Source organism: Topomyia yanbarensis, chromosome 2, assembly GCF_030247195.1.
Source record: "Topomyia yanbarensis strain Yona2022 chromosome 2, ASM3024719v1, whole genome shotgun sequence".
In the NCBI taxonomy this organism is placed as follows: domain Eukaryota; kingdom Metazoa; phylum Arthropoda; class Insecta; order Diptera; family Culicidae; genus Topomyia; species Topomyia yanbarensis.
The window spans coordinates 33053074-33197252 of NC_080671.1; the positions used below are offsets into that span (position 1 = coordinate 33053074).

Consider the following 144179-nt stretch of genomic DNA (forward strand, 5'->3'; position numbering starts at 1 on the left):
TCCACATCAAGGTCATCGTCGTTAAAAGTGCTCGCGACCAGATGTTCTTTCCTGCTTCTTGCACTTACGTGTGACCAATGTAAATCCGTCGTCATTGTTATTATCTTCTTCACCGATGTTACTTACAACGGTTTTTGGGGTGCTGGAGTTGTCAATATGGACTGAGCAGCTGCCAGCTGGCAACTGTTTGTGGTTCAGGTATTGGTATTTAAAACTCTTTTTTGGGTTGGTTTGCAGTGAATGCATTGGCAATCGGTAGAGATGCATTCTCCTCTGTATCTTCCGCGCAAGGTTGTCCGTGGTGCACTGTTTGATTACAATACTTGCACGTAGGAGTTTGCCCCTCTTGGGTGCATAACGTAGTTTGATTAATAGTAGCTTCGTGGGTTTTGAGTTTTATAGTCAAGTGGGAGGGGATCGATCCGCATCCTCACCACAAGAACACCGTAAGGTGTACCCGGGAAGAAATTTCCCCATGTATCATGTGTAACGGATTCTACTTCTCCGTATTGCGACATGTATTTTGCGATTAGATCAGGAGGGGTACGTGGTGATAGGTCATGTAGCTTTACATCTACATAGTCTTTTTCTATATACATGGGAATCTTAATTCCAACTTTATCACTTTCAGCCACGTGCTTCAAGTTGTTCTGCAAAACAAACCTTCGGCTTGGGCTAACGTGTTGAATGACATGAGTACTACATTGCGAAGATGATGATACTGTAGATACATAACCTCCTTGAGCCTAAGCTGCATCTTCACCTTCAGCAGGTATTCCACTTCACGAAATCTCAATCTTATTGAACAGAGTTTAAAGTCAACGACCGCTGTGTTGGGTCGGAGCAGAGATTTTTCGTCAACTTTACTCATGATGACAAGAATAAATTAAAAGTTTCCTTTGTTCTCGAGACAATGCACACTAGATCGAGAGGTTGCTAGTTGTTGTTCACTTGGTTCGATTGTAAGTCTGACTTGGGCAGAAGTAGAAAGTAGACTGACCAAACCTTTTGTAAAACGTCACTGGGTTAGCCTAACCTAGTGGTATAGTCAAGAGTTAAACCCTTTCATCCCCCACCCATCCAATGTCAAGATGATTCAGCACCGTACGTAACGTAAAAGGTGAGGGGGGATAATGAAAATTGTCAAAATTTGTTACAATTGGCCTAAAAATGAGGGAGCCAATTTTGGGCCAATTTTCGCGATGCGTAAATTATGAATGGTCCCTTAAAGAAAGAATTCCAAAAATAGTCAGATAAAAATGGAAACTAAAGGCCAACATGCGTCACTACCGTTGCGTAGAACCATGCTGATAGTTAATATTGGAAAGTGCGCGATTCGTTCGTCTATGAGTACAGTGGAACACGAATTGTGACACATTTTACAGTGCTACAAAAAACAAAAGTTGAAAGAACTTTTCAAGTGATCTAGATCTAGTCAAATGCAATACAAAACCACGTTTGAACATTTTTTATACCCTCAAAATCTTTATTTATAGCAATTTCTGAAACCTTCAGGCACGTAGACAAAGGGGGGGGGGTCTAGAGGGCTAAATTTCAAAAATCGTGTTTTTCTGCGTCTTTTAACAAAATTTGTAGCTTATTTGGTTTGAACAAATTATTAGAAAAAGTTGAAGAAGGCTTTTTCCAACCATCAAAGGCAATGGTCACGAAATACAATATGCTTTATACTTTTGCTCGAGCCAGCGTAAAGCGAACGACAAAACTAGTTACTTTTATATTGTGTGCCTGCTCCGAAGAAGAAAAAAAACTTTTACTATAATTCTTGCTGTAGTAATTTGTCGAGATGAGTAAGGAGCAGAAGCAGGAAGTGGTGCTCCGGCCAAATACCGTAATTATAAAATTAGTGATCACTCGCATAGGAACGAGGATTCATAATGTGGAATACTTAAAACGTATGAACTACTTTCCGATATTTCAAATGGTGGACCCAGCAGTACAAAACATAATGCGATAGTACCGTTACACAGAGAATTCCTTGCACATATGAGCGACCGAAAAAAAAGTCGCAAGGATAGAACATGCTTCGTAAAACCCGTTTCAAGTATATTAGAATATAATAACCGGCCATAAACTTCAAGCATAAAAATCGGACTGGGACTTTGTAAGAGTCGGATAAAAAAACCTTCTGTAAAAAATCGGAAAAAATATATCTTAACGGGTCTTCCTCCTTGATTTGCCGCTGGTTGCAAGCGATGTTTCAGTGCCGCCAAAATCGTGGCTGTCGATCTATTGTATGTACTATGTGCAAATCATACTGAATATATAATATACATTTCCACCATTGTATTGAACATAATGAGCCATGGAATCGTAGTTTGGACAAATGAGAAAGGCACAATTGCACCACTAGGTGGATTAAAACAGGTTTTTTTAAGTGCAAAAAGCTGTTTAAGTGAAGGTACGGAATTTATTGAATCAATGATACATAAATAATCTGAACAAAAATAATAATGAAAAAATCGCGGCTTTGACTTTTTTCACAAAAATTACTATAACTTTGCGAATTTTCAACCGATTTGAAAAAATCAAATGATTCTAAATGTTTAAAAAATGGTCTTTTCAAATTTTTTGAAAAAGTTCAATTATTTGGAAGAGTGAAAGTTTAAAAATCGGGTTTTGGAAAAGACCACGAAATGGGGTGGAAATTGAAATTAAAAAAAAATATTTCTGACCAGTATTACATTGGTAACACGCAACATTACTGTTACTGCTGTTACTGTGCGCAAATTATACTTGCGAGCTATTGTTTCGAAAAACTGTAAAAAATAAATAATAAAACAATAAAAATCACCAAAATGAGAACGATTTTTTCTCTTCTACAAAATTAAATTAAATTAAATGAATGAATGATTAAAACGATTATATAATACTATTGTTTTACTAACAACCAGTATTTAAACTATTATTGTCACGAGTCACATTTCCACTGACAGCACGAAACCTGATGAAACGCTAACGGTAACTGTACACTGGGGTACGAATGTACCATACGCCAACTTTGACACCTGCTTCCACGAAGGCTATACCACCTTTTCCTACTCTTACAAGGAACCCTAAATTGAATTATGGTTAGGGTCCCAGGTCGGTAAATGCCGAATTCTCGTTTTCACATGGCTCCAAAGAAGGCACTGGGGTACAAATGTACCCCACATTTGTACCCCAGTGTAACGTTCTTTGGTTAATTAAAAATTAATTCAGTATCAATTCGTCAAAAGGGCGAAACTATTTTTTTGTACACAAACTTGTTTCGCTCATTAGTCTGCTGTAGAGTGGAATTTCATGAAAAATATGCGCTTATGTAAATTTTTACCCTTCGTAGAAGTAATTTCAATTGTTTTCTGCTTTGAAATTATAGTAAATTAAGAGAAACCATCAAAATAAAACTTTGTTTACAAATCTTATTCGTTCTTTTGCGAATTTAATATGGAATTAACAATTTCTTAAAAATTAATACGCAAGTTCACTTCAAAGACAAAACAATGCATAAATTCACTTCGAAGTGAAAATTTGCCCAGAGTTGATGTATTTACCCGTTGGATTAAGCATTGCGTTCAGTCGTGAGATAAACGTTGGATGATATATGAATACACAGATCATCAAGTAGTCTACCCAGTAGTGAGAACATAGATTTATAATATAATTCATATTCATATTATACTCGTAGCATCACCGAGAACAACTGAATTTTTGAATAACAAAATTTTAGTGAAAATTTGTCTTCTTTTGCAAGATTTATGTTATACTAATTATGGCGTAAAATTACCTGTTGCATTCTTCATAATAAAGATGCAAAGAATTAAAATTTTGCCCTATGTACAAAAATAATGTCACAGCATTAACCATAATTTACCATTCCTCACCCCACCCCTCTCCCTAATCACTCCCCCATCGTGGTCGTAGTAACTGTCACGGCTCATCTATCCTACTATTTCCATATCCATTTCTAAGATGTGTTATAAAATCATCAACTAATCTGAAATATTTGTTATTGTCAAAGCTAATTTAATGTTGCGATGTATTTGTGTAGGTGTCTTCTGTTTCCCTATAAATACTTTTTCATTTTAGTGTAGAACAGAGCCAAAGGCGGAAACACACTTAATATTACATTCTACTTGAAAAAGAAAATATTTGCAGTGCTGAAAAAATTGCAAAATATTTGTATTATGAGAAAACTAACTAATTTATCTTCAAACCCTGCTTTCGTCTGGAGATGAGGGGCTATTCCTTCGAAACGTTGCACTAAGGAGAGTCATGCCTGTGTGTGTGTGTGTGTTAACCATCCTATCTCCCGGTCAAAAAAATGCGGACGAACATGGTCAGGCGATTTAAACAGTTTGACGTTCAACTCAACTCGCCTGTGCTAATTGCCCCTAGGAACAAATGCAATTTCAACACTTAGACACATTTTCTGGCGGCTGAAAAGGACGTGGTTGTTTTTGCGTTTTTCAAACATGGCGGTTCATGTTTGGCTTAAGCTTAAAATAGTTTTTTTAAACGATCGGCGTGTTCTCGCTTGTATTTTGCTTGTCTAGTGCACTTCATTTAGCCAACGAATGTGGGAAATTGTGGAATCGTGTGTAAACATAGTGGAACAAGATATCTGACCTAAACTATTAATAAAAGTCAGATTGTGGTAAGTTTTGGTGTGCAATGCCAATAGGGATCTTTAATTTGGAAAAATTGTGCCAGTTTTTCATATGTATTGGTAGCGAGTGTCCTTACGAGTACACTCATATCATTCTTAAGCCTTAATTATTCTTTTATGATTTTTAAATTTAAATAACCAAATTAAATTCAACCAGCAAACTGACAGTTGTCCTACTAAATGACGTATCTGCTAATATCTCGTTCGCCTCATTGTTAACCGGGACAGCACCCCACACAGCATGATCTGGTACTTTGTCAATCCGCTAGCAGCCTGCCATCCCAAGTTTAATCTGCAAACTATGGTAGATCTGATAAGGCAACCTATAGAGTCGTGCAAGTCTCATGGGTTTGGATGTGTTATTGTCCTAAAAGGAAACAAACTAAAAAATGTTTTTTTCAATAGTTTCGGGCCAAAAAATTGAAAAAGGACTGAGATATTAACTCACGGTACTAATCTGCATCAGAATATGCCTTAACCCGCACACCCCTAAAGATCCCTATTTCACCATTGATTCTTCCTATAGTTTGGTGGTGATTACCTATTGTAGTGATATGTTTATGTGAGTAGATAATGAATCCGAAAATAAGTAATATTCGTAATTTTCATATTAGGCGATTAAGGGCGACTAAATGGCGAGTGCCATGGGCGATTTAAGGGCGGGTAGAGCGGCTAAAAAATGACGGCGGCAAATCGCCCAAATGTTGCATTTGAAATAGCCCCCTAATTGCCAGCAATTTGCTGGCAAATTGAAGGGCAGTTAGCGCATCCGAGTTGGCAAATAGCCCCCCGTTCGCCAGTGACTTGCCCTTTTTGACTGGGCTCCCACTAACCGATAGTGATTTACAGAAAAAAGATATTCATGCAAATAACTTGGTTCATGCATTTCGGTAGGTGTTAGCTCAATTGACTTTCCGATGACCCATTTCGTGTACAGCGTCAGACACGTTCCGAGGTCATCGTTCCATCAACCACCCCGCCTTAATGTATTATTTGTATCAATTGGATTTTAACATTACAGTAAACTGTCGATTCCTTTCCGGAAGGAAGAAATCGACGCGTGTATAACTTTGAATTATATGCAATTTAGGCATGATGATAATACGCTGATATAATAAATGGTATATACTGATTGGATATGCTTACAGTTTGTTTGCCGTTATTATGTGTTGCTCACCGAGAAGTCGCTTTTGTCATCTGTTGACGTGGTGGTGCATAAATCGATAAAAAAGAGAATTAAAATTAAAATTAGACAATTATGGGGAGATTATTTTGTTATTGAGTGATTTGATTTTCATTTATGGCAAGGAAGAGGAGTAGAAACAAGCCAAGATGGATGGAGTTAGAACACAAATATAGATTATTTTTAGTATGCATGGATGAAGTTAAGGTCAGTGACGGATCCAGGGGGAGGAACCCCTCCGAATTTTTTTTTCTTGTTGAGAAAATTTAAATTAGTTTCTATTTTATATCAGTTTCAAACTCCAATTCATTCCAAACCAAATTTGACTAACAAAACTAATATTTATTAAATAACCCACACTTGCAATTTTCATGATCAATGTGACCAAAAGGTTATTTATTTGTGAAAAAATACGACTTGTAATTTCAAGAATGTTTGTGTCTCAAAAGCTGTCCAGGGACAATGTCAATGGCCACTTTCTTTTCGATAAATTTAAATACTTATTCTGCTAGTTTGAGCCATTCCTTTGTCAAGGTATTTGTAGGATATAAGCGAGTAGAAATGAAAAAATATTATTAACTTATCGATTTTAGATGAGCAAGCCTTGATTGTTGTGACAGACAACCAAGCTCCAGATTTTGGAAGGAAGCTGACGAGAACGGACGCAAATTGTGTTTCAACAGCACCGGTCACGACAATGGCGCAAGAAACGCTCCCGAGTAAGTATGTTATTGCTCTGAACAATAGAGCGGACAAGCCTGAACAACTTGTCGCGTGTTTTTTAGAGAAATTTGCCTCGAGCGGCAACTAATATTTTACTATGCGAAATTCAGTAAAATGTGTTGTGTCTCAGCCTCGAGTGGCTGATACTTCCTCTGTGCGGGAATAATTTGGCCCTGAGTGGCTTTTCAAAACTGATTCCTTTGTGTGGGAATGATTTGGCCTCGAGTGGTCAAATATTAGCGTTTTAAGTACGTCCTCTGAGTAGGCAGTTTTTTGTATTAGTGCAATTCCGGAAATGGGAGTGCTTTTGCCTCGAGTGGCATCATTCGGAAATTAAGCGAAATTAATATTGTGTTCCTCCGAGTGGGAATTTTGCAAACATGTGAGTGTGTATGAGCGATTTCAATATTTTCCTTGAGCGGAAATGCATCGGAGCAAAGAAATTGATAGATTGAATTGGCAATGCCTCTCCGTATGACGAGATGGTCATGGGTCGTTGCCATGGGTTCATTTTCTCGCGTACGCGGTGTGCGAAAGTAGCGAAAGAATGCACTCGCTCTCTTCTTGTTTTGCAAAAGTGCTTGCTCTTGAGCTTCTGCACCGTACATAAGGTGTCGTGTTTTAGAAGCGAGATTAAATTGGTGTTAACCTTTATATCACGAGAGTGCCTGTTCGTTGCAGTAGAAGAAGAAAAGAAAAGAAGTAGAAGAAAAATAAATGTTCAACATTTATACAACGACCTATACCAATATATACGATTTATACCTTCTAACAAAGGTATTTAAGTGCATCGGGAATTTATGCCAGTGTGGAACTGATCTGTGGTTGTGGCATTTGTATTTGGTTGGTGAAATAGGGGATTCTTTCATATTTGACAAACACAGGTCAAATAAAAATAAAAAAAGAGAAATGAGTTTACAGCACGATGCACGAAAGAACGCAGTTGCTTCTTTACAGGTTGATACTGCACGAGAGAGATAGAAAACCAAACTATGCTGAGTGAGCATCGCTGATAAGTTGACGAAATGGGATGAGGATCTCATTTGATGGTATGACGAATTGAAGGTTGGGGGCTCGATCAAACAAGACTAAAGAGTAGTGAATAATGTGTGAATGATAAAGAGTAAAGACCAGAAAGTAAAGAGTGAAAAGCAAAGAGTAAAGCATAAAAGGTAAGGGCCAGAGAGTAAAGAGTGAAGAGTATAGAATAAAGAGTAAACTCTATGGAGTAAAGAGTAAAAACCAGCTAAAAGTAAACAGTAAAGCAAAATCTCGGAAATGTAGAGTAATGATAAAAAGTAAAGTGTAAAAAATAAAGAGTAGAATGTAAATTGAGAAGATTAAATAATAAAGTGTACAGAGTAGTATGTAGAATATCGATCGAAGTTTAAACAGGTAAGTTTTAAAAGTAATGGGGTAAGAGTAAAAAGTTAAGGGTAAAGCTTAACGAGTAGATAACAAAGAGTGAAGAGTAAATATGGGTAACGAGTAAAGTTGAGTAAAGAGTAATAACTAAAAAGTAAATTTTAAAAGGTGAAGAGTAAACAGAAATTGATAAGGAATAGAGCTATGAGTAAAGTGTAAATGGTAAAGAGTTAAGAGCAAAGAGTAAAGGAAAGAGAGTATAGAGCATAAGTGTAAATGATAAAGAATAAAGAGTAAAGACTAAAAAGCAAAAGGTAAAGGGTGAAACGAACTATAATGGGATGAAGATCTTATATGATGCTATGACGGATTAATGGATGATCGTACGATGAAGCAAAAGTAAAGAAATATTTGTGAACAGAAGTGTTATAAATAATGTGCAAATGATAGAGTAAGGAGTAAATGAACCAGGCTAAACAGTAAATAGTAATAGTAAAGCGCAAAGAGTAAAGAGCAAAAAAAAAGTAAAAACTTAAGAGTACAGAGTACAGACTAAAGACCAAAAAGCAAGGAGTAAGGAGCAAAAAAGTAACGAGTAAAGAGCAAAAAATAATGACTAAAAAGCAGAATAGAAAAAAAGAAGACTAAAGAGTGAACAAAGTAGAACAAAGAGTTACGAGTAAAGAGTGAAGCGCAGAGTAAAGAAAACGCAAAGATAATAATGTAAGGAATAAAGCGTAGAGTGAGGCTTAAACTTTAATGAGTAAATGATAAAGAGTAAAATAAAGGGTGAATATTAAAAACTAAAGGTGAAGAGTATATATCAATGAAGAGAAAAGGGACGTTAATAATAAAGTTCAAATAATACTAAAACATAAAGAGTGCAAAAGCTGTACTATAAAATGAAAAGTAAAAGGCATTCAAATCAATTAGCGAATATCAAAAATTTCATATGAAAATTGCTTGCATCGTTTATATTAGTCGGATTTTTTCGCATTCTTAAAATTTGTATCACTGTCACACAAAAACGTTATTAAACAGATGTTGCATCCTTAATTCGCATTCACAAAAGGAGTAGAAGAGGAGGAAGATGTAGGATATAAGCGAGTAGAAATGAAAAAATATTATTAACTTATCGATTTTAGATGAGCAAGCCTTGATTGTTGTGACAGACAACCAAACTCCAGATTTTGGAAGGAAGTTGGCGAGAACGGACGCAAATTGTGTTTCAACAGCACCGGTCACGACAGTATTGTTTTGTAAAAGACTCATAAATCGATATCTCCAGAACAAGAATTTCGAACGAAACAATTCGCAAGTGATAAGGATGGGTGGAAAGAGACTGCATTGTAATCCACTGAATGTGCGGCTTTTGTACCATCGACAATAATATAATCGCCAATATATCTTAGACATTGGACACTCTTTCCTATATTCTTCAATGCAAATGAATACTATTTACAGGTATTGCTATACACATGAATCACATTCTCTCTGTCGCTCTGTTCAAGGGGCTTGAAAGCACATGTAACCTTACCATAGTTTACTATTTCCAATTACGCGTTAAATTACTGGACCTGAAAGTTATATTCTGTACAAACATCATTTTTCAGAAATCTGTGACCAAAAAGACATCTTTTAATTCCAAAACAAATTCCTGATTTCTAGAATTTCTAATGACTAATTAAGGCTATGTTTTTGTAAGAAATGTCTCATCTCACTGATAGGTGGATTGGTTTTTACATGTGTTTTGACATGTGAGGGTGGAGGATGAAAAACCCACGAACGAACGCCCCAGCTTAATTTGGTATATCTGGTGACACAGTTGTTTAAGTTGTGGGTAGTGGTACGAGGAATGGATATGGCGACGGTCTGAGGGGGTGTAATGAGTAGTGATCTAAGAGGAGGTTATCAGCGAAAAGAGGGGTAAACCCCTCTCCGTACACGCCTAGCTACACCCCTGTTAATATCCAAGAACCCTATCTCAACAGGGATTAAGCTGGCAATTTTCAGAGTGATTGTATAATAGACTGGATCAATTTTTGACTTTCAGCTCCACCAGGCTCTACTGATTCCTTTTATGGTCCTTAGCAATTGTGCAAATTTTGGTACCGATCGGTTGTGTCTACGAACCCTCCAAAACTTTCAAAGTTTATATGAAAGCTTGTATGGAAAATGTTTAACATTGAAAATAAATTCTTAAAAAACCACATCACCAATCAATTAATCAGAATTTATTTTCAATGTTAACCGATTTTCCATACAAACATGCATATAAACTTTGATATTTTTGGTGGGTCCGTAGACACAACCGATCGGTACCAAAATTTGCACAATTGCTAAGGACCATAAAAGGAATCAGTAGAGCCTGGTGAAGCTAAAAGTCAAAAATTGAATCAGTCTATTGTATAACCTTTCTATATAAGAAAGGCAAAAATGTGCCACAATACAAAAAGTCAATCTTTGTAAATTTTTTTTCGAGATTGCCTCAAATATCAATAGCTTAAATTTTGTTTTCATTTTACAAAGTTTTGCTTCTTTTTGATATCAAAGTGGTACCAATTTATATGAAAAATTTTTGCTTGACCGCACTCTTGAACGCGTAACTCCGGAACCGGAAATCAGATTGACACACAATTCAAAAGCAGCCGATGGGAAGGTTGTATCTTTCATTTGAGACTAAGTTTGGACAAAACGGTCCAGCCATCTCTGAGCAAAATGAGTGTCATTTTTTACGCATACGCACATACATACAAACATGCACACATACACAGTTACACCCCACAGACACCAAACGTAGTGACAGCGAAGTGCTTTGTGGAGCAGATCCACCAGAGCAGATGCCGTGAAGGAGTATTGCACCGCAAGGCGGAGGGCGTATACATCTGAGCGAGCATTGGTGTCGGTTAAGGCTACTATCTTCCTAGCCCTTCCGAAACAGGGTAAGAAGAAGCAGATTGGGGTGGAGATCACGCCAGTTCCCATTACTCAGTTGTAGATCGGAAGAAGAAACACGAGAAACAGAAAAAAGAAGGAGGAGCGAAAAGGGGACCCTTGGCTCCTCAGAAGGCGCCAAACAGAGAAGCTGTACTCGTCAAAGCCAATGACGAGACGACGTATGCAACGCTACTCAAGAAGGTCAGAGAGGATCCGGAGCTGAGGGAGTTGGAGGAAGACGTGGTAAGAGTCAGGCTCAATTTTCCATCGGTATATTTCGAATTCGTTGCTCATCGTGTAAAGAAATAATACGCCTGAAGTACGTCTGCAAAGGACGCTGAAATCTTCAGTTGCTTTATGAACAAAACAAAGATAGATCATAAAAGAAGTCGGGATAAGTGTAAGTACCATTTTCAAATACACACTTAATTATTGTTCGAAAGTCGAACTGCAATCAAAGAGACGCAAAATTGAGACTCCGCAAAGGGTGCCAGAAGTTCACACTACGGCTCTTCCTGTGCCCAACCCTTTATTTTTTTATAAATATCATTCAGAATTTCACTTAACAAGGAAGACGATTTCATTACCCCAAAGTCCGATATTGCCTACTTGGGATTTAATGTTGAAAGCAAACTCTGGTGAAAACAGCATAATTTGCAGTGCAAATTGAATAAAAACACTAATATCTTACTTAGAGTACAGAGCTAAAGCTTGTCAAAATAATGAGCATCAAGAAAAACGTCATCAAGATAGCTGTAAACACCTTTTAACACTTGCGGAGGACGTAATACAAGATCGACGTCTAGACGTTACTTCAGGAACTCCAAACCAATCTACTGAATACAATCAATCTCTTCCAGCATTACAATTTTTTACTTGGTTTCATTTCAGCAGCACAATAGTACTGTAGTTCAAATCAATTTCCATTTAGCTATCAGTCAGTTCCTGCAAATGCAAATACACGTGCCGTGACTTGACAGTTATCGTTTATACAAACTGTTTTTCAAAGTGGGGAGTTTCGAATCATGTTTCTAATTCTGTTCAATTATCTATTTATAGATTCCCCAGGAAGACAATTTTCACTGAGTGGCATACTAAAGGGTCAAACTGAATACTGCGTCACAGGCGGAACATCAAAGCGCGCTTAGAAAATTCTGCAAAACCATGGCTTGCTTTCTGTAGTGTATAAGGCGATTTTGTCACGACATTTTTGCAATTTTTTACATTGCGACTGTCTGTGAATATTACCTCGTTTGAAGAATGAAAGGCTATCTAGTGCATTGAAAAAGTACTATATTTACCACTAACATTGAAAATTAAACAGATTTATTCCTCTTTCGTGTATTTAGAATTGAACAGATAAATGTTGCCGCCAAGTTTAATTGTCATGTACACTATCGCTAGCGCCGAGATACAGATCAATTTCCTCTTGCGTCATGACACAGGGTGACACTATAAATATTACAACCAACCTATTCAATTGAACTGATCGGTAGTTTATCAGGTTCTATTAATCCACCAGGCTAGTGTAGGCGTTTTCGAGCGACTCACCAATTTTAATAGGCTCCAATCAACCCTTCCACATCTCACGTTTACACGCGCAAAACCTTTTCCTCAAGTCAGCAAACGCGTATAACACAGCGAACGCAGCAGCAACAGCTGAGCACCTCGTTTGCTAAAGTCAGAGGGTTTGCGAACAATACATTAGCGTAAACAACGGCTCTCACACGACCATTACGAAAATCTCGGAACACCGCAACTAGCAACGGTGGTGGCTGCCGCTGGCTCATCGAATCATTTCACGGTAATTCTCCATCGCGTTCGGGTGCGTGGCGGCACGGTGAACTGAAGCGCAGAACCAAACAATTGACGGTCGCGGGTGTCCGTGAGAAGACCAAAATAAGCTCTTCGAGTCTCGCCTGCATCAAAGCAGGTGCCTTTGCACAAAGAGAAGGTTTCGAAACGCTGTGAGTGAGTTCTTTTGCCCCTAATTTCGATCGTTCATTCATAGTAGTGATCCAAGTGACCGGTGCGGTGTTCGTTGCTCATTTGACTACAAGAATCGGTTCACCTTCAAAGTGATAATAAACAACTAAACAGTGCGTGACGTGCGTCGAAGATGGCTAGCTTAAAAATCGACGAACAAAACTCCCCCTACATCGATCTGGGCAATGACTACATCGTTCGGCTGGAAAGCGACGAGTACACCGATGTCAAGTCCAAGGAAAAAGCTGCACGTGAGTTGCGCGAAACCCCCCAAGTTGTCGCCGAAGCGTTCGCCAGCTTAAGGGCAAGGCTACAAGGTCAGTCAGTTTGTTTATAGTAATAACGAGAGGAAGGGGGGGGCGCACGTATCAGTAAACTAGTTTGCGGCGTTGGCAATGCAGGCCGAACGGGTGCGTAACTAATTGATTAATAGCAGTCTGATAGGAAGAGTGCATCGTGAAGTGTGAGATGTTGGTGCGCATGTGCGGTTTGCGGAAGGCCATCTGCCGAGATAATACATAGTAGGCGCTAGCTCAAGTGATTTAAATTCTGGTGAGGTGAGAAACATGTGGCATTCAGTCTGAGGCGTGCGGAAATTTGAATGCGTTGCATTACCTTAGCTTTGTTCGTGTACATTTATCAGCTTGCATTGGAGATTTGTTTTGCTCACAGCAACGAACAATACTTTAAATCAAAACATTGTAACATTGGTGGGTTGGAATGAAAGGTAATTCTTTTTTTTTCTTGCCACAAGGGCAAGTCAATTAGGCAGACCTGTTAAAGAGGCTGGGAAACACAATGCGTGTAATTTAGTAGAATAAGTCACTTTGAAACAAAACAAGGTCTCGACATAGTTGAAATTATTCGTATTGCATAATTCAACGTAGTTAGTTGGGATAGTAGGAAATAATTGAGTAATTGATAGCGGGTTTTACTAGTCCTTGAGTTTAACAGTGGCAGAAATCGATTATGAACAGAAACAGATTGAGTTTTTTTATTTCGATCATAGAGGTTTTAACCTTCGCATCTTCGGCTTAGAAAAATCTCTTATAAAAATTTCTGACCCTATGTTGTGAGGTCGGGACTTGAACCCAGGTGCGCTGTGTGCAAGGCAAACGCTTTACCAACTACGCTACGTCCACCCCAGATATTGAGTTTCTTCAATGTACTCTAGAACTACCATAACCTTTCAAAAATTCTACCAAAATTCTACTACTACCTCTCAGCTAACATAGAAATTGTGCAGGTTGTGGCATCAATTTATGTGCAATTGCAAATATAATATTGTTCTAAAACATTTCTCACGCGTCATACAGAAACTACACAACTAATCAAAATCAATCATGTCGTGGCGTTAAAAAAACGGTTTTTATAGCACATATACGCTATAAGGTAAAACCATCTGTAACTGTGAACAATGCAGACTCCGCTTGAAAAATGCATTTCACACATATTCAAAACATAGTGTGTCTTTTAGCTGGTCAATTTATCAGCGGCGTAGCGAAGAGGGGCATGTTCACTAGACTGGTTCAATTTTAGACTTTTAGCTCCACCAGGCTTTTCTGATTCCTTTTATGGTCCTTAGTAATTGTGCAAATTTTAGTACCGATTGGTTGTGTCTACGGACCCTCCAAAAATTTCAAAGTTTATATGAAAGTTTGTATGGAAAAACGGTTAACATTGAAAATAAATTCTTAAAAAATCACCTTATCAATTTATTCATGAGAACTAGGGTGACAATAAAACGACCATTTTTGAAATCACTAATCTACACCCCCTAGCGTCATTCCAAATCATGAAAAAATGACACTGTCCAAATTTGAGCGAAATCGGTTAACCTTAACCCCTCCCCCAAAGAGCTTAAAGTTTGTATGGGATTTTTGGCCAAAATGTATGGGGAAACACTCGCAGTTCACAAAATCGCCGCTAGAGGTCGCTGTAAACTTCCGATCACTGACCTAGGAAGGAGTTAAGCTTTTGGAGATATGCTGAACAGGTTTGTCGAAGACTGCAAGACAATCCAACCAACCGTTAAAGAGTTATTAACGTTTAAAGTTGGATACTGCTGCTTAATCTTCGCAAAGGGCGTACTCCGCTTATCTCATGCATGTGAACCACGAGTGAAGGTGGGACAAAGTTAGGAAAAACTCATATATCTCTGAAACGATAAGAGATAGAAAGTTATGATGTTACACAAAGTTGTAGAGGATTAAATGTACTTTTTGTTTTCACTAGAAAGTTTCAGGATTTCTACGCAAGGTGGCGGTAGTGAGCCAAGCAATTTAAAGGGAATACTCCTATCTGTACAACGGTAAGAGATGGAGCATTTGGATGTTCTACAAAGTTGTAGAGCAGCAAAAAATATTTTCTTTTCTTATTTGAAAAATGCAGAATTCTACCGCATGGTGGCGCCAGTGATCAAAATTAATTCAAGGTAATACTCCTATCCATACAATGGGAAGAGCTAGTGCAATCTGATGTTCTGCGAAGTTATACAGTATTCCAAAGGCTTTCGTGTCTCGTTATTAAAATTGGAATAAGGACGCATATATACTGTGTGTATGAAGCTTAAGGGGTTACATACCTTTTTTATTTTTTAAAAAATCGAATTTTTTATTACTTTATCTGAAAGTACAACTCCTTGAGAATATTTTTCCAAATTTTATAGAGATCCGAGAAATAGATCGAATGTTACAGCGCTTCCAAGCGTGCTTCGTCTACCAAGCGCAGTGGTAATTTTAAACTCGATTATCTCGAAATACCGATTTTAAAGAAAATGGTTTTCCCGTGATCACGATTCCTGAAATACCACTCAACCGATTGTCTTTATTTTATTTTAAATTGATCGTAATTAATTTTTCTCATACCTTAACAATTCATTTTTTATGTTTGTTTTGTAGATGAGAATTTTTTAATACAATTTTAAAAGCCTAAAACAGCGATTTATTAGGAAAAACGTTCACGAATGCAGGAAAAATGTTGAAATGTAGTCTCCGGTTATTCAACTAGGTCGACTAATAGAAACCGACTAAAATTACAATTATTTTGTTCAAAATGCGTGGTTTGGTGCACGAAATTAGCGGTAACCAATCACGAACTGGTTTTAGTTTGGTGTTGTAAAATCCGTTTTTTTCGGCTCAGTGCATGAAGTTAGCAGTAAAGAATCACGAGCTGGTTACGGGCGGGTGTTTAAAATCCGGTTTTTCGTCGTGCATGCTACTCTCTAACTATCAGAAATGAAAATAATTTCCTCTGCTAGTAGTAGGTAACGACACAAATTGATTCATCCACCAGCCGTGTACAGTTCACAAATATTTTTTTCCCGGTATTGTACAGCACTTGGAGAACCCTGTACGCTCTAAACAGCTCTACACAAAAATTGAAATAAAACGGTAGCGGACCTACATTTAAAATTTCTCATCATTTCAGTGTCCGGTTGGTGCATCATATTGAAGGCTCTGACCGAGATGAACTGAAACTTTTCCCCATTTCCAAGTAGTTTTTTTCGAAAGATTTTTCAAAACAGGTTTTCGTTATTAATGCATATCATACATACCTCAAAATTTTATAAAACATTGTTGAACTTATTTTCGAAAAATTCCGAAAATTGATTAATTCCATGTAGTATGATATGAAAAGATATGAGCGTTCCAAACCTTACACGACTTTCATCCCAAAATTTTGAAAAGGGCCCGTATATTGAATGATAAGTCGTTAGCCACGACAAAAACGGAATAGCACTTCATAGTATAATGGGTTCCGCCGCGGCACAATTTTCGAAAAAGTGCACTTTTATTGGCTTACTTTGGGGTCCTAAAAATAATGTCACTGTTGAGTTACTTAGTACTTTGGAATGGATAGGGCTCCAGAATGTAAATTTAGCAGGAATTTTATCTTTTTGCTAAAATTAAATGATTTAGCCTTGCAATATGTTTGGCAAAGTTGTTGTACTTTAAAAGCCCTTTATTTTGCTTTAAACAGAAGCTAGGGTGGTTCTAACTTTAGCAATATTTAAAATGAAACTTTTGAACGGTTCGAGATAGAGCTTGACTATTATCGATTTAGAAAAATCTCCTGCTAAATTTACATTCTGGACCACTGTGGAATGGTAATCCTTATTTCTATGGCCTCACATGGACTACAATTCCAAAGTATTGATTTGAATTGTTCAGTTTGAAAGTTTTGTGTGGTACGACGAAAAATTGACCATCGGGTCTTCAAATACTACCAAAATATCAGTCCTGTACTCGTATAACCAATATCATTTGAATTGGGTTCGCAGCACATGGCACGCCTTGAGGCGACCAACGAGCACCGACGACAACAACATACACTATATTCCTCGCGATGAACCGCATAAAATACCCAGCTGTCGAGACGATCCACCCACTCTAGAAGATCTGCAAAAGCAAAATTCAAATATCTGGTGATGTGGTGATCTGGTGGGCAGGTAGCGCAATTGGCATGCACGCTTTGCTTATTTGCAAAAAAGGGGGATGCTGAATATAATAGAAGCACAGCGCGAATTGGATTGTAGCCTACTTAGGTATTTATCCCAGGCTGGCAATATTCTAGCACAATATAGTACTTAAGCCCTGTAGTCCGCGTAAGAAAACAGAATATATTTCGAGCAGCCTATTTCTAAGTTATAAGTGAGGCTAGATTTGATGAAAAAGTCACTAATTGGCATTCGAATGACCCTAGTAGTTCTCACCTATCATCAAATTATCAGCCCTGTAATCGTACAACCAATGCCAGTCTAACTGGATTCACAGCGCATTGTGTACGCTTCTTCTGCGAGAGGTAATAAACGAGTACTGACGCGCGGCACTATACACGACATCTCTGCGACAAGAGCGCTCTTAAAGTTAGTCAACAGTTAGTTAAAAAAATTAAAAATGCTAGATAAATGAATGCAACAGGAGAAATATAAATGGGGTTACGAAGAAATTTAAGAATATAGGTTTTATCACAGCATGATAGTCTTAAGAAAACTTTGTAACATGTTATGTATAATAAAAGAATCTCTGCACAAGAAATAGGAGTAAAAATTAGAAAAAATAGAAAACATTCAAAAGGTGTATTAAAATATATTCATACTCTTTGCTGTTTGCACCACTAAGCGGCCTAAATTCTATTTTTACAGCGAGACACGAAAGCCTTTGAAATACTATATAGCTTCGCATAACATCAGATTGCACTATCTCTCGCCATTGTATGGATAGGAGTATTACCTTGAATTAATTTTGATCATTGGCGCCACCATGTGATAGAATTCTGTATTATTCAAATGAGAAAAGAAAATATTTTTTGCTGCTCTACAACTTTGTAGAACATCCAAATGCTCCATCTCTTACCGTTGTACAGATAGGAGTATTCCCTTTAAATTGCTTGGCTCACTACCGCCACCTTGCATAGAAATCCTGAAACTTTCTAGTGAAACCAAAAAGTCCTTTTATTCCTCTACAACTTTGTGGAACATCATAACTTTCTATCTCTTATCGTTTCAGAGATATATGAGTTTTTCCTAACTTTGTCCCACCTTCACTCGTGGTTCACATACATGAGATAAGCGGAGTACGCCCTTTGCGAATATTAAGCAGCAGTATCCAACTTTAAACGTTAATAACTATTTAACGGTTGCTTGGATTGTCTTGCAGTCTTCGACAAACTTGTTCAGCATATCTTCAAAAGCTTAACTCCTTCCTAGGTCAGTGATCGGAAGTTTACAGCGACCTCTAGCGGCGATTTTGTGAACTGCGAGTGTTTCCCCATACATTTTGGCCAAAAATCCCATACAAACTTTAAGCTCTTTGGGGGAGGGGATAGGGTTAACCGATTTCGCTCAAATTTGGACAGTGTCATTTTTTCATGATTTGGAACGACGCTAGGGGGTGTAGATTGCGAAATTTTTTTTTCATATAAATCATTGTCACCCTAATGAGAACACTATATATTTCTAAAGGTAATCTTCTACTGAACACATTCGGGGAATATTGCAAGTTTATGAAAATTCGTTGAGAAAAGTTATGAACAAACGAAGCAGTATGACTTCAAAACAAGTGGATTTTATTAGTAACCATAGCAACCCTGTTTGAATAGCTACATCGTTATACCAGTGTAAACTAGACTTGCCACCCACCGCTCACGTATGGCAGATACAGTTATTCAAACAGGGTTGCTATGATTAATAATAAAATCCACTGGTTTTGAAGTCATACTGCTTCTTTAGTTAATAACTTTTCTCAGGGAATTTTCATAAACTTTTAATGTTCCACGAATGTGTTCAGTAGAAGATTACCTTTAGAAATATATAGTGTTCTCATGAATTGATTGATAAGGTGATTTTTTAAGAATTTATTTTCAATGTTAACCGATTTTCCATGCATACTTCCATATAAACTTTGAAATTTTTGGAGGGTCCGTAGACACAACCAATCGGTACCAAAATTTGCACAATTACTAAGGACCATAAAAGGAATCAGAAAAGCCTAGTGGAGCTAAAAGTCCAAAATTGAACCAGTCTAATGTTCACCTTTCTCATACAAATGCATTGAAACCGCACAAATTTTAAACCAGAAATATGTCATAGATTATTCCAATTAACTTTGTTCGATGAATTGCGATAATGTGTATGGTTCACTCTTATTCGTGTTTCCAAACCAAACCTATTTAAACTGAAAGGTTCAACATCCAGACATTCCAATAATAATTTTGCTCCTTTTAGGAAGAAGCTTTGCATGTATTTAGCTCCTAAGCCAAAAACAAGATTTCAATTTGGCTTTCGCGCCAGCAAATCAGAGTGTCTATGATTACTTTTAAAACATAGCCCGGATTCATCCAGTTTTTTCGAAGAAATTAACATCAAAAATATTTTATTTGTGTGTGCCATACAGTAGTAAAGTTACCGAGAATTCGATTGTCCATAAATTCCGAACAAAACTCAAATGTTTGCTGAAAGTGACTTAGGGTAATTTCGGGTGAGATGCCGTACTCTCTATATCTCACTTTAGTACGGTAATTTGATATGACGAATTTGTCTTTCGAAAAATTACAACACTGGAGATGTAAAATAATCGTCATTAATGATCCACAAAAATATTATTAACGATTATGTGCGCCCAGTTGCATCGCAAAGTGCCGAAAATTTTCAGTACGGCATCAAAAGTTCGTTTTTTTTAAATTTTAATTTTTTCTTAGTAAATCATGTATCAGTTGAATAGCTAGGACCTTTTAGAAGGCGTTCTGATCATGAACTGGGTCATGTTTAATTTCAGAAAAAAATGTCGTGCGGCATCTCTCCCCTACAATTGGGCCGCATCAAAATTGCAGGTGAGATGGCGGAGGGTGCGGGAAGGTTTCAGCTAGCTATTTTTTAGAACATTGCGTAAAGCAAATTTTTCAAAACTTTTGTACATTATACTGTACCATTTCAATAACATGCTGTAATTTTTTTATGCAAAAATATCGACAAATGACTCGGTGACAAAGCTTTTTATACAACGTCTCTGGAAAAAAAAACATGATTTGCGGTGTTACCGGCCATTCAAAAACTACTTAACCGATTTCTTTCAAACTTTGCATACAATTTCCCACGAGAGACATCCATCGATGGCAGTGCCACCTAGAGCTGAAAATGTGAAACTGATACGTTTCTCCATACATTTAATCAATTTTTCCCATACAAACTTTGAGCCGTTTGCGGAACCACTTCCAGTGTATCAAGTAAGCTGAAATTTTCAGGGAAGCTTATTGGAAACAAGAACTATTATTTTTAGATGCAAGGTTTGAAATTTCGCACTTTTTTCATACAACTTTGGGCCACTTTAGAGTACACTTTGCAAATTCAACAAAAATGGTATGTAACGAAATGGTCTGGTTTTAAACGCTGATAATTCAGCCATTTCACGATAAATTTTCAAATATTTTGCGCATATCGCCCCAAAATATTTCTAAGAACAGATTCCAATAGATAAACACAAAAATTTTTGATATCATGGCATTACAAATTTAAATAATGTATAACATAGTCACAATACCAGGCATTTCCACAAAGAAGGTAGCACATTTATGTACCTAGCGTGCAATATTTCTATGAATGACGTCATCATCGACTATTTAAAGAACGGTTTTGGCCGGATAAGCTAGGTTGCCTGTTGAACCCAAAGGCGGAGCAGATCACTGTGGTTGATACTAAGGTATGGCAATGCTATTGCTCTTTCGCTCGATTTCTGTGAAGCATGTGGACAACATAAATAGATGTAAAGTATATGGAGTCGACATTTATCACGCAATAAGTTTTATAAAAGCCGAGCGAGAGAGCAATATAGCATCGCAACACCTATTGAATCCACTACATTTGGAGCAGATCACTGTTTTCACAGCCACTGTAGCTAAGTGAAAAGTCCGTTATACTGACTATGGAGGTACGCTACGCAGTGCCGTTCAGCATGCGACTGAGTTTATCTGTTCAAACACCATGATTTCTTTTGTGTTCTGCTTGTTTCAAGCACACTAATGTACAATAGAGTGCCTCGACATACGACATTTTTCAGCACAGCATTTTTTGAGTTCCTTTTGTGGTCCCAAATGCATGTGCAAAATTTGGGAGTGGTCGGATGCTTTCCGGGTTTGAGCATTGCGTTCAAAATTGGTATTGGATTTTATATGGGAAATTTGTGTTTACGTTAATAAAGTTCGCTATTTCACTCATTATGAAAAACCAGCTTTATAAAGCTATAATTCAAACCTTGGTTAACAACTTTGTCGAAGACGGTAACTAGCAACGAGATATAACGATTTTAAAACTTATGGTTAAATCCAAATGCAGAAATTCATTATTTCTTCCAACAGTGTCAGTACATCACCGACACCGATATTTTAAACTTAAATAAATGAGAATGTATTCATCGCAGAGACTTCATACCTTTAAATGAAATGTTCAGAATGAATTGCTGAATACCATATACGTAGTCAGAAAATGAAAAGAAGAGGGGGAAGGGGGTTGTGTACTCCGCAGTCCCCTTTTTAGATATTTTAGTATAACATAAGAAGTACATCTTCAACGCAGGTTTATACCGCCGAATTAAAAATTAATCCTAAGAGTTTGAGTACTACTATTTAAGGGCTCGGCTGTTATCTCATTTAAAATGGTGCAACGGTTTATAAGTTTTACATATTTTTAAACCCTCTTTCTTAGCCGTTCATAGACGGAATTTAAAAAAATGCATATCCAATAGATTCCTTGAAGTCTCGAAATTGTTTCTATTGACGTTTTCGTTTGAGAATCTAAGAACGAAACAAGGATAGTTACTTCAAACAAACGTTTTTGATTAAATTGAGTTAAGTTCACGCAAAACAGGGGTGATGTTAGGGTATTTCCGGGGCTCTCGGTGGGACACACAAACTTTCAGCCGAAACTTAATGGGGGAAGGCTTTAGGGTTTTGATATGCCATTAGGTTGCGTTACCTGACTCGAGCTGCCCCGAACTCGCAAATTCTTCTCCCCTGCACTGTTAGCCAATAAAGAAATGTGTGACTATATTCAAAATAAACGGTAAAACTATCCGATCACTAGCGGAACTTGCTCAAAACTTATTTAGTACTTCTGTAGTGCTCGGTGTCTCAAGTGGAAAAGACTGGCTTAAGCCTACTACGTCTATGTTATTCTGAACATTTCATTCCAAGGTACCAAGTCTCTGCAATGAATGTATTCTCATTTATTAAAAGTTTAAATGTCGATGCCGCTTGTGCACTGGCAGTGTTGGAAAAAATAATAAATTTCTGTATTTGGATTGAGCCATAAGTTTTAAAATCGTTATTACTATTTTTTTAAACTCGTAGCTAGTTACCGTCTTCGATAAAATTGTTACCTAATGTTTGAACTATAGTTTTATTAAGCTGGTTTTTCATATCGAGGGAAATAGCGACCTTTATTAACGTAAGTGCAAAATAATTGATTTCCTCATATAAAATCGCATACAAACTCTGAACGCAATGCTCAAACCCGGGAAGCAACCAACCGCTACCAAATTTTGCACTGGCTTTTGGGACCACAAAAGAAACTCAAAAAGTGTTGTGCCCACTAGATTAAATCATTTTGAAGATTTCCCATACAACCGCGAGCCACTCTAATGTACAATCTCGAACGTACAAAAAACCGCTTGTATAGTCGAGCTCCATGTGCAAACACTGTTAACATAGCGCCGTGGTACTAGTTATCTCTTTCGCTCTATCCATCATCCGTGTTGACTCATTTTGCTTTGTGCGTATCTTCCATTCGTGTACAGACTTGTGTGTGTGAGTACACAGAGCCGTTTGATTCGAGCATTGTACAACTGAACACCGTTCGTTTTGGTTCAATGTTTGAGGTGCATGTGTAGGTAGGTATATCTAATTTGTTAGCAATTGCATGCGTAGCCTGTATGATAGCAGAGTAAAGCCATGCCAAGTGATACTCGAATTTTTCGCAAAATCGCCGATCTTCATGAGGTATATTTTATTATGGTGAATAGCTTTTGGTATAAATATTTCGTTAAAATTCCTTTTTTTCTTTAAGATATTAACCTTTAAACTTTATTGCATGATCTAATTGTAAATTTTGTATCTCAACAACTACTAAAGATAATTCAATGATTTTTTGCACACTTGCGGAATTATATGTACGTTCTCGCGTTGCGTTGAAAGAGCGCACTGTTACAAAATCCTCTATAACTCGCGATAGGGACAAAAATGAAAAATTCTCAATACAGATTATTGAAGGTGAAAGATTGCCGCATAATTTGGCAAACGTTTTGAAAATTTTTGGCGTGAAGAACACAAGAAAAAATGAAAATTTTAAATTGATGCAATGTACCGTTATTCACACAATTATAAAGTAAACATATTTTTATAAGATAATGCAAATATCATTCCATAAGTGTACAAAAATTCATTGAATTATCTTTAGTAGTTTTTGAGATATAAAATTTTTAAATTTTATTATGCAATAAAGTTTAAGGGTTAATATCTTAAAGAAAAAAGGAATTGTAACGAAATATTTATATCAAAAGCTAATCACCATAATCCCTATACAATAAAATATACCTCATGAATATCGGTGATTTTGCGAAAAATTCGAGGATCACTTGACATGGCTTTACTCAGCAATCTGTGCTTTCGTTGTGCAGAGACGAAAACTTTCTTAGCAACAAATTTACGCGATTCGATGGAAAGCACAATGAAAGTTTATTATTTACGTTAGATCAATTCATTGATTTCACGTGATCCTACTTTCTGCTAATAGGTATATAGTACAAAACCTATTTAGGAATGGATGGCACTCAAAAAACTGTTGCAAAAAACGCATCCAAGTCCATATATGAAATTGTTTTCGATTCATGTATATTTATAGTTTCGATATATGATTAAGACCGCTGAATTCGCTACATTTCTATGCGTACATTTGGAAAGTTACAATCTTAGAAAAATAAAACTAGAAAGCTTGGTTTATATTGTCTATAATTTGATTTTGCTTCACCGGTCCAGGTTTTTTACTGCACACAATCGAAAAGTTTTTACATTCTTTTAAAGCTGATATTGTGCTATAAATATTTAAAACAACTCCATATATTAGTTCGGTCGCTGTTTTCTGTCTTCTTTCTTCAGATCTTCTCAAATAAGTTTATTCGGATTCGATCACCTACACAAATGAAATGACCTCATAACCAGGTTTAGTTCAATATGTAACATTCGATACTGATTAGTTGTGCTTAAACTATGCGTAAGAAATATATTTAATTTATTATTACTCTAAACGAACTAAGAAAATAAATATTTCAACATTAAGTAGTGTAGTCCTACGTATACAGTTCATGCAATCCCCTTGTAGTTTTTTTCACCATTTTTCAGTCCACGGACCGTGGGAGCATGGTGCGGCGTCTCTCCCGAATGGACCTTTGTTTTTAAAATGTTCGTGGAAATTTGATGAATTTTTTAAGGCAAAAATCATTTCAGTGTATTTTAGATACTTGACGCAATTGATAAAAATGATTTCAACACATATTGTATGGTTTACTTTGATACAGGATTCGGATTTGTAAATCCGATTGCAGAACTGCATAACTTATATATAACTATCCTGCAGTAATGCAGTAATCTAAGCATCGGAATAAATACACATTTTGACCGTTTTTTGAATAATTTACTACTTGTTCAAAAGACAATATAATAATCTTCGCAACGCTATATAGATGGATAAAATCGATTAGAAACTACCGGAGTTATAGCAATATTACGAAAAAGGGAATTTTGACGTATTTTAGGGACTTGCCTTATAGAAAATGAAATATTACATAATACAATATATAATACACGAATATTTTTGAACAGACTACTTTACGAATGATTTTAGAATAAAACTATCGAATTTAACCACAATTTCAATAAAAATTAGGCATATTTGAGCGATTTTAGCTCTGGGGTACGAATGTACCCCACAAAACCGCTAACGCATAGAAAATGTCACGAAAATTTAGTAGGGTTAAATGAAAAGATTTTGAATTGCACACAAATTAATTTCCGGATTAGCTTAGAGATTTTACTCTTAGTATAAATACTAGTCATCACACTAAAGCGTGCTAGACAAACAATATTTCAATTTGCTGAGAACGATATAGCCGAGAAGACCGTAATCACGGAAAACGACTAAAATGTTGTGACTGGTTGAATCTATAAGTGAATAAGTTTGGTTTACGTTTTGATGCAACATCTCTGTATGTGACAGTCTCATTATTTTTTATTCTTTATGAAATACAACGAGAGAGAATCAGAAATCACGGAGAAAACAAAGAAAAAAATCAATCAATTGAAATCGACTCAAGAGCACCTCTTGGATTCGAGTTGTGAACGGAGCTCTCCTGATATCATGAACGTTTCTGGAATACTGTACACCTCCACCGAGTTATACAGGGTGTTTGGTTCATAGTTAAGAAGCTCTCGAGTTACAGAGTTATTGAACTTTTTCTCTATTTGACCTGTTTGTCGTTAAATACCTTTAACTCAAGAAATGTACCTTGCATTTAAAATTAGTTCCATTGAAGAGATGAGAAAATTTCCCATTGAATGATATCCTTCAGTTCATGAATTTAAGTAACCTTTGAACGCTGAAGTAGCCAAATGTTTGTGTTTTGATAAGGTTTTTGTATTTTTTCTCAAAATAAAGAATAATGAACATAACAATACCAATCCAAATGTTCCAAATGTCGAGTATCTTCAACATGATATTCGTATCTCTTCTCCTTTTGTTGAAATTTCATTATCAAATTTTTTTCTGTAGTCGATTTGTAAGTTCTTAAAAGACTCTAGCCAAAAAAAAAATTCTTCATATTCTTATTATCGTGACTGCATTGGAAAGCTGAGTGAATTTCCTACCAAATTATGTACTAATACCTTTTAGTGAAGTATACTAAGTGACGTTTTACCAGTAAAGTAGTTTAGAATTAATGTTTTTAGGGGAGTTTTTTAATTTGCCTAATTACTAATTAACAAACTTCAGCATTGCGATTTTTCATTTCATTTGATCCTTTACAATTTGTTTTTTGACACTTATATTGAAATGTGAAATCATACAGGGTGTTTGGTTCATGAGTAAGAATCTCTCGAGGGGTGATTTACTGTCATATTTGGAGCAAAAAATCGTTCTACACATACCATCAAATCTCAATCGTCGCAGAGTTATTGAACTTTTTGTGTTAAAAACTTAGTTCTCTTAAAATAGCTCTAGTTCAAGAAATATACTTTGTATTTCAAATCTTTTAGATCCATTGGATAGGTGAGAAAATTTTTCACTGACAAATGTCCTCAAATGTTTCAGCTAATGAGGTTAAGTAATCTTTTCACAGTAATTTATTTAAAATTTAACAATTTTGATCGATTTTTCGTTCACTTTGCGAAAATCTTTATAGTTAACATCACTATTTTAATAATTCAAATTGTTAGTCTTGAAAAGTTGTATAATTTGTTCTTTGACGTGATACACTTATCTTGTCTTGTTTTCATGTGTTATGGTTATTGAACTTGGATATTTTTATCTCATATTCACTAATACTAGCTCTTATTGAAAAAGTATGGCACTTATTGTACCTTTTCTTATTTTTATTCGAAAGCCAGGAAAATTTTACAGAGAAAAATGTATTAATACCTTTCAGTTAAGTGAATTTGGTATTCTTTTAGAAGTTAATTAGTTTAAAGTTAGTGTTATTATTTGCATTTTCGTTATTTTCTTAAAATAGTAAATAATAAACTTCACTATTATTAAGATGGAATTAATGCATCTCAGCAAGTTCTACAATCCTTCTTTTGACTCCATTCAATTACCTCGTTTAGTTTCGAAGCAAAATCATTTTTATCTTCTCGTTTCATATGCAAAAACAACGATTTCGAACCCACTGCATTTGTAATGAGGCCATGCTGTGTTAACTATTAAATTGCAGCGAAATGAAAAGCGATAGAGATAAAGTGTCAAATAACAAGTTGTAGAGAATATTAAAGGGCACCAAATGAACAATAGTGACGATAAATTTATTTGATTAATAACTAGAATAATTACAAAAATCACCAAAAAACTCAAATTTTGAGTTATTTTACTAGTAAAAAGTCATGTAGTACACTTAACTAAAAGATAGCTGTACATACATCGAAAGGAAATTTTCTCAGCTTTCCAATGAAGTCCTGATAATAGCGATATAAAGCATATTTTTTTAGATTAGAGTCTTTTAAGAACTTGCAAGTCAATTACAGGAAAAGTTTAGAAGTGAAATTACAAGGAAACGAGAAGAGATAGGAATATTATGTTGAAGAACAAATTATGAATCGTCCTCAAACTCAACTTTTGGATAATAGATATTGCTATAATCATAATTCATTATTTTGAGGAAATTAACAAAAACCATAAGGCAATTTAATTAACACTTCCCTGAGTCCAACTTCTGGCTACCCCACTGAAAGACGTATAGCACAGCCAAACCCAAACCACCAAACAACATTCAAAATATAGATGAAAGGAAGGAAATAAACCAAATTCAGCTACCTCAAAAAACTTGCCTTGTTTACTCCGGATCACTACTTTGACTTTGAATTTGATGTCACACCAGACTACCCTTGACTAAATCCCAAGAGCGCGCCTGCTATGACTGTTCCGCCACGCTTGTTTGTGTCTACAGCTGAACGCCGGGTACCGCTTGTGCAGAAACATGTATAACTATTGGAACCAACTTGGTTGTGGGTAGTGTCGAACAGTGAGTTATCAAGTTCATTAACAAGCACATATTAAAACACTGCGTGAGTATTTGATTAGTAGTGATTAACCAAAACCGGAATTCCAATCGCATGCGGCAACCATGCGAGTTCATTTTGCTGCTCTCCTGTACGGAAATTGTGCCATTCAAAAGAAGAATTAATAGTTCTTTTATTACATGTATCGACTTTCTAAATGTAATTAAATTATATTCGCAATCCCAAAAACATCAGAATTATTTATAGGAATAAAGATGGTTGAAATGAACCCTTCTAAAAAAACTCGCATTTTTTTATAGATTTTTTTCCACTGTGCGTCGTCGCAAACGGCCCGAGACAATTGACGAAAAAACACGAAACCCCGAAGATCGCACCAAAAAAACCGGAACCTTCGAGTCAAACCAACCCTATCTCTTTCTAAATATTATTTTCGGTCGCTCAATTCTAAGGAAAAAAATCCAATGAATCTCGTCATCGTAGTAACCCGGTGACGCTCAGAACTCTGACGCCAAATATTACCGTCCATTTACCTCCAATTAACAACATAACCGGGGGAAAGTTCAAAAAGGCAAAAACAGGTTTCGGTTTGCTCTCAGCTAAAACTATCGAATCTATTCGCATTTGCATATTGATGAATCAAAGGTTTCTAGAATATATAACGGCAATAAATGTGTGAATTTGTTGTACGATGGTGTACGAAAAGAAACGCAAAAGACTAAAAATAACACCTACTTTTGTGTTATTTGTATTTTGAATGCTTGTTATTTTGCGATTTGTTCTGATTATTTTTGGAAAACAAGTTTTAGTATAAAACTGGACTATAAAACCGGTAATTTTATTTTTATTCTTTTTAACCTCTGACAAGCGTCAGAATTCAAATATTGTTAGAAAGAAACATTTCGGTCCCTGATGTTTCTAGAACATCAACCGCAGGAAATTACCGTTTGCTTATTACATATCTCAAACACAATGCAAATAAACTCATCGGTGACCACGGAGATCTGCAGAAGACAAACAAAGCAGGCTTGACAATTCGAGTTTGTTTACATGGTAAACTAGTGTGATCGCCATTCTGTACTTTTCACATTCGTTACAAATTGCTTTCAATCGGTAACTAAAAGGTAAACATTGGGGTAATAAATGTACCCTTGGGGGTAGTGTTTCCGACTAGAACAACTATAATTCCCACGAGTGCAACAAGTTGTTAGCTATATAACTGTTTAGATCCGCCCGAGCGCCGGAGCGTAATATTTTTTTTTTCAAGTTCACCGTTCATCACCTAGACCGTGAATTAATGAAAACGCCTCCTTGATCGCCACCGTCACATCGTCCGTCGTCGATAGCAGCCATCAATCATGACGGTTTGACTCACCTGCGGTAATTAGGTAGGAATAGTTGTTTGCTTTGGATACGCTAGAGGTGAATCAGCACGGTATAAATAGGGAATAAATAAGTTCAAACTAGTTATCTGGCATTCATTAAAATATGACACTGTCCAAAGCTTTCATAGAATCCCATACCAAATGTTTCCATTCTCTATTTGTTACAGAGGAAAAATCCCTCTACGTGCCAATCGAGGACGACGCGTTCCTGGTCAAGTTCCTGCGGCCATGCAAGTATTACCCGGATAGCGCATTTGCACTGGTGAGTAGTGATTCAACGTATTTCGAGCGATCATACCTACATACAAACAACCATGACTTCACTTTATTACGATGACGCTTTTCAATGAAGAACGCCGGGCAGGGAATTGCACTGAGGTTGCGCTTTCAAGAAGAAATGGGAAAGAAACATGGTTAGTGGCCGCTCTTGTGCTCGAAAAACCCAACGTTAGTCCAATCGGTGGCTTTCATTGAAAAACGACATTTGATCCAGAATGACTTACGCTGTACACACAGTACGTCGACGCTCACTTTTTCCCATGTAAGCGAGCGCAGCGTCATTATCGTTCTAATTGACAAGAAAAATGCTAAATCATTTTGCTGGTTCCTTTCCTTTACTGGCTGTGATTCTGCACATCTATACTGCCCATAAAAGCATAAGAGCCCCATATGGATTTTTGTCAAAAATGAGTTATCTGTTGGTTTGCTTTCTGTATCACCACAGAATCACAATGCACAAATAAGATACCAGGTTTGTTTGGAAAATATTCAAAAAAATACCAAAACATGATTGTCCCATCCATAAAAGTTCAATGAAAATGTAAATCTTCATCAGCGTTTTTCTCGTCTTGCTGTTTTTCAATATGGGACTCTTATGTTTTTATGCGCAGTATACTAATCGATCGTAGCGTTGTGGGTGGAGTGTCGTTAGCTTCACGATAGTGAATTTTGTTTTTTCATGTAGCGTTATGTCTGTTTGTATGTGGTCATAGCTCATTGTCATCATCATCATTAGCACCCCCAATGAATTCTACTCCCGGATCTGATACTGATTGTATTTTTATTATTCTACTGTGACGCTATACCAGATTCAACGCTACTACCGCTTCAAACAGAAACACCCTGACGCTTGCGCTGATCTATTTCCGTCTACGGTGAAGCACGTGTACGCAGAAGGATTGCTGTTTTTTCAGCCGCTGCGGGACCAGAACGGTTCCCGTATACTGGTGCTGGAGGTGGGGAGTAAGTATAAGCATTTTCTATATCATGGAATACTACAACATTGGGTAACACCGCAGACATGATATCTCAAAGACTGGGAACTCAGAACAAAAACCTAACAACATCTCTTCCGAAGAAAAGTGACCATAAGCGTATTCTTGTGTAAGTGTCAACTCGTAACTTCACGTCTTGATATTCGCACACATGGTTAAACATTGAGCTCACGAACAGTAGAAACTCAGTAGGTCCAACCGGAAAATGAGTCGAAATTCTGTCTGGCTCTAGCTAAAGGGTATATGGAATCAAATTGCATCACAAGAAAAGTATAAATTCACGCTTTAAACCGATCGTATTCAAAATTTACATATGGGGCATTCCACGCAAAATTTGCCGCAATTTTTTTTTTCCATTTTATTATTTTTTTTAGGTTTAGTGGTCAAAAATATTCGACACGTATTTTTTTCATCATAGTAGGCGGAATTTTAGAGATTTTTTAACTTGAATTTTCGAATTTGTAAAAAAGTACTGATTTTCAATCGTTTATCTTGTAATAACTAAACAAGATACAAAAAATGTTCAAAGCATGGGATACGTACCGCATAAAAAAAACCGCGCAAAAAACCGCGTTAATTGGAAAATCCGCGTAAAAAACCGCGTTAATTGGAAAATCCGCGTGAAAAAACCGCGTTAATTCGAAAGTCCGCGCAAAAAAAACTCAGCGAAAGACTAGGAAGTTTTTTTTTTGCGCGGATTTCGCAATTAACACGGTTTTTGCAAAAAATATTCTTTGAATGTAAAAGACTTGAAGATTTTCGGAAAGATGGAAGAGACGGGTCTGGAAGATTCCTTATGGCCCGCACCCCAACAATATGGGTATTTTCGGAATGGTCTTGACGTGTAGGTGCCAGAAATAAATAAATCTTCCCCGCAAGGTTTTCCATAAAAATTGATTTTTGGCGCCATTTTCAAATCCCAAATGGCGGCTTCCGGTTTCGCGAGATTCTCTACAACTCAATCAACATGAGTATTTTCGGAATGGTTTTGACGTCGATGTTTGCCGTCATTTTAAAATTCTAGATGGCGACTTCCGGTTTACCGAAATTATCGCATGAAAAATTAGGGCAATCATCTAAATCACCCTCAAATATAAGATCTAATCATAAACCAGCAAAAAGCAAAATATTTTTATGTGTTCGTCCTGGAAAGTGCAGTGCGAATGGAAGAGAGAGAAGAAAGAGACGTATGTGGTGTGAGTTGGGGGTTTGAATTTATTCAAATTAAACATATTGCTTAAATTTAAGCAAACTCAACTGTTTAATTAAAACTATTTGTACTACAACTTCAACTTCCAAAAATACCAATTGATTGGGTTATAGCGAATTTCGCGAAATCGGAAATCGCCATCTTGGATTTAAAAATGGCATCATAAATCAATTTTTGGAACCTACTCGTTAAGATCATTCCAAAAACACTCATATTGACTGGATTATAGTGAAGGTGGCTAACCCGGAAGTCATCTTGGAATTCAAAATGGCGTCAAACATCGATCTTTGTCTACTACTCGTCAAGACCATTCCGAAAATACCCATATTTATTGGGTTATAGCGAATTTCGCTAAACTGGAAGTAGCCACTTTGGATTTCAAGATGGCGCCAAACATAAATTTCTGGTACCTACTCTTCAAGACCATTCTGACAATACCCATATTGCATGGGTTGTAGGGAATTTTCGCTAAACCGGAAGTCGCCATTTTTGATTTCAAAATGGCGTCAAAAATCAATTTCTAGAACCTACTCTTCAAGACCATTCCGAAAATACTCATATTGTTGGGGCGCGGGCCATAAGGAATCTTCCAGACCCGTCTCTTCCATCTTTCCGAAAATTCTAAGTCTTTTGCATTCAAAAGGACTTAGAATATTTTTTTCAAAAACCGTGTTAACACTTGGAATACCAAGGGGGTAAAAAGTTACGCGGACTACCAAGGGGGTCTAAAAAAATGGGAACGCTTACTTTGACCGGTCATATCTCAGCCGTTACATAATCGATTTTAAATCTGTCTTCACCAATAGAAAGATATGTCTTTTGTAAATACGTCAAATTAAAAAATAGAAGAATAGAGTTGCAATAAATATGCAATAAATAGTAGATTTTCAAAAATTACTATACTTTTTGAGTTTTTAGGAGATAGGATTTTTACAATGTACGTAGCATACGGTTGATTGAAATTCTTTGCGACTTGTTAGATTTACTGTTTGAAAATTACCTGTTTACTCAATAGTTCTACATATTATACATGGAGATTATTATATCAAAATGATTGCACGAACGTGGAGAAGCACATTATTGCATGTAAGTTACTAAATAATAGAGTGTGTTAGGACGATTCAGTAAATACGAAGAAGTTCAGAATTTTAAAATATTCGTCATATAACTTTAAATTTGAAGCGATGACCTATACATTTTAATACACCAGTCGATTGTAATTGATGGCGGATACAATTTCTGAAAAACACATTTTTATATTTTCTCAAAAAATAGCCAAAAGTACGTAGAAGTACAGAAATTCCATTTAGTTGGCAAACAACGTCGAGTTCAAAGTGGTGGCCTATACCTTTTATATACCAATCGATTATAATTGATTTTGGTTACAATTTCTGGAAGAACGATTTTTATATTTTCTCAAAAATAGACAAAAGTACGTAGAACTACAGTAATTTCATTTAGTTGACAAATAACTTCAAGTATTTAAAGCTATCACCTATGCAATTTATACACCAATCGATTGTAATTGATTTTGGCTACAATTTCTGAAAGAACATATTTTTGTATTTTCTAAGAAAATAGCCAAAAATACGTATAAGCACAGAAATTTCATTTAGTGGGTAAATAACGTCGAATTTTAAGGGATGATTTATACTTTTTTATACACCAATCGATTGTAATTAATGGTGGCTACAATTTCTGAAAGAACACATTTTTATATCTTCTCAAAAAATAGACGAAATACGTAGAAGTACGGAAATTTTATTTAGTTGGCAAGTAAGGTCAAATTCAAAGTGATGATTACACTTTTATATATATATATATATATATATATATATATATATATATATATATATATATATATATATATATATATATATATATATATATATATATATATATATATATATATATATATATATATATATATATATATATATATATATATATATATATATATATATATATATATATATATATATATATATATATACCAATCGATTGTAATTGATTTCGGCTACAATTGTTGCAAGATAAACTTTTTATATTTTCTTAAAAAAAACGACAAAAATACGTAGAAGTACAGAAATTTCGTTTGATTGACAAATAACTGCAAATTAAAAGGGATGACCTACACTATTTATACACCAATCTATTGTAATTGATGGCGGCTACAATTTCTGATAGAACAATTGTTTATATTTTCTCAAAAATTAGCCAAAAATACGTAGAAGTACGGAAATTTGTAGTTCTACGTATTTTTGTCGTTTTTTGGGAAAATATGAAAAGTTTATCTTGCAACAATTGTAGCCGAAATCAATAACAATCGATTGGTATATATGTATATATATATATATATATATATATATATATATATATATATATATATATATATATATATATATATATATATATATATATATATATATATATATATATATATATATATATATATATATATATATATATATATATATATATATATATATATATATATATATATATATATATATATATATATATATATAAAAGTGTAGGCCATCACTTTGAATTTGACCTTATTTGCCAACTACATCAAATTTCCGTACTTCTACGTATTTTGTCTATTTTTTGAGAAAATATAAAAATGTGTTCTTTCAGAAATTGTAGCCACCATTAATTACAATCGATTGGTGTATAAAAAAGTATAAATCATCCCTTAAAATTCGACGTTATTTACCCACTAAATGAAATTTCTGTGCTTATACGTATTTTTGGCTATTTTCTTAGAAAATACAAAAATATGTTCTTTCAGAAATTGTAGCCAAAATCAATTACAATCGATTGGTGTATAAATTGCATAGGTGATAGCTTTAAATACTTGAAGTTATTTGTCAACTAAATGAAATTACTGTAGTTCTACGTACTTTTGTCTATTTTTGAGAAAATATAAAAATCGTTCTTCCAGAAATTGTAACCAAAATCAATTATAATCGATTGGTATATAAAAGGTATAGGCCACCACTTTGAACTCGACGTTGTTTGCCAACTAAATGGAATTTCTGTACTTCTACGTACTTTTGGCTATTTTTTGAGAAAATATAAAAATGTGTTTTTCAGAAATTGTATCCGCCATCAATTACAATCGACTGGTGTATTAAAATGTATAGGTCATCGCTTCAAATTTAAAGTTATATGACGAATATTTTAAAATTCTGAACTTCTTCGTATTTACTGAATCGTCCTAACACACTCTATTATTTAGTAACTTACATGCAATAATGTGCTTCTCCACGTTCGTGCAATCATTTTGATATAATAATCTCCATGTATAATATGTAGAACTATTGAGTAAACAGGTAATTTTCAAACAGTAAATCTAACAAGTCGCAAAGAATTTCAATCAACCGTATGCTACGTACATTGTAAAAATCCTATCTCCTAAAAACTCAGAAAGTATAGTAATTTTTGAAAATCTACTATTTATTGCATATATTACAAGTCTAGAAGCTCTAAGGATTGCATTGGTGTAAGGAAAATTGAAATTGGTTGACAAACGGTCGTGATACGATTGTTTGAACAGAAAAACTCATTTCGTCTGTACTGACTTTCAATTACTGTTTTTACAATTACTTCAGATACACAAATTTGTTTTCCATCATTCTTTTTTCACTGTTTTTATAAAAGATTTACCTATCCAATGGTGAAGAAAGAATTAAAATTGGTGAGCAAACAGCTAAGATATGGCAAGTCAAAGAAGCGTTCCCATTTTTTTCTCACTGACTTTGTTATGCTCTTTTTACTGTAACTTACGGCAGACAACTCTATTCTTCTATTTTTTTAATTCGACGTGTTCACAAAAGACATACCTTTATATTGGTGAAGACAGATTTAAAATCGATTATGTAACAGCTGAGATATGACCGGTCAAAGTAAGCGTTCCCATTTTTTTACCCCCTTGGTATTCCGAGTGTTAATGGCGAAATCCGCGCAAAATAAAAGCTGCCAAAATTTTTCTAAGTTCTTTGCATTTAAAAGGACTTAGAATTTTTTTTCCGAAAAAAGTCTAAGTCTTTTGCATTGAAAAGGACTTAGATTATTTTTGCAAAAACCGCGTTAATTGGAAAATCCGCGTAAAAAAAACCTCGTAAAAAACCGCGTAAAAACCTGGGTGTAATGTCTATTTTTATAACTTATTTTATGAAAAATATTGAAAAGTAATAAAAAAATTGATTAAAAACTAATTAAAGCACGTCTGTTAGTAAATATTGAAAAACTAAAGTGTGCAAAGTAGCCCCACATATCCAAAGTAGCCCTGCACGACGGTACCTGAACGAGCACACAAACAACTGACCTGACCTCATTTCAATAAAGGAATGAATTTGATCTAGAATTTGATTGACATTTTGTTTCACTACATATATACTACTGAAGGTTGAAAGTGTCAACAGTTGTTACGGCATTTAATTAGCAAGGGACTGGAAAGTGAAGTATATTTTTCAATATTAAGAGCCAAAGGAGAGCAAGGAGTTGAAGGGAGAAAGTTTAGAAAAGCGTAAAGGTTGAAAGTATTGTCGAAAATTGTGAAAATATTTTTATTTCGGATTGAGTTGATTATATCGTAAAATTTCAATCATAAACAGAGATTGAGATGTCAAACTAGATGTGGAATAAGTATGAAGTTTTTTTGTAGTGCTGGCTGACCAAAAATAAAAGAAATAAAAATTATACCTTTCATCCGAAATTGAAATCATCAATTAATTACCAACAATCGCTAAATACCTTTGACCATTTTGCCTCTTTTAAGACTGCAGTTCATAAAAACAACAAAATGAGAAACATAACATGAGAAACTCAATATTATATTTACGTATAAATTACTGACCTCCGGAGTATTTCAACAATTTAATTTCATACCTTCATCCGTCGGTCGGTGAAACAAAACGTTTGATATAAACTCTGTTGTATTTTACGATGAGATCGTTTAATTCAACAATAAAGGGAGTCTTATCGCAGTAGGCGTACACGTTGGTCACGCATTTTTTTCGTTCCCGTCAATTTTTTCAACAACAAAATTGAAACGCATGTTTTCAATTTTTTTCCTTTTATTCTGGTTCCCTATTAACAACGCGGATCATTCAGAAGACGTGACAGGTCGTCCCATGGACGGCGGGTGCTACGCGTTTACAAGTCCGTTGTGCGTGCAAAATAAAGTGATCTGTGGGCCAGTGATCTGTGATATCCAGTCGAATATCTAGTGAACAGATAAGTGCCCTCCTATACCGAGAAGAAGGCTTTGACCAAAAGTGGACGCAAAAAATTGTGCTATATTCTTGCACATTCGAATCTGTTGTGTTTAGCTATCTCTATAATAATATACTAAGCTTAGTGGAAATATCAGCATCGGTATTGGTCTGTGGTTTGCAGTCAGATCAGCCACCCGGATGCCTTTTTAGTCAATTTTATCTGAGCGGAATGCTCGGAAAAGTAGCGTAACGGTGGTTTCTGAAGCCTGCACCTGTAACAGACCAGCCAAGTGAGTTTGGTGAGATCAATCCGACTTATAATTAATTTTCATTATCCATTTAGTTGAATATTATATAAATCACCCCAAACCCACATCCCATTTTCCTTCCCTACTAACCAATTCTAACGTCCGTAATGCCTATGGAGATTACGTGGGATTTTGCGCATCTTCTCAAGTAGGTATTCAACTAACATTTCGTTCCATTTGGCGATCGTAAGGACATGGGCGATTGTAATCCCAAATCTTCTTGTTTAAATTAAAATTATAATAAAATGACTTCATCATCACTTGTGTCGCTTTCATCGACTGTGTTGTCATCCGGTCCAACCAAAGAATATTTCACATCCTTTGACAGTGGAGTATTGTTCTTCTGAGGAAATCCTCTGATTGATTGGGGGATCAGCTGTCTCCAGCAATCGGAGTACTAGATTTGTATTAATTTCTACCCTAGAGAACTAGCGAGTATGATCCTCTCAGTAATTTCATGTGTTTTTGTTTCTAGATTTCTGGGTTTCTGCTGACAGTTGTGCAATATGAAATAGGAAAGACGAAATGACTTTGGCCCCTGAATAAGGATTTGGGGGCCGACACCTGCATTGGGTATACTGTATACTTCTATGACTGGTATGATATATGTATACCGTATACATATATCATACCAGTCATAGAAGTCCAAGACTTGTAGTTGCAACAAGGTGCTATTTATATCATTTTTCCTATAGCAAAAAACTTCGTATGCTAAGTTTTATGAGCCCCTTGGTGAAGTATAGGCTGATAAAACGAGGCCATTGACATAATCGGGATATTTTTTTTCTTTTCAATAAACCTCGGTGGTTAAAATATTCTCCTTTAGTTTCACGACATAACCCTTTCTGATCATTAAAAAAAATTCTCACAGATCTTACAAGGCATAATTTAAAAAAAATAGTTTTATTTTTCCATGTTTTGCATCTCTAAGATAAGGAAAACATTCACTAAACAAAGAATTTAGTCGAATTTGACATGCTAGCGCCCACCAAATGGATTTTCATATGAAGCTGACAAAATCGAGGATAGACAAAATCGGTGAAAGAAAAAATCGGAGGCATTGGGTCTTCACTGTATATGTTTAAGCATGCAAAAGACAGCATGTGACAAATGGTTATCCCTGGATTTGATAGTGTTTGGTCTACAGATTAGTATTGGTATAGCTTCGTCTGCAGAAATTTGCGATTTGGGCACTAAAACATTCGATAACTCCAAAGATGTAAGAGATACAAAATAACTTGCATTATAAGAAATGTGTATTTTCTTATGCAGAATAAAGTCTTGAAACATTTTGAAATTCTACAAAATAGAAAAGTCCTAGACAAAAAAATGAAAATTAAACTATTAAAATCGACAGAGATACACGTAGTCCCTTTAGCGAAGTTATTGCTTAAGATTTTCTTAACAACTTTGCTTAATAATGTTTTTTTTTGTCGTGACTAACGACTTACCTTTCAATATAGGGGCCCCTTTTCAAAATTCTGGAAGAAAAATGATGTATATATATATATATATATATATATATATATATATATATATATATATATATATATATATATATATATATATATATATATATATATATATATATATATATATATATATATATATATATATATATATATATATATATATATATATATATATATATATATATATATATATATATTGGCTCAAATGACACGTTCCTCGTAGGTAGCCGAGGATTTTTTGCCTTGCCATGTCTTCTCATCATTTCTATGACCGGAAGGAAAGGAGGAGGGAGGAGGTAGAAATAAAAGGATGATAAAATAAAGTCGCGTAATTGGTTCGACTAGTCGCTGATGTTCAAAGATGATTTCTCCAGATTTCCAGAATGATGCGCGTACGTTTATTGCTTTTCACGCGATACCGATTCATACTCGTGCATTATTTGGTGCTAAAAATGTATGTGCCACTACAAGAATTACCACCGACCTACCATCCACAGAAGACATCAATTTATTAGCGTATGATGAAATACCATTGAATACATCGCATACCGTTACGTACACTCACGAACCAAACTGGCATCACGCATCATGCTGTCGGTACTGTTTTTGCTCAATTCTTACGAAATATCCATCAGATGCGAAGACCATTTATCTAATCTAATCGCGTATCGCGATCCTAACCCTCAGTTATGATTTGACCGTGAACTTGTGAACACGAAAATGGACCTACTACGGTTCCTCAGTACGGCACTGGTACTGCTCTCAATCGTCACCTATCTGATCTACCGATGGAGTACGGCAGCATTCAACTACTTCAAACAGCGAAACATTCCGTTCATTGAACCGATTCCCCTGCTTGGCGGATTGTGGCCATTTTTCTCCGGAAAGCTGCACCTTGCCGATGCGGTTTCGCAAGGATACTACACGTTTCCCGGTTCAAGATTTTCAGGACTATTCACCTTTCACCTACCAGCCTACTTGATTCACGATCCGGCGCTGGTGAAGCAGATCACCATCAAAGATTTCGATCACTTTAGCGATCGGGCCAATGATATTACACCGGAGGTGGATCCACTTTTGGGACGGGCTTTGGTTTTTTCGAACGGTCCCCGTTGGAAGCATGGCAGGATGGCTCTCAGTCCGGCATTCACTGGCAGCAAAACCAGAAACATGTTTATTCTGCTGTCGAATTACGCAGATGCTGCGATGCAACGGCTTGTGAGGGATGCCAAAGGAGGGAAGCTCGAACGGGAGATGAAAGACTTGTTTCAAAGGTTAGTGCTTGTTTAGGCATCAGTACACTTTAATGCTTGTCATTGATTTCATTGCGTCATTTCAGATTGGGTAACGATGTGATGACTTCGATCTCTTTCGGCGTGGAAATAGATTCGGTTCACGATCCAGAAAATGAATTTTTCTTGAGAGGCAAATGTTTGAGTTCAACCAGCGGGATCCAGGGTTTCAAAGTTTTTATAATGACCTTGTTTCCGCCAAAGTTTCTGGCTCTTCTGGGTATTCAAATAATGCCTCGCGATGTGACGAACTTCTACGAAAGAATAATTTCCAGTTCGATTGAGCACCGTGAAAAGAATCATATTATTCGGCCGGATCTCATCCACCTGCTGATGTTGGCTCGAAAAAATGAACTGGGAGCGGAAACCACGGATGAAAAATTTAGCAGCGCGGGGTATTCCACTGTCGAAGAACACTACCAGACCGCTGAAAAAGGTCACATTAAATGGACTGATATGGATATTACTGCTGCCGCAGCCTCTTTTTTCTTCGGGGGAATAGAAAGCACCACCACTTTGCTTTGTTTTGCTGTCTACGAGTTGTCCCTGAACAAAAATGTTCAGGAAAAATTACGAGCAGAAATAGATTTGGTTCGAGCAGAGCTAGGTAATCAAAAACTTACCTACGAATCGATACAAAAGATGAGGTACCTTGACATGGTGGTAACTGAGACCCTACGAAAATGGCCACCGTTCGGAGCCTTAAATCGCAAATGCACCAAAGCTTACGCCATGGAAAATGCCGACGGAACGAAAGTCACCGTCGAGGAGGGACAAGTAGTAACTTTTTCAATCCAAGCAATTCAACGGGACGCACGATACTATCCAGACCCGCTGCGCTTTAATCCGGAACGGTTCTCGGAGGAAAATCGTTCCAAACTCAATCCGAGTGCTTTCCTGCCCTTCGGTAGTGGACCGAGAAACTGTATCGGATCCCGGTTGGCGCTAATGCATGCCAAGTGCTTCCTGTACTATTTGCTGGCCTACTTCGTTGTGGAAATTTCCCCACGGACTGACGTTCCGATGCAGCTCGATAAACGTTCGATTGGGATGAATGCGAAGAATGGGTTCTGGTTTGAGTTGGTCCCGCGAGAAAAGTAGACTGTTTTTGTTATGTATTGGTAGTTCGTAATATGTGAACAGAGATTGTTTATTATATGAGTGGTCACATCAATGTATATGAATGTTTTTATATCGCTTTAATATTTTGATGACATAATAGAATTACTTGTTTTTGATTTTATGGTAAATCATGTCATTTTTAGTAAAAGTTTTACTCCCCAAAGGGAAAAAATTGACGAACCCAAATTGGCGCAAGTTAGACATTAAATACAAACAGTTCGCACAACGTATGTGCAGGATCAAAGCTTAAGGCTTCTTTTTCGCGTTTTCGTCAGCGAACCCGACCTTCTATGCTTTTTTCCTGAGACATCTCTCGGGATTAGCCTGTTTCTGTATGCGTTCGCACATGTTGTGTGAACAGCTTGAGTTTAGTGTCTTCAAAATTTACGGTTCCGGAAGCCCCGGCGGAAGTATCTTTTTTCAGAAAAACAGTCACATCGGTTTTTCGGAGATGGCTAGACCGATTCAACCAAACTTAGTCTCAAATGAAAGGTATTGCGACCCCGTATGTTATGTTATCACGAAATATTTTTTTTTAAATCAACTTTTTGGGACTTTGCCGATTTCGCACCGTTTTTCAGTTCAATATTACCGTGGTTGTTTTTTCTTTTGCAAAATTTTAGAACTCGAATAATGATTTCTTTTTATTGTATATTTGTCATGTCATGTATAATAACAAAATGTAATATATGCATTTGAAAGCTTAAACAACGCAAACATTCTCGTGTTCATGATTGAGAAAGGCACAATTGCAGGTAGATTAAAACAGGTTTTTTTATTTTATTTCTTTTCTTTTGAAATGAATATTAAGTGTTTTAATAAATTAATTTAATGTTTCTAATATTTTATTTATTTTGTTCAGTTTATTCGCTGTATTCAGTTTGATCATTATATCCATTTTATTCCATCCATTGTTTTAATTTCTTGATATTTTTTATTTATTTTATTAATTATAGTTATATTAAGCCCAGCATACATTTTATTCGTTTTATTCATTTTTATTTTTATTTTATACTATTTTTTATAAAACATTCAATTAATTTAGTCATTTTGTCTTGTTTTTTCATTTTCAAGGATTTTAGGAACGTGTCCACTGGAAAAGACAGAGAAAGAATGACTGGAACGGTGAGAATGAAGAATCCCTTTTATTGGAAACACTGAGAAAAGATATGTTCTCAAGCATTAATCGAACTTGCCATCTACCAGTCTCTAGTTGGGTGCGTTAACCACTCCGCCATTGCGAAACTGTGATGATGCCATCACATATTCCCGATAGTATCGTGATCACCGCCCATAGCCTGAACCTATCGACCCCCAATGTCTCCTATAAGCAAATCGTCACCTTTCCCTCTCCTCGTTCGAGCCAAATCTCGTTCGTTATCTACTTTCGCTGGCGGAGTGGTTAATGCACCCAACTAGAGACTGGGAGATCGCAGGTACGATTCTAGCTTGAGAACATATCTTTTCTCAGTGTTTCCAATAAAAAGCTGGGTTTTTACCGTTTCTTCATTTTCCTCACCGTTCCGGTAATTTTTTCTCTGTTTGTTTTCCAGTTAACAGGTCCCCAAAATTCTCTAATCATTTTGAGGGTAAAGGCAGGGTCGATTGATGTGGACTAAATCAAACACACTTTCACAAAGTCATTATTAAACTTTATTGAGGCTTACGCCTCCAAGACGGCCTAAAATTTTTTGGTAGGGCAGAGCGTAGCAGAAACAACATTATTATTTTTATCATACGTCTCCCAACCTTTGAACAGAACGGATCGTTATATTTCACAGTGGTGTTCGGTGTGTAAATTTCAGTGAGTGAAGGTCATCCTTTGTTCGTTCGTTAGCTGCCATTCTGCTGGTGCCGGCAGTAAATCCAGTACATTGTTTTCGCTAGTGCGGAACAATCGACGTTGTTTGCAGATAAGTTTTGCTTGATTTTTTTTCCTCGTTTGCTTTCTTTCCTTTTCCCTACTTTTACTCTACTTTGTAATCAAATAATAAGACACATTCCCGTTTATATAACTGCCCTCGTGCTTAAATGGCCGAGGGCGAAATACCATCTGATGTAATCATGGAAGTCCCTGATCCTCCTAACACTCGCATTGCTCCCCGTATAAAGCAGTACCCAGAAGGTTCCTCTGGGCCATGGGTGGTATATTTTCGGACCGGAGAGAAACCGGTTAATATATTAAAACTTTCTCGAGATCTGACTGCTAATTACCCGGCCGTAACTCAGATAACACGTGTTCGGGCAAACAAGATACGTGTTCTAGTGAATGATCTCGGCCAGGCAAACGCGATTGCTTGCTGTGAGCGCTTTACGCGGGAATTTAAAGCGCACGTGCCTTGTGTGGCCGTAGAAATCGATGGGGTAGTGTCCGAACCGGGCCTGAAATGCGAAGAACTGTTGGAGCACGGGGTTGGCTGCTTTAAGGACCCCTCTCTTGAACAGATTAAGATCTTGGAATGCAAACAATTGTATACCGCAAACACCGAGGGAGCTAAGACTACCTACTCTCTATCAGGCTCGCTTCGGGTGACATTCGCCGGGTCCTCTCTTCGCCAGCGCTGTTGTTGTAGAATATTGGCTGGTTAGTCGCCAATTTAAAGCTGGGGCGCAACGACTTGGATAGGGCGCAACAACCTGGATGGGGCGCAACGACATTGATGGGGTACGAAAACTATAACGCCACTATACGTAAAGTGGACCGGAAAATGAGCGGCGTGAATGCAAACATAACGAAAAGTACTAAATTGGTGCTTTTTGCTATAAAGGGTGCATTCCACATAAAAATTAATATCCGATTTCTTCGAAAAAAATTTCTCACACCCTTTAACAAAAAAAGTGTGTCAATTGTTATTTTTTAAGCTTATTATTCAATAAATTGTACATATACCATAATAACCATAATGATAACTCGTAAACTTGACAATATATGGAAAGAAATTAAAATTAAAGTTGGATTTTTTATTGAACTTAAGAGTTCGGAAATTAGTAAATTGAATATTTTTATATCTCGATCCATTTTTTACTTTCTAAATATTTACAATCATGTTGGAAAGATGGTGTAAAAGATTCATATGGGAGTCTGAATACTTCATGAGATAATTTAATAATACCAAAGGCTACTTTATAGTAGACACCCTGTGATAGAAACTTACAAAATGGTTTGTAAATCTGATGTGAATTTTGTTTGGTGATGGCAATGCCCTGTTTTTAAACATACGCCCTAAACGAACCCCCAGGAACTGTTACTGTTGAGGTATTGGGGCGGTAGTCTAGTACATAATATGCTAACTCTTAACATAGGCTTTGTTCAATAAGCTGAGCCACCCTAGGGACTGAAATATACCTCTATGAAGGGGTTATATACAAAGTTGTGGCGAAAAAGTGAGCTAAGTTCGTGATTTTTTTAAAGTGCTTAATGCAAATTTTATTCGAAAAAGCGAAAGTAGTAGTGGCAGTACTCTCGAAGTTCGAAAAAACAAGCTGAATTAAAAAAATATTCAAGATTGGCAGAACTCCCCCATCCCCGAAGCGTATTTTTTGGCAGAGGTTTGCAATGAACGGTCTCCAAGCCGAACCGCTCAACTGAAATCAAAAAAGTAAACTGATTATTTAAGAAAAATGTATTGTGGTAAACTTGAACGGAGCGGTTTCCCAATAAAAAAGAATTTCCTTCAAAAAAAATTATGTTGATCAAAAAATGGAGTTTTAAACAAAAAATCATTGCAAAGAATTGATAATTTTTGGATGAAAAAGCAACCGTTCAAGTACAAGTGTAAATACAAACAATTAAAAAAAAAATGAAAATCGGATGAGTAGTTTTTGCGAAATCACGTTCACCGCAACGGTACTTTTCAAAAAACTTAGTTCCGATATAATTGCGTTTAATTTTGTTGTGTTCACCTTATTCGCGAAAGAACCAGCGCGCTGCGAACCGGCTATATTTTGAAATCTAGTTCTCCGACCTGGATAAAATTTCGCACAGATATTTTCAAAAGTGTGTGAATATTCAATAATTTTCATTCGATTTTTTGAGTTCCAACTTTGTATATAACCCCTTAATGATGAAGATGAAAACTTCTTGATTTTTTAGTGCATGAGCTAAATAATTTCATTTTGCTATTTTAAAAATCGAACGTTGCTTTTATTATAAATTCAAAAAAAAAATCAGATGGAGAGGGGGAATAATTCCTTGGTATTAGAAACAGGGGTTCAAGTTAACGGGAGATCAACGGCATCGATTACAGACTCGGGCGGTCTTCGTCAGATGAGTTGCGCGTGTGATGTTTGTGCTGCAAATTCCACGTTTGTTAACATTTTCGACAGAGATGTTTCGTGTCACTTGCATCAAACCATCAAGGATGTACGATATATGTGGAAGAGGACACTTCTGAGAATGATAATAAAAATAAAAGGGGCAGGTAAATCTATATATTGATGGTTTTTAGGAAACTACATACGAGGGACATATAGAGGAGATCGCGGTTTGCCAGTACATCCCGCATCGGGACATTGGATGACCTTACTCGGGCCTGAAGGTAATTTAATAGTTGAGATCTGGCGGAACAATGCACGGCGCATGTTTATGCGATTGGCTCAGTTTTCTCCTTGGAGAATTCGATACCCAGCTGGAGGGCCCAAGTAGGCAAATTGTCCAAGACATCTTGCAATGGTCCTTGCAAATCGACAGTTTTGGGATTTGTAATGGATACCTACGATAGGATCCGCCAGCTCTGTCCCCTGTTTTTGAACCAATTCTGAACCAGCTCGTGATTGGACGAAAGTGACATAGGCAAACCTTCGGCTTGGAAACTAAAAGTACCAAAGGGCTGCTTGGACGTGTTGTCATATTGTGATATCAAACATAAAACGACGATTGTTAACTGTGTTGATTTTTTTGTTTTCTCGAGATACCGCTTTCTTTCTATAACATCCGTCTGTAATTATGAAGTGCAGGCATTATTTGGCAGACGAAATCAAACATATTATCCAGAACTGAAGTTCCCGAGAGATCCGGTAGCGCGGTTATAGTGGATTCTGTTCTGTGTGCGGAATAATGCGGAAATGCCTCTTTTCGAAATCAACAGGCTATGTAGCGAAAGTATGAAAATATTTGGAACTTCATGTAAAAATTGTCTTTGTTCCAGTACCGAGTAAATTGGAAGTACTGAGCAAACAGGGAGAAAGTTATCCCGGAAGTCGCTTCTTGTTCTTCCTTTGGTACTATCGATACAGTTGAATTTTACAGTTTTCAACTGAATCGATCATAGGTGTAAATAGGAGCGTGTATTTTTTACTGCTGTTTTCTCCGAAACGATCACATGTAGTACTGGAACAAACCTATACATTGCTCCAAAACAAAAATTAAGCCTTGCAGAAAAGTAGTTTTAGAATATTCAAAATAAATCCGAACAGAGAAGATTATTCTTGTGACAGAGGTTGCTTGACTCAGAAAGCAACTTACAAAAATGAAGAGACATGAAGATATTTTTCGTAATGTCCAACAACGAATATATATCATTTTGTTTTGCTGTATTCCGATGGAAAAAACGTTATGATCGTTTAAATGCGGATATAAAGACTAAATCTTTGATTTTTCCAGAAGCATGAAATTGGTACATAATATAGAATATTTTAATCAGAACCATACTAGCGCATCAGCGAGTGTCAAAGGGCTCTCCGAGCTATGGGAATATCATACTGGCATTTTAGAGAGTCCGAAAACGCCCAGCGAACAATGAGAATATCAGACTAGTGCTCTCAAGAGTTTGAGATTACCCTACGAGCTATGGGAACAAAATGCTTGCGCCAGAGAGAATCTGAGAGTGCCCTGCGAGCAATGGGAATATCATACTAGCGCCCCATAGACCCATACTAACACCCTAGAGAGATTGAAATCGGCCTGGAGCTATGAGAATATTAAACTAGCGCCCTAGTAAGTTTTGGAGTGCCATGCGAACTATGGGAATATCGTACTGGCGCCCCAGAGAATCCGAGAGCGCACTGCGAACTATAGGAATATTAGACTAACGCCCCAAAGAAGCTGTGAGCGCCCTGCGAACTATGAAAATATCGAACTACCGCCTGAAGAGTTTGGGCGCGCCCTGCGAGCTATTGGAATATCATACTGACGCTCGAGAGAATCTGAGAGCGCCCTGCGAGCTATGGGAATACCATACTAGCTCCCCATACAGTTATACTAGCGCCCTAGAGAGCTATGAGAATATCGAACTAGCACCCTAGTGAGTTTGAGAGTGTTTATGCTAGCGCTCCAGAAAATTCGCGAGCGCCCTGCAAACTAAGAGAATATCGAACTAGCGCCCAAGAGAGTTCGAGAGCGTCCTGCGAGCTATGGGAATATCATGTTGGCGCTCGAGACAATCTGAGAGCGCCTCGCGAGCTATGTTAATATTTTATTAGCGCCCCATAGTCATACTAGCGCCCTATAAAGCTTGAAATCGATCTGCGAGCTATGAGAATATTATACTAGCGCCCCAGCGACCAAGGATGCGCTCTCCGAGTATCATATGGCGCCCCAGAGAGTCCGAAAGCGAGCTATGGGAATATCATACCTGCGCCAGAGAGAATCTGAGAGCGCCCTGCGGACGATGAGAGTTTCATAATATCCTAGAGAGTTTGAGAGCGCCCTGCGAGGAATATCATGCTGGTGCTCAAGGGATTCTGAGAGCGCCCTGCGAGCTCTGTGAATATCATACTAGCGCCCTGAAGAGCTTGAGAGCGCCTTGTGAGCTATGATATTATATATCATACTGGGGCCCTAGCGAGTATGAAATCATTCTCCGAGCTATGGGAATATCATACTGGCACCCCAGAGAATCTGAAAGCTCCCTACGAACTATGGGAATGTCAGATTAGCGCCCTGCGAGCTATGGAAATATCATACTGGTGCCAGAGAGAATCTGAGAGCGCCCTGCGAGCGATGAGAATATAAGGCTACCCTAGAGAATTTGAGAGCGCCCAGCGTGCTATGGGAATATTATGCTGGCGCTCTAGAGAATCTGAGCGCCCTGCGAGCTTTGAAAATGATAAACTAGTGCCCCTGCGAGTCTGAGAGCGCCCTGTGAGCTGTGAAAAGCACCCCAGCGAGTGAAGCGCTCTCCGAGCTATGGGAATATTATACTAGCGCTCCAGAGAATCTTAGAGCGCCCTACGAACTATGAGAATATTAGGCTAGCGCCCTAGCAAGTTTGAGAGCGCCTTGCGAATTATGTGAATATCGTAAAAGCGCTCGAGAGAATCTAAGAGCGCCCTGCTATCTATGAGAATATTAGACTAGCGCCCCAGAGAATTTGTAAGCGCCCGGCAAATTAAGATAACATATTAGAGAGTTTTGTGAATATCATACTAGCACCCTGAAGAGCTTGAGAGCGCCCTGAGAGCTTTGAAAATGACAAACAAGTGCCCCTGCGAGTCTGAGAGCACCCTGCGAGCTATCGGAATATCATACTAGCGTCCTATGAGTTTTGCAAATATCATATTGGCGCCCCAGAGGGTGTGGAAGCGCACTGCAAGCGATGGGAACATCAGACTATCGTCCGAGAGAATCTGAGAGCGCCTTGCGTGACTTGTAAGTATCAAACTAATGTTGAAACGCTCTGCGAGGTGTGGGAATATCATACTAGTGCTTTTAAATATCTGAGAGTATCCTATGAGCATATCATACCAGTGCCCCATACAGTCTGGGATCGCCATGTGAGTTATGAAAATATCATACTAGCGCGGCAGGGAGTTTGACAATACCCTACGAGTTTGAATAGATTCACAAAATTCCAATTAGCTGGGATCATTAAATTTGCCTTCCAGAATGATAAGGCCAACGGAATTTTTTTTTTTTTTGGCTCAAAAAAAATTTTTTTTCGGTTCCAGGAGCTGGTTAGTCGCCGACTAACCGTGACTAACCGCAACTACAGCACTGCTCTTCGCAACTACATCCTCCTTGACAGGGTTCGCCTACCAGTTCGGCTGTTTGTACCGCGGGTCATGAGCTGCAGCAATTGCAAGCAGTTGGGCCACACAGCCACATATTGTGGAAATAAGAAACGATGCGGCAAATGCGAAGGAGAGCATGAGGATGACTCTTGCGACAAAGAAACTGAAAAGTGTATTTGCTGCGGGGGCCCTTCACATGCTCTTAAATCATGTCCTGCGTACAAGCAGCGCGGGGATAAAATTAAGCGCTCCCTTAAGGAACGCTCGAGGCGTTCTTATGCAGAAATGCTAAAGAATGCTTCGCCATCTGTCCTGTCCGAAAATCCCTATGCTGGTTTGGCTAACGTTGAGCAAGAATCTGACGACCCACGAGAGGGTCTTTGGTTAACCCAGAAGATTCCAGGAAGAGGAGAAATCCAGCCTCCCCTACATTGCCTCGTAAGGGTGCCAAGATGTCGTCCACCCAGAGTGCGCCAACTGTAATAAATAAATCCAACGGAAGTGATGCACAAAAGCCGAAGCAATTTGCTCCAGGACTTGGAAATATTAATTCTAACAAGGAGTACCCACCACTTCCAGGGACACCAAAAACCCCAAGTGTCCCCTTTTTTCAAACAGATACTCAGTCCAGTAGCGGACTAATGAAATTTTCTGACATAGTGGACTTAATTTTCACAGCTTTCAATGTTACTGATCCTCTTAAAAGCCTTCTGATACGTTTTCTCCCTATAGTGCAAACATTTTTAAAGCAGTTGACTACTAAATGGCCCCTCCTTGCAGCGATCGTATCCTTCGATGGCTAAGTCATCGAACGAGGTCACCGATTCGATCACTGTTCTACAGTGGAACAGCAGAAGTATCCTCCCGAAAATCGATTCCTTTAAATTTTTACTAAATAGTTTAAAATGTGATGCTTTCGCATTATGTGAAACTTGGTTAACTTCCGATATAAATCTCAACTTCCACGACTTTAATATAATTCGTCTGGATCGAGAAAACCCCTATGGAGGAGTACTTTTGGGGATCAAAAAGTGCTATTCTTTCAACCGAATTAACCTCCCTTCAACACCAGGCATTGAAATTGTCGCTTGTCAAGTTTTAATCAAAGGTAAAGACCTTTGCATTGCTTCCATCTACATTCCTCCTAGAGCCTCGGTAGGGCACCGAACGCTTTGTAATATCACGGAATCCTTACCGGCACCGCGGCTAGTTCTGGGAGACTTTAACTCGCACGGTACGGTATGGGGCTGTCTTCATGATGATAATAGATCAACATTAATCCAAGATCTTTGCGATAATTTCAACATTCTTAAACACGGGAGAAATGACGCGGATTCCTACACCACCAGCACGCGCAAGCGCGTTGGATTTATCGCTATGCTCGACATCGCTACAGTTAGATTGCAGGTGGAAGGTGATCCCTGATCCCCACGGTAGCGATCATTTGCCTATCGTGATTTCAATTGCTAACGGTTCAAGACCATCGGAAACAATCAATGTATCGTATGACCTCACACGGAACATTCATTGGAAGAGTTACGCGACCGCGATATCCGTTAAAATCGAATCCACTCAAGAACTTCCTCCGGAGGAAGAGTACAGGTTTTTGGCTGGCTTGATTCTCGACAGTGCGAATCAAGCTCAGACTAAACCAGTACCCAGCGCGAATACCCATGGACGGTCTCCCACCCTGTGGTGGGATAAAGAGTGCTCAGAGCTGTACGCGGAAAAGTCCACTGCATATAAGGCCTTCCGGGAAGACGGGTTATCTGCTAGCTATCTACAGTACGCGTCGTTAGAAAGGCGAATGAAGAGTCTAATGAAAGCCAAAAAACGCAGTTATTGGCGCCGGTTCGTCGACGGGTTAACGAGAGAAACAGCGATGAGCACTCTTTGGGGTACGGCTCGACGTATGCGTAACCGTAATAGTACCAACGAGAACGTGGAATATTCAAACCGTTGGATATTCGCTTTCGCCAAGAAGATCTGTCCGGACTCTGTCCCGGTACAGAAAACGTGCCGCGCCGCGTCTCCTCACGATACCGCGAACGAAACACCGTTTTCGATGGTGGAGTTCTCACTTGCTCTCTTATCGTGCAACAATAACGCCCCAGGGCCAGACAGAATTTAACTTGTTAAAGAATCTGCCAGACTCTGCCACGAGACGCTTGTTGAATTTATTTAACAAGTTTCTTGAGGGTAACATTGTCCCTCATGACTGGAGGCAAGTGAAGGTCATCGCCATTCAAAAACCAGGAAAACCAGCCTCCGACCACAACTCGTATCGGCCGATTGCAATGCTGTCCTGTATTCGGAAGTTGTTCGAGAAAATGATCTTGTTTCGCCTCGACAATTGGGTTGAAGCAAATGGCTTACTGTCAGATACACAATTTGGCTTCCGCAAAGGCAAAGGGACGAACGATTGCCTTGCGTTGCTTTCTACAGAAATCCAAATGGCCTATGCTAACAAAGAGCAGATGGCATCAGTCTTCTTGGATATTAAGGGGGCTTTTGACTCAGTTTCTATCAACACTCTGTCAGAGAAGCTGCACCAGCATGGTCTTTCGCCAATTTTAAATAACTTTTTGCTAAACCTGTTGTCTGAAAAGCACATGCACTTTTCGCATGGCGATTTAACAACATCGCGATTTAGCTACATGGGTCTTCCCCAGGGCTCATGTCTAAGTCCCCTGCTCTACAATTTCTACGTGAATGACATTGACGATTGTCTTGCCAATTCATGCACGCTAAGGCAACTTGCAGACGACGGGGTGGTCTCTGTTACAGGGCCCAAAGCTGCCGACTTGCAAGGACCATTACAAAATACCTTGGACAATTTGTCTGTTTGGGCTCTTCAGCTGGGTATTGAGTTCTCCACGGAGAAAACTGAGTTGGTTGTTTTTTCTAGGAAGCGTGAGCCGGCGCAACTCCAGCTTTTATTAATGGGTGCAACGATCAACCAGGTTTTCACATTTAAATATCTCGGGGTATGGTTCGACTCTAAAGGTACCTGGGGATGTCACATTAGGTATCTGAAACAGAAATGCCAACAAAGGATCAATTTTCTCCGAACAATAACTGGAACATGGTGGGGTGCTCACCCAGGAGACCTGATCAGGTTGTACCAAACAACGATATTGTCGGTGATGGAGTACGGGTGTTTCTGTTTCCGCTCCGCTGCGAACATACACTTCATCAAACTGGAGAGAATCCAGTATCGTTGCTTGCGCATTGCCTTGGGTTGCATGCACTCGACCCATACGATGAGTCTCGAAGTGCTGGCGGGCGTTCTTCCGCTAAAAAATCGATTTTGGGAACTCTCATATCGATTGCTCATCCGATGCGACATTCTGAACCCGTTGGTGATTGAAAACATCGAGAGGCTCGTCGAGCTTAATTCTCAAACCCGATTTATGTCCTTGTACTTCGACTACATGGCACAGAGCATTAATCCTTCTACATATATTCCCAACCGTGTTCGTTTCCTAGATACTTCTGATTCTACTGTATTCTTCGACACATCCATGAAGGAAGAGATTCGTGGAATCCCGGACCCTATACACCCTCAAGTGATCCCCAATATATTTTATAATAAATTCCGAGAAGTCGACTGTGACAAAATGTTCTACACTGACGGATCAAATCTCGATGGGTCCACTGGCTTCGGTATCTTCAACAATACTATCACCGCTTCATTCAAGCTCAATGATCCTGCTTCAGTTTACGTCGCAGAGTTAGCTGCAATTCAGTACACTCTTGGGATCATCGACACTCTGCCCACAGATCACTACTTCATCGTTTCGGACAGCCTCAGCTCTATCGAGACTCTTCGTGCGGTGAAGCCTAAAAAGCAACTCCCGTATTTTCTGGGGATGATACAGGAGTCCTTGTGTACGTTATCTGAAAAATCTTATCAGATTACCTTTGTTTGGGTCCCCTCTCATTGCTCTATCCCGGGCAATGAAAAGGCCGACTCATTAGCAAAGGTGGGCGCATTAAATGGTGACATATACGAAAGACCAATCTGCTTCAACGAATTTTTTAGTATTTGTCGTCAGAGGACACTCAACAGTTGGCAAACCTCGTGGAGCAATGGTGAACTTGGACGATGGCTACATTCCATTATCCCAAAGGTATCAACGAAGCCTTGGTTCAGGGGGATGGATGTGGGTCGGGATTTTATTCGTGTAATGTCCCGACTTATGTCCAACCACTACACCTTGGATGCGCATTTGCGGCGTATTGGGCTTGCGGAGAGTAGTCTGTGCGCTTGTGACGAGGGCTATCACGACATCGAGCACGTTGTCTGGGTATGCGCCGGGTATCTGGACGCCAGGTCTCAGTTAAAGGATTCCCTTCGGGCCCGAGGTAGACCACCCAATGTCCCAGTCCGAGATATGCTGGCAAATCGTGATTTCCCCTATATGTCCCTTATTTATACCTTCATAAAAACGATAAATATCCCAATTTAGCCCCTCTCTTTTTATTTCTCGTTTTAGAAGCTTTCTCCTGCCTTGTGGGACTACCACTACGGAAACTGAAGCGAGAGCTACTCAAGGTCCGATGACTTTTGAAGGATTCCCCGCGGGTCCGAAGAATACCATCCGCCAATCCGACCTACTAGACTGAGGCGCAAATTTGTTTCGGTGATCTCCCGTTTGCCCGAGAGTTGCAAGTTTTGCTCTTCTCTACCGGTCACCATCTACGCCTTCTCTCCCCTGTCCTTGATACAACTACTTCTACACCGATTTTGGAAATGATCAAGTATAAGTATCCGATAAAAAATCAAATTTGTATTCCGTATTCCAAAACTATTGTCCCCCATCTTGTAAATAGAATTGTATCCCTAGTTTTAAAACATCCGTGAAATTTTTCATAAATATTTGTTCCCCCTTTTGTGTACCACACTATATTGTTAGTTTTAAGATAACTGTAAATATTTCCTAAAAAACTATTACTATTGAACTCCTTGTTTTAAAATTTTTCATAAAAAAAAATCTTTTGCCCCCTCTCTTATATATAGAATTTTTGTTTCTAGTCTTAAGATAGCTGTAAATTTTTTCTCTTTTATAAAAAAAATATTTCAACATTGTAACCTCCTAGTTTTAAGATATTCAAAATGTAAAAACAAAAGAATTCGGCACCGCCAAGCTAACGCATTTGTGCCTATCAAATAAACGAAACGAATAAAAAAAAACCTGTTTTAATCCACCTAGCGGTGCAATTGTGCCTTTCTCATTTCTCTAAACTATGGCACGGAGGCTTTTTATGTTCAACATAATTGTGGAAATGTCCATTACATTCTTAGTACACTTTGCACTTATACACAATGGCATGCCAGCCACGAACTTGAGTTGACGGTGAAACACTTGAAATAAAAAAATATAATACTCCATTAGCCTAATCAGCATTAGATCAATGTTATCTGCTTGCTAACTCATTTTGTCATGCGGGGATGGGTATGTGAGGAGGGCGAAAGTCCCATGAACGAACGACTCCCGAGCTTAAATTGGTATGCTTTGTGATATAGTGGTGGTTTAAAGATGATGGGGTTGAAAGGGAGGGGTATGAGGTGGTGGTCTGAGGGGTGATTTAAGGAGATTTTTAAAGGAGGGGCGCGAACAGTAGAGGGGGGGGGGGTGTAACCCCTCTCCGTAAACCATCAACTACGCCCCTGTTAAAATCCAGAAACCCTAAACGAGTCGAAAAAAAAAATTAGGTTGACGTTTTTCAGAGTGATTGCATAACCTTTCTATATGAGAAAGGCAAAAATGTACTAAAATCCAAAAAAGTGAATCGTAGTCAAATTTTTTTTTCGAGTTTGCATCAAATCTCGACGTTTCATGCACCTTGAACACATTTAGCATCAAAAATAAAAATTCTATTTTTAATTTTTCCTATAATTTATATGAGAAATTTCTGTGTGGCCGCACTCTGAAACCCGTAATTCCGGAACCAGAATTCCGATCGATCCAAAATTCAATAGCAGCCGATGGGAAGGTTGCACCTTTCATTTGAGACTAAGTTTGGGCAAATCGGTCCAGCCATCTCTGAGAAAAATGAGTGACATTATTTGACACATACGCACATACATACACACACACACATACACACACACATACACACACATACACACACACATACACACACACATACACACACACATACACACACATACATACATACACACACATACAGACTTTTTCCGATCTCGACGAACTGAGTCGAATGGGATATGACACTCGGCCCTCCGGGCCGGGATTAGGTTGACGTTTTTCAGAGTGATTGCATAACCTTTCTATATGAGAAAGGCAAAAAGATCGTGACTAATATATTAGGAATCATGCATTAGTTCACAAGGATTGAAGGGATTAATGAATAAAATTCCGAGTTTCGTTCACTAGTTCACGAGAAAATATCCAGAATGTTTTGATTTTGTGGACTAATGTTCCTAAATCTATGAACAACATCACGGGTTAACCGTTGATTTTATGAATAATATTCATAAATATTCATAAAGGCGAATGACCTTAAGGCTAGAACCTCCATAATCGAAATAAAAAAATGGTTCCTAATAACAAAGCAAAGAAGCTGAAATAATAAAATTAATAACGAAATAATGTGGTACCAACGACACGACCTGCAACTTAATGAAACATTTCGAAGAAAAAGTGTCCGAGTCATTTACCAACATTTATCAGTGCATTGAGTGACCCCTTGATTCTAACGTAAAAATAATTTCTCCAGCAGCACTTCTTTGTTTATTGATTCTCAGTTGCTGTATATAGCAACCATGTTATGTTTACTGTGGACAGATGCCCAGTTACCGGAAAAAATAATTTCACACGTCTCACTATCTCCCGGTGTGTTAACCCGAATCAGCTATGGTCTGTTCCACGGATTGTAAAATATATTTAAACAACTATTGATAACGGAGTGGTAAGTTCTGACTATTGTGTTATATATCTGATAAAATTTAGAATCTTTTTCAGGTTAACTTCGACAGAGTTAGTTTTTTTTGTGTTGTCTGTTAGACGGCTAAGACCGATCACGCTCCATTGCCAGAGCTGTTTTTGGCAAAATTACTACGCTGAGGCAGTAATGAACCGAATGATTTCGAGTTGTCGCAAAGTATCAAGTCCTGAGAACCCTGGTGGGATGATTTTTGGTGCAAGGAAATATTGAGTGCTATACTATGGCTTCCGATATTTCCGCGTCAACACAGCGAGTCAATGAAGAGCGAGACATACGATAGTTTGGAATGATTAATGTATCTCTAGTAAAGCGACCGTTTGACGATTTCCGTTTTCAAAATGTCTAAATCGTTAAAGGAATTCGTGACCATCCAGAAACAGCGGAATTCAGAAACAGCCATTCAGAAACAGCGGAAATACTATCGTTCCCTATTTCAGTAATTGTTTTATAGAACTTAGAGTAAAATTATCGGAATTGACGATGTATTTATTAAAAGTTTATCGCTGCATTATTGAAAATATAGGCGAATAATTGTATCGTTCGAAGTTATATTTCAGTAACATACATTTTAGATTCAAATACGTTGAATTTTTCTGCGTGTAGATTCTCCGTTAGGAATACAGCTGCCAACAGCTAATCCATGTAAATGCGAAGGACTTATAGTACTGGTATTCCTTGCGCCGACCAGTCTATTTCGACCGTCGAGAAAAAACACTGCCATTAAAATCAAGTCTGTTGATGCAAATGTCATATTAGTTTACAAATCTTTGTTAGACATCCAAAAAACTCACCTGGAAAAATAAAATGTCCGCGCTAGCAAATTTTTTCACGAGCATTGCAAAAGCGGCTTGATACCCTACGCCTCTTCCTGGTAGTGAATTTTGTCGTGAGAGTTTATACGGAATCGTGCACGACTGTCCATCAACTACTAGCTATTTATTCTCATTGATTAAATGTTGGTCTTCGATTCCACCCGTCGCAGCGCCCGTACGTATATTTCGTTCGCCAATTTAATGCATATGTTGACTGTTTTAATGGAATCGCACGAGTATCGATATAAGAAAACTTCACGGAATTGCCTTCAGAATTTTTTAACTTGAAAAGGGAACACATTCTAATAGTTTTTGAGCGTGCTATCATTGTGGAAAATGTTGAATTGAGCTGCTGCAGTAATCATTCGACTAAGCTCTGCTTTAGCTCCTGCACACTCTACCCTTATTAATTTCTTCCTTGACCTGACATAAGGTATACAAATGTAACAAACAGGGTATCGTAAGCTAATAAATTACAATTACAATTACCCACAAATCCGATAGTACTGCTGATCGTGGATCAACAGGCAGGCCGTGCTAATGTATCGCCTCGATGTTCAAATCTTCGTAGGTCGAATTCGATTTTTGAATGAATCAGGTCCAGTGGCTGTTGACCGGCAGGTAGACGTTACCGATTCCAAACATTCCGGCGGAGTCAGTGAAGGGTGGTAGAATTTCACTACACAAATGGGGATTTATTGAATTGTGCTACCATTATTATGAACTACCAATGGAGGTAGGCATTCTGTTAAGCGAAAAATTACTGCTTGGAATTAAAATTAGAGGAAATGGATTCTAATTTCTTTATTGTAAGAGAATCCGGTTATGCTTGGGGAATACATTTACTGAGGGTTTGGTTTCTGAGTAACAACAATATCAAGTATAGGGGTGAAAGGGAGGGCAACGATGACCCGGGAAAGTAGAACACACAACTTGCAGCTTTATGGCAGCCGGTAGATCAACGACATCTATTAAATTTTCGAATTGTCAAGACATCACCTACCGGGACGCCATATGATTCTTATAAATCTTTAAGAATGAGCTCGACTTCCAGGATGCTCTGTTTTAAATTTCCAACACTGCAGCTTCGAATAACCACGGTCAGCTTATGCAGGCACAAAGGTGAGAGTACTGCAATCAAGCAGAAGGACTCTTGTGCAGATTGGCAGGAATCTTGGAAGCTATGAATATCCACTCCAAGATGTCAGCAAATTTCATCAATCTCCGGTTGAAACATAGGGGCACTCGGGGATTTCGATGTTCCGGGATCTGGGCAATAAAACGTAGAATTAGTGTCGAAGCTCTTTTTAGCATTTTTTCAAAAAAGATCTTGGAGTGTTGCTGAAGGGAGACGAACTTTGTCGAAGCGAACGTTGTTCGGCAAAATGATCCTGATTTGCTTCAATCATCCGCGAATGATGAATGTAGTTGCTTACACTTCACTATATTCACTGGCTTCAGCAAAGGGTTCTTAATATTTACGACTTGTCCCTTGTCCAGTAGTTCCCCAAATTTTTAAAAATCTATTGAACGTCATCAAACGATCCAAGGAGAAAAATTTTACGCTTTGTTTATCAAACGTTCTGCCACAATAAAGCGTAACTAGGGGTTGTTACGGTAACTATAATGCTGATTTCGTTTTTAGAGCCGAGTCGCTCTAGGTTCGCTCTGAGCTGTCACTTTTGTATGGATTTTGTAAATATTAGAGCGAACCTAGGGCGACTCTGATCTAAAACCGAAATCAGCATAAGTTGTTTTGAAAAAATAACAATTGAGTTCTACAAGATGACGACACGAATGAACTCATAATGAATGAAGTTCATGTTTGACAATTCTCGGTGGTTTGTTTACTTTGTCAGTTGCGTGAGTTCGAGTGCAACGGGTGCTCATCTGTTGCATTTGCACTCACGTAACTCCCATGTAAACAAACCACCGAGAATTGTCAAACGAAGTTCATCCGGCTCATTTTGTTGGGTTATGTCGGTTGGTGTAAAACCTAATAAATTCATCAGTGTTGCTGGTTTCATGCTTTTCTAATCAAATATCACATTTGACAGTACCAGTTACCTGAGTCACTGAGGGGTAGTCATATTTGCGATACACTTTTGTAACACCAGTGTCTAGTCGTGTCGTTGGTGGTACCCTCCCTAATAGGGCAAAAATAGGTACCTAACCCCATTCAATGTTATAAATGTATTGTGGTATTGATTAAATTGTCGTGATTAGATATTACTATTTTTGTTACTACATATTACCCATCTCTCACCTGATTTTTATTACGAATTCCCCAAATCTCTGTGCAATGATTTGAAAGCTGTCGTTATTATGGTTGAGGAACGTCAAATGTGGGATGCATGGTTGCTACGTATGCTGTAGTAAACATTTACAGTTAAGTTTTTGTATGATGAAGCGTTCATTTTTGACAGTTTTTTTGTTATTTTATGGCAACAATGACTTCAATTGTTCTGGTGTGAATTTGGTTATTTTCAGTGGTGTGCATGGAGCATGGCGAAGGGGATCAAATCTCCACGAATTTGAAGGGATCAAGTGAACCCATAGCATCTATTTCAGAAAATTTTAGTACAAATATAGTTGAACAAAAAAATCAGCTCAATCATAACGTATTCATATAATTGACATTTTCCTGTATTTCTGTATGCAAAAGTATAGTATGCAGTGGGTGATTTTATCAATTGTATAAAAGTTTGAAAATTTGGAAAATAAATCTTCTTCAGTTCTTCTGAGATTTTTTTCTTTAAATCGGTAAAAATTCGGTAACACATGTCCAATTTATTTTTTTGTGTTAAAGAAACTTATGTTTAGATAAAACTACGCAACTCTCTAGTATATTCGATTAATGTATTCTGATCCGCCTTTGAGTTACAATGATGGGATCAAGTCTCCCCGGGGATCGAGTCTCCTCAGTCTCCCGTATATTGTTAGTTTTAAGATAACTGTAAATATTTCCTAAAAAACTATTACTATTGAACTCCTTGTTTTAAAATTTTTCATAAAAAAAAATCTTTGCCCCCTCTCTTATATATAGAATTTTTGTTTCTAGTCTTAAGATAGCTGTAAATTTTTTCTCTTTTATAAAAAAAATATTTCAACATTGTAACCTCCTAGTTTTAAGATATTCAAAATGTAAAAACAAAAGAATTCGGCACCGCCAAGCTAACGCATTTGTGCCTATCAAATAAACGAAACGAATAAAAAAAAAAAGATCGTGACTAATATATTAGGAATCATGCATTAGTTCACAAGGATTGAAGGGATTAATGAATAAAATTTCGAGTTTCGTTCACTAGTTCACGAGAAAATATCCAGAATGTTTTGATTTTGTGGACTAATGTTCCTAAATCTATGAACAACATCACGGGTTAACCGTTGATTTTATGAATAATATTCATAAAGTTGTGAACTAGTTCACGTACAGAAAATCGATTTGGTAGTGACATGGCCGAAACCGTGACTAAAGTTTTCAAAACAAAGACAAATATTTTGTGTACACGTTGTTAGCTACACAGTACAGAGAAAACTTGAAGAACACATACCAACGTCTCCATGCGGTCCCGCATATGAAGTTTATATAGCTCATTCGAACAGCTACCCATCATGTGTCGCTATGGCCTATGGTGTAAGTAGGCATTTAACGAGTAGATGTTTGTCAATTCGTAGATGTTTGACAAACAATATTATCTCACTCATCATTAGTGAGAAGCGTATACAGGGTGTTTGGTTCATGGTTAAGAATCTCTCGGGGGGTGATAGACTGCCATATTTGGAGAAAAAAATTGTTCTACACATACCATCAAATCTCAACCGTTACAAAGTTATTGAACTTTTTGTGTAAAAAACTTATTTGTCTTAAAATACCTCTAACTTTAAAAGTATACTTTGTATTTTAAATGTTTCAGTTCCATTTGAAAGGTAAGAAAATTTCCTATTGAATGGTGTTCTCATTTCTTTTAAGTAATTAGTTTTAATTACCTTTTAACTGTAAAGTAGTTAAAAGTTAGTGTTTTTGAGGAGGTTTTTGCTAATTTTCTCGAAATAATGAAGTATGATTATAGCAATATCCAGTATCCAAAAGTTGAGTTTTGGGACGATTCATAATTTGTTCTTGGACGTCATGTTTCTATCTCTTCTCATTTCTTAGTAATTTCATTACTATACTTTTCCCGTAACCGACTTGCAAGTGCTTAAAAGACTCTAATCTAAAAAATATGCTTTATATCATTATTTACAAGATTTCATTGGAAAGCTGAGAAAATTTCCTATCAATGTATGTACAAATGTCTTTTAGTTAAGTGTACTAAATGATTTTTTACTAACGAAATAACTCAAAATTTGTGTTTTTTGGAGAGTTTTTTAATTATTCTAATTATTAATCAACAAAATTTATCGTTACTATTGTTCATTTGATGCCCCTTAATGTTCTCTATAACTTTTAATTTGACACTTTGTCTACATCTCTTTTCATTTTGCTGCTATTTAATAGTTAACACAGCATGAGCTCGCCACAAATGTAGTGGGTTCGAAATCGTTATTTTTGCATATGAAACGATGTGATAAAAACGATTTTGCGTCGAAACCAAAAGAGATAATTGAATGGAGTCAAAGAAAGAACTGTAGAGCTTGCTGAGATGCATTATTTCCATGATAATAATGGTGATGTTTATAATTTACTATTTTAAGAAAATTAACGAAAATGCTAATAATAGCACTAACTTTAAACTAATTTACTTTTAAAAGAATACTAAATTCACTTAACTGAAAGGTATTAATACATTTTTCACTGTAAAATGTTCCTGGCTTTCGAATAAAAAGAAAAAAAGTACAATAAGTGCCGTAATTTTTCAATTAGAGCTGGTACTAGTGAAAATAACATAAAAATATCCAAGTTGAATAACCCAAAATCATGAAAATAAGAAAAGGTAAGTGTATCATGTCAAAGAACAAATTAAGCAGCTCATCAAGACTAACAATCTGAATTATTAAAATGATGAGGTTAACTATTATGATTTTCAAGAAATGAACGAAAAATCGTCTGAAATTGTTTAATTTGCAATAAATTACTTTGAAAAGGCTAGTTAAACTCATTAACTGAAACATGTGAGGGCATCACTCAATGCAAAATTTTCTTACCTTTCGAATGGAACTAAAACATTTAAAATATAAAGTATACTTTTAAAGTTAGAGGTATTTTAAGACAAATAAGTTTTTTACACTAAAAGTTCAATAACGCTGTAACGGTTGAGATTTGATGGTATGTGTAGAACAATTTTTTTCTCCAAATATGGCAGTCTATCACCCTCCGAGAGATTCTTAACCATGAACCAAACACCCTGTATATACCATTTTACTAGTCAGCGAGTACATGTCGTTATGGAACGGGTTGTAACGAGGTGTTTTTAGCGAATAGATATTTGTCAGCTAGTGGCGGATCCAGGGGGAGGTTCTTGGGGGTCCGGATCCCCCCCCCCTGGAAAATTTTTAAATTTTTGAGAAATTTTAAAATAGTTTCAATTTTATATTATTTTCAAAGTAAAAATCATTTCAAACCAAAACCACCAAAACAAATTTTAATAAAATGAAGTTTTGACGCATAACGTATTCTACAATGTTCATTCCAAAATCAAAACTTCGGACCCCCCCCCCCGATTTTTTTTTCTGGATTCGCTGCTGTTCTCGGCTCTAATCTAGGAATCTGACGGTTGGATTTTATTACTAGAAGTTTCATGTCAGGAGCTATTTATAGAAGCGGAGAAAACAGTTGAACAAAACAAAATGCAGTGCAGTACAGCAGCACCGACGAGATAGCATACGATGGATGGGTGGGTGCGGGGGGCATGTAGGGTGTAAGGTGGAGAAGAAGGGAATCTTTTGTGAGATTCGTAAGCAGCAATTTGATACGAAACCAAATACTGACAAAGGCTCGTTGTGTGTAAGTGTGTGTTATCGATTTTTTTCGTGAGCGTTGCGTTCATCTCGAACTAGTTCACGAATCCATGAATAATATTTCATAATTTTGTGAACTATTTGACTAGCACGAATTGTTAGACGTATACTAGGGATCATGAACGAATTCACGAATACATGAACAATATTTTATGATTTCGTGAACTATTTCACGATCACGTATGGTCCAGTTCACGAATTCAAGATCAATATTTGATGATTTTGTGAACTATTTCACGAGCATGAATGGTAAGTCGTGACTTTTGTACCAGGATTCATGAACCATGAATACATGAAAAATATTTCACAATTTTGTGAACATTTTCACGAGCACGGATATTGGATCGTGATTAATATATTAGAAATCATGAATTAGTTCACAAGGATTGAAGGGATTCATGAATAAAATTTCGAGTTTCGTGAACTAGTTCACGAGAAAATATCCAGAATGTATTGATCTCGTGACTAATGTTCCTAAATCTATGAACAACATCATGAGTTAACCTTCGGTTTTATGAATAATACAGTAATGTTTCGATTATATCACTATGCGTTTATATCAATATTCGTTCATATCACCCTCGATTATATCACGCTTTTTGAAAAACAGACAAGGCACACTACATTTTGATCCAGTTAAGCCACATATTGTGTCCTGGCACTTTTAGGATTTTTTTACAATTGATTTGCTTATTTACATGTAGTGTAATGAGCCTATTAGTACGTTTCGGACTATTTCGTTAAGAGTTTATATATGATGAGGTCGGTCAAAAAGTCAAACTTTTTCATTCTTTTATCTTAAAGTATATATTCTTAAGAAAGTATCTGAAATTTTTATAGAGGACTAAGTAGTAGAAGCAAAGTTATAGCGCTGTTCATCTTGTTCCATTAAGTGAAGAGAAGGTGTGGCGCGAAACTTTAAACGTGAATAATCTCGAAATCATGTTTTATCAAGACGTTCTTGCAATGACTAGGATTGCCGAAATATCTTTCGACCGATTTCAATTATAATTTTAAATTCTTCGTAACTTATTTGCCGTGACCTTAATGGACCGTCTGGTGTTGCAGGTAAACAAATCGACTTCTATGTGAAATTGTTAGTTATCTGCAGGAAAATCTAACAAAATAATGAGAAAAAACAGATTACGCAAGATATGGTAGGTATGCCAAGATATGCATTTTCTCTTGAATCGATGTGAATATCTATCTTTTGAAAGGATAACATCAACAATTGAAGATGGAACTATTTCTATGGATGTTGAAATAACGAGAACTGAATCGTAGTCTCTTAGAATACACTGATTTTAATAGTCAAGATATTTGTCCAAAACCTTAACGTGCCAGATTCCTTCAAGTTTAGTTTTGGATGGTTCAACAATTTTATGAAACGGTACGGGATACGTAAAGTGACGCTGTATGGGGAAAAAATATCCACTGATGCCATGCCGTTTTACCCAATGCGTTGAACAAAGATGGCAGACGCTGCTCTAACCAACGACTTCAAATGGGTAGTGTGATTGTACAAGCATGGCAAAAATAGGCTCATTACCCTACTATGATTTATTCTTTTGATTAACTTTAACTTTTTATTACTTTTTGTTTATAGAAATACATGAGTTAATGCTTGAATGTATTTTTGTTATGTTTTGAATACATCACGCTTCAAATATATCACGCTAAAATACAAACCGACCGTGATATAATCGAAACATTACTGTATTCATAAAGTTGTGAACGAGTTCACGTACGGAAAATCGATTTGGTACTGACATGGCGACAACCGTGACTGAAGTTCACAAAACAAAAACAAATGTTTCCACTAATAAAAGCGTTACGCGGGCGTTACTAAAGGGAAATTGAACATAATTATAAAACACATGATTTTTGTTCATGGTCCTGTTTTCGTAACGTAAAAACGTGATTGATCCAGAATTCATGGCACTTTATTCACAGTTATTAAATGGAAGAAAATGGAAGAAAACCTTTGAAACATTACGTACATTCCACTAAGACCTCCGTTCACGTATATATTGTGACTTTATTCACGATTTTGCGAACAATTTTTTTTCCGTGTACAGAATCATATCGTGATAGGCAGAAAGCGTCATCGCCGGGATGATCCCTAGCTGGCGAAATCGAATGTTATCAATGGAAGGTAACGAGAGGTATGAGGAGAAAGATTTAGAGCCAATCCGATGGTCAAGAGAAAACAGAATTGGGCTAATGCAGAGAATGGATGATGCACCCAACATCTAACTCCAAAAGAATCCTTTTAGGCGAACAGAAAGCACGGAGAGAGAGACTTTCATCTAACGTTGTTCCTATTGGCTCACTGTTGCTTCAGGAAGTATCTATATCGGTTCCGTTATGTGCCTTTACCCTACTGTCCGGAGTATGAATGTCGCAGAAGAGATGTGCAAAGATGAAAGGACTTGGAATAACTGTCAATAGAGTAGTCGCGCAAATACTGGTGGAGCGACAGAGAAAAAGGAGAAGACACCAACGAAGTAACGACGGAAACCGGCAGTTCGAGTAAGCCCCGTGGAGTAGCTCTACCGCCAGGAACTGGATCGAGTAGCGGCAGTGTACCGGAATCCACGTTCTATCCGGAATCGCCGGACCGACCTCGGCACCCTATCAGGAAACTCGTAAGAAGGCTGATCCACCGCCGGAGATTAGATCGAGTAGATCGCGTCGATGCGCCAGCAGTGAGTCCTCGGGGCCCCAGCGAACCAGAAGCTGGCCTGTTGAGTAGGTTAAGTCCACCACCAGTGTCAATCCGAGTAGATCACTACTAAGCTTGGGGATGAATGGCTCGCGGAAATGCGACCCAAATGGCTCTCGGAGCTAAATGGCTCACTAAGAATGGTGCCAAAAGGCTCACGGAAAAACCATCAATATCGGGGGAAATTCCGCTGTCGAGAAACTCTCAGTCGGAATAGGACAGATTCACCACCGGGTACTATCTGTGTTAAGATAGGTACGATCTAGCCCCTCGATCTCTAGAATCGTTGCTTCATTAAAAAGTCAGCCTCTAAATAAGGCGTTGCATCAACAGAAATCATTAGATGTAAGAGAAAACCTAGATGTAAACAAAAGTGAAATTAATCTGCATTGATTGCTACATCTAACGTGTTTAGTGCTAATCTACAAATTGAATTCTTCAAGGTAATAATTATATTTAAGAAAGTGTTCTGTGAATTCCATCGAACAGTGTTAACACCAATTAATTCCAGCTTAGCAACAAGTGATTTGTCGTGTGGCCAATATCCCACAAGATCCTCGTGCGAGGCGATTAAGATAGGGCAAATAGATTGCTATTGGTGGTACACTGCGTAAGGAGAGACATAACCTTGTTATCAGTAGAATAACCCGTGAAAATTATTGTAAGTAGATTTAAGGGTTTGGTTTACTTGTTACTAAAATAAAATATTTTTAGTTTGAGTCGCGCAAAAGCAAACGGACTGCGAAAAGTTTTTACAAACTCAAAAATAACAAGTTATGAGCGCCCCAGGAGCAAACAATACCACCATGCATTCTAGCAATGGTACAATGCAGCAAGTAGCCTATAACTGCAAAGGATGTGACCGTCCGGATCACATTGAAAATATGGTTGCTTGCGACAGATGTAACACATGGTGGCACTTTAGCTGCGCCGGTGTGACGGGATCAGTTGCCAACCGTTCATGGAGCTGTAATAACTGTTCGACATTCTGTGGCTCGATCACATCGATCAGATCAACAAGTGCTCAGTTACGATTAAAACAGTTAGAGGAGAAGAAAGCCTTGGAGGACCAGCAGGCCCAGAAGGACCGAGAATTCCTAGCCCAGAAACATCAGTTAGAGATTGAGGCTGAGGCAGAAAAGGAAGGAGGAAGTCTGAGGAGTTTCGGAAGCCGGCGAAGCCAAGTTGACGTGCACCACTGGGTAAACGAGCAAAACCCAGAACATGGAAAAGCTACCCAACCAGTTGCCAGTACTTCCACGCCTATCGCGTCCTCGGTAGCAGCAGGAATAGCTCCAAGACCACTCTTTCCCGGTGGACAATGCTCTCTAGGCTACACCGCTCCAGTGTCACAGCCTATTTATACAGTCGGTACGATACCGATTCGCCCACAGATGGTCCCTTCGGCTGCCCAACAACATCAAATAATTCAAGAATCTGGCTCATTGCAGTTGAATCAAGCTCATATGCCACCGATGCCTCAGGTTCGAAATCAGCCATTTCAACTCAGTACTTCATTCGGTTTATCGAAGCCCATGCTTCCTCCAATGATACCGATGGTAACAACACTTCCGTCGTTGCCTGATGTTAAAGACACAATCGACCCGCCTATAATGATGCCAAATCAACGACAATATATCCCGGTTACACTACAACAATCAGCAGCTTGTCTTCCGCCATCATATCTTATGTGGCCTTCCCACGCAGTCATAGCGCCACCATCAGGGTCGGTCCCAAAGGGCGTATCCTTTCCCTCAAATGCGCAATCGGACGGAGCGCAGCGACATTTTATTTCATCTATACCCGAACTCGCACCTGAACATATGCATAGGCGGCAACCACCGGTGATGCCCAATAATCAATATCATCCCACAGAAATGAATATTAGACCGAATCCATCATTTATAGTGCAACAGCCAATACCACCATCAAACCCGTCGGAGTACTGTCCAGTGCCTCAACAATCTGCCCCAGCACACATTCCACCGTCGCATACCGTATGGCCAACAGACGGTCTCATCAGTCCGCAACAGCTTGCAGCACGCTACGTTGTCAGCAAAGAGTTGCCTAAATTCTCGGGTGATCCTTTAGAGTGGCCAATGTTTTTAAGCTCATTTGAATCAACTACGGCTATGTGTGGAATACAGCCTGATGAAAACCTCGCGAGGCTACAGAAAAGCCTAATAGGAAGTGCGAGAGAGAAGGTCCAGAGTATCCTCACTCTTCCATCAGCAATCCCGGAAATAATTGACACACTTAGAGACGAATGCGGCCGACCGGAGCAACTGCTTCATTGCTTGCTTTCAAGAATACGTTCCGCTCCTTCTCCGAACGTAAACAAACTTGAAACGCTAGTCACATTCGGGAGAGAGGTGCGAAACCTAGTTACATACATCGAGGCGTCCAATTTACAAGCCCATCTCTCCAATCCGATGCTGCTAATGGAGCTAGTAGGAAAGTTACCACCTAGTATGCGCTTGGAGTGGGGGCTTCATTGTCAGCGCATTTCCGATGCTTCATTAAGAGCATTCAGTGATTATGCGTCGTCGATCAAAATAGCTGCCTGTCAGGTCAGTTTACCAACGGACTATGGTCATGCCGACGGCAGCTCCCGTCGCAGTTTAAAGAAAGAGAAGGATGGCTTTGTCAACACTCATTCTACCGATAATGAACATGGCTCAGAGCCAAGTGAGAAACTAACAGCTACCTATTCAAACCAAAATAGAGAGAGGAGACCATGTCTAGCGTGTCAGTGCACTGATCACAGAATCCGGAACTGTGACAAATTCTTCAAGTTTACTCTTCTTGAACGACTTAAGTTTGTGGAGCAAAATGAATTGTGTAGGCGTTGTCTAAGCGGACATGGTAAGTGGCCTTGTAGAACTAAGCAACCATGTGGTGTACACGGTTGCACAGAGCCACATCATAAACTACTGCATTCAGAAACTTCGAAAGCAGATGAAGAAAATATTCAACAAGCTCCAGCGGTTTTATCGGCACATCGCCATAACCTACCTTCTTCACTTTTTAAAATTATCCCGGTAATACTACATAACAACGAAAGATCTGTTTCTACATTCGCGTTTCTGGACGATGGATCGGATCTAACGCTGCTAGAGAATGGTCTCGCTGATGAATTAGGATTGGAAGGAGTTGAAAGCTCACTTTGTCTCCAATGGACTAGCAATGTAAGCAGGAAAGAGTCGTCTTCAAAAAGAGTGCAATTAACCATATCTGGAGTTGATCGTCAATCTAAATATACTCTGCAAAATGTTCGAACAGTAGACAATCTATGTCTCCCGAAGATTGGATTATCAAGAACTATCGAAACGATTTGCGTTTCTGAGAGGTCTCCCTATCCAAAGCTACTTCGAGGCTGCACCGAGAATCCTGATAGGAGTTGACAATGCGAGGCTTAAGTTACCTCTTAATAAGAGAGACAGGCGAGACGAAGAACCGGTAGCTATTAAGACACGATTGGGATGGACTATGTTTGGAGGTCGGCACGAAACAGCGGGACACGACAGAGTCATGATTCATGTCTGTAACTGCTCTGATGATCGAAAACTTCATGATTTGGTGAAAGATTACTTTGCCCTGGAAGATTTGGGAGTCACTACGTTGGCCGTACCGGAGTCGACGGAGGATCAACGCGCCCGCAAGATTTTGCAGGAAACAACAAGGAGGACGGAATCTGGCCGATTCGAGACAGGATTGCTCTGGAAGACTGATAAAGTAGTGTTTCCAAATAGTTACCCGATGGCAGTGCGTAGGCTCAAATGCTTAGAACGCCGGCTACGTTTAGATTCGAACTTGCAGAAGGCAGTGACTGACCAGATTGCTGAGTATGAAGAACTAGGGTATGCTCACAAAGCGACCACAGAAGAACTAGGCAACACAGACCACCAACGTGTGTGGTATTTGCCTTTGGGAGTAATCTGTAATCCTCGTAAGCCAAACAAGATACGTGTCGTATGGGACGCAGCTGCAACAGTTAATGGAATTTCGCTTAACTCCAAGCTGCTAAAAGGACCGGATCTTTTGACTCCGCTCTTATCTGTTTTATGTCGGTTCCGACAAAGGCAGTACGCTATTGCGGGCGATATTCGCCAAATGTTTCATCAGCTACAGATTCGAGAAGAAGATCGGCACTCACAAAGGTTTCTGTGGCGCAGCGATGAACATTCCACGCCTGAGATCTACATCATGGATGTGGCTACGTTTGGGGCAAGCTGTTCTCCGTGCTCAGCGCAATATGTAAAAAACACAAATGCCCGAGATTTTTCAGAACGGTATCCTGAAGCAGCGACTGCCATCATCAATAACACATATGTGGATGACTACCTGGACAGCAGAGACACCATCGAAGAGGCGGCAAAGTTAGCAGTGGATGTGCGTACAGTACACAGTAAAGCTGGTTTCGAAATCCGGAATTGGCAATCTAATTCAGATCAGGTTCTGAGACGGGTCGGTGTAGAGACGACGAATGCTGTAAAAAGCTTTTCAGCAGAAAAAACAACAGTAGCAGAACGTGTGCTAGGTATAATGTGGATTCCGGACGAAGATGTCTTCGTGTTCGCCGCACAGTTTAGATCAGATCTACAACCTTTACTAACGGGCGAAATTATTCCAACCAAGAGGCAAATTTTACAAGTTGTCATGAGCCTGTTTGATCCGCTAGGACTAATTGCCACCTATACAATTCACGGAAAGATTATCATACGGGATGTGTGGAGATCCGGAATCAAATGGGATGAACCTATCAAAGAGAACGATTTCACAAACTGGCAGCGGTGGGTAAAACTTGCACCAGAACTAGATCGTGTGAGAATACCCAGATGCTATTTTCCTAATTATGGACAACAAAGTTATCAGTCACTGCAACTCCATGTGTTCGTAGATGCAAGTGAGCTGGCGTACTGTTGCGTTGCATACTTTCGTATCATGGATGGTAACACCCCAAGATGTATACTGGTAGCTTCCAAAGCCAAGGTTACTCCCCTACAACCGCAGACAATTCCCAGAAATGAATTAAACGCCGCAGTGTTGGGAGTTCGGCTGATGAAAACAATAACAGAAAATCACAATTTACCTATTCAGCAACGGTTTCTATGGACAGACTCGACGACTGTTTTATCGTGGCTCAAGGCAGACCCTCGTAAATATCGTCAATACGTAGCCTTCAGAATCGCAGAGATACTTGCCGAAACAACGATTGAGGAATGGAATTGGGTACCAACTAAGATGAATATTGCCGATCATGCAACAAAGTGGGGAAGCGGACCAAGTTTCGATGCTCAGAACATTTGGTTCCGTGGGCCTGATTTTTTATATTTGCCAGAAACAAACTGGCCTTCGAGGAAGCTTGATTTAAATGAGGCGACGGAGGAACTACGAAACCTTCACGTACATAGGCGAACGTCAAACCGAGAATTGGTCGAGTTTTCTAAGTTTTCTCGTTTTGAAGATCTCTTGAAACGACTTGCGTATTTACATCATTTTGCGAGAAAATGTCGTTCACACGAAAGAGCGTTACCAGTATCACGGAGCGTTTCACTAACTCAGCACGACTATATAGTTGCAGAGAAAAGTTTGTGGCGAATGGTACAAGCTGAAGCTTTTGAGACGGAAATTGCGGTACTGAAACAAAATGCTGATTTGCCGATTGCCCAGCGTTTACGCCTTGGTAAGACTAGCCCACTAAAAGGTTTATCTCCGTTCTTAGATGAAGATGGCATCATCAGAATGGAAAGTCGCATAGATCCGAAGGCCGCATACTACTGTTTTAACTTCCGAAATCCGGTGATTTTACCTAGGCAGAGCCATGTAACGGAATTGCTCATTCTACGATTTCATCAACGATACGGTCATGCTAACAAAAGTACAGTGATGAACGAAATGCAACAGAAATTCCACGTTCCTAAACTACGGTCAGTCGTGAACAAGATCGTGAAGAAGTGTATGTGGTGCCGTGTATACCGAGCTAAACCGATCGAGCCAAGGATGGCGCCACTCCCACAGGTACGAGTCACTCCGTATGTTCGTCCATTCACATTTGTTGGATTGGACTACTTTGGACCGTTGCTAGTGAAACGAGGAAGAAGCAACCATAAGCGCTGGGTGGCACTGTTCACCTGCCTCACAGTGCGTGCCATTCATGTGGAGGTGGTGCATTCATTATCTGCGGAGTCTTGCAAAATGGCTATCCGAAGGTTCATCGCTAGAAGAGGGACACCTCAACAGATCTTCAGCGACAATGGCACCAATTTCCGAGGTGCAGCGAGAGAACTGTCTGAAGAGATTAAAACAATTAACCGTTCGATAGCCGCAGCATTTACCAATGCTGAAACAGAATGGCACTTCAATCCGCCATCAGCCCCTCACATGGGTGGCGCATGGGAAAGAAAGGTTCGCTCAGTGAAGGAGGCCCTAAAAGTACTGTCCCATCGTGACAAGTTGGACGACGAGGGACTAACAACGCTTTTATCGGAAGCAGAGATGATCGTCAACTCACATCCGCTTACATTTGTACCTTTGGAGACGCCAGAGCAGGAAGTAGTAACCCCGAACAACTTCCTCCTAATGAGCTCGGGCGGAGCCTCCAACACGAATAGGTCTCCAGCACATGAATCAATCTGCCTGAGAACAAACTGGAAACTCTTACAGCATCTACTCAACCAATTTTGGAAGCGTTGGGTTCAAGCTTATCTTCCAACTATCGCCAGAAGAACCAAGTGGTTTTCGGAACAAAAATCATTGCAGGAAGGTGATTTAGTGATTGTGGTAGACGAAACTGTGCGAAACGGTTGGTTGCGAGGCCGTATAATAAAGACCTACCCAGGACTAGACGGCCAGGTACGTAAAGTTGACGTGCTAACTAATAATGGAACATTACAACGACCAGTGATCAAGGTGGCTCTTCTGGATGTTCTAAATGATAGTAAGGCCAACCATGGATAGGCAATACGGGTCGGGGTGTTAAGATAGGTACGATCTAGCCCCTCGATCTCTAGAATCGTTGCTTCATTAAAAAGTCAGCCTCTAAATAAGGCGTTGCATCAACAGAAATCATTAGATGTAAGAGAAAACCTAGATGTAAACAAAAGTGAAATTAATCTGCATTGATTGCTACATTTAACGTGTTTAGTGCTAATCTACAAATTGAATTCTTCAAGGTAATAATTATATTTAAGAAAGTGTTCTGTGAATTCCATCGAACAGTGTTAACACCAATTAATTCCAGCTTAGCAACAAGTGATTTGTCGTGTGGCCAATATCCCACAAGATCCTCGTGCGAGGCGATTAAGATAGGGCAAATAGATTGCTATTGGTGGTACACTGCGTAAGGAGAGACATAACCTTGTTATCAGTAGAATAACCCGTGAAAATTATTGTAAGTAGATTTAAGGGTTTGGTTTACTTGTTACTAAAATAAAATATTTTTAGTTTGAGTCGCGCAAAAGCAAACGGACTGCGAAAAGTTTTTACAATCTGAGTAGATCGTGACAAATCAGGGAGCATTTAGCTCAAGTAAATAGGTATTTTCCAACGATTGAATCTCCAGGTGACTCGGATGAGGTAGTGGAAATAAAACACACTTAATCATAGTAGCAGCATGCCAAGAGGCTTGTTCGCTTCGACTTATGCGTGCTTCTAGAGGAATCCCTTGGTTAAAAGCCGAACTTAAGTCTCAAGTCTCAACGAGGATAGTTGATAATTAAATTTCTTTCGAAATCAGAAAACTTTTATGTCAATTCAATTAGAATTGCTAATGATGAATGCTCGTCTGATGAAGATGAAGTAAGTACTTAAAGAGAAGCTAGAAGTAGAAATATTTGCTATCGACATGATTGGACACATGATGCAAGTAGCGTATCTACAGTGCTGCCGGGAGCAGAAATAATAGCCAGGCAACCCATGAAAGGGTTCAATCACGCGAAGAATCAACTGGATGTGATGCACGATAACCGTCTGAACTTCAACATTCACATCCACTGTTGTCAATTTTTGTCAGAATGAGTTTGATTATAAACCAACAAACAACGTTATATCAATTCGTAGAGCTAATTTCATTGTTATATAAGACTTAGCTATTTAACAGGTGTTCAATAAAAAATGAGAATAATTTCAATACCTTTCTGTGATTAAAGTAAAGAGTGTAATTTTTTTCTCTCTAATAGAATGGCTCCTACAAATGGATGGCATGTTTCTTTTCGCTCGTGTGCTGTCAGTTCAATCGAAGATGGCGTCGAAACCTCAAGCACTCCGCGAGCGTGTCGTACGGTTTTACGAAATGCATGGTCATCGTGGAAAAAAGTTTACGGTAGACCACTTTCGAGACCAAAACGTGCCCGTGAGTACAGTTTATCGGATGCTGACATCCCTGAGCGTGGAGCGGAAGGCCGGTAGCGGCCGTCCGACGAAGATAATGACAAAGAAGACACAACACAAAGAAGAACACCCTCAAGATGGAGGACATCATCTGTAGGAAGAAGATTCGGCCCCCCGAGTACACAGACGAGTAGATAGCGATCGTGAAATCGGTGGATGACGAAGAACTACCGCGGGACGTTGTTCGTGCAGGACGACGAAAGTTACTTTCCGCTCTCGAAGACCCACATTCCAGGAAATTACACCTACTGTTCCAGCGACAAGTCAGCCACATCCCCCGAAGTAAAATATAAGTTTAACCATACATTTGAAAAAAGTTATGCTGTACGTTGCCACATCGGACAGAGTGATTTCAAAGCCGTGGTTCAAGCCGAGCTGTCTGGCCATCAATCAACAAGTGTACCAGGAGGAGTGTCTTGAGAAAATTTTTCTGCCGTTCTTTAAGGAGCATCATACGGAGGGGAAGTACGTCTTCTGGTGGGACAACGCGTCGTCCCATTACGCAAAGAAGACGCTGGAGTATTTTGAGCAGAAAAAGATACCGTACGTGCCGAAAGAAGGGATTTTTTCGGCTCCCTTAGTACCCTAGTGTACAAAAATATTTGGCAGGTCAAGGATACGAAGCAATTGACCACAAGGATCCGGAATTATATGCGAAAAATGGATGTCAGTGTCGCCCCGCTCTCTTGTGAGAGCATCGCGACTAAGTTGCGCCGCACGGCGGACCAGGGCCCCTTCTTCAATGTTCATTGACTTTTTTTTAAGAATAAACATTTTTTTACTAGAAAAAACTGAATTCGTTGAAATTCTATTTGTTTTTGAACAACATGACTGAAAAAATTCTCATTTATTATTAAACACCCGTTAAGTTTCCAAAATATTCTTCAAAGTTGAAAGGGTTTTTAACTTTAATTGTGAATTTTATGAAACATTTTATGCACCCAAATTTCTACTTTGCCCTCGGAGTCAACTTGAACCAAAATCCACTCTTCGCCTTAATTCCAACAGCTCTCGTGTCAATTCGAACCGGCACATCGGTTCGGCTAGACAATTTCACAACAAAGTAGGCCAGCAGCTGGTACAACAAACACTTGATCTGCATCAACGCTAGCCTTGATCCGATGCAGTTACGTGGTCCATTACCGAACGGTAGAAAAGCATTTTGATCGATCGTGTGGCGGTTTTCATCGGAAAACCGTTCCGGATTGAATCGCATTGGGTTCGGATAATAACGGGGATCGGTGTGAATAGCTTGAATTGGAATCACTATCAATTGTCCTTTTTCTACGGTGACCTGCGTACCATCGCTGTTAACCATGATGTACGGCTTGATGCACTTCCGATTGGTTACTCCCGAAGGGGACCATCGTCGAAGTGTTTCCATGACCACCATGTCCAAGAATTTCATCTTTTGTAACGCTTCGTATGATAGATATTGCTCAGTGAGACTATTAGCAACACCGTCAACTTCTTCACGAAGTTTATCTTGAATTTCTGGATTCAAACTAAGCTCATAGAGAGCAAAACAAAGCAAGGTAGTCGTGCTATCTACTCCTCCAACGAAAAAGGATGCAGCCGCTGCTGCAATGTCCATATCGGTCCACCGTAAATGATCCCCGGTTGTTATCGGAGAGTGATCCTCCTCGGTTTGCAATTCAACATTTCCTCGTTGTTCATCTGAGTGCTCTAGTTTTAGTTCGTTTTTCCGAGCCAACATCATCAGATGGATGAAATCGGGACGCGAAATATTGCTTTGCTCGCGATGTTTGATGACTGTGGCCACAATGTGTTCATAGAATTCAGCCACATCTCGTGGTATAATCGTCATGCGCAACAAGGTGAAGAATTTGGCAGGAAGCATTGTCATAACGAACAATTTTAATCCTTGAAATCCAGTTGTTGAAATCAAACGTTTGCAATAGCAGAAAAATTCGTTCTTCGGTTCATGGATCGAATCAGCTTCCATGCCCAATGAGATGGATGTGATTACGTCAGTGCTCAGTCTGTAACAAATTATATCAACAACACTTTTACGAAAATGGAATAACACACCCATATTTACCTCTGGAACAAATCTTCCATTTCTTTTTCAAGCGTCTCTCCGTTGGAGCTTATCATCAGCTTCCGCATCACCTTTTCGGTATAGCTCGAAATCAAAACAAACATATTTCGCATCTTACTGCCGGTGAATGCTGGGCTCAATCCAGACCGTCCATGACGCCAACGCGATCCCTCCATGAAGAACAACGCCCTTCCCACGAGCGGATCAACGTCCTCCTTTAAATTGTTCGCATGATCGGTGAAGTGATCGAAATCTTTGATCGCAATCTGCTTCACCAGCTCCAGATCATGAACCAAGTAACCAGGTCGCCGGAAGACAAACAAACCGGAAAATTTTGCTTCGGGAAACATTCGGTAGCCCGCCGAAACAGCATCGTTAGTATGCATTCTGCCGGCGAAGAAAGGCCACAGCCCACCAAACAGAGGCCATGGCTTGACAAAAGGCACTCGACGTGGCACAAAATAATCGAAGCTGGCGATGGACCAACGATAGCCGAGATAGACCACCGTCGCAAATACTGTCACTACCAAAATCCAGCTTGCTATGTCCATGGTGAATCAGTGAAATTGTTGCACATCTCACACAACACTCGCTAAAATAAACGTCTCTCCAAGTTCACGGTCGAAGTAAAACAACTGAAACGGTGCTCTCAACACATCGTGTTGAATGATTATTGCGATCGCTATTCGCATAGGTGACAAGAATACTGTGGAAATCCAGTGTCTTTAAGTCGACTATGCGATTGAAGACAGTGTATGGGTCGGAGAGGGTCATTTTAAGTGATAACGCAAATTATTTACAATTAGGCAGGAACAGCTGTCAATTGATTATATCGTAGTCAACAGCGAGTTCAACATTGCATCTTTACAAATGTCTTCAAAAAATACCTAATCTTTATATTACCAACTCTTCCTTACAGAAAAATGGAAACCATCCGTTGTCTCCCTGAACGACCTGTTCCGTGCGATGCAGATCGCACTGGAGGCTGGCATGAATGAGCCCCGCACTCAGCTGAACGGTGCCGTTGTAATTCTGGACATGGAAGGTCTCTCGTTGTCGCAGATTTTCCAATTTACACCCCGCTTCGCTGCCATGGCCGTCGAGTGGGTCCAGGAGTGCACGGCGATGCGCCTGAAGTCCATTCACGTCGTCAACAATTCGTATCTGTTCAACATGCTGTTCACCATCTTCAAACCGTTCCTGTCGGATAAGCTGAAGAAAAGGGTATTTACGTTGCCCCGTTGGTACAGCAATTGTTGCGTCGATCTGATTGTGATATTGTTTCTCTTCTTCACATTATAGATCATCTTCCATAACAGGGACTGGGCATCACTCACTTCTCACGTCGATCCGGGTTGCTTGCGGCCCCGGTATGGAGGTACCCTGGATGCACCAGACTACGAAGGGCGGCTGATTGGGGAAATGCTGACGCTGTATCAGAAGGAGTATGAAGGTATGTTATTATATTTGTTTGATAGTTGACGAGTTAATAAGTTGTTCATTTAATTGCAGAAGCCAACTCGTTCGGGTATCCCAAAAAGGTGTAGCGCAAAGGAGATGAATAGTTGATTCGAAATACATTGTTAATAACTTTTGTTTAAGAAAAACACCAATCATTGTGATAAACCATAGTACATTTAATAGGAGTGTGGAATTATTTAATTTAAATAGCCCGAATTATATTCGACATTTAAATATGACGGAATAAAGGTAGAATTTTAATTATCAGAATTCTCAATTGATTCTCAGTTTGTGATCCAGTGGAGACAACTTTACACACAACAGGTTTTTCAATGCACAAAAAACTCTACCGCCAATTATACAAATTTTTGTGAACACTAACAACGTGAAATAATTTAAATAGATAAGCAAAGTCAGTGTCCGGAACTGCCGTAGAATAAACCCCCACACAATAAGTCGATTTGTATACCCATAATTTATTCCTGCGGGAGGCAAACCGCGCCAAGGTGGTGTTTTATGCCTTTTGGACGCAACTCATCAAACGACTCGCATCTGCCCGTAGATTGAAAGAATAATGTCGGGGGAAATAAACAGGAAAGAATGATGTGCAAGGAAAGGAGCCGCCACGTGCTCGCAGAAAACCGTTTAGAGAACTGTAACGCACCGCACCCCGCAGGAAAGGTGTTAGTTATCATTTAGGTACCGGCGATGGGTTGAAGCTCTACCAGCAGGTTTTCGCCTATCGCTTTCAACGTTCTTCAACGAGGAGAATCCTTTATTTTCCTCGTTTTGTTCCATGAAGGCATACTCTAGGTCCACATAATTGTGACTGCGATCATTATAATTATTTAAAACACCGCCGCGAACGGGTGTCTCGAATTAAAGTCGTAGGTCCTGAGGAAAGATGCAAAACATGTACGAGTGCTACTTCTACGATCACCGAGGAGCAAACTCGGATGAACTTCATCGAAATTTGGCGCGTTCACAACAAAGCTTTCAACAGTGCATTGGAAGTTGCTGCACAATTCAATCGTCAACGCGTAGAAAAGATTTTCGGTGGAGTGAAGACCGCGAAAGTGATCTAGTGAGCTGTGATGGTTTGGAGCTGTGCGGTGAGAATTTCGAAGAGAAAAGTTGTGTTAATTTCGGTGTCAGCGATGATAGCGAATCAAATCCAGCGAATCGAAGCATGCTGAGCCATTTTGAAGGGCAAACAACATCGGGTAAGTAATGCGTCTTTGAAGGACAAAGGTGTAGGGGAAAAAATATTTTAAGTGCAATAAACGGCTGGTTTCTCAAGAGCTGTTGTAAGATCAGGTCAGTACAAATTCGAATATGAAGTGATTTGTTCTAGTGGCTGCAATTAAAAGTCAAAAGGGCAGATCCTGCGTTGGAAAGCCACTTCCTATCTATTGGAGTGTGAAACTCGGATAAAACCTTCAAGCGTACATTCGGATTGAGGCCCTTCGGCGTTCTAGTAGAATTTCAATTTTGTTGTATGCTATTTGATGTTTAAGTACATTTAAACGGCATTTACTGTGGAATATTCTTTTACGCGCATTGTATTGAGTGATTCATCTAACCGGTTCTTGCAAACCGATATTGTGAGGGAAAAATGTATGTGATTGCTACTAACAAAAGGAAAGGGACAAGATAAAAAAGCGCGTATTGTTCTGTTGCATGGTTATATACGAACAGGGCCGTCGAGAGCCGCGCCGGGCCCCGGGGTTCGAAGTAGGGGAATTATGGTTAAAACCGACACCTTAAGCTAAACAATTTTTCTAAGTTGCCACAAAACCAATAAAATTATAGTTTTTATGCAGAATTCTTCTTCAGAAAATTCTTAACAAGACTTAATTTTTTCAGCGCTTCAAAAAATTAATTTCATTAAAAATTATTGGTTGTAAAACTTGGAAAACAAAGTGACTTTTTGTAGGCACTGCGGGTAAAACCGACACCCTATAGGGGTAAGATCGACACCCCTTTAATTTATTTTCTCTCCACTTTATTAAAATCTTTATCTTTATTAAACATGAGATATATGCGTGATTAATAAAGTGTGAGTATGTATGATGCAAATATGTGCTTTTTATTGCTTCATCATGTAGTGAGGGGAAGAAAGTTCGAAAGCGTAGTACTCTAAATAAGAGTATTTTATGCTATAGGATTATTTATTGATATGAGTATTTCCAAATAATCCTTGCGCACATCATTGCAACCTCCAGTTTCATTTTATTTCATAAGAGAAGATTTTCAAGCGTTCTACGTTCTGCTAATTGGATTCATTCACTTATAAGTGACACACACACACTTCTTAGTAAAACTATCTTTTTCAGATTTGATTTTTCAGACTCTGATCATCAACGATCTATTGGGGTATACATAAGATCATTGTCTCATTGTGATAAAGTTCGTCTATGACAAACCAAGAGAACACTAGAAATTCGGTTTGATGAGCTTTTTGCAGAAATAGCAGCAGCTTCGATAGAATCAGATAAGCGATAATTCCAATTTTTGATTTTTAAAGAGACTTACAAGAAATAAACACAATAAAAGTATTTCTGTGCATTTCAGTTGATACTATAGTGTTCTAATAGGCTAATTGAAGTGTCACAGAGATCCCCAGTATTTTAAAATGAATCGCAAGTATACACAACCATCTTAACAGCGTGTCGGTTTTACCCTAACCATAGGGTGTCGGTTTTACCCCAACAGCGCACATTTTTTTTATAAAAGCGATTAAAAATATTGAATTTCTCAAACTCGTCTTCAATGCACCTAGTTGATCATAGGACAGGCCGATAATAATAGGTACTGAAAAATGTGGTGATTTGAAAAGCTTTTGTTCGGTTAAAACCTTAAAATCTACCAACGAAATTTAACATCCAGACGAGTATGAAAGCTTCTGTCGTATGTTTTGTTTATTTTTATGACATTCGGCGTACTAACGTAAATCCAATTTTTCTTCGAATGCTCTAAATAAACGTACTAATAAAAATGTATCATTATGAAATGAATAAAAATTTGATTTCTAGGAAATGTTGTGGGGTGTCGGTTTTACCCACAGTGTCGGTTTTTCCCACAATTCCCCTACTGACGGGCCGTACCATATATGACTTCTTATTTCAACATCGATTAGAGGAACTATACAAATGCAACCGTTTCAATTAAACTATTTTTTATGAAAATTGTTTATTTGATACGAATGCGTTAGCTTACCAGAGTCGTCAGTATTTTAAATAAGTAATAGATGAAAAAATAAAAATAATAAAGGAATATTTGTTTGTGGCTGGCCATTAGAATGACTTGCGTCCGATTTGCCATTGCAATTGGAAACCTTTTTTGCGACATTGCCATACAGTCCATATCGCCATCGTTCATGCTCCCTTGACGCACGTTAATGCTACCATCGTTAATGCTGCTCAGAATCCGAGCTTAGAAAAATTGACATCCCTTCGTGAGCTTGAAAGAGAAATAAAATTCTATTCATGCCCGCCGCGATGAATCGAAGGTTTCTTTGTTTTCCTCGCCCGTCCGCTCTGATATCATCAAGCAAAAGTGCACCAGATATAGATTATGCAGTTCAGTTATGCTCGAAAATGTAAAAGAACTTCTGCCTTCAAACTGTCCACATAATAACAAATGGATGCTTTGGTTTGTGAATGAATTTATATTTCCTCTGCACTCAACCATTCGATTCTGCATAAAATTTCAGTCAGTTTGGAAGTGAATGAATGAGGGAAGCATTGAAACTGAATATTGAATTCAGCAAATTAATCAGAAATAGGCAACTGAATGTAAAATTTCGCACCACTGATGCTGCCTTGTTTCTTATTGTTGGTACATGTTGATGATTTTGAGGCACTGGATGCAGCTATTGCAGTTGTCACTATGACCTGAACGAATTTTCTTTATTGGTTTCTGAAAATGGTAAAATCGGTTTTGGAATCAGTTGTTACATTTGCGCTAACATTCAGAGAGAAAACATTCCGAATGCGATGAATGGGATCCAACAGCGAAGTCTGCTGTTAGAAAGACTGAGACAGAGAGTTGTGAGAGAAAGAGTTTCAACTTTTGGTGAATACTAATAGGTAGAATAAGTATCTAGTTCAACGCCCACATTTTTCTGCATCAAATGTGTACACTGGAACCTCTATTTACGGACCAAGCCAAGGGTTCGTAAATTGAATTAGTTCGTTTTTTGGGATTTAGATCGTAAAAAATTCGCTTCACATTCTTATCAAAATTCGTTGGTTGAGCAACATTATCGATAACCCTAACAATATGGGTATTTCCGGAACGGGCTTGACAAGTACATGATGAAAAGGGATATTTGGCACCTTTTTGAAATCCAGGATGGAGACTTCCGATTGAACAATAATCTCGATAACCCTAACAATTTGGGAATTTTTGAAACGGGCCTAATGAGTAGATAATAGAAATGGTACCTTGGAGCTATTTCAAACAATATCTGTATAAACTATGAGGGTATTTTTAAGCGGGTTTGCCGAGTAGATGAGCGATGCCCTTTTGAAGGCCAATATAGCGTCTTCTGGTTTAGAGAAGTTTTCTATAATCATATCATCCGCATCACAAATCAATATACCTATATCTATTCTATGATTATCTTTTTTCGAAAATGTCAATATTTTAGGTTATAGAGATGTCTTAACTGGAATTCGCCATCTTGGTTTTCAAAGTGGCTTCATTCATTGATTTTCGTCATCTACTCGTCAACCCCATTCCGAAAATATCCAACTTTTATTAGTAACATTAGCTAAGAATATGATAAATTGTACACAACTTCATACTGTACACTTTGACAAACACTTGCGATAAATGAAACCAGAATGGTTCTATTGCACTGTTAAATGAATCTAATTGGGTTACGTTCACGTACTTCAGAAAACCATTGGAACTATTGGAACGTAGTTATTATTATTGAGAGGGAAAAACCCACGGGAGTGGATTTTCAAAAGCTCCTTCTCCCGTAGGCACAAAACCTCTATCTTTTAGGTATCAACATTTAACAAACAAACCAAATGATACAATGACTAACACTAAACACTGCTTAAAATAAACACTTCTTAAACTCTATCTTACATAGGTAAAGTATTAACATTAACATAAAAAATTGGCTTACACTATCAGGTTTGGGAAAGGGTGCGCGAAAACAATTTTTTTAAAGAAGTGCGAGACAAATTGAAGTCAAAGACATTGTAACATTGATTGAACACTCTACACATGCTACTGACGGGTTCATTTTTGCCATAATTAGTACGAGACACTGGAAGACGGACAAAAGAGTAGGAACGAAGGTTTCGGAGGCGAATATCAATGTTGAGAAGACGGAGTAAATCAGGGCAGTCAATGCGAGACAATAACAGATCAGAGACAAAAGACGCTTTGGTCACATTGCGGCGCAAAGACAGTGTTTCAAGACCAATAAGGTTGCAACGATCTTCGTATCTGGGCAGATTGTAGGGATCGCTCCAAAGCAGGTGGCGCAGCGCAAAACGCACAAATTTACGCTCAATACTCTCGATGCGTTGAATGCTGTTCTTGTAGAAAGGAGCCCAAACAACGGCGGCGTATTCCAGTGTGGAACGAACGAGCGAGCAGTACAACGTTTTTAAGCACTGTACGTTAGTGAAATGCTTAGTAACCCTAAAAATAACTCCTAGATTACGCGAAGCCTTAGACGAGATAAAAGCAATGTGATCCTTAAATGTAAGCTTTGAATCCACAAGAATCACTAAATCTTTCACTGTAGTTTCTATTTTTAATTTGTTTTGCAAGATAGTGTAGTCGAATGTTACGATGGAGCGTTTTCGTGCAAACGTAATCACAGAACACTTCGAGGCATTCAAAACCATCCTGTTAGTCATGCACCAATTAGCGAAAATGTCTAACTGAGATTGCAAAAACAAAGCATCAGAGTAACTTTTAACTACATGGAATAACTTATAGTCATCGGCATAAGACACCTTGAAGCACTTAATCAATGAATCCAGATCGTTTATGTATAGAAGGAAAATATAAGGACCGATATGGCTGCCTTGAGGTACGCCGGACGTTACGTCGAAGGATGAGGATAAATGATTCCCGATTTTAACAGACATTTTACGGCCCGACAAGTAAGATCGAAGCCATTGGTTGATTTTATTGAAGGCGGCCGGCAGATCGGTGTATATTGCATCAGCCTGCAATCGATCCTGTAGCCGAGCGAGCGATAAATGAGGTGTAGGCTACTAAATTAGTGCAAGTAGATCGCCTGGGAATGAAACCGTGTTAAGTTTCTGAGATGTATCTAGAACAACAATGTGTCAAAAACTCGAGAACGATGAGCTCCAATAATTTCGATAGTGCACATAAAGATGCGATTCCTCGGTAATTGGGAACTTCGCTTTTGGATCCTTTTTTATAAACCGGAAAAACGTAAGATGATTTCCAGATGGTAGGAAACACTCCGGAACTCAACGATATATTGAAAACGACGGACAGAGGTAGGCAAAGCGACGAGGAGCATTTTTTAATGATAGATGATGGGATTCCGTCAGGTCCAGGAGTGTTAGAACACTTGAGTTTTGTGCAAGCTTTTTGTACAATATCGGAAGATATCGTGAAATGAGGTCCAATACTAGTCCTACGGGGAATGTTGTCGGCTGCTGCGGAGACTTGTTGATTATTAAGAGTATCATTGGTAAAAACACTGCTGAATTGTTGGCGAAATAACTCACAGATGTCCGGAAATGAAGTCGCTTCTAAATCACCCAGCGACATAGAAGTGGGTAAACCTGACTCACGCCTCTGTTCATTAACGTAATTCCAAAACTTTTTTGGATTGTTACGAAGGTGGCTCTGAATACGATGAAGGTAGGAATTGAAGAGAGACTTATTAAGTCTCTTGTAACAATGATTTAAGAAGATTCTGATTCTTTAGCATATCGGTTCGGTATTTCGAAAACTTTTTTAGAGCTGACCTTTTGGCCGATTTAAACTTTTTTAGTGTACGATTCGACCATGGAGGATATTCACAGCCATGATTGAGTTTTTTAGGAGTAAACTGGTCGATAGCATAAATCAGTACGTTCGAAACAATTTCAGCCGCTGCGTTTGCATCAGATTGTGGCAAGATTTCATTCCAAATGATACGAGACAAGAAAAGGTGCATTCCTCGAAAATCTGTCTTGCGATAGGCATATGTCAGTTTCTCAGTGGTATCTTCGAATGTACAAGGTACACATTTTCGGAGAAAACAATGAAGAGCAGGGTGGTGTTGGCATAGTTTAACGAGAGGAGCTGGAGCACGACAAACGGCAAAGTGATCGGAGAGCTCCTGGCTTCCAAAGCAAAGATCCAAAATACAGTTGTTGTCATTAGTGACGTCACATAGTTGAACTAGCCCCGCGGTGCTGTAACCGTCGAGTAGCTGAGTGATACACGTGTTAGTTGATGAGTGTGATGAGTCTGGGTACAGAAATGATGTATTATTGCGAACCCAATTAATGCCGCTAAAGTTGAAGTAGTTGATTGTAATATATTTGCAGTGTCGACAGAAACAATAAACTTCATCAATTAAATTAAAATAAATTTAATTCAGTTAAAAATGCGGGCCCCCAAAACAGACCCGGGCCCCAGGGTAGTTGCCCCCCCTGACCCCCCCTCTCGTCGGGCCTGTATACGAATGATATTTTATTCTCTCATCATACACGGTGAATCAATGTAAGTCAATTGGTGAAACATATTACACAGTAATGCAAATGATATCAGTGTTCGGTTAATATCCTGCCTCAATTGCTTACTCTTAGCATGTTGCGCAGCTTTCGAAATCATACTTGTGCTAACCTTTTGGTCATCAAATCGGCAACTTGATTATCAGTTTGCAAATACTTCAGTTGGACATGCCCTCGTTCAATCAGCTCACGAACGAAGAAATGCTGAATTTCGATGTGCTTCATCCTCTTATGCTTTCTATGCTCGACTGAAACCGAAATGCAAGATTGGTTATCTTCGTGTATCGTTACGGGCTTCACTACAGTAACACCAATGAAGTCCAGGAAATTCATAACCCACATGAGTTCACAACTACCCTGACATAACGCCATCAACTCTGCTTCTGTACTAGATAGTGCAACGGACGATTGTTTCCGGGTTACCCATGTCACCGTGGAACCGTGGAGTTTGATAACATAACCAGAAACGGATCGCCGATCGTTGGGATCGTTTCCCCAGTCAGCATCCATGAACGCCTCTAACTCCCCCGCCGATTCATCGTATCCATAAACCAGCTTGTACTCACTCGTTCCCTTCAAGTATCTGAGAATCCGCTTAAGGTGCACCCAATGCTGCTCATTTGCTCTGCACTGGAATCCGGCGAAATATTTTACTTATATACGTTTGTCACAAAACATTTAGATAAGTAAAAAATGGGTGTCATATGAAAGAGGTGGTAACTAAATGATGGATTGAAGCCATTTATAATTCTAAGGTGGCAATCTCCTCGATTTATTTACCACTCCCTGCCAAATAATTTTCTTTTCAATATGATTTTTTTTTTGGTAAGCGGAAGTCGCTGTTCGAATTTAATAGTTAATATATTTATATCAATTATTTTTTATTGGAATGAAAGTGCGTTTAAACTCATTGTATTTTTGTCTGCAAGCCGATAAGTGAAAAAAATCCATAGTAACAATGCTAGTGTCAAAAATTTACAGCAACGTTCGAACAAATAGTTTCTCTTGTGATCCGTATAAGAATATTCAAGTTTTACAAGTAAACGGACCATTTCGATTAAAAAGTAAATTTACATACACAAGGGCGCATGTGATTTGGTAAGCTTGTACATTGAAAAATTTACTTATTACTCGGCTGTGCGGGGAATTAGCTGACTTCAACTAAGTGTGTATGTAGGGTAACCAACCAATTTTGGACCCCTAGAGGAAGTGAAATTACGTGAACGTCACAAAATATTTGCTTGCCTATGTTTTTAATGCAATACATGCACGAGTCTGCTCCAAAATCACTGTTCTTGAAAGAAAACTGTCAATGGATGTTTTATACATTGACATAAACTCGAAAATTACATTTCTTCACAGCATGAATTTTTCACATTTCGGACCCTTCCACACTAATTTGTTCCAAGAATATTTTGGACACACTGAATGTTGTAACCCGTAATAATAATAGTAATAATTTAGCACTGGGTGGAAATATACCCTTTTTTGCGTATACACTCCGTAGAGTGTATTGTTTACGTAAAATTATGCTCACCGCTGTTCGGTACCGTTCACATTTAGTTGTAAATTTTTGTTCATTTTCGCGTTTGTGAACGGTTTTATTCGTACAGATAGGTTAGATAATTTTTGTTTTATGTTTGTGAATTAGTAACATAGGGCTTAGGTAGGCTACCGCTCTCCTCTTGCAAAAATTCGTGTGTACTGGTTATGCTGCTCATCTTTGACAGCTGTTCGACAAGGCGGTTGGCGGTTTGTGATAGTCGAGTGCGGAAGGCGGCCATCGAGATAAGGCAGAAAGTGACGAACCACGGCGATAGACAGACGTCGGCCAGATTACGTGTTTTGTTTTCGGGACAGTTTCCCGCCACTAGTGCCAGTGAGGTAGAGTGCGCGCGTGCGACGGTAAAATCACCCGTCAAGATTGCCGGCCCGTGGTTCGGGCACAGTGAAAATTACGGTGTCGGTTCGCCAACAGGGGTAAGCTAACAGTTAAGGAGTTTATTCGCTTCCCCGGCTAAATAATAAGGAACCGTGACATCGACCGTTCTCGCTATAGAGGATAAGTCGAACGAGCCTAGCTCTCCTCTATAGCTAATAGCCAAGGAGAACGAAGCAGGGCGGACAAAGGTTCCCCCTGGGAAGTTTACCGCGGTAACTTACGGGATCGTTTACGGCGAGTAGACGATCCGGCGATTCGTCGCCAACGTCGCTAGGGAGGTTCCAACAAAGGAGCCAAGCTCACCTCCCTAGCTAAACGCCAAGAACCGCTGCCGGAGCAGCCAACGCCATTCCGGGAGAACTCGGCCGTTGCAGTCCCGGCCGGTCGGAAGAAACCGCCCGTCTTCCCGCCAACGGTAGCAGCAGATCACCAGCAACAGCAGCAGTTGAGAGAGTAGCGGAGAATAAAAGTCGGTAAATCTAATAATTTATTTTGTTTGTTTACTTTTTTTTTGTTGTGTTACGAAATCCGAAAGTCTTGGTAGAAGCACCTAGGCCGCCCTGAAACAAAGGGTGCGCCGGGCAATTAAGAACCGGAGTAGTGGGCAAACCCCTACTTACAATGTGACTGAATATATTTTGGCAACAGTGAAGTTTTTTCTACTAAACTGACTCGTTCTCTTTGCAGTATATATGCATGAAAGAAGAACATAAGCAAACCAGTGGCTGCCAATCAAAAATGGTACATTAATCTTTATAAGGAAGGCTGACTGCATGAAGTATTTTTTTAGTTCTATCATTTTGAGAAAGAGAAAAACTTTCGGTACAATTAGGTTACTGCAGACTTAACAAAGCAGCATTAAATGTTATGCAATTGTTAAATAATATATTTCGTGTAACAATTCATCTGTAGCAGTATTATGGAGTAACATCCTCAAGTGGATAATAAATCAAGGTTCAAAGTGCGTCAAAAATCTTCTTGTACTAAATATTAATTCTTAATTCTTTTGTTTACGAGGTGGTTTCTTGTTATTCTTTCTAAGCTCAGTTTTTCTTTGTTTCTCTTTCTTTACTTTCCTTTTTTCTTCAGTTTTCGCCTTGTGGTATTCAACTGTTCGGTGCAATGTTAAAATAGCAGGGCTACGTCGCTTGAACCGTGACGTTCCTGTTCGTGTGAGTGTTTCAGGCGATTCTAGGAATTCAGCAAGCACACTCTTATTATCATTATTTAGCTGTGATATGTCTCTTAGATTTGTCAGCATATAGTCGAATTTGGGGGTGGGCGTAGCGTAGTTGGTAAATCGATTGCCTTGTACGCAGTGCACCTGGGTTCGGATCCCGACCCCGCACATAGGGTTAGAAATTTTTCATAAGAGATTTTTCTAACCCGAAGAGGCGAATGACCTTAAGGTTAAAACCTCTATAACCGAAATAAAAAAAAAATATAGTCGAATTCAACAAATTCGAACTACAAATGTTCTTGAACATGGATTTCAGAAGTCTTCTCTTTGGTCATATTATGGTCTTTAATGAAATGTTCCTCAATCGTTTGATTTTCGACATCCATTGGTTTGAACATTTTTAAATAATTTGACCAAAAAGAGCAGGCGACCTACAGTTACAAAATTTTTCACTTTTTGATTATTCTAACTCGTTAAACAAATAGCTGTCAAGAAAGAAAATCGAGGGGTGTCCAAAATAAGTTTATATCAATTTTTTAAGACATTGTGGACACCATTTATTTAAGATTTTTTAGATAAAACATTACGAAAGAAACCTTTTCAAACACGTAACATGCATAATACCAAATCAGACAAACTAATTAAATCGATAAAAAATATTATAATTGTACATTTAAATCCAATTTGAAAATGTATCATTTCCACCGGTTCCTCTTCGCTATCGTTGAAACATGAAACATTTTCGGTGATATTTTTGAAAACTGTGGATTCTGGGGCCCTATTCTCACAGTCACGTCACTTGGTGACTAGAAGGAAATTTTCCTCTGGTCACTGGCCCTTATTACGAGTATCATTTCACGGTGAAAACAAAGTGAAGTGGCAACAATGCTATTACGGGAGTCACCCTAGTGATAAAAAATGGAAGAGTTCATCCGAAGTGACAACATGGATGAACTCGGTGTTATTATGACTACCACGTCACCATCATTTTATTGAAAAAATGACACTTCTCGTGATTTTTTTCATCGCCATTTTCGAGTGTGTAAAGCAGTCACGTAAAATGGAGTAAGTTCAAATTTTCCTTCTTGTTTGACTTTTTACTAATATTTTAACAATTTTATACTTGTTTAGGAAGAAAAAGACGAACAAGCGACAGTTTGCTCGCCTTGTAGCCTTCATGGAGAAAAATCCCGAAGTAGCCAGAGGAAGTAAGTTTGTCCAATCACGGGAATCAGTTACTTCTCTAGGATTCGCTGAATAGTTTGGGTCCTCCCACTCGTTCCGTAGCAGCATGGCAAAAGGTAGGCTTTGTGCTTTCAATTGTCCCTTTTAATGCATGCATTTATTTGTTAGAAAACGAATTTTTCAAACTAAATATCGGAGTGCTTCCTGTACACAACCTATACTTTTCCATCAATTACGCTTTCATTAATCATACCTAAATTTCTGCTTACCGTTTGTAGGTTTGGACCGACAAAAAGCTGCAACTAAAGCGAAAGCTGCAGCATAACAAGAATGAGTAGACGGCCACTGGAGGTGGGCCAAACACTCTACATTCATTCAACGACCTGGAAGAAACCATCATTCGTCTCCTTTCACAAGAGAGCGATGAACCACGATGGTATAATTTTCAACTATTACTAAATTTATCACCATAATTGATGATTGATTTGTGAAATTTAGGATCTGTTTTTGGAATACAACTACCACCTAGTGCAACTGAAATTGATGAACGCCCAGCATGTGTGCCTTGCGACGATGACCCGAGTGAGGAACCGAATGTCCCGGGCGACGAGTCTACGCATGATAATGCAGTCCATGATGATGCGATTAGGAAGGGTCAACCAGCAACGCGCGTCCGTGGACGAATGACTAATCGGAATTACCGTAAAGTTCTGCTTGAAAGGCAGACTGATGATCTGAGTAAGATGAAGCGGCATGTGTCGGACTGCGCTCGATATTCGCGTAAATCGTACGATTTGCAAGAAATGCGATTCGAGCTTGAAAAGAAGCGGTTGCAGCTGGACGAGGAAAAATTTCTTTTCAAAAAGCAGAAATCTAAAGAGCAAAGAGAAGCAAAAATCTAAAAGCCAGCAGCTACAATGCCAGTTGCAACTGCTTCAGTACAAGAAGCAGAAGCTAGACTTTGAAATGGGACGGACAACAACGATTAATACTGATGCGCAGGATTATCATGACATGGACCAGGATGAAAGTGACGATTAATTTATTACTATTACTTTTTTCAGTTAGTTTCCTAATAATGTTAGTATAACCGTCATTGTTTTGAAGATACCATTATAAATTCCATCGCTTTAAGTAAGTCGTATGTCATTTAATAAAACATTTATTCTATTCCTTTCTCGTTTATAGTTTTATTACATGATGCTCAAAATAACTTGGCTGCATTCATAAAATATTGTTCATGATTTCTTCTCTTATCCTAAACGCATCAGTTTGATTTCCATCCATACCATGTAATTCTGCGTCCCCTTCTCCATCCTGTAATACCGGCTCATCATAATCCATTCTATGCTTTATGCGAAGGTTGTGTAGAGCAACACACACATTTATTATTTACGTGGCTTTTTCAGGCTTATAATATAGCTGTCTTGCTCCTAATAAGCATCGAAAAGTATTCTTAGCCACTCCAATCGATCTTTCCACTGTGATGCGAGTTTTGGAAAGCACTTCATTGAACCTCGTCTGTCGATCAGTGGTACTTGTACCCGTACGAAAGGGGGTAATAAGAAATGGCGTCAAAGGGTAGCCGGCATCACCTATAAGAGATGTAAACTGTTAAATTCAAAACAAAAGCAAGATTAATGAATTCGGCAAACACTAATTGGAATCTTTGACATTTCAATACACTCATTAACTTCATTCTCACCTAGTAACCAGGAGTTCCTCTCCCCGTTTTCGTATCTCTGTGATAGTAACTGATTCAGCGAACTACCATTCCATACAAATGAATCGTGAGAGGAGCCTGGGTGATTCGCATCGAGATACCGAATCATTAAGTTATGGTCACAAACCTGTAAAATTGTTCAACATCTACATTAGTAGAATGGATAGGTCCTACAACCTTATTTCAACTTTACCAACATAACGTTTAGACTGTAAAATCCTTTACGATTGTAAAACAGGTGCTTGTCGCGAGCTGGAGGTATGATGCTTACGTGAGTTCCATCTACGCATCCGATTACTCCTGGAAATCCAATTTTAGCGTAGAAACCAAGTTTAATCGCATTTATTTCGCGGTCTTCGGATGGAAACTGAATTGCAACTGGACAGACTTCAGTTTCAATAATGTTCAAAACGAGCTGCAACACCTTTGACATCGTTGGTTGCGCCAATCCGATAAATCTATCATTTCCTACGCCTTTTTGGTAGTTGCCTTCCGCGAAAAATCTCAAGGAAGCTGCCAACATGATCGTCGGAGGAACTGATGTAGATAGTTGTACTGGATTGATTTTCGAATCTATTATATCCAGCAGGTATTTAAAAATCTCCTTGGATACCCTGAACAAACGAATAAAGCTGAAAATGCGTTTAAAGCATGTAACTTTCTATCTACCCTTTCAGATTTTAGCTAGAATTTTGTTTTCAAATACATACGATTTTTCAGTTTGATCCAACGGATTGGAAGTATCTCTAATGCGCCGACGATCTATTGCAAGATTAGCATATTCCTCCTCGTCTTCACTGTCTGTATCGAACCATAATTCTAATAACACTCATTTTCAGATAAAAATCTCGACCAGCAAAGTTACTTCCGTCAGTTTACAAAAAAAAAAACACAAATTTGAACGACACGGATTTTTTTTAGTTTAAGGCTATTCCGAACGTCACATCACTGTCACTCTCACTTCACGGTGTTCATTTTCATCACTTCACAGTAGGTGACAACGGTAATAGGTAAAAACAAGTGAAGTGACGTGTTCTTTTTTTTACAATGGAGAAGACCTTTACGTCCTAGCACAGTACACGTGCTATTGGTAGGGTCCAATCTACCACACGGGGTGCACTGCGGGCGTGTCGGGCTCGAATGGTGACCAGCCATTAATACCGACCAAACTCCATTGGGCTCCGCCATCATTCCTCCCAGGAACTACCTCTCGGTATTACTTCTGGGGGGATGGCTGTACTAAATGTACTCATTCACTCTCACTCACGCGTTCATACATCCTGTATGAGGCTTACTTGGGTGCTCTCTCAATCACACTTTGATTCACTCTCAAACACTCCCACATGAGGCTGACTTTTGTGCTCACCTTTTACGTTCCATGCGAGGCTGACTTGTGTGCTCACCTTACTCATTCCTTGCTAGGCTTACTTTTGTGCTCGCCCTACCCATACCATGTGAGGCTGACTTGGGTGCTCACCCTATCACCTGATTCACTCTCAATCGTGCCACTCTATTGTACCTTTGTCACTCCCCCTGGCATCCCATGTGGGACATTTTTCTTAGGCCCCACTTCTGACATACCATGCGAGGCTGACTTGTGTGCTCACCTTTTTCATTCCTTGCTAGGCTGACTTTTGTGCTAGCCTCTACCATACCATGTGAGGCTGACTTTTGTGCTCACCCTTTCACTCCTCTGCCACGCCATGAGGCATCGATAGCTTAGTTCCAACATACTACGCTACGACCCTCCCGTCTTGGCATGAGGCAGTCCACTTATACGCCTATACACTCACTCTTCTGTCTTGCTTCGGGGTGGCTGGGTTTACCCCTTACGCGGTAGCCATTCGCTGCGCCAAACCTGCCTCGGCATGAACAGACCGTTCACTCCCTTTTTTTTGCGCTTGGCCTTTTTCGCTCCAGCTAACCAATCACTAGTTAGCCGTGCCCGTCGTCTGTTGCTCGGTTCGCCAGATTACCTGTAGCCTACTGGCAATCTGGATGGTAGCAGCCGAGACTGCGTTCCACTTCTCCACCGTTTGACACATCCGCTGAATAAGGGTATCAGGGGTTGTGTCCCAGCCACAGACGTCAAGCATTGCTCTTCTTTCGACGTCGAACCGATGACATACGAACAGTATGTGTTCGGCAGTTTCATCTACACCTGGGCAGTCCGGGCAGACTGGGACCTCCGCGTGCCCGAACCTGTGGAGGTACTGACGGAAACAGCCATGGCCTGACAGGAATTGTGTCAGGTGGAAGTGAACTTCCCCATGGGGTCCGCCCACCCAGCTCGATATGCTAGGTATCAGCCGGTGGGTCTGGCGACCGAGGTCACCCTGGTGCGCTCGCGGGCTCCCCTATTTCCACGTAGCTCAAAGCACTCCCCATCTTCCCGAATGACTAGCCCGACTGGCATCATGCTCGCTATCACGCAGGATGCATCGTGTGATACCGTGCGGTAGGCAGATATCACTCTGAGGCATTTCACGCGGTAGGTGCTCTCCAGTTTCTGTAGGTAACTGGTTACACTCAGTGCTCTTGACCATGACGGGCCGCCGTACCTGAGGATAGATACGGCAACGCCTGCCAGTAACCTACGTCTACTGGCGCACACCTTTGAGCTGTTGGACATCATTCTCGATAGTGCCGCAACAGCAGTCGACGCTCTCTTGCACGTATAGTCGACATGGCTGCCGAAGGTCCGCTTGTCGTCTATAATGACTCAGAGAGACTTCAGACTTCGCTGTGAAGTGATCGCGACTTCTCCCACATGGATAACTGCCTGTTGTGCCGACTTGCGGTTGTTGACGATAACTACCTCCGTCTTATGATGAGCGAGCTCCAGGCCTCTCGCGCTCATCCATTCCTCCACCGTGTTGATCGCGTGTTCTGCGGTTAGTTCTACCTCAGGGATTGACTCCCCATAGACCTCCAAGGTTACGTCGTCGGCAAAGCTGACGATCTTGACCCCAGGAGGGATCTTCAGTCTCAGAACCCCGTCATACATTAGGTTCCATAGCAGCGGGCCTAGGATCGAGCCCTAAGGAACTGCGGCGGTAATCGGAACCCTTTTCTGACCGGCATCGGTCTCGTATAGCAGTACGCGGTTCTGGAAGTAACTTTCCAAGATCCGGTACAGACCCACCGGTAGGCTAAGCCGGTGTAACGAGAGCGCGATGGCATCCCAGCTTGCGCTGTTGAATGCGTTCTTCACGTCAAGTGTCACTAACGCACAGTATCGAATACCTCGCCTTTTTCGTTGGATCGCTATCTCGGCAGTATTTATCACTGAGTTGAAAGCGTCCACTGTGGACTTACCCTACCAAAAGCCAAACTGGTTGCTTGACAAACCGTCCGTACCTTCCGCGTACGGGATTAGCCTGTTGAGGATGATCCTCTCAAGCAGTTTGCCAGTCGTGTCGATCAGACAGATTGGTCTGTACGCCGAAGGGTCGCCTGGCGGCTTCCCGGGCCTCGGCAACAGCACCAATTTCTGCCTTTTCCATCTATCGGGGAAACGGCACTCGCAAAGGCATCTCTGCATAGCTAGCCTGAACATGTTCGGGTTCGCTATGATCGCTGCCTTGATAGCGCTGTTTGGAACTCCATCCGGCCCTGGAGCTTCGTTCGTTGCTAGGGAATTAGCCACTGCGAGTAGTTCTTCATTCGTCACCGGAGCCACCATTTCGGCCGCGCCCACAATGTCTTGCGGTGCAGGTAGCCAGGGGCTTGTGGCTCGAGACGCGAAGGATACTTCGATAATCCACGCCAAGCGGTCCGGCGACCGCTCGGGGGTGAGGAGCCCCCTTTGGTGTTAGCCATCAAGATCCTGTAGGCGTCACCCCACGGATTCGCGTTGGCACCCTCACACAGGTTATCACAACACGCGCTCTCGCTGCTCTTGATGGCCTTATTAAGGGCCGATTTCGCAGCTCTAAACACTTCACGGCGGTCCGTTCTCACCTCCTCGGTGCGGGCTCGTAGCGTCCTACATCTAGCTTTGAGGCAGGCTGATCGTAGAGCTGCAATCTCGGCACTCCACCAATATACCGGGCGTCTGCCATTTTTTCGCGGCATGGTGGCGTCGCACGCGCGTGATAGGACAGCTACCAGCGCATCCTCGCTTAGACTGTCGGTGTTGGCCTCCAGTCCCAGGGCCGCAGTGAAAACTTCGCTGTCGAAGTGATTGAAAATCCACCCGCGTACCTGGCAGAGATTACCCGCCCTCTGATGCTACACACCATAGTTGATCTTAAAGAGTATTGCTAGGTGATCACTATGGGTGTAGCCCTCGTCTACCCTCCAGTCCATGTCTGGAACCAAACCAGGGCTGACATACGATACGTCGTATGTCAGCCCTGGTTTGGTTTTACCATCGTGGTACCATCGTTTACGAGCACTGCATCGAGTTTCGCAAGCGCCTCCAGTAGCGCTTGGCCCCTGCTATTTGTACAGCGGCTCTCCCACTCCACTGCCCAAGCGTTGAAATCTCCCGCCATGACGAATGGTTTCCGACCCACTAGGTCGGACGAATGCCTGTCGATCATCTAGTTGAACTGTTCTATGGGCGACATTGGTGGGGCATAGCAGCTACAATAGAACACCCCATTGATCTTGGCAATCGCCACACCGTCCGCAGAGCAATGTACTACTTCTTGGACCGGGAGCCGTCCCGTTGTACAGATTGCCGGCATCCTAAACCCGTCCGCCACCCAGTTACCGTTATCGGAAGGGACGTTGTACGGGTCGGATTGCAGGGCGACATATGCCCTCGACTCCGAGACCGACTACCATAGCAGCTGCTGAGCAGATACGCAGTGATTAAGATTCAGTTGTGTTACGTTCACGGCTTCTTCTTATCGGCCTCCCCTAAGGTCCGTCCATAACATGGTTACGGCCTTGCTTCTTGCTGCGCAGACAAGGCATTTTGGTGCCCTATCGCAATTCTGCGCCTTGTGTCCCTCCTTACCGCAGCGACGACACAACTTGCTCCTGTCTGGCCCTTGCAATCGCATAACTTGTGGCCTGACTCCAGACACCGATAACACCTGTCCACTGAAGGCAGCTGGGGTATGCTTACTGGGCATACTGAACAGCCGATCTTCAGCTTCCCTTTTTCGGTCACTTTTTTGGCTTCCGCAACCGGTAGCTTGAAATAGACTATCTGCGTGCCAAGCAGTCGCTCCCTTAGGCATACAGAGGTCCGCTCGATCTCTACGCCACACTGCTACGACGTCTTCTGCGTTTGTAACCTCATCGAGTTGCTTGCATTGGAGGGTCACTTCCGCACCCAATGACCTCTCCCAAAACCTCTTGGGCCGACTTGCTGTACGTCACCCTCCTGGATTGCGCACCTCGTTTCAGCCCCAAGATCATTTCGTCGGTCTTGGTGCGTCTAACGCTGCGCACATCCTGTCCTAGTTTCGAGAGGCTTTCGGCCGCCCGCATTGATTCGAGGACTTCGGCAGAACTGTCCTTGTCGGTTTTCACCAACAAGGCCTCTTCTCTGTCCTTGACCTTCGAGGTGCGTTCGACTTCCGCTTAGATCTACTGACCAGCTGCTATTCGCCCCCTTTTGTGCCGATGGCACCGGCTGGCTGGTACCTACTTGTGGCCCAACACTTTGCGCCCGGTTGGTACCTTTCGCCTTCTTGGGCTGATAAATCACCTTTTTGGATCGACGCCCTACGGGATCCTTCGCACTCAGACCCGCACCTTCCAAACGACGCTTGACCTTTGCGGTTGCGCGTCGTTTGGCGTCGCCCCGCGCACCTTCACCTGGTGACTGCCTTGGCCGCTTCGCAGTCTTGTCCTCCAAAAAGTTCTTTGTAGCCGTTAAGGCGAAATCAATCGCCTCTTGGGCCATCGTAGCTCCACCGATGAAGGAGAAGGCCTCGGTTTGGATGCCTTTATCGGCCTTCTCTCTTCCCGCCACCCTCTTCATATAAGCTTCCTGTTCTTGTCTTGCGACTCGAACAACCTGGCGGAGCACCAGCAGGTTCTGTTTCAGATCCTTGCTGATGTTCTGCTTTCCGCTCGTAAACTCGATATTATCGAGTTGCTTGACTACCGCCCGCATCGCGGGTAGTGCCAAGCGTGTTGATAGAGTTATCTCCTATCACACCTGAAGATCCCTCAGTACTGTTGGTTGCAGCCCCCGTCGCTCCGCTGTCACCTCCGGGAGGAGACATCGCCAACCCCCTTTGGCAAAGGGGTTCACCAACTTCGTCATTTCCTCATCTACTTTGCTCTCATTATTACTATGATTATTTTCACGACTCATACTAGATCCCACGAGTAGCGCGAGAAAAAAGTTTCGCCACGCCAGAGCTCCGCATTAACGTGGTAAGGGACGCTTGCGGTGGGGGAGGGGGGAGGGGTGGCCAGGTACCCCACAAGCTCCGTTAACGGTCATCCATCTTTTACACCTTCCCGACCACACATCTCTCATCACGGGTCGCTTCACACCTTGGATTATGGGATTATTCCGTTTGCTGGGTTCATACCACCGGAACGGGAACGGCTTAAAAGTCTAGCAACTTTTTGATGAGCGTCTTGAAGGCTAATCCCTTGAATATAGGGTTTCTTCTGTTCGAAAAGTATCTCGCCTCGCTAAGCGCGGCGGGTCTTCTACACATAATTCCGCTACTGCTTCAATTCTGGATCGATTCTCAAATCTACGAAATTGAATTTTGTTTGGAAAAAATGGATTTGAATGTTTCGTGCTCTACTCGTCAGTAACTGACACCAACTTGCAGCCAGTTAGACGATATATCCAAACTACCACCAAAATTGGCACCAGTTGCTTTAGGTGTTCGAACTGTTTGGATACATCGTCTAACTGACTGCAAATTGGTGCCAGTTACTAAAGAAGGCAACGCGAAACATTTTATAAGTTAGTTCTTATGCCCTCATGCGCAAATTGGTTAACCAATCTTTTCCGTGTGGTAGAAGGAATCGATCCTTGGTGATCAGTAGAATCATAGCAATTGTTATGTACACCAAAAATCGACTGCCGAATCCGTCGAAATAGAAGGGCAAGTTCCGCAACGGACTGTAATAGACTTTACTTTTTTGGGAAGTCGAGTCGAGCCCTGGGGAGTCTTCCTACTGAAGCCGAATAGCCCTAAAGCGCCAGCAATGAACGTCACGTTTTTAAACTACTATAGTTTGATGTATAAGTGATATAACAAAATGAATGAAAACTCATAGGTTTTATACACGATTAAATTTATATTAGCTTGATCGTATGTTTTATTTCACACTCACGATTAACTGCTGTAAGAGAATAGATATTCTGGCAGCTATATCGTTGAAACTACGGATATAAATTACATCAGATTATACTATCGCAAAAAATAAGTATTTAAATAACATGCACAGAACGTAAAAGACGCATTTTTAAAATATTCGAACCAAACTATACGGAAACGACTTTTCCCACCTTTCTGGTCTTAGCCAAAGTTTCTTGTTATTTAGCACCTTTTTACTGAATCACACCATTTTCGTCACACCGTAACGAGAACCCGACACAGTCTGGAAAAACAATCGCGAGTATTCCAACGTTCAGATGATTTCGGTGTGAAGTGCCTGGTGTGCCTTTAGGGCGTTCGATTGATTGAAAGACACGAAGCAAATATTACATTGATACGGTTTTTCTCCTGCGTAAGAAAGCATTAAGTCAGACATAAACAAAAAGGACAACTCATAACACTTTACCAGTATGAGTACTTTCATGCTCCTTCTTCAAACGCTTGGTGATGAACGTTTTCTCGCAGTATTCACACTTATACGGTTTGATCCCTAGAAGTGACCATTAATAATTAATAAGATAGATCTACTAAAAATGTTCAATAAAGATAATCACCCGTATGCGACATTTCATGTCTCAACCGGTTCGTGCTATCGGCAAAAGATATATCGCAATACCTGTGCGGAAGAAGCAAATACTTTCAGTTAAAAGTTACATAAAACACAACATTCATCTCACCTGCAGGGATATGGTTTTTCACCGCTATGCACCCTCATGTGATAGACCAGTTTGGACTTCGTTCGGAATGCTTTCATACAAACCTCACATTCGAATGGCAGTTTGCCCTCATGCATTAACATATGCGTCTGCAGGTTGTGCTTCTGTATATACGATTGGCCGCATATGTTGCACATGTACTCCCTCGTTGCCGTGTGGCGCTTCATGTGTGCCTTCAGACGATCCTTGCCGTAATAAGCTTTCGGACACTGTTCGCATTTGAATATTTTTTCGTTGCGGTGCTCCCTTTCATGCCGTTCCAGTTCATTATTGTTCCAAAACTTTTGTCCACATATCGAGCAAATATGTCGCTTCGGAGTATAAACCCTCTGCTGATGACACCTAAGCCCGTTTTCGTCGGCAAATCGTTTATAACATATGGGACACTCTACCGGTCGCAGTTCAGCATTCACCAAATTTGACTGAACCTTGTTGACTTTGTGGGCACTGGCTGAATGGTCCAGCAACTCCTCGTCACTCTGGAACACTTGATTGCAATTGAATGCACAGCATATTCTTCCCACCATTTCCTGCACTTTTACAGGAATCGAAGCAACTACGATGGATGATTTGGGCGCCGGCTCGGGGTGGTTATGGGCATGATTACGACGCTGTTGGGATGCTGTGAAACGAGTGCTACACTTCACACAATCGAATACCTGCTTGATGAGCGCTATTTTCTTGTGGTGCAATTTCAAAGCGGAAGCTGAACAGTACCGTCGGAAACAGAATTGACAAACGTGCGTTTTCGTGATGTTAAATGTTCGATTTAACGCGTGTTCATTTCTTCCGTGTTCTTTAAGATCCTTCACATTGTTGAATAACTTTAGACAGCTGCAGCAAACACGTCGGTTGTCAACCTCAACTACTCGGAATGTGTTTCGCTCAGTTTCGTCAAGATAATCAAATTTATTTCCTTCCTCCGTCTTTTCGCACTCACTCGGTTTCCTTCGTTTTCTACGGTTTTTAGGACTATGATCGATTGGTGAACTACTCTGCGGTGACCCTTCATTCGAGCTTTCATTTTCAATATATTCGGCGTAAAGAGCATCTTTATAGTCAGTTTCTTCTTCAACTTCAGCATTGTCGTCGCTAGATTCTTCAGATTTCAATTCCGTGGACACTTCCTCTTCTAAAATATATTTCTCCTCCAGTTCATTCAAATCGTCACACTCCTGTTTGATATCCGATATGAACATTTTCCTCAACTGGCAATCAGACTTCCTAGTCTTTTTTATAAAAGCTACGAAATAGCTTAAATCATCGAAACAGATGCCACAAATATGCTCCGGTAATCCATCGTCTTCCAAAATCTACAAATAAAAACGAAAGGAACACTCAGTACCTATATTGCCCGGCAATCCCCTACGCTTGTTTATACATCCCGCTGATGCCTCACCTGGACGGTTGTGCATTCTGTGATGATGTTCGCTATGAAGGCATCTTCCAGTTTGGAAAATATCGGAATCATTCTCCGATGGTTTTCCATGCACACGCGACACATTAACGTTCTATCTCGAGGAACTTCAACGCTGGCCATCTTTGGGTGTTGTTTAAAGCTGAAATTTTGCCAAAAATTGTTAGCTTTCACAATGCAATTTAGGAAAAAATTTTGAAAAATGTTTCTTCACTTTTTCTGACTCTATTGACATTTCAAGCTTGTGTCGATGATAGTGGTAGCTCTTCAGCAAGGTTGTCACTACAAAGAAAACAACCAGCTGTGGTTACATCATATATCGCAACATACACTGACAAAATAAAGTACCCAGTAACGCGTATGAAAACTAATTTTCAATAATAGTGGAATAACCCATTAAATGGGTAAAAAGTTTGTACCCATAAATGAGTACAGACTTTGTACGCCAACCTGGGTAAATCAAAATGCGCAATAAATACCCATTCACGAAAATCGCGCCAGAATGAAAAATACGGTCAATAGAATAATTTCTGAATTTAAAAAAAAAAAAAGATATAACATTCATTTCACATTATTGTCTCCTTATAATAGTATAGGAATCTAGATAGAGATCCTATTCCAAAACTCTTTAGCAAAATAAAACCGCCAACTGGATATCTTTTTGATGGCTGTATCTTTTGGCTGCTCTTAAAATGCCGAACTGGTGAAATATTTGCAGCATCCTTAGTAGTCTAAACCACAGTGTTTTTCGGAGCATTGCCAAAATGTTCCGTTTCCGCCACGGACTCCGATGCAGACCGATAATTTGCAGGTTCCGCTACGATCCTTAGTTTGCACGTTAACTCGCTTGAAATAATTCTTAAGGTTTTTTCACCCATTGTTAAGATCAATATACCCATTGACATTACCTCATCGAGTAGTTGTGAAATGGATAAAAAGTACTCATTGTTAAAAACAAAAGTACCCATTTTTTGACATCTCGAATAACTTCCGAAAATGGACAATTTGTATACATAAAATGGGTAATTTTTTCACCGTGCTTGTTTTTGGAAAAGGGCCAATAAGCATACTATCCACTTCGAGCGGAAATTCCGGACAAACCATTAATCGCCGATTATAAATCACAGCAGTAAACGAAAGTGAAATCCTAGGAGCAGATTACTCTAGGAATGTATAACAAATTTGCGTCGAATTAGAACAAATGCATTTAATTTCCATTTTTGCATCAACTTTGCACTCCCTCACAGAAGAGTTTTTGTTTAACAAATGTCCCACGCTGATCCACTTTGTTCGACGTTTTGTTGGATGTAGAGCTAGTTTTTTTTAGGGTTTTGACGTTCTACACGCAACGCAAAATGCACTATGAATTTCCATTTTGATGGAAAGAAATGCATTTAATTTTTAATTTGTTGATAATTGCTCACGAAACCGAAGGGAAAGTATCATTTTTTAAGACGGTGAGTAAACATCTTGCGAAAATAATATAAAACATATTGATTTCTAATGTTATTCGCAGAGCTTCAAACTGAAATGTGGTGTGGTTCCAAAATGTAATTTGTTGAACCCCGTACGTATATCACTGCGAAATATTATTTTTCAACAACGCATGCGAACCTGTATGCGATAGTGATTTTTAACGTGTTTTCATTCAAATGTTTACACAGGTTTTTCGGGAAAGTTTGTTCCAGTTTATATGTCTGTTCTCTGTGGTTCAGGTAAACGATATTTGAAGTATCGTTGTCATATAAAATATACGGAACGATTTTTTCCGCATTTACTTTTTGAGTAAAATTTACTCAAATATGTATTACATATTCACCCCAAACTGAAAACTGTAAACCTGTGACGGGACTTGCCGATAGATGTTTTCTTTTTCTTTTATTCTGTACATTCTATCGTCCGTCTCACATAGCCTCTCTTTCTGCCTCACATAGTTTAAATGGACTGGCTGCATTTGACAGCACCCCCTGGCTGCTTGTGATGTTCGATTTTTTGCTATTTGCATGTCTCGTTCAGTAGTAAACGAGGCAAACTCATTTTTTGACTACGTGCACTTGAGTGGTTGACCGCACTCAAATTTGAGTGGTTATAGGGACCCTTTCACGCGCAATACAAGTGTCATTAGTAAGTAGTGTCATTGCTTGGAATTGTATGGGAATTCCATCATTACTCGCCTTCCACGTTCATTAAAAGTGACATTACTGCTCAGTAATGACATTACTAACGCCTCGGGTACGGCACTCAACCAAAATATCACTTACCTTTCATATGCAAAAACATGTAAATATTTTCCATAACGCTTTTCACATAAATGTCATTATTATCACACATAATCTTTTCTCTCTTCCGTCCTATAAAAATCAGTATTGACTACAGATATATGTTACGTGAGATTCAGTTACTTTTTATCGGAATACCACATACTTTCTATTTGAAAATCATATACCTTTCATTTGCTTGTCAGGTGATTGTTAGCTGAATGCTTAATAGTAACCATATGTTGCTTGAGGTGGGTTTATCTGATATTCATGTGATTGGTAGTTACCTGTATAATAACATTCAAATGCTTCGCTAGTTGATGTAACTGAATTGAATAAATGTAACTGAATTGAATAAATGGCTCCAATTAGTATCCGGTTCCAGTGACAAAACGATCGTGTCACTAGAGCCGGATACTAGCTAGATACAATCCGGATTTTGGCTTATTTTCCGGCTGAAATTACTGGGCTGCGCTGATCATTGATTTGCAATGCATCCTAAGCCGTCTTGGAATCTTCAACCTGGGCCAGAAATAGCAGATATCTCGACAAACATATGATTACGGCCTAAAAGCCAGCTGTCAAAATCCACTTTGAATGGAAATTCCAGACAAACCGTTACTAGTCGAACACAGTTCACAACAGTTTATGAAAGAGAAAACTTTTCTCTTTCGTTTATTATCAACATCTGTGATTGGCGTGTAACGGTTTGTCCGGAATTTCCATTCAAAGTGGATTTTGACAGTTGGCTTTTAGGCCGTAATCATATGTTTGTCGAGATATGTGTTTCTGTGTGGATTCAACTGGGTATGTATTTCAATGTAACGCTTCAAAATATTCTCCGTGTCAAGTCTTCAAAACTTCTTCACATCATTTCCAGTGTCAATTCGAAATGAAGACAATTCTTCACAACTGGCAACCTTTACTAACCATAATCATATATTTTGACAAATAGTACTGTTTAGAAAAACTCATAGTAAGAGAACTGCGGAGAAAAAAACAGCATTTTTGGCAACGTATGCCCCGGCATTGTATGGCAGCACGTCCAATGTTATAAGGATAGGCAATGTTCGATTGGATTCGTTTTTTGACAGCTAAACGCGAATCCAATCGATCCAAAATGGAGTCTCCGCAGTTCTCTTTCTAGAGTTTTTCTAGTACTGTTTACTTTTGCATTTCTAAATCTCAAATCAAATCTAAAGTCCTAAAACTAATCTGCTTGGATTGATGTTTAAACAATTACTACTTTCGATTACAACAAATGTATACAGTTTATTAACTATCTTATCTACAGTATAAACTTAAATATCCATATCTGCATTGAAAGCATTTTTAATACGAAAATAAAACCTATTGTGAATGCAGTGTAGTGTAATCGGTGGTCCATCAAATAGATTTATGTTTAAAATGTCTACTACTGACATACACTTGATGGCTTCATATGCTAGAAAATGTTCATTGTAGTCGCCTACTATCCAGGATTGGAGAACCAAATATAAAATATTGCTGTGATTGATGATTTCCAATATTTCATATAAATTCATAGTGTTATTTACACACATCGTAACAAAATAACCGTTTCTGTAACTGGTTCCTCTATACTGAGTTTCACTAGAAAACATGATATTATATCCAGTATTAATATTTATTGGTTGTTGCAGGTTAGTATAATAGTTACGAAAGCGAAGGTCTGATGTTTGAAAGTTGTCTTTGCTTTCCACTATAAAAAAAAATTACCTAATGCATCATGAGCGAATTGCAATAAAGCTTTAATGCAAAGAGTGAAACATATATTTTGCCGTGAGGACGTGATATGCGCATATTGCTTAAAGCCTCTATGTTTCGCCTTATATCGGAAACACATCATTTTTTCTACTGGACCAGAGTAATGAAGCAAGAAGTGATGCTTTGGCTTAAGATCCTTTCTGAAGAGTTCAATAAATAACCTATGGTGTGTATCGATTAAATTTCTTAATTCAATAATAGCTTCTGTTGCAAATGATCTTTGCATGCAGGAATCAACCAAATTAATCAATGTTGAGCAATATTTCCAAACTGGCTCGTCGTGTGGCACATATGGCCCAGCGATGAACGTAAAATAATGCGCAAAAATGCGCATTTCGTTGGATGTCATTTTCATTACAACATTCTGCTTCTCTTTACTATTATATTTTTCAGTGATATTAGGCATTCGTTTTAATTCACTGTCCAAACAAATCTCACTAAAATGATTTTACGTTCAAAAACCTCTAATAAACTGATCGGGAAGCCCAAGTCCGAGAGCAATGTATTCGCCGCCGTGCTGTTACTTGACGCCATGTTGAATGTGTTTGATTTTTTCACATCGTATGTTCCCGTAATAGTTATGTGTTTCACACATAACGCTAGGGGTATGTGATAGTCACATAAGATGTATGTGAGGCACACTTAAAAGTTATTTATTTTAATGTAGAATACATTTAAGTTTTCAATATAGGGGTCCCGTTTCAAAATATCGGCTGCGGCGCCGCGTCAGATTTTGAACGTTAATAACTTTTATCATACTTAACAGAATGATTTGTTTTTAGGCCAATTTGTTGCAAATATGTTCCTCTATGCTGTATTAAAATTTGAAGAATGTATAACATGCACTAATAACAAAAAATTATGTTTTGAAAAAAAATTCGAAAACGACCCGGAAAAGTGAAAATTTTCAGCCCATCCCGCACAGAGCCGTCACAATGGTGGACCAATCGAACAATAAAATAATGAAAAGTTTATATATAGGTCCACTACATGTTTGTTCCTATGATTATTCGTATTGGGTTGCTTGACGAGAGCAGTTGGTGGGGGGAAAGACGGCATATTCCTTTGGTTAGGCCATTAGAAGCCGGACGGAAAGGAAAGGCTCATGCACGGCACGAGAACGAGCGAGAAAGCGATTGTAGTGCATATTAGCGCGATTATATAAATATCTGTCGGTCGGTTTTTCTCATCATTCGTATTCGTTCAAGCACTAGCAAGCAGCCAGTCCACCGAAGGAAAGCAGTTGGCGATGACGACGGTCGGAAAAAGTGCCCCAGCTACTGGTGACTGATCGCAACCCGATCAGGAACTGTCGCCCTGCAAGAATTTCGCCCCAACTAAAGGGCAACAGAGCAACTAATCTGTAGGCTATCGTTCCAGCGTCTGGGTCGTGAGATTGTGCAGGACTGCAAAGTCGAGCTACGCTTACAAAGCTCAGTCGTAATGATGCCCCGAGAAGCCAACGATGCCTACTTGGTCGGTTTGTTCGAGAATGCAAAATAGTGCGCCAAGCGCTTAACTTTCAGGCCAAATACATTAAATTGGCTCAACGTGTCCGCGGGGAGTGCGTCTGAATTATGCTCCCGCAATAAAACAACGGTTCTTTACAGGACCAATTCATTGTGTTCTAATAAGAGTTAAACTGAAATTTACATTTTATGGTGTATAACAAATAATTTTCAGAAAGCTATATATGAAATACGAGGTGTGGAACGAAAGAAAGAGAATTTAAATTATCCTCTCTCGCTCGTTTTCGTGCACTGCTTTTCCATTCCTTTCTGCTGCTAATACCATCATAACTAAAACGAATGTGGGTGTTCCCCCACCATCATATGGCCAGTATCAGCGCTAACAAATAAGACAAAAGAATTTAAATTTGTGAAGATCTTTTCCTTCCTTCTTTTCAAATCTGCAACATTCTTTGAAAATATTGTTGGAATGTTGTTATTGAAAAACTGAACATGCAAGTTTGCTAGCACTGGCCACTAGGTTGAAGGCGATGGAAAGACAGAATATTCGTTTTGGTTATGCTGGTATTGGTAGCCGAACGGAAAGGAAAGGCACAGGAATGGCACGAAAACGAGCGAGAGAGCGATAGTAGTGCTTTCTCGTGTTTTCATATATGAATATTGGTCGGTCGGTTTTTCTCATCATTCGTATTCGTTCAAGCACTAGCAAGCAGCCAGTCCACCGGAGGAAAGCAGTTGGCGATGATGACGGTCCGCAAAAGTGCCCCAGCTACTGGTAGCCCATCGCAACTAACTACCGATCAGGAACTGTCGCCATGCCAGTATTTCGCCCCAACTAAAGGGCAACGCAGCAACTAATCCGCTGGATAACATTCCAGCGTCTGGTTCGTAAGGTTGTGTATTACTTCAAAGTCGAGCTACGCTTACAAAACTCAGGCGTAATGAAGCCAGTGATGCCTACTTGGTCGGTTTGTTTGAGGATACAAAATAGTGCGCCAAGTACGTAACTTTCTCGTAAAACAAATCAAACTGGCTCACAGTGTCCGCTGGGAGTGGGCGTAAATTACTATAAAAGCAACGGTTCTTTTCAGGACCAATCAATTGTGTTCTAGTTAAACTGAAACTTTCATTTTAAGATGTGTAACAAATTTTCAACAAGCAACATAATACGTTGTGTGGAAAGAAGTAGCTTGCACACGGAACAAAAATTTAAATTATCCTCTCGCTCGTTTCGTGCACTGCTTTTCCATTCCTTTCTACTGTTATTATCAGAATTACCAAAATGAATGTGCGTGTTCCCTCACCATCCCTCTAGTGATCAGTGTTGCTTCAATTGCATGTGTTTAAGAGAAATGTTGAAGTCGCATGCTTCTATTCGAGCTTTTTGGCAGCCTCTGTGAACTAACTGAATTAAATGATTTTTTTGTGCAGCTCCGTGCTAGTAGCAAACAAAATGGCCCTACCAGTGTCTGATTCGTGAGATTGTGCAGGATTTCAAAGTCGAGCTATGCTTATAAATTTCAGCCGTAATGGTACCCGAAGAAGCCAGTCTTGTCGTTTTGTTCGAGGCTACAAAACAGTTCGCCAGGCACGTAACTATCATGCCAAATATACCCAACGATCCAGCGCATCACCATCAACACCAACGCCGATACCAAAGGTTCTTTTCAGAACCACCATTATTACCATAGAGAATTATTTGAAAATTTCCCATTCAAACGTGATTCTGTTGAATATTATTAGATTTAAATTAACGTCTCGAATTGAAATCACGACGCTCCGGTTATGTGACAGACATTACCCACCCATCTTTTTTTATTGTGACCACGACTAACGGTTTAATATAGACACCCCATTTTAATATTTCTGAAGGAACAGAAGGTCGAGTTTGGAAAGTTTGTAACTTTCATTGTACTTTACCAAATTACACAATGTTCGCACTAATGATTCAGAAATATGACCAGGAATCTTCTATTAGATTTGTAAGTATGTATAATTTACATGAATAAAGAAAAATTGATTTTCAGGAATCAATTATTATCTGTTCTTCCATTGGCCAGTACTACGCGACTTCCTCATGCTAACAATTAATTTCATCGTTAGCCATCTCCCTCACCAAGACCAACAACGCCAACAAAACCGGTCCTTTTCAGGACCACCATCATTTTTGTAAAGAATAATTAGAAATATTCCTCGCCCAAATCACCTTTTGTCCGAAAATTCCAATGAGTATCAACATATTTGAAGAACGTGTTCCTTATGTATTCTACATCTCTCCGGTTATGTCGCAGACATTACCCACCCATCTTTTTTTTTTTAATTTAAATTTTATTTTCACGTTTCTTGAGTTGGAAAAACATTGTTGTAATCACGAAAATCAGCTTTATCGATGTACGTAATAATTTTTTTTTCTCATTAAATGACCCAATTCCGAACAAACCATTAATCGCCGATTATAAATCAGTAAATTGTCTGATTTAAAATTTCCGAATGTTCTAAAAATTATCGCATAAAAAAATTATCGTAGGTTGGGATTCGAACCCAAGCCAACTAGATTCACTCAAATCTATAAAAGGCTAGTGTAGTCTTTGTACAGACTCTATTCAGCAGCCTAGATTTTTCGGTACATCGGTGAAATCTTAAGCATTCGATGTATGCAAGATTGGTGCAGACAGTAAGGTAAGTGCTTAGTATTCAACAGGTTGCTGGTTCGAATCCAGGTACGTGATATGACTTCCAACAAGGTAATACAATTTTTCTCTAATTGTAACGTAACACTAATAAAAGTATATGGCTTCCAAAGAGATTGATAGCGAGTGTAATTTGAAATAAATGTCTTTTTTAATAATTTTTCTATGATAATTTTCTCATCTGAACGGCGGTAACGAAAAGATTTATTGATGAAGCTAAACTGTGTCTTTCTTCAGGCTGTATACATGCTGAAGAATTGTTCTTTGATGTGCTATAATCAGACAAGCTGAATAAATTCTCCAAATCCCGGATGCTTAAGGGTGGAATAAACTGTGGGGAATAAAGCCTAGATATACGAGTGAAACCGAAATTAATCATTAAGGGTTGGTGCAATTATATTTAACTTAAAGCTTGGTGAAGTTCTCCTCTATATTTGTGTTTGTGCTGTAACCATATTCTTTGAATAAATAAATCTCTCTCTGAGAACAGAGAATGTGACTGAAGCGAATGAGACTAATACGTGCAAGGTTTCGAATACATCGCCGCTCGCTTTCGTACCAGCGAGTGTATGTATGCGTTAAAGAATCATATTAAACGAACGGGCACGAAAATATCCGCAGGTTGCTTTCGAGGAAATGATACATACGCTCGCCTTCCTACCGGCGCGTGCATATAAGAATCGCGGTAGGCATAGCGAGAGCAATATTCAGATGAGAGGAAATGGTTGCTGGCGCCCGAAGTTGGGATCGGTATTATGACTTACCCATGTATGTGTGTAGGACTGTCCGATGAGCGAAAGAATTTCAGAGTCGTTCTTCATTCACTCGTCCAAGTTTCCCGCGGATAAAAGGCGTAAATTTAACTCCCGAAATTCACGACATAAATGATATATGATCTATACGTATACCTCCAATGTTCAGCTAGAGCTGAATAAAGCAACTGTTAAAACGTTTAAAAAACTACGAAATGTTTGTTGGGATACTGCCTCGGCGGAACAGTTCAGTCATAGAATTGATTGAAAAATTATAAGATTAGTCACACAATTGACACAAATGAAACAACGTAAGTGCAGCAAAGATACCAAAACTAACGAAAGTAAAACGACGAAACTGTGAGCGTGATACTAATAACATCGTAACTTTAATTTTGCTTCAATCCGCTCTTTTAAATGTCTTGATCGCGAATGTTCGTTCTATTCAATGAAAAGGCACTTTTGGTGAGCATTTTGGCTGAATAATAGGTGTAAAAATCGGTATGGTTTTTAAATAACATTTAAAACCAAACTTCAAAAATGTCATCGCCGTTTTCTCTGTTTGGGTCAAATGCGAGTTTCGCTGTTTTCAAATATCATGCTATTTAATAGCCTTAAATGGCAATTCATATAAAATGTATGTGATTGTTCAATGAATGTAATCAAAACCATATCGCGAATATTTATGTGATTTGCACATAGAAATCATGTGAAAAGCTGCATGGAAAATAATTGTTTTCAGATAAATTCTCGACAAACGTATGATTACGGCCTAAAAGCCAACTGTCAAAATCCACTTTGAATGGAAATTTCGGACAAACCGTTACACGCCAATCACAGATGTTGGTAGTAAACGAAAGAGTAAAGTTTTCTCTTTCATAAACTGTTATGAACTGTGTTCGACTCCCGGATAGAATTTTACAATAGCATTTACCCTACAAACAATCATAAAACAATAAATATTATAGTTATTACTGTTTCAACATTGTTCGATGCCAAGTTCTCACAGTAGATTTGCAATAAAATTTCATGTAACAATAAATTTCACAGTTCAGCAAAAAACTGATACAGTGCATTCACATTACATTTAACTGTTTCCGAGAAAAAAATGTATGGAGAAAAATTGATTTTTTTAATGTTAAGATACATAACCACCCCCCTTTTTCACTGTAAAAGTCTATTTTACATTGAAATTTATTGTAAAAACGTTAAAGTTTAATGTTTTTGTATTGTAGCATAACACTTAAACTTACTGTAAATTATTGTAAAATTACTGTACTGTCACAGTGAAAATCATGGTTTTGTTACTGTACATTTCTATTCGGGCTAGTAACGGTTTGTCCGGAATTTCCATTCAAAGTGGATTTTGACAAAGAGAATAGTGAAAGAGACGCAGAGTGAAAATCAGTCAAAACGGCAACACTCCCTTTACGATGATTTCAACACTAGAATTTGGCAACCGTTTCCAAAGGCAGCACTTTAAATGACTCCTATTATATTTTGAAAACAAACCTTTTGTCGATCGTTGGATTTGTTTATCAAACGATGTGCATTTCGAAACAAAGAGATGAAATAATTCTAAAACTTGTTTTTACTCATACATAGACTCTAGAATGCACCTTACAATCACGATTGCACTAAATTCTGACGTAAATTCAAATTTTTTTTTGATAGATTTACAATACTTATCTCCTCCAACTCAAGCATGAGTAATGTTTATTTACATTGCACGATTGGTTTGCTCAATAAGGTATTTTTGGCTTCACACTATTCGTCTCTTTTCCTATTCTCTTTGGATTTTGACAGTTGGCTTTTAGGCCTTAATTATATGTTTGTCGAGAATTATACGTGATTTTTAGGTTCAGTGTTGATCATTAATAATAGTGTGTATGGAACTGAACATTCCCTGTCGTTGTCAGCTGTCAGTCTTTGGAACACCAACAACATACAAGATTGTCCGCGGACCATGGAAGTAATCGGTTAAAATTTGATTTAATAAGTAATTTGGTGACGGATATCGATTATGACTGAAATAAACTCATCGAGTTCCAACATTTGCCGGATCTGTATGGAAAACAGCACCGATGTGATTTCGGTATTCACGCAGTTTGAGAATGTTTTCATCGCTAACATCATCCTGGAGTGCACCACTGTAAAGGTAAACAAACCCGTGGGGAGCATGGGGTCATACGGAATGATTTGCGTTATGTTCACATTTTTTTAGGAAAGTTAACGGTAATTCATCTAAAATAACCTAACAAGCTGTTTTCGTAGGTCACTGAAAATGATGGTCTTCCCGAACACATTTGCAAGGCGTGCATGATGGAACTGAAACAAATTGTTAGATTTATTAGGAAAGCCAGAAACTCGGATCGATCGCTACGAAAGTTATTCAGAAGCGAAATTAAACAGGAAGCTGAGAGCGATGTAAAATTGAATGATAACCATTTCGAATCTGCTGCGGGAAGTGAAACAACCAATAAATCGGAGGTATACGTTGAAGAACCAACATCTTTATCGGTAAACAATAGCGATTTTGAGCATGATGAGACAAATGGTCAGCATTTGGAAGGAAATGACATTCTAGCTATTGATATCGAAGATACGGCAAGCAACGATGAACATTCGGACGAGGTAGAAATTGAAACATATCAAATTGTTTATATCGATAAAGAACAGCTTCTATGCTGCTCATGTTTGATCCAGTTTGACGACATGAAAGTATTGAAAACACATGCCAAAGAAGCTCATACGATTAATCAACAGAATTCAAATAAAAAGTTTTCATGCCAACATTGCAATCGAAGGTACTCTTCGGACACTGCTATTCGAGCGCATAGGCGAAGGATGGAAAAGGTGACCAAGGTTTATCAGTGTAGAAAGTGTGGTGTTAGAGTGTTGGATCAGCATCGACGACTTCAGCATGCTCGAACTCATTTCAAAAAGTGTCCCCTGAAACCGGAGAAAAACCCACCAACCCTGGAGGAACTGATGGAAAAGCATGGTAGATTGTGCTGTGCCCTAGGTTGCATGGAATTTTTCGAAACTGACGAGCAACTGCAAGCTCATGCTCACTCCGTACACAAAGCGAACAAAGTGGAAGCTACACTGGCGTACAACGAAGGGAAACCAATTGAGTGTCTTGTCTGTTTTAAGCGATTTAAAGATGATGAATGCTTGAAAAGGCATCTGAGGTTCAAGTACATGCCTTCGAAAAATATTTGTACTCTGTGTGGGGCAAAGTTTCCCAGCTTGTCTTCGTTGACGATTCACGAGCGTAGTCATACCAAGGAGAAACCGTTCCAGTGTGGGATTTGTTCCAAGGGATTTGGTGACAAGCAAAGTTAGTTTTGGATCTTTTTTTGATTCAGTTTTAATAAGTTATCGATTTTTAGGTCTTAAAAGGCATCAGGTAAAACATACCAACGAAAAACCGTTTATGTGTTCCGTCTGCGGTGTGTCCTTCAAACGGAAACGAGCGATGCAGTCGCACATGATCATTCATGAGCCCGGACAGCTCCCGTTCAAGTGTGAAATGTGTGAGAAACGTTTCCGTGTCAAAGCCAAGATGCTATATCACATGCGGACGCACACCGGAGAACGGCCTTACCCTTGTAGGTAAGATTAGGATTCGAATTTTTAAATAGGGAATTACAGTAACCTTTTGGGAAATGATTTTTAGGCACTGTGACAAATCATTTGCAGATTTTTCGAACCGCATGAGACATGAACTGTCTCACACGGGTAAGTGTTTTGCCACAAACTTCGCAATGTATAATTGATTTTAATACAATTGAACTTCAGGTGAGAAACCATACAAATGCGTGCATTGCAGTGCAGGATTCATCACAAGGCGCTTTATGTTGGAGCACGAAAAAATACACAAACGAAACCAAATGAAGCAACTGGAAACGCGATAGACTAGATGCTCGAGAGCTTAATAAAATCGTACTTAGTCCCTATCCGACATTGGTTTAAAGGATTTGTAATTTGTAGAGGAAATGTCACTCGTCCCGAACCCCGTGGTGGTGGAGGAACGCTATGTGGGAAGCTGAGCTGCAAGCAACCGGGCGGGTCATAGGTGGTGGATAATGCTTAGTCGCGATAGAAACTAGCTGTGATTTGCGACCCGAACCATGTAGCGGGGGCTAACGGCGGGTGTGGTAGGACGAGGTAGTGGGCCCTACACGTTCTAGGCCTAAATACCACATGCTCTAAAGCAGCCCTGACAAGGCGAGCCAGTGCCGCCTTTAAATAAGCGCTTAGCCCAAATCTCTCTCTTCCCGTTACTGCAAGGTTGGCGCAGGCCTAGCTAGCCGCCCATAAAAATAGCATGCTCAGGAAGTTCAACAAGAAATTTCGGATGGACAAAATTGGCAAAACGGAAACGGATAAGAGACTGGAAACTTGGGACATGGAACTGCAGCTCGCTTAACTTTATCGGGAGCACTCAAATACTTGTGATATAGTGAAAGACCGCAAGTTCGACATTGTGGCGCTTCAGGAGGTATGTTGGAAGGGGTCTACGACGCGGGTCTTTCGCGGGAACCACACCATCTACCAGAGCTGCGGCAATACACACGAACTGGGAACTGCTTTTATGGTGGTGGGGGAGATGCAAAAGCATGTGATCGGATGGTGGCCGGTCAGCGACAGAATGTGCAGGTTGAGGATCAAGGGCCGGTTTTTCAACGTCAGCATAATTAACGTGCATAGTCCCCACCTCGGAAGTAGTGATGACGACAAGGACGAATTTTACGCGCAGCTGAAGCGTGAATACGATCGCTGCCCAAGACATGATGTCATCGGCGACCTTAATGCTCAGGTTGGCCAGGAGGTGGAATACAGACCGGTAATTGGAAGGTTCAGCGCCCACCAGCAGACGAACGAGAACGGCCTAAGATTAATCGATTTCGCCACCTCCAAGAACATAGCCATAAGGAGCACCTTCTTCCAGCACTTGGACATTACCACCGTAAGGACCTATCGTGACGCTAACATCGACTCGGACCACTATCTGGTGTTGGTTAAACTGCGTCTAAACCTATCCGTAGTGAACAGTGTAAGATACCGGCGCCCGCCGCGGTATAACCTGGACCGACTGAGGGAAACCAGCGTCGCGACAACGTACGCGCAGCATCTTGAATCAGCGCTGCCACCGGAGCAGGAGCTCATCGATGCCCCCTTTGAGGACTGCTGGACCAGGACTAAAGCAGTCATAAGCAGCACTGCGGACAGCGTCCTGGGATACGTACAGAGGAGTCTACGGAACGATTGGTTCGATGGCGAGTGCTAAGAGATATTGAATGAGAAGAATGCAGCACGGGCAGTGCTTCAAGCCACTCGTGAGAACGTGGAGTCATATCGACGGAAGCGAAAACAGCAGACTAGTCTTTTTCAGGACAAAAAGTGCCGCCTGGAAGAGTCTGAGAGAGGGAGGAGATGGAGCTGCTGTATCGCTCCCAGGAAACGCGGGCGTTCTTCAAGAAGTTGAATGACTCGCAACGGTTTTGTGCCGCGGGCCGAAATGTGTAGAGACAAGGAAGATGGCATCTTGACGGACGAACGTGAGGTGGTCGAAAGGTGGAGGCAGTACTACAATGAACATCTGAATGGTGCGCAGGCCCGACAATCGGGCGTTCGAGGAGGACGATTATGTCAGTGTCGCAGCCGACAGGGATGTACCGGCGCCCGCTATGAATGAGGTTAACGAGGCTATTCAACAGCTCAAGAACAACAAGGCAGCTGGTAAGGATGGTCCAGGAGCGGAACTGTTCAAGGTGGGTCCGGAGAAACTGACGGAAGGCATGCTCCGAATAAACGAAAGAATCTGGGACAGGGAACAGCTACCGGAGGAGTGAAAGGAAGGACTGTGAAAACTACAGAGCGATCACAGTGGCAAATGCCGCTTACAAAGTGCTATCCCAGATTCTGTTCCGGCGCCTATCACCGCTGGTAAATGGATGTGTCGGGAGTTATCAGGACGGTTTCATCACCGGCAGATCAACAAACGATCAAATCTTTACTATACGGAAAATCCTTCAAAAACGCCGACACATCACCTGTTCATCGACTTTAAAGTCGCATATGACACCGTGTAGAGCTATGGAAAATGATGGACGAGAACGGCTTCCCTGGGAAGCTGACAAGACTGATTAAGGCTACGATGGACGGTGTAAGGTGGTGTGTCAAAATTTCGGGCGGCCTCTCGGGTCCGTTTGAAACACGCAGGTGACTAAGACAAGGCGATGGGTTGTCCTGCCTGCTGTTCAATTTAGCGCTGGAAGGTGTAATGCGAAGAGCGGGGTTCAACATGCGGGGCACGATTTTTACGAGGTCCGGACAGTTCGTGTGCTTCGCTGACAACGTGGACATAATCGGTAGAAACAAGAAGATGGTAGCAGATCGGTATACCCGACTGAACCGCGAAGCTGCACGAGTAGGACTAAAGATAAATGTGTCTAAGACTGTGGTAGATGCACCAATTATAAATAATATCTGGTCGAAGACTCTATTAATCTTATTACGGTTTATGAACACACGCATACATATAAGCGTGTCAGTAGGTCAGGCACACTCGCGGTGGTCGAATGAACAGTCTCACTTGGGCAAGCAATCAGGTAACACGCGTCACCATTCAGCTACCACAAACCGTGGCGACGAGGAGAAAAATTATTTTGTGTGCATTTAGTTTGGCTCCTGAGTGAAAACAAGTGGTTTTAAATAGAAAAAAAACGTTGGCCATCATAGGAAGGCATTTTGGACGCATCGAGTTATTTTCACCGGCATAATTGAAACCTACCTGAGTGTTTTGAGTGCTGTGTAGACTGTACTATTGCTACGCACAGCCATTTTGGACGCGGCAAGTGCAAATTTATTTTACTGGCCCGAAGAATCACGTGTTCAATATTCAATGGAAAAAAAAGAAAAAAAAACTAATAATGGAAGAGAAAGATAAATTTAGAAGTGAGATTAAATTTACGAAGAATTTGTGTATGCGGGCTCAGTGAAAGACTCTAAGCGAAGGTCATAGAGTCCATCTTGGAAAAAAAGAACGAAGTCAGTGCAAATTTGTGTGTGTGAAACACTAAAAGCTCGAAATTGAAAAGCACATTTCTTGAGCGTTTTTTCAAAACGTCATATCTGCAATGAGTTACTCTCTTTGTTTACTTTCTCTTTCGATTTTTACGGCGTCACTATAACACTTCACTTATTTTACAGTACAGATCGAAAGACGGTGGTTTTAACTAGCATATTATGCAAAGAGTTGAGGGATAAATGTTAAAATGACCGAATTATTAACAGAAGAGAAAGTAAACAAAGATTGCAGATATGACGTTTTGAAAAAACGCTCAAGATTTTGAGTTGCTGATGGTGCAACAGATTACAGTTGCCCATCGTAGTGTGAGTGACTCTCGTGAATTATGGCGCAGGTACCGTTTTTCATAACGGTTGAAGAATCTATTTCTATGTGTAAGGCTATGTAAACAAAAGTGTTGCCGATTTGATTCCGGCACGAATAAAACGGAGTATAGCATTTATGAAGTAAAGTTAAATTATTGAAGCTAATTAAATTATGGCAATTGCAGTTCGATAATGTAGTCCGATTCAATTACGGAAAAAGCAAGTTCAGATTTGTTAGTGAATGGATGAAAAGCGTAAAATGCTGATGTACTCGCCGATGTAATTAAGGCGGCTGAAAATGAGTTTGTGAAACCTATACCGATTTAATTACGGAAAGAAACTGAAGGTTGCCACTGATAGTGCACTGCCAGCAAGTTTGCCGATTTAATTCCGGCCGGTGAAAATAAATGTATAAAACAAATGCCGATTTGATTACGGTGGTGTCCCAATATTCCCATTATAAAGTGTGAAATGGTACTACCAACAAAGTTGCATATTTGATTCCGGCCAGCAGTGATAAAAGAAAACGTTTTAGGAAAAGCGCTATTTTTTTTGTATTTTGTTTCAGGATAAGTGTTAACCGATATCGTTGGGACTGTTTTTTTTTAATATTGCGTTACATATTAAGTGTCAATTCGCGTAAATATTTACGAAGTTGTAATAATGATGAACGCGGAGCATAACGATGTGGGAAGTGAGAACCCGCCAAATTCGACAGTGATCCAAAATGTGGCTTTCTTTAGCCCGGCATCATATAATTTGCCGCACTTTAAATACAAGCATCTTCCTCCCTCTGAAGTACGTAATGCGTGGAACTCATGGATCAGATGGTTCGAGAGTGTCATGGCTGCTGCAAATGGGGTGAACGGCAACGGTAGAAAAATGCAGCTCCTAGCAATGGGAGGGTTAGAATTGCAACGTGCATTCTATGCACTCCCTGAAATCGAAGATGAAGCCTGGTTGAATCCTTATTTAGTGTCAAAGGATCGTCTGACACAGCTATTTGCACCCAAACATCATGACAGTTTTGAGCGATTTCTTTTTTGGTCAATGGCTCCAGAGGAAGACGAGCCAATTGAAAAATTTGCTCTTAGAGTTCAATTGAAGGCAGAGAAATGCTCGTTTGGAAAAACGGAAACTGAAAGTCGGCATCTCGCAATAATAGACAAGATCATTCAGTACACTCCAGAGGATCTGAGACAAAAATTGTTGGAGAAAGAAACATTGACTCTGGATGGAACCACCAAAAAAGGCAATGCATATCAGTCTGTGCGATACCAATCATCAAAGATGACACATAAAGGTTCAAGCAGTTCATTCAACAAGGTGTAGGATGATTCCAGCCAACCCATTGGGAAAGGTGTGCGATGCTTGTGGTGTGGGTTTAATCTGCATCGAGGCGGAGATCACTGTCCTGCTGTGAATAAAAGCTGTTTACGTTGCGGAAAAGTAGGTCATTTCCGGTCAGTATGTCACACAAAACCATCTGATAGCTCGGTAAGTAAAATCATTTTTGTTTGGAAGATTTTTCTGTTTATAATGTGGGTGGAGAAGATGACGAACTATTATCATGTTGCATAGGGGGAGTGCCCATTGTGATGTTAATCGACTCTGGGTCGAAGCATAATTTAATCGATGATACTACGTGGGAATTGATGTAGTTAAGGGATGTAAAGATATCCAACGAACGATTCGATCAAGATAAAAGATTCTTAGCATACGGACGAGTTCCCTTGAAACTGATAACTGTTTTTGACGCCGACTTAGAAGTGGACGATAATGGAAAGCTTTTGAAAACAAAAACGTCGTTTTTTGTCATTGAAAAAGGACAAAAACCTCTCCTCGGAAAAATAACCACACAAAAATTAGGAGTGCTAAGAATTGGACTACCTAGCAGTCATCCAAATTCGGTTAGACGAATCGATAATACAAACAAAACCTTTCCAAAGATGAAGGGAATCGAATTGAGTCTGCCCGTTGATAGAAGTGTACCGCCCATTATACAACCCTTGCGACGTTGCCCAATTCCGTTATTAGAAAAGGTTAAGCAGAAGATAGATGAGCTTCTCGAGTTGGGTATTATTGAAAAAGTAATCAAACCAACCTCTTGGGTTTCTCCTTTGGTGCCAATTCTAAAAGAAAATGGCAAATTGAGGTTATGCATAGATATGCGGAGGGCAAATCAAGCGATCCAAAGACTTAACCACCCCTTACCAATATTCGATGATCTCGTCTCAAGGTTTCGAAATGCCGCACTGTTTACAACACTAGACATCAAACAAGCATTCCATCAAGTGGAGCTTACGGAAGACTGTCGTGACGTAACTACTTTCATAACAAATTGGGGACTCTTTCGCTATAAGAGATTGCTATTCGGAGTGAACTGCGCTCCTGAACTTTTTCAGAACCTAATGGAAAGTATCTTGACAGGATGCGAGAATATCGTTGTATTTATTGACGATATATTGATCTTTGGTGAGAATGAAAGCGACCATGACACTGCAGTTAAACTTACTTTAAACGTATTGAATCAATATGGCATTTTTTTTGAACGACCATAAATGTAAATTCAAACAGCAAGAAATTGTATTCGTGGGCCACAAACTCTCCGCACAAGGGGTATCACCTAGTGACGAAAAGGTTAGATCAATTAAAGAATGCAGACCTCCACGTACCAAAGAGGAGCTAAGAAGTTTTTTGGGACTAGTCACTTATGTCTCCAGATTCATTCCGAATTTGGCCACATTGAACTATCCACTAAGACTCTTAATAAAACAAGATACTTCATTCGGATGGAAGTATCTTTTGATCGAATTAAGACACTTATGGGATCCGTTGATAACTTGGGCTATTACGACCCGAAGGACCGTACCTTGGTGGTGACGGATGCTTCTGGTGTAGGATTAGGAGCTGTACTGATACAGTTTAAAGCCAACCTGCCACGAATCATCAGTTATGCTTCGAAAAGTCTTTCCAATATCGAGCAGACTTAGCCACCTATTGAAAAGGAAGCCCTCGGTATAGTTTGGGCGGTGGAGAGATTCAAAATTTATTTGTTGGGAATAATTTTCGAGCCTGAAACGGATCACCGGCCGTTAGAAACGTTGTTTATCGCTACTTCTAGACCTACTGCTAGGATCGAGCGATGGATGCTGCGAATCCAAGCCTTCAAATTCAAGGTAAATATGTTACGAAAAAAATACATTGTAGGACGTACTGTTGTAGAATCACTATCAGGTCTGATTAACAATTCTACTCAGTTAGAATTTGACTCATATACTGAAAACATCATATAGGGCTGTCCAAGAATGTGCTGCTATTGACATCTCGGAAGTCATAACAGCTACAGCATCGGACCTGGAACTACAAAAACTTATCGCCTATATTATACATGATAAATGGAATCGTGACGATCTGAAACAGTATTTCGCCTTTCGTCTCGACCTTTCGTATGCAAATAACCTTGTTATGCGCGGAACGAAACTTGTCATACCAAGTTCGCTGCGTACCAGAATGTGTCAACTCGCTCATGAAGGCCATCCCGGCCAATCTATAATGAAAAGACGACTGCGTGAAAGATGTTGGTGGCCTGGCATTGATTTGGATGCGGTAAGAACATGTGAAACTTGTGAAGGATGTCAATTGGTTCAAACTTCAGATCCACCGGAACCAATGATACGCCATTTGCTTCCAGAGAAACCGTGGATTGATATTGCAATGGATTTTCTTGGTCCCATGTTCACGGGCGAGTACGTTTTAGTCGTCATAGATTACTATAGTCGGTACATGGCACTGGAAATCATGCAACGTATCACCGCGCAAGAAACCATTAAGCGGCTAAAGAGAATTTTTCGATTGTGGGGTCCGCCCAGAACAATCACACTTGACAACGCAAAGCAGTTCATATCCACGGAATTTGAGAAGTTTTGTAAAAATCAAGGAGTACATCTTAATCACACCTCACCCTATTGGCCCCAAGCTAATGGGGAAGTAGAACGACAAAATCGATCGCTTCTAAAGAGGATGAAAATTGCTCACTCCCTGTACAACGATTGGAAAAGAGAGCTCGATGACTATCTGGAGTTGTATAATAATACACCCCATACCGTGACCAGTAAAGCCCCCAATGAGCTGTTACAAAGTAGAAGATTGCGCTCTAAAATACCTCAGATCGATGACATCGAAACTATTCCTCCCTGCACAGATTTCAGAGATCAGGATTTGGAGAAAAAGATGCTGCAAAAGGAGCGGGAAGATGCTAGAAGAAGAGCTAGGCCAGGTAGCATAACAGTTGGTGATACAGTGCTGATGAGGAATCTAATGCCTACAAACAAACTCGCAACCAACTTCCTAAACGAGAAGTTCACTGTGTTGCATAGGAATGGCACGAATGTAACAGTGAAATCGAATGCCACAGGACGGACGTATGATCGAAATAATTCGCATTTAAAAAAGCTACCATCGGTACTCAGTGACGCAACCGAAGAAGATGCCAGTAGTCTTCCAGCTGAAATAATAGACCAACCAGCGGATCAAGCTGAGATAGACAACTCATCATCCCCGCGAGGGAATGAATCCGATGCAGAGACTCAAGAAACATCGCCCCCGATTCGTCGATCCGGTCGCCGTATTCAGCCGCTGAATAGGTTTAGCCCATCAAGATAAGTATATCCTGTTCTTGCTTATATAAAGTTTATACATACAATATTTTCCAAAATATAATTTAATCCTTAAAACAAAATGCCGAAAGATGTGGTAGATGCACCAATTATAAATAATATCTGGTCGAAGACTCTATTAATCTTATTACGGTTTATGAACACACGCATACATATAAGCGTGTCAGTAGGTCAGGCACACTCGCGGTGGTCGAGTTAACAGTCTCACTTGGGCAAGCAATCAGGTAACACGCGTCACCATTCAGCTACCACAAAGACGAAGTACATTCTGGCTGGCGGAACCGATCGCGATAGGGAACGCTTGGGCAGTAGTATTACGATCGACGGCGACGAGTTCGAGGTGGTTGACGAGTTCATCTATCTAGGCTCATTGGTGACTGCGAACAATAACACCAGCCGGGAGATCAGAAGGCGTATTATCTCTGTACGTCGTGCTTACTATGGGCTCCAAAAAACTTTGAGATCCAGGAAGCTTCACCACAGCACGAAATGCGCCATGTACAACACACTGATTAGACCGGTGGTTCTCTACGGGCACGAAACGTGGCCAATGCCCTAGGAGGATCTGCAAGCATTCGAAGTCTTCGAAAGAAGGGTGCTGAGAACGATCTTCGGTGGTGTGCAGGAGAAGGATGAACCACGAGCTTGCACGACTCTATGGTGAGCCAAGTATCCGGAAAGTAGCTCAAGCTGGAAGGGTACGGTGGGCGGGGCATGTTGTGACGATGCCGGACAACAACCCCACCAAGTTGGTTTTCACCTCCAACCCGGCAGGTACAAGACGGAGAGGAGCGCTGCGTTCCCGGTGACTGGACCAAGTGGAGCAGAACCTGGCGAGTATCGGCCACCTGAGAGGTTGAAGACAAGCAGCAACTGACCGAGTAACGTGGCGGAATATTGTGGAACAGATTAAATCATGATAATATGATGTATAATAAGGAAATAAAAATATATGTCACTCGTCATATGTTGGAGTCTCAGCCCGAAAAGATTCTTAGTGGTCGTGGCATTGCTTCTTATTTACTTTCAAATGCGGCCGAGCCAAATGTTGAGTGCAGGCAAATGCTTTAAGAGACACCAGCTAAAGTTATGCATCCCTGGAAAAGGTCGTCGACGATTTCGGCATGCCTCCGGCGGGCGTTCGTCACCTGGAAAATGGCGACCCAAGAGTAACGGTCATGATTCGGAGCACTCAAATTGTTCGGCTACGATACTGACGATAACAACCTCAATCTCAACGTCTCGCGAAGGAACGTAAACGCGAAACTCGCACGTAAAGCGCTGCAGCAGGAGATGATCTAACCCTTATCCACTTCAACTATTTCTTTCGCAACAGAGAACCATGCTGTTGGATCTAATTCTACAAGGGAGACTTTGTAGGAACGAACAAAAAACCAATTCGTTAAAATACAGTTCTCCAGGTGATGAAATTTAATCTGGAATTACATGTATACCGAAATATATGCGAAACAATGCGGGTCTTTTTTTTAAACAAAACAACTACTTTTTTAATCTTAAACAAATTATACCATTAATAAAACAAAATTAAAATCGACAATAAGTCAAGTACGCGTGCTCAGCTGACGCCAACATTTTCTCTTATAACATACAGTCGTGACTACTACGACTTCAATTCGAGTGATATTAATTCACACAAATAATGAACCCTTCGCTTCGTTTCTCAATATAATTGTTTCATAGTAACAAATGCTTTTGTGACGCATCATTCTTGATGCAGATTTTTCTCTTTCAAATGAATTAACTCATGCCTCATTCTATTAGTAGATTCAGCGAACGCTGCCTCGCAATATCTGTAACACAAAAAAAAATCCTGATTTAAATCAAATACCCAACCCGAATCTACGAACACTCACCTGCACGGGTACGGTCTCTCCCCGGTGTGCGTCCGCATGTGATACTGCAGTTTGTTTTTCACCCGGAAAGCTTTATTGCACACATCGCACACATACGGTAGCTTACCTTCGTGAGCCAGCATATGAGCGTTCAGCGTATTACTTTGTTTGAATGCCTTCCCGCAGAGAGAACACACAAACTTTGGTGGGGCGAAATGTTTCCTCATGTGTTCCCTTAACTGTTTCGCCGTGTAAAACCGCTTCGGACAAACCTGACACTGGACATCCTTTTCGTTCCGATGAGTCAGCTCGTGTTCGACTACTGCGGAAGGAGCGAGGAATTTTTCGCCACAAATCGAACACTGATGCTTTCTGGGGAGATACTTTCGGATGCGATGCTGCTCGAGACCTTGTTCGGTCGAGAAATGTTTGTGACAGATATCACAGCCTATTGGACGTTCCTCGCTGAAATTCATCTTTGCTTCGATCGCGTTGAACTTGTGCGCTGTTCGAGCGTGCTGAATCAGTAGCTCTTCCGTGGGGAATGATTCGTTACATGTAACCGCACAGCATATTTTACCGAGCTGCGCTTTTGCCTCTTCCGACAGGAATTGCGCTTGCTTGTCGTGGTTGTGAGCATGCAATCTCCTCTTGTTAGCCTGAGTGTAACGCATCTGACAGATGCTGCATTCATAAATTACCATTTGCTGAATTTTATCCCGATGTTCCGTGATTGCCCGCTGGGTCAAATAACGTCGGAAGCAAATTTTGCACACATGCTCCTTAATGGTGTTGATCGGACGGTTCTTACTGTGAGACGTTGAACCGTGCTGAAGTAGGTCTTCCATGCTCGCGAAACTTTGAAAACATCCACAGCAAACGGAATGACCGGGAGGAATTTCAATTTTGGCGAAGGTACGTTGCTCAATCTCATCGAGTATGTCCGGTTCCGGTTCAGGCTTTGGTTTCGCCTTTCGACCGATTTTCCTAGAACGTGTGGCTTTCTTTGGAGAATTCAGCTCCACCATCATGTAGAAGGATTTGCTAGCCGGTAGTACGCTATCTTCAGCGACTGATTCGTTGTGATCAATATCTGATATCTCCTCTTCTGATTTGATTCGCTGCTCTTGTTTGAGTATGTCTGTTAGTACTACCGATAGTTCTCTTTTGTCGTTGTCAAAAGGTTTTTTGAGCAGCTTTCTTAGTTGTTTGTCAGTTTCTCTAGCCCGTTTGATGAATTCAACATAGCCTGACAGTTCAGTGAAACATTTGTTGCATATTTGATTCGGAAGTGATTCGTCGTTGATAATCTAAAATATAAAAAAATGCATGACAATGTCACTAAGGCTATTTATCCTCATCCCTATACATTATTATAAAGTTTGGAAAAACTTGCTCAAAAATAAACTAAAAAGTTTCCCTATCTTCGAATAATGCCCGTTCAGACTCACTCTCCCCCAAACGAATTGCATGTTTTGACTTACCTGCACGGCAGTGCACTCTGCTAGAACGCTGGCGATTGTGGTATCTTCGAAATCTGCAAAAATTTGCCTTCCGTCTTCCGTACTTTGCATGCATGTACGGCAGGTAGTTTTTATGTTTATTTGGGAATTCATTTCCGTTACGCTAATCCTTAAAAGATGTGAGATTGCATGCAAATTTATCACTACATTTCACCGACCCCAACTTTTCACTTAAATTTCGTTTGTTTTGTTTCGTGTTTGACAGTTTTGTATAAACCCCCACTAAAAAAAATTCGACCAAATTAGCGCTCTCCCAGTCAAACTAGCTGGAATTCTAGCTGACTTCTGCTGGAATTCGGGCTCAATTTTCGTACTGGTTTTACTGATTAGCGTTGCCAGATATTCCAATTTTTAACTTTTTTATATTGTAACCTACACTGAGAAACAAAAATATGCATTGTTCGCATACTTTCTATTTCCAATATGCTATTCACTCATTGAATGCTAGTAAGCATTCAATGAGTGAATAGACCGAATATGTACAATGCATAAAATTTACAGCAGAAGAAACGAGAGGCAGATAGAAAAGTATACAATCGATGCATGAATAAAATTCTGCTAGTAAGACAAGACGTGACAATCGGCTTCTTATTTTTCCTTCGTCTTTCTTCTTTTCGCACTTTTTCACCCTGCCGAAATGTTTCGAACAAGGTGGCTATTTTTATTAATGAAAATGGCGTCTTGTTGATTTATTTTATGCCGACAATATTTTGTATCTTGAATCCACAATATTGATGAAAGGCACCGTTTTTCCATGTCGTGGGTGGTTTGGTAACGTTTGATGAAGCTGATGATGATGAATTTTCTGAATAATTTTAAATTATAGTGTGGTTTCTGTCTTATTTCTGTTAAAGTTAATCGACCACGTATACTGTAAATGCTTGATAAATACTTGTTTCACTTTGCCGCACAATTTCAGTTCAATTTAGTCATTTTTACCTTTTTAACGATAATAATTTTATTTGTCAAAAGTAATAACAATCTTTTCTTATAAATATAGACGAATTTCGCCCCAACTCGAACAAATGTCGTCAGCACCCTCTCAGATTTTAATAAAACTTTCTGTACATGAGAACTTTGTCACAAAAAGCCATTCTGCATACTTTGTTTTTCCAAAAATGATCCAAACTGTCTTTTGGAAAGGGTCAAATTTTTTTATCATTTTTTTTATCAAATGGCTATAGTCTAAAAATGTTAATACTTCCAAAAAATGTCGTATGAGTGATTTTCACAGAATTAGTCAAATTTTTGAATAAAAATATTCAAAAATTGTTCATCGACTTATACACTGAAAAATATCGATTTTAAGAATTTAAAGTCGATTAATAAAAAAACGGTAATTATGTTCCATACACACAGAAAAAAAAAAATGTTTGTAAAAATAAGAGTTTTTCACTCTTAGCAAAAAACAACCAACGCATACTCTTAGTTTAAAAATAAAACTTTTGTTTTAAGTACTATTCTTCATTTGCTTAAAAGGAAAACTTTTACTTTGATTATTTTTCTTGATTAATTTAAAAGTTTTACTTTCAACCTAATAGTTGGCGTTGGTTGTTTTTTGCTAAGAGCGGAACACTCTTACTTTTACCAATATTTTTTTTCTGTGTACGTACCATCAAAAATTCAAGTTAGGAATTTCCAAGGAAAAAAAAAGTTATTTAAAAGAAACTTTTCCTTGTCCAAACTGATTTTTTTCAGTGCATTTTTATTTAAAACTAAACGAACGAAAGTCATAATCATCTCAGAATCCAATTTCCCAACTGCTACATGCAAAAAGTATCAGTAACAAATTAGGTATATATTCTTAACAAACTTGAATGAAGACTGGAAGACTGCAGTTCAATTGTTCATCTCCAAAATGATAAATTTTATGAAACAGTTGACAAACTTTTCTAAAATTTAATTTATGTCTGATAGAGCAGCAGCAAAACACAAAAATAAGAAAAACTGTCGTGACTCTCATGCGCCGAACCTGCATCTATCACTTTGGCTCGAGAAGCAGACCATGATTTGGTTCAGTGCCAACATTATAACAATAAATTACCTAATTATAAGAAGCTTAACTTTACCATGCAAATGAATTGTCACAGAATAGACGCGAGACACTAAAGGTGAGATTTGATCTGATAGGCCTACAGTAATTATAATTACATGCTAAATTTCTTCCTTAAAATAGCTTAACCTAAATTGTACTTAAATCTAGCAATCCAATACTACTTAAAGCTAATTGATTAAGGGCCGATTTCTTCACCCTCGCTTAACTTTTAAACCAGGTTCACCAGTACGTTTCAATCTGGCTTAAGCGGTAAGCGAGGGTGAAGAAATCGGCCCTAAAACTAAAAAAGGTAAATGAATTACATGTCGTTGAAATATAACCTAATTATAGAATTTCCACGTGCGGCAAAGAAAGTTGCCCATGCTACTATTGTTGCTTATAACAAGCTAAATCAGACACTAAACGTAAGTAACTTATATTAACTAAAACTACAATGAACTATTATGTAAACCTAATGAAAATTATATTCAAATGCAGGTAATTTTTAACCATCTGCGCCAGGAATAAAGTTATAAATTCGGAAACCGTCGATTTAGTTGTAACTGCAACAAATTAAAAATTTCGTTTATACGCGAGCGGATTGTGCAATAAGTCGCTAGAATGTCGAAAGGCAAAGGTCTCTCTCAGGTGATCGATCCCCCCTCCGGCACGAGTTGTAGAATCTGCCAATCTCCGGACAACAGCCGCATGGCGTGCTGTGATGAAAGCAGTCAATGGCACCATTTCAAGTGCGTGGGCGTCGACGAGAGAATAGCGTATGTTGGCTGGAGCTGTACGAAATGCATTGAAGCAAAGGCAGCTCAGGGCGCATTCGGATTCTCTACGCCTCTGGCACCAGGAGCAATGGATCAGCAGGAGTCACTAGTCAGCCAGGCACGTTTAGCGGAGATCAATGACTTCAGCGAAAATTCGATGAGCAGCAAAACTCCTACGAGCAGCGTATACCAGAGAAGGAATTGGAAGTAGAAAGGTCTTTATTGAGATAGCAACATGAGTTCGACCAACGTTTACAAGCCCTGGAAACGCGCCGAATCACACCAAATGCCAACTGTACAGTAATCCCACATGTGAACAATATGTCGGCCCCAACCATCCTGAATATTACGGAGCAAATTGAGCAACAGCTAACAGTATTGGCGGAGAAACAGGCGCTTGAGAGGAAGCATCTCGAGGAACGTCTACAACTGCACTTCGGTGTGAGAAATTCTGTACCAGGTCCCGGTAGTCAGGCAACGTCGCAGAACGGAAATGTGCCTGAATATATTCCACCGACCGCATTACGCATAATGCAGCATTTTCCTTCGTTCGACGAACCGTTTGAGCTGAGCCGAAGTCAAGCGATTGCTAAAGATTTACCGTTTTTCGCAGGGGACCCGGAAGAATGGCCCCTGTTTATTGCAAGCTACGAGAACTCCACAAGAATGTGTGGTTTTCGAGAGGAAGAGAATTTCCTTCGATTGCAACGCAGCCTAAAGGGGAAGGCATTGGAGGCTGTTCGTAGCCGGCTGCTATATCCATCTGGATTGAGAGTTGTTATAAATACATTGCGTACGTTATTTGGCCGTCCGGAAATTATAGTACACTCCTTGATATGTCGCATCCGGGATATGCCCCCTCCAAAAGCCGAAAAACTCAACACGCTTATAGATTTCGGTGTTGCTGTTTAGAACACGTGTGCTACGATAAAGGCGTGTGGGTTACAAGAGCATCTGTGTAACGTAGCCCTTCTGCATTTGATTGAAGGGTTACCGCCCACCGTTAAGCTCACTTGGGCTATGCATCGGCAGCAGATGAGTGCTGGGACACTCTCCGACTTCAGTGACTGGCTTGGAACGTTAGTAGAAGCAGCGTGCATTGTAACCATACCACCTACTGTCCCTACTTATGGAATGAAGACGGAAAAACGTATTCGCAGAGAAGATGTGCACGTGCACGTCGATGGCGATAGCGTACCAACATCATCTAACACGATGGTCTCAGAACCAGCCATCAAGGAATGCGTCGTTTGTCGTGGAGTATATAGCAGTCCTGCCACTTGCAAGAAATTTCTGGCTCTTACGACGGACGATTGATGACTTTGAAGCAACAAAAGCTTTGTCATTTAAAAAAGCATTTCGGAACGTATGAGGTGAAAAAATCGTGTGGCAGAAACGGGTGCTCCTATATGCACAACGAATTACTGCATAACGATACCAGATATCAACCTATGATAGCGCAGACACAATATTCCGATAGACAGGCAACTATTACTCAGAATACACATATTGGTAGCGTTGGAAGAGTCTTATTCCGTTATGTTCCTGTAATTATTCACGGTCATGGCACGTCGGTGAGAACGTATGCCTTCTTGGATGACGGGTCCTCAGCAACGTTGATCGAGCATAGCCTCTTGAAAGAGCTACGTATGGAAGGTGAACCACAATCTTTATGTCTCAACTGGACATCGAACCAGCTTCGCGGGGAGAAGGATTCAGTGAAACTTTCGTTGGAAATCTCAGGAATCAATAGCGAGAGCAAAACATCTTCTACCTAAAGTACCCAGGTAACCAACAAGCATTAGTGTATGCAGTAAAGTAGCGTAAAACTTGCATTCCGGATGCTTCTTGCAGTATGCTGGCATTCGTTATGCATAACTGTTGTTAATCAGCATTTGAAAAACTGTTTAAAAACTTCTTGCCAGTAAGCAGCATTCTGAGTGCACAACAGTAGTAAAAAAGCATTTTCATAGCACAGCAGTAATGTAGCCGTATATTTTGCCAAAAGCTTATCAAGTAGCCGTTAAGACGCATTCAGCATGCTTATTGGTTACTTGGGTACATACTGTTGGCCATCTCGCATTACCACGCCAATCTGTGTCGTTTGATGAAATGGCTCGTCGGTATAGTCATTTGCAAGGGCTGAAGATTGAGTCATATAGCAACGTTTCTCCCAGGATCCTGATAGGGATTGATAAGTGCCGCTTGGGCCATGCCATTGATAGTCACGAAGGAGATGTAGATGAACCCACTGCGACTAAAAAACGTCTTGGTTGGCTTGTGTATGGGTCGTGCTCATTTAGATCTAGTTTGTCGGCACCGGAAAATGCGGCACACCATAGCTTCTACATCTGTCCATGTAGCAAAGAAGCGGACGCGAATCTACAAATGTCCCTCAAGGAATATTTTTCGCTTGACAGTATGGGTGTAGCAGATGCGACTAAGCTAACGCTATCCAAGGATGGAGAAAAAGCTAACAAATTGCTGACATCACTCACTCAGGTAAAAAGCGACAGATACGAGACAGGGCTTTATGGAAATACGACAACGTAAAACTACCGGAGAGCAGAACGATGGCGCTCAAGCGACTGGTTTGTCTAGAGAAACGAATGCAGAAAGACCAAAATCTACTTGAATCATTGAAGAGGCACATCCAGGAATATGAGCAAAGGGTCATATCAGGAGGCTTACTCCTCTGGAAGCTGCCGCAAAGCCTCAACGATGCTGGTACCTACCGATATTTCCTGTTCAGAATCCAAACAAGCTACACAAACTCCGGATAGTTTTGGAACCGGCTGCCTCCGTCGCCGGGATATCAATGAACTCTCTTCTTTTGGCCGGTCCAGACCAGTTAACCTCTTTACTGACAGTCCTGCATAAGTTCCGAGAATTCCGTGTTGCCATAACAGGGGCCATCAGAGAAATGTTCCATCAAGTGATGGTCAACGAAACAGACCAACAATGTCAAAGATTTCTTTGGCGCGACGGTGATTCAAGCCGCGATTCCGACGTATTTATCATGAAAGTAATGACCTTTGGCGCTACTTGTTCGCCCAGTTCCTCAGAGCGGTCGAAGCCATTGTTGACGAGCACTACGTGGACGACATGCTATCCAGTGTGGAATCAGAGCAGGAAACGATCAAACTAGTTAAGGACGTACGCTTCATCCACGCTCAGGCTGGGTTTGAGATTCGACACTGGCTGTCGAACTCACAGCACGTAATCGAAGCACTGGATGCCAGACTAGACACGGAGAAGAGTTTGAATATCGAACGAACCAGCGACGGAGAAAATCTTAGGCATGTGGTGGTGCACAACTACGGATTCGTTTACGTTTAAGGTATCTCCGAGGATTCACAGAGCACTCTCGGGAAAGGCAATTCCAACGAAAAGGCAGGTACTAAGAACGCTTATGATGGTTTATGATCCGCTAGGGTTGATCGGAAACTTTCTGATGTATCTAAAAACCCTACTCCAGGAAATATGGCGTTCAGGTATAGCCTGGGACGAACCCATAAGGGAAGAGCAATGGAAGAAGTGGCACACGTGGCTTGACGTGTTACCGCTGGTCGAGTGTGTGAATGTTCCAAGATTCTACCGAACGATTACTTCAGCCAGCGACACGACGGTAATTCAACTCCATGTATTCGTCGACGCATCGGAAAACGGTTTCGCTGCTGTTGCATATTTCAGATTCGAAGAAGGTGATCGCGTTGAATGTGCCCTGATCGGATCGAAAACTCGTGTGGCCCCATTACGTTTCGTCTCAATACCGAAGCTCGAACAGTATCGTTGAGTCGCATAAGCTAAAACCGTCCCAGAGATTTTTCTGGACAGACTCACGGGATGTGATTTGCTGGCTCAATTCTGACCATCGTCGGTATAGTCAGTTCGTGGCGTTCAGGGTCAGTGAATTGCTGGACTCAACGGATGTCTCGGAATGGAACTGGATATCGACTAATAAAAATGTTGCCGACGAGGCCACGAAATGGCGGAAGGTGCCAAGCCTTGAGCCGCCCAGCCGTTGGTTTCATGCTCCAGATTTTCTGTGGAAATTAACACAAGAGTTGCCATTGTCGAACCAAAACTTCGGCACGACATCGGAAGAACTTCGTGCGCACTCGCTTCATCATTTCACTCGAGAACCGTCGATTAAGTTTGAAGACTTTTCGAGCTGGATTCGTTTGGTATGGCGCATAGCATTCATCTGTCGCCTTCCGCCAAACATCCGTTCCAGGTTACTAAAGAAGCACCAGTGTGTGGTCCGTTAGCTAAGGATGAATTTATAGCTGCTGAGATTGTGATCTATAAACTCGTCCAATCTACGAGTTTTGCCTAGGAACTACAGATATTAAGAGGAGCTAAAACGCAAAGCGGAAAAACACGACGTACACTACCAAAAGGTAGCTCACTGTATAAACTCAATCCAGTTCTCGATACGAATGGTATTCTTCGGATGCTCGGTCGCACAGACGCGTGCGAATATGCAGACGAAACAACAAAGCACCCAATCTTGCTCCCAAAAAAGCATCACGTTACCGATCTTATAATTGCAAATAGACCTTTCTTGTCAGACCTAACCCCTATTTTTCTTTATTTTTATCGAAAGAGTTCCTATTTCTAAGGACATTTCTGTTGAAATTTTTTTTTTTAAACTTTTCCTGATTTTTTTATGATTTTTTTAAAAATTGCAGAATGCAAGAATGTTGAATATTTTTTTCACCAATGCAAGAATGGTGGGACATCAAATATAAGTTTCGGCAGCACTGTTTTGCATTTTCCGAATAGTTTTCTCGGTAACACTGCAAATGAAGTGGTGTATCACGGTATAACATTCATTAGTGAATCTAAACAAGTCGAGTGAATCTTAAACTGTCAAATTGGCTTTCTAAGGTTCTCTGATTTATTTTGAATATGTTGCGGGCGATTTATCGGTTCCCATGATTCAGGGACGTGTGGATCAGAAACCATTCCCTGGTCAAACCACTCGAAATTTGATTCGGAATCCTGAATGGAGTCAACATGGATTCCAGTTTAAATTGGAACTGGAATCCATATTGAATCCATTCAGAATTCCGATCGGTTCGAGAATAGATTTTGTTTTTCCTCCACAAATGCTAACGTGTCAAGCGGAGATATTCCGGCAAATGCATTGCCTAAGTCACGATCTGTAACATTTCCAGACCGGGTGCAGCATGTCACCATGGCATTGAGAAAAATTGATGTGTCCCGCGCGGTAAAAACGTCTCGGCAAATAGAACAATGAGATTTGAGCAACATCCACAAACAATAATATACGTTCACTGCTCGGATATCACTGCATTGTTAGATTGCCCATTAAGATAACTTTTGATCATATTCACATTGTACGCAACCGACACAATGCAAAATAAGGATTGAGCTGATTGAAGATACAACAAAAAAATCCGAGTTTGGAATGATCGCGAACATCACCATTTACTCCACCGTCAGTTCAGCTAACTAAACCCATCAATCGTTTCTACAAAGTTTCTTCGCTATAGCATTAGAATCAATCCATCATTCGACAACAAATTGTATGTAAAATCTTAATTGCTCGGCTTCGAAATAAAGATAGGATGTCTCAAAACAGAATTCCGCGTGCTAATTAGTCTGTCGTTTTCACTTTTTCCGGACTATCAGAGTATAAATACGATTCGATAATATTTTCTAGAAACCCGTTTCCTAGAATCAAAGGCCTATGTGTTACCGTTTGTGTAGTTTACCCTATTTAACCAGTCCGCACGCAAAGAAAGCAGAAGAGAAGAGTACTCTATACTACTGTTCATTGTAGTCTGGTGTGATCGACTCGTTGCTATAAAATCGGAGTTACTATTTGTGGTAATGCACCTTAGCATGCACAAGATCTAGTTTAACTAAATTAGAATAAATGTTTAAATAAAGAATATAATAATTGGTTAAGACTTTAAAAAATATTTAAAAATACATAGCCGATTTAGATAAACACTCCACTACGATAAGTAGGATTAACGGTCAATTTGAAAATTATAGAACACAATTTGTAAACACACAATAAGCAGATTACTTTTGGAATACTGGAATCAGGTAGGACGAATAATCCAATAATATTCTAGTCCAACCGAGTAGCACCTCTCCTACACTGACTGACCCACGCCGTTTCATCCAATCAGGACTCAGTTGGTATTCGCTACGAAATCACGACGCTTTGGCAAGGACTAGTTCCAAGGCAAGGGAATAGCAGAAACCAGAAATCAGACTGACCGCGTGTCACCCTTTTCAAGCGTCCAGACGGTCAACACAAACGAGCGCAAATCTAGACGCACTCAACCCGTCAGGCCACCCAAACCTTTTGACGAGTGTTGGCGAGCACCCGAGCAACTAGCCTTCCATCACAGATTGGGTAGAAATCGATCGTCCCCACCCGACGTCGTCCTAGCAAATCCCACCTACAGTAGATCACGTCACCGCCGGCCGGCCATTTGTACACACACACACACTAAGACATTGTAGGTATAAATATAAGTTGTTTGATAATTAAAATTGAAGTGCCTTGTGTTTCTGGTTGGTGTCCCTGAGCCGACCTTGAGAGTACAGACCCTCAAGCTCGAGCTAGCCGTGATAAAAGAGGCGTTTGATGCCCACCCCAGACGGTCCCCGTGGCTTAATCAGGGACTAGGGGTTTAGTCAAGGTCCTTCTGACTACGAAGTAACATATGTTATACCAATCCCCAAAAAGAATCAAATCCCAGACCGAAACTCTACAAACCTAGAAAACTATTCCTTTGAATACATCAGTTCCTAGAAAACAAATTCCTCTAAAAGAAAACAAATCACTAAGAATAAGCCACGCAAGATTAGCAAATCCACTCGTAAAAAATATAGCATAGAACTCGTTACAAGTTTAATTCCAATCATTCTAGGGTATACATTCGCCTATTTTTAATGCGAAACTCTTGAAACATTTTTTATCAGTAGATAACTTGGGTGTGAAATTATTCGACTACAAAAGCTTCATCCTTAAGATTGTTTCAAACTATAAATGAAAATTCGATTCCCTTTCATTAAGGTCATAAGCATAGTGTACATAACTCTATTTCTTTCTCTCCTATAAGAAATCTGGGGACAGTGCAACTATACGAAGCGAAACTAACAATAGTGCAACTACTGCGGAAGATACTAATACTAGATCGAACATTTTAAATCAATCTATGTCAATGTGGATACTTTTTCTTATAAATTGGAAAGTTAAAGTGTTCGATTGACTTCATCCATAGATTTTACAATGTATTTTTTGAAGTATTTTAAGGAAATGTTTGATATACAAATTATCTCTAACAAAGAATTTTAAACTTTCAATGAATCTCTCATTTCAATGTATAAACAGATTACGACTTAGGATCTTTTGATACTGATGAAGATTGCAATGCGTAAGTCATCACAATACGCGTATCTATCGGTAATAGTGAAGTGAAGATATGTAAGGATTGAAGCATTAGAAAATATATTTTTAGGCATACTTGTTTAATTTTTGATAATTAATTTTCCTAAAAGAGTAACTTTTGGAGCACCTACCCTACTTAATTCGTACATCTCTCATCTAGGACGAGTATAGCACATTTGCTACGATAACGGCAGTACTGGATAGAGTTGAACTAGGGATTCATGCTACATGCCCATATGTAAGCAATAGATAAAATACAATCCAACGGCATGAAAAAAATTGAACATGCGAGCCATACATTTGGAGTTAGTTCACTCGCTCACGACAGATTCATGCATTCTTGCACTGCGAAATTTCATCGCCAGGAGAGGTGTGCCAATTGAAATTATAAGCGACCGGGGAACAAATTTCATTGGCGCGAGTCGGGTTCTGAAAGAGGCCTTGAAAAATATCGACCAAGAGAAACTGATGAAGCATTTTGTTAGCGTAGATACGAAGTGGTCGTTTAATCCGCCTGCATCGCCGCATTTCGGAGGCTGTTGGGAGAGACTAATTTAGTCAGTTAAAAAGGCTCTGGATTAAATTAAGCAGAAGCGCCTTCCAACCGACGAACTACTTCGAAATATGCTCGCTGAAATTGAAATGATAATTAACTCTAGACCGCTTACTGAGTTGCCGCTGGAAGAGGAAATATCAGAACCGCTGACACCTAACCACTTACTATTAGGCTCATCTAACGTTTCAAAGCCACCGATCGCGTTTGACGATAGCTGTGCCGCACTAAACCGAACATGGAAGATGTCACAAGTCTATGCCAATGAATTTTGGAAACATTGGGTTGCAGAGTACCTTCCGACGCTTACTCGAAGAGCCAAATGGTTTCAACCAGTAAAACCAATAGCTGTGGGGGACATCGTAGTGATCGTTGATAACGATTTCCCCAGGAACTGCTGGCCGATTGATGTCAGCATGTCCATTAGACTGGCCCAAAATGGCATAAATCACGAAATCAAAACCTTACCCCCCAAAATGATAGTTTGGGTCCTCACCAAGCTTTCCTGAAAATTTCAGCTCAATTGGTCCACTGTAAGGGGTTCCGCAAACTGCTCAAAGTTTGTATGGAAAAAAGAGACCAAATGTATGGAGAAATGCATCAGTTTCACATTTTCAGCTCTAGGTGGCGCCGTAATCGATGAAAGTCTTTCGTGTGAAAAAATAAGAATCTTCATGTAACAATGAATCGACTCGTGAAAACCGGAGGTCAATCTGATGACAGCAGACAAAGTTATAAGCGCGCAAAGTTGAGGGTGTCTGGTACTGCAGTTGGGGTGGCTCTGTCGAAAGTGCAAAAAAAAATTTGCATGAGCGCACGAATTACATGAGGTAGAAACACTCGATTACATGGTTAAACAACTTCTAATAACTCAAAATGCTGGCTATTTGGAAGAGTGGTATCTTCGGCAAACTGGACAAGTATGTCAAGGGCTTTCCGGTAAAGACCTAAATAATTCAGAATTCTCTCACTAGGTGGCGCTAGAGCGAATGAAAAGGCCCTATACTTTTTTTTAAAAGTGCTATACTGCCCATGATCGCATATCAGTCCCATAAAGATAGGAAATCTCATAGAAAACGGGACAACTATGCGATCATGGGTAGTATAGCTCGTGATCGGGAACACTTGGCTGACCGTAGTCTTCTGCAAAGTAGATCATAAGGTCAAGGGCTTTTCGACTGAGAACAGTTTAATTCAAAATTCTTCCTCTGGGCGGAGTTGGATTGCCTGGAAAATTCTAACACTCTTTCATTTTATATTAGGCAATATCTCGTGATGGGAATCATTTAAGGGGGCGGAGTTTTCGGCGCAGTAGTATAATTTCTAATGGTGAACATGATTCTCGTACTAATCGACATTTTTTTCTTTTTGGCTTATTATCTCTCAAGTGAAATTATCCGAGGGAGATGTAAAGTGGTTTTTTTCTCAACATTTCACCAGAGTTACACATCTATTTTACATTTATTAATTTTGTTGTGCTACAAAACCTTCCTTTATTTTAGTACGTGTGGTCTTCGGAAAAGTCTGTCTACGCTGCTGCACTACTTGCAGAAGAAATTGAGGTTGATCTTCATTTTTCGTCAATTTTCCACAATACTCCTGGATCAACTTAACACCTCGTTCCGCGCAATCGTTCACTACTAGCAATGCTTTATTTTTTCCCTGCCTTCTAAAAAATCTGCTAATTGATCCCATTTGTTCGGATCTTCCTGAAGGAAATTCGCGGATATTCCGGTAATTTCGAAAAAAAATCATTGAGTTTTGAGAAACGACAACTCGTATGACTTCACTTTCACCGACTTTTTTGCATTTTTTGATAGTTCTAAGTAATAATCCACGTGTACTGCTATTTAAGAATCTTGAAAATAATTTTTAGATTTTTTGCAATTAGCAGTCAAAGTTGACCATGGAGGTAACCCCAGTACTATCTGGCTTCCAAAGGGGGGCCCACATTGAGTCTTGTGAGAATTCAAGTTTTCTCGTTCGTTTTCCAAGGTTTTAAGAAAAAGTCTGTCGATTCGCAATCAGTAAATTTTATGTTGAAACTCACATATCGGCGAACTCGATATAATACTGTTTTAATTGGATTGCATTGTACGTTGACGTTCCGGCCCAAACAGTCGTTCCTGAAGGTAAGGGCCGCTGATACACTTGCTATGTATGGCTATTTTCTATCTAATATTTATTTCTTGCGCAAATGTATATTTTTGAGCATATTTTTCGAAAATTCCAGTGAAGGTATCATGTCTCTACATTGAAAGTTCACCGAGCAATAAGGAATTAAAAGAAAAACGGTACATTGGGGTCGGAAAGTTAAAAAAATGAGTAAATTATTATCTTTCGTTATAGAGTTATGATGCCTTCGGAAGAGTTTCTGTACGACAATTAGCGTTTTATTTGGTTGAATAACACTAGTTCGAAATTCAGTCACTAGGCGGCGCTGTTAAAAACTTTTTAATAAAGCTAGATAGAAATGTAGTGTCTTCGAAAAAGTTATAGGTCCTATAATTTTAAACATATCTTCTGAAGATGCAAAACTTTGAAGGTCCTGTATGTTTCGAGATAGAGAAGGTTTTAGTTAAAACATTTACTTACAGATTATGTTTTCAAAAATGCACCATGTTTCAAAACCTATATGACCTAGAAAGTTGGTATCTTTAGAAGACATATTTATAATTACCTGACGTACAACTTTGCCCAAGACACCATCTTTCTATCTCATTCCATTTAAAAGTTGAAAACAGCGCCGCCCTAGCGATTGTTTCCGAACTAATATGAAATGATCAAATAAAGCGCTAGATGTCACACAACAACTTTGCCAAAGGCACCATACCTAACTCTAAAACGAAAAATAAGGAAAGGACGTGTGAATTGTGGGTTGGCCCTTTTTGGACGCTAGGCACCCCCGAGGTTCGCCCCCCCCCCCCCCCAATTACGAAAATGTTCGTGAATTGAAAACTAGTACATGTTATGATCTTATTTTTTCTAGACCACATGGGTCAATGAACTACTAATCAAATAGTGTATTTTTACAATGAAGACAATGCTAATTTGGAAATGCGGAAGTTTTTTCCATTTCCTTTAAAAATGCAAAATGTGGGTTAACCTCTTTTGGACGCCAGCCATTCAGTTGTTCTTTCTTGTTATACTACTCTGGTTGCTGTTGAAAATCGTAATATCGTGATTGCAACTTACGTTTTTCCCGCTATTCTAGTGTTGATAGTTTTGTTTTGAATAGGATGTCATGGAGCATGAAGAGAAGTTCTCTCACTTAACAATATTGCAGCTGCCAATGATTCTAAGAAGGACACGTTCATCTAAATTACTAAATTATGTTTGGTTGAATCTGAAGAGAAAATCTAATTCAGCTACCAAACTTAATCTACTAGTTTGCAACATAATCTTACTAATATGCAAGATAAATCCGCATCTTTTCTTTTTTTGCGAGAATGCAATTCCGCGAAACGTAAAATTTGCCACATCAGAAACCGCGTGAAAATTAATTTGTGTGAATTTTAATTTATTTCTCTTGGGAATGGAGGGACATTAAATTCTTTTCTCTAATCAATGGGTTTTGATGCTCTTAAAAACAATTAAACTTAATGCTACATCGCACAACTTCGGACACTACCCTCCCCCACGTCACACTTCGTCGCAAATTTGGTATACCCTCCGTACCCTCTAAAATGCTACGTCATTTATGTATGACTCCAAATAGGTTTTATACGGGGTCTGAAATTTCGATTTTTAAATGTTAGGTGTCTTAACTAAGTCACAAAACGTAGCATTGGATAAAGAATTTCTTCAGCAACATTCGACTTTTACCAGATTTGAAAAAGTTGCCATATGAAAAAATTATGGCGCAAATTCTTTTCAAATTAAAATATAAATTATGCTGCGATTCAAACATTAAACTCGTTGTTCTCGAAATCAATACAATGTCCCTTAGTCCGATCTGACTTAACACCGACCAAATGATCATTGTACAATACGTAAGGGGTTACATACCTTTTTTTTCAGAAAATCGAAAAAAATTTATTACTTCATCTGAAAGTACAACAGCTTAAGAATATTTTCCCAAATTTTTATAGAGATACAAGAAATAGATTGAAAGTTACAGCGCTTAGAAGCGCGTCGAATGTCGATGTCGATTAGTACGAGAATTATGAAATTATACTACTGCGCCGAAGACTCTGCCTCCTTAAATGATTCCCATCACGAGATATTGCCTAATATAAAATGAAAGAGTGTTAGAATTTTCCAGGCAATCCAACTCCGCCCAGAGGAAGAATTTTGAATTAAACTGTTCTCAGTCGAAAAGCCCTTGACCTTATGATCTACTTTGCAGAAGACTACGGTCAGCCAAGTGTTCCCGATCACGAGCTATACTACCCATGATCGCATAGTTGTCCCGTTTTCTATGAGATTTCCTATCTTTATGGGACTGATATGCGATCATGGGCAGTATAGCACTTTTAAAAAAAAGTATAGGGCCTTTTCATTCGCTCTAGCGCCACCTAGTGAGAGAATTCTGAATTATTTAGGTCTTTACCGGAAAGCCCTTGACATACTTGTCCAGTTTGCCGAAGATACCACTCTTCCAAATAGCCAGCATTTTGAGTTATTAGAAGTTGTTTAACCATGTAATCGAGTGTTTCTACCTCATGTAATTCGTGCGCTCATGCAAATTTTTTTTTGCACTTTCGACAGAGCCACCCCAACTGCAGTACCAGACACCCTCAACTTTGCGCGCTTATAACTTTGTCTGCTGTCATCAGATTGACCTCCGGTTTTCACGAGTCGATTCATTGTTACATGAAGATTCTTATTTTTTCACACGAAAGACTTTCATCGATTACGGCGCCACCTAGAGCTGAAAATGTGAAACTGATGCATTTCTCCATACATTTGGTCTCTTTTTTCCATACAAACTTTGAGCAGTTTGCGGAACCCCTTACAGTGGACCAATTGAGCTGAAATTTTCAGGAAAGCTTGGTGAGGACCCAAACTATCATTTTGGGGGGTAAGGTTTTGATTTCGTGATTTATGCCATTTTGGGCCAGTCTAATGGACATGCTGACATCAATCGGCCAGCAGTTCCTGGGGAAATCGTTATCAACGATCACTACGATGTCCCCCACAGCTATTGGTTTTACTGGTTGAAACCATTTGGCTCTTCGAGTAAGCGTCGGAAGGTACTCTGCAACCCAATGTTTCCAAAATTCATTGGCATAGACTTGTGACATCTTCCATGTTCGGTTTAGTGCGGCACAGCTATCGTCAAACGCGATCGGTGGCTTTGAAACGTTAGATGAGCCTAATAGTAAGTGGTTAGGTGTCAGCGGTTCTGATATTTCCTCTTCCAGCGGCAACTCAGTAAGCGGTCTAGAGTTAATTATCATTTCAATTTCAGCGAGCATATTTCGAAGTAGTTCGTCGGTTGGAAGGCGCTTCTGCTTAATTTAATCCAGAGCCTTTTTAACTGACTAAATTAGTCTCTCCCAACAGCCTCCGAAATGCGGCGATGCAGGCGGATTAAACGACCACTTCGTATCTACGCTAACAAAATGCTTCATCAGTTTCTCTTGGTCGATATTTTTCAAGGCCTCTTTCAGAACCCGACTCGCGCCAATGAAATTTGTTCCCCGGTCGCTTATAATTTCAATTGGCACACCTCTCCTGGCGATGAAATTTCGCAGTGCAAGAATGCATGAATCTGTCGTGAGCGAGTGAACTAACTCCAAATGTATGGCTCGCATGTTCAATTTTTTTCATGCCGTTGGATTGTATTTTATCTATTGCTTACATATGGGCATGTAGCATGAATCCCTAGTTCAACTCTATCCAGTACTGCCGTTATCGTAGCAAATGTGCTATACTCGTCCTAGATGAGAGATGTACGAATTAAGTAGGGTAGGTGCTCCAAAAGTTACTCTTTTAGGAAAATTAATTATCAAAAATTAAACAAGTATGCCTAAAAATATATTTTCTAATGCTTCAATCCTTACATATCTTCACTTCACTATTACCGATAGATACGCGTATTGTGATGACTTACGCATTGCAATCTTCATCAGTATCAAAAGATCCTAAGTCGTAATCTGTTTATACATTGAAATGAGAGATTCATTGAAAGTTTAAAATTCTTTGTTAGAGATAATTTGTATATCAAACATTTCCTTAAAATACTTCAAAAAATACATTGTAAAATCTATGGATGAAGTCAATCGAACACTTTAACTTTCCAATTTATAAGAAAAAGTATCCACATTGACATAGATTGATTTAAAATGTTCGATCTAGTATTAGTATCTTCCGCAGTAGTTGCACTATTGTTAGTTTCGCTTCGTATAGTTGCACTGTCCCCAGATTTCTTATAGGAGAGAAAGAAATAGAGTTATGTACACTATGCTTATGACCTTAATGAAAGGGAATCGAATTTTCATTTATAGTTTGAAACAATCTTAAGGATGAAGCTTTTGTAGTCGAATAATTTCACACCCAAGTTATCTACTGATAAAAAATGTTTCAAGAGTTTCGCATTAAAAATAGGCGAATGTATACCCTAGAATGATTGGAATTAAACTTGTAACGAGTTCTATGCTATATTTTTTACGAGTGGATTTGCTAATCTTGCGTGGCTTATTCTTAGTGATTTGTTTTCTTTTAGAGGAATTTGTTTTCTAGGAACTGATGTATTCAAAGGAATAGTTTTCTAGGTTTGTAGAGTTTCGGTCTGGGATTTGATTCTTTTTGGGGATTGGTATAACATATGTTACTTCGTAGTCAGAAGGACCTTGACTAAACCCCTAGTCCCTGATTAAGCCACGGGGACCGTCTGGGGTGGGCATCAAACGCCTCTTTTATCACGGCTAGCTCGAGCTTGAGGGTCTGTACTCTCAAGGTCGGCTCAGGGACACCAACCAGAAACACAAGGCACTTCAATTTTAATTATCAAACAACTTATATTTATACCTACAATGTCTTAGTGTGTGTGTGTGTACAAATGGCCGGCCGGCGGTGACGTGATCTACTGTAGGTGGGATTTGCTAGGACGACGTCGGGTGGGGACGATCGATTTCTACCCAATCTGTGATGGAAGGCTAGTTGCTCGGGTGCTCGCCAACACTCGTCAAAAGGTTTGGGTGGCCTGACGGGTTGAGTGCGTCTAGATTTGCGCTCGTTTGTGTTGACCGTCTGGACGCTTGAAAAGGGTGACACGCGGTCAGTCTGATTTCTGGTTTCTGCTATTCCCTTGCCTTGGAACTAGTCCTTGCCAAAGCGTCGTGATTTCGTAGCGAATACCAACTGAGTCCTGATTGGATGAAACGGCGTGGGTCAGTCAGTGTAGGAGAGGTGCTACTCGGTTGGACTAGAATATTATTGGATTATTCGTCCTACCTGATTCCAGTATTCCAAAAGTAATCTGCTTATTGTGTGTTTACAAATTGTGTTCTATAATTTTCAAATTGACCGTTAATCCTACTTATCGTAGTGGAGTGTTTATCTAAATCGGCTATGTATTTTTAAATATTTTTTAAAGTCTTAACCAATTATTATATTCTTTATTTAAACATTTATTCTAATTTAGTTAAACTAGATCTTGTGCATGCTAAGGTGCATTACCACAAATAGTAACTCCGATTTTATAGCAACGAGTCGATCACACCAGACTACAATGAACAGTAGTATAGAGTACTCTTCTCTTCTGCTTTCTTTGCGTGCGGACTGGTTAAATAGGGTAAACTACACAAACGGTAACACATAGGCCTTTGATTCTAGGAAACGGGTTTCTAGAAAATATTATCGAATCGTATTTATACTCTGATAGTCCGGAAAAAGTGAAAACGACAGACTAATTAGCACGCGGAATTCTGTTTTGAGACATCCTATCTTTATTTCGAAGCCGAGCAATTAAGATTTTACATACAATTTGTTGTCGAATGATGGATTGATTCTAATGCTATAGCGAAGAAACTTTGTAGAAACGATTG

The 144179-nt window shown here is 39.6% G+C and overlaps 8 protein-coding genes and 1 long non-coding RNA gene across 10 annotated transcripts in view; 5 read left to right on the plus strand and 4 right to left on the minus strand.

Moving 5' to 3' along the window:
* The first annotated feature begins 12567 nt into the window (after positions 1 to 12567).
* LOC131682330 (alpha-tocopherol transfer protein-like) lies at positions 12568 to 78025 on the plus strand. The gene is made up of 6 exons (XM_058963718.1): positions 12568 to 13177; positions 29683 to 29777; positions 30604 to 30757; positions 77214 to 77518; positions 77597 to 77747; positions 77807 to 78025. Exons 1-6 carry the CDS (start codon positions 12994 to 12996, stop codon positions 77839 to 77841), a joined length of 924 nt encoding a protein of 307 aa, XP_058819701.1. The 5' UTR covers positions 12568 to 12993; the 3' UTR covers positions 77842 to 78025.
* LOC131682324 (cytochrome P450 9e2-like) lies at positions 39711 to 41454 on the plus strand. The gene is made up of 2 exons (XM_058963711.1): positions 39711 to 40278; positions 40344 to 41454. The coding sequence occupies exons 1-2, from the start codon at positions 39725 to 39727 to the stop codon at positions 41395 to 41397; spliced, it is 1608 nt and encodes a 535-aa protein (XP_058819694.1). The 5' UTR covers positions 39711 to 39724; the 3' UTR covers positions 41398 to 41454.
* LOC131682336 (uncharacterized) lies at positions 56070 to 56888 on the plus strand. The gene is made up of 2 exons (XR_009304067.1): positions 56070 to 56307; positions 56361 to 56888. It is a non-coding gene; the product is annotated as an uncharacterized LOC131682336 (long non-coding RNA).
* Positions 75065 to 76907, minus strand: LOC131682327 (cytochrome P450 9e2-like). Its single transcript, XM_058963714.1, has 2 exons — positions 76295 to 76907; positions 75065 to 76235 (listed from the first exon to the last, which is right to left on the minus strand). Exons 1-2 carry the CDS (start codon positions 76843 to 76845, stop codon positions 75182 to 75184), a joined length of 1605 nt encoding a protein of 534 aa, XP_058819697.1. The 5' UTR covers positions 76846 to 76907; the 3' UTR covers positions 75065 to 75181.
* A 12997-nt stretch (positions 78026 to 91022) lies between the features above and the next one.
* Positions 91023 to 97465, minus strand: LOC131679394 (putative nuclease HARBI1). Its single transcript, XM_058960107.1, is given in 6 exon segments — positions 91023 to 91393; positions 91504 to 91648; positions 91715 to 92153; positions 92232 to 92340; positions 96876 to 97038; positions 97130 to 97465. Coding segments are annotated over 6 exon segments (1563 nt in total).
* Positions 97466 to 98783: 1318 nt separating this feature from the next.
* Positions 98784 to 101209, minus strand: LOC131682323 (zinc finger protein ZFP2-like). The gene is made up of 5 exons (XM_058963710.1): positions 100950 to 101209; positions 99512 to 100863; positions 99389 to 99450; positions 99241 to 99324; positions 98784 to 99182 (listed from the first exon to the last, which is right to left on the minus strand). The coding sequence occupies exons 1-5, from the start codon at positions 101088 to 101090 to the stop codon at positions 99088 to 99090; spliced, it is 1734 nt and encodes a 577-aa protein (XP_058819693.1). The 5' UTR covers positions 101091 to 101209; the 3' UTR covers positions 98784 to 99087.
* Positions 101210 to 111860: 10651 nt separating this feature from the next.
* Positions 111861 to 113876, plus strand: LOC131682326 (zinc finger protein OZF-like). Of its 2 annotated transcripts, none has more exons than XM_058963712.1 (5): positions 111861 to 112079; positions 112196 to 113264; positions 113317 to 113539; positions 113604 to 113665; positions 113726 to 113876. In XM_058963712.1, exons 1-5 carry the CDS (start codon positions 111945 to 111947, stop codon positions 113839 to 113841), a joined length of 1605 nt encoding a protein of 534 aa, XP_058819695.1. In that variant the 5' UTR covers positions 111861 to 111944; the 3' UTR covers positions 113842 to 113876. The 2 variants fall into 2 exon arrangements, with proteins under 2 accessions (XP_058819695.1, XP_058819696.1); XM_058963713.1 differs by having other exon boundaries at positions 111971 to 112079; positions 112146 to 113264.
* Positions 113877 to 123584: 9708 nt separating this feature from the next.
* LOC131682328 (zinc finger protein OZF-like) lies at positions 123585 to 125697 on the minus strand. Its single transcript, XM_058963716.1, has 3 exons — positions 125342 to 125697; positions 123879 to 125167; positions 123585 to 123815 (listed from the first exon to the last, which is right to left on the minus strand). Exons 1-3 carry the CDS (start codon positions 125471 to 125473, stop codon positions 123728 to 123730), a joined length of 1509 nt encoding a protein of 502 aa, XP_058819699.1. The 5' UTR covers positions 125474 to 125697; the 3' UTR covers positions 123585 to 123727.
* Positions 125698 to 131606: 5909 nt separating this feature from the next.
* The window catches only part of LOC131679396 (achaete-scute homolog 2-like), a 15671-nt gene continuing 3098 nt past the window's right edge, over positions 131607 to 144179 (plus strand). Inside the window, exon 1 of the mRNA XM_058960112.1 lies at positions 131607 to 131685. Coding sequence (XP_058816095.1) covers positions 131607 to 131685 — 79 coding nt within the window. The remainder of the gene's footprint in view (positions 131686 to 144179) is intronic.

Coding starts and splice junctions, on each gene's coding strand:
- LOC131682328 (XM_058963716.1), bottom strand. CDS start 125,473: ATGAATTCCCAAATAAACATAAAAACTACCTGCCGTACATGCATGCAA. Junction 125,168..125,341: donor CAGAGTGCACTGCCGTGCAG/GTAAGTCAAAAC, acceptor TTTATATTTTAG/ATTATCAACGACGAATCACT. Junction 123,816..123,878: donor GAGAGACCGTACCCGTGCAG/GTGAGTGTTCGT, acceptor TTTGTGTTACAG/ATATTGCGAGGCAGCGTTCG.
- LOC131682326 (XM_058963712.1), top strand. CDS start 111,945: ATGACTGAAATAAACTCATCGAGTTCCAACATTTGCCGGATCTGTATG. Junction 112,080..112,195: donor TGGAGTGCACCACTGTAAAG/GTAAACAAACCC, acceptor CTGTTTTCGTAG/GTCACTGAAAATGATGGTCT. Junction 113,540..113,603: donor GAACGGCCTTACCCTTGTAG/GTAAGATTAGGA, acceptor AATGATTTTTAG/GCACTGTGACAAATCATTTG.
- LOC131682323 (XM_058963710.1), bottom strand. CDS start 101,090: ATGGCCAGCGTTGAAGTTCCTCGAGATAGAACGTTAATGTGTCGCGTG. Junction 100,864..100,949: donor CAGAATGCACAACCGTCCAG/GTGAGGCATCAG, acceptor TTTTATTTGTAG/ATTTTGGAAGACGATGGATT. Junction 99,325..99,388: donor ACATGAAATGTCGCATACGG/GTGATTATCTTT, acceptor GGTCACTTCTAG/GGATCAAACCGTATAAGTGT.
- LOC131682330 (XM_058963718.1), top strand. CDS start 12,994: ATGGCTAGCTTAAAAATCGACGAACAAAACTCCCCCTACATCGATCTG. Junction 30,758..77,213: donor ACTGGTGCTGGAGGTGGGGA/GTAAGTATAAGC, acceptor TCTTCCTTACAG/AAAAATGGAAACCATCCGTT. Junction 77,748..77,806: donor GTATCAGAAGGAGTATGAAG/GTATGTTATTAT, acceptor ATTTAATTGCAG/AAGCCAACTCGTTCGGGTAT.
- LOC131682327 (XM_058963714.1), bottom strand. CDS start 76,845: ATGGACATAGCAAGCTGGATTTTGGTAGTGACAGTATTTGCGACGGTG. Junction 76,236..76,294: donor ATGGAAGATTTGTTCCAGAG/GTAAATATGGGT, acceptor AATTTGTTACAG/ACTGAGCACTGACGTAATCA.
- LOC131682324 (XM_058963711.1), top strand. CDS start 39,725: ATGGACCTACTACGGTTCCTCAGTACGGCACTGGTACTGCTCTCAATC. Junction 40,279..40,343: donor ATGAAAGACTTGTTTCAAAG/GTTAGTGCTTGT, acceptor GCGTCATTTCAG/ATTGGGTAACGATGTGATGA.